Source organism: Neoarius graeffei, chromosome 25 (assembly GCF_027579695.1).
Source record: "Neoarius graeffei isolate fNeoGra1 chromosome 25, fNeoGra1.pri, whole genome shotgun sequence".
Lineage (NCBI taxonomy): Eukaryota > Metazoa > Chordata > Actinopteri > Siluriformes > Ariidae > Neoarius > Neoarius graeffei.
Genome location: NC_083593.1, coordinates 15,192,109 through 15,314,004, shown reverse-complemented (window position 1 = coordinate 15,314,004; position 121,896 = coordinate 15,192,109). Strand labels below are relative to the sequence as shown.

Here is a 121,896-nt window from a genome sequence, read left to right as displayed (position 1 = left end):
ACGAATTGGATATGCATCTGATTTAGGACCACATATGCAAGTGCCTCAAATCTGATTTGAAAAGATCGGGTGTGTGTATACACAGTCTTGGGGGGGGAAGTCAGTCACATTAAGGAAAAACTCTAATTTGATTCCCTTCAGCCTGGTAACGTGAACTTAGCACATGTCAAGCATTTATGACGACATTCCCTTTCATCAGTTTTGAGTGCTGGAGTACTACTGTATTATCGTGGCTGCTCTGGCTAATTTAACATACTTCGTTAATTCATTGGGAGCTCATTTAAGTCTGTTAGCATGATGTAAACTTTTAAACACACACAAAAAATGTACTGCTGTATACAACCTCGGTTTTATAAATATGTACATGCATGGGGTTATTTAACTTCAATAGCAATATAACAAAACTACAGAAATAATACCAGATTTAATCAGTCCCTCCCCATCGGTAACTGAGTGACTAGTGGGCGTCGCATTATCCAAAGTTTAAGAATATTCAACATTTCGAATATTTAGTATTACAGTACGAACATCTTGCGAAAAAGTAATCCAGTACCTCACTGTAGTAGTTAAATTAAGTTTTACATGGTGTACACACAAGTGATATTTCTAAGAATCTTTTCTAAACAGGAAGCCATATCATGGCTGCTGTCCATGTGCTACAGGATATTTGGTAAGATCTGACCACGCTGTACACCTCAGGAATCTCCGGTCATAATAGAGATGAACTCCTCTTGATTAACTGAAAGAAAGAAAAAAGATAAGGAAGAATAAAATCAGTCCAATGTTAAAGATATAGAACCATGAAATAATCCTTAATCATAATCCTGCAATGATGACCATTGTTAATACCCATATAAATTATATATTGAGAAAATATTATTTGGAAAGTATTTAAGCCATTTACAGGAAAAAAAAAAAAAAAAGTGTGTGTAATGCACATTAACCTACATGCCTATAAATACACACATTTTGTTTTGCAGGGAACTGTACCGAACTTTTGAAAAAACATTTTCCATGCATCAACTGTGGCACAGTTAAAAATCTGTAGTACCATGGAAAAGATTGTAGTGGTTACCACAGCATGTTTGGAAGTTATCTATAATAATAATAATAATGTTCTAGATGGTCAATGCTGGGGCGATCAGAAAAGATTAGCTCTCTCTGATCTATAAAATACTCCAATGGAGTGCGTCTTAGCCTCTGACAACTAAATCCAGCTCCTGGCAGAACTGTTTGGAACTAACAGGAGAAGGGGTGAAAGGTGGGTGTCTGGCACCTCAAAACCACTTGCTCCGCATCGTCCGTTGCACTGATTACCAAGGGATGCGTCCCCCAGTGGTGGACCAGGCTGAGATTGAATAACTGATTCCTGGAACACATTCTTCATGAGCACAAAAGCAGGCCATTTGAAGCTGGACCAGGCTCATCGGTCTTACCATCAAAACCCAGCCCTAATCAATGTCCCAGGCCACTGACAATGAAGTTCCACAACTTTAAGGACAAGCAATGAGTAATGGAGATGGCCCGTCGGATGGGATCTTCTTGCCAATCCAGTCAAGAGGACTCCACACACAGACAGCCCAAAATCTCCTTTAATGATTACTCAGCTGAAGTGGTCCGGAAACGTAAAGTTTTTGATGACAAAGGCACGACTAAAGAAAATGAACACATTTGCTGTACCTGGCTACACTGAAGGTAACAGTGGATGGAAAGCAAAGAAGACTTTAATCTCCAAAAGTCGTTGCATTGCTCGTCCAGTCATTAGAACAAGGGCATGAAGGTACTTCAGACTGACATGCCATGGATCGGAAAAAAACAAACAAAAAAAACATTAGCTGATTGGACTTATGTGGTACGTGAATCATGTTAGCTTCCTGTTTGACTGTGCGATATACAAACTAGATTTTGTTCGTGCAGCAAATTACAGCCACCACGAGTCCGCTGGAGGTTTTCCCCCCTCCTTCTCCTGTTAACCCTAGCGCTATGTGTAAACACCAAAGAGTAAAGTGTAGCTTAGTTATAGGCCTAATTATACGGTTTAATTTTTTTGAATGAGGCTTGGATGGTGTGTTCTCCAAGGCAGGTAGCCTTGGTGTGGAAGAAGTTTGAAATACCCTGCAGGTTAGCTGGCAGAGACAGCCCCCTTGAGTTTTTTTTTATTCTGTTTTTACATTTCAATAGGCCTAATAATTTGTCACGCTTGTTGTTTCTGTATAATAGTTCTTGTTCAATTTATTGTGTCCCCCCCCCTCTCAGCTCAGCGACGTGTCATTTGGTTTTGTTTTCAGTATGCTCTCATTGCATGGAGGGTTAGGTTAGACTATATGGCAAGTAATACATTGCGTCTGTGTACGTTGAATATAAAAAGGGGTCCATAGTCCTGTTAAAAGGAAGAAAGTACTGACTTTTTGGAAAAAAGGACATATTGACATTACTCTTTTGCAAGAAATGCAACTGGATGATGCAGAACATTTAAAATTGTAACAGGGAAGGTTTGATCAAGTGTTCTTTTCTTCATACACGTCAAGAAGCAGAGGAGTGGCTATTCTAATGAGAAGAGGTCTTCAGTTTTCAATGCTGGACTGTATTAAAGAAAAAAATGGCCGACATGTTATGGTTAAAGGTGTCTTACAAGTTACGGTATTCTCCATATTGAATGTGTTACCCTCCTGCACATCCCTCCAATTTTATAACGAAGGTGTTCTTAGATTTCTTGGAGATTCAGTCAGATGTTGCCATGGTGGGTGGAGATTTTAAATTGCATACTGAACCCTCTTATCGACAGACTGCCCCATAAAACAAAGTACTCATTTTACTACTCACATTGAGCTTTGAGGTCACACAGCTAGTTGGAGACATTAACTATGAGGTGAGGCCAATGAGTGGTGTACAGCAGATATACGTACCACCACAATCTACTGAAACCATGGAGAGCGGTGGTACCTGTGGCTTTCACAACAGTTGTGCTAGACAGAGAGGAACTTAGCACTTGGAGGTAAATCTAAAAATGGCAGTTCAAACCACCCTGATCCCTCGTGGAGATTACCTCTCGCCATCACAAATCCTGAGGTCGCCAAGTTGCGGACAGGATTTTCATGCACGTTCTTGCCTCTGCCCGGTCGCATTCACCTCGTAGAACACCACATTTAAAAACACCCCCAGGGGCGGTGGTGCCAAAGACCGACAACTCTGTCTCATGAAAAACAAGAGCACGATATCCCCTGCTGGCAGCTATGCCATACCTCTGGTAAAATGCAACTAAATTGAATGAAACTGTTATATGCGTATTACTGGCATATAACAAAGAATCCTGTCAACTTTTGTGAAATTCCTCCAAAAACCGTGAGAGGAGTTGATTTCAGAAGGTTAGTACCCTTCCCGGGACGGACCGACAGACAGACATCGCCATGACAATCCCCCTTCGGGCCTTTCGGCCAGCAGGGGATAAAAATGACCTTTTCCATGCCATTTGGTTTACAACAATTTGTAACACTTCCTTTTGGGTTGTTCAGGGCCCCTGAAACATTCCAGTGACTCATAGACAGAATCCTTCAACCACATGCTGGTTACACCTCTATCTATCCAGACAATATTATTTATAGTAATGACTGTCAGCTGCACATTCAACATCTGAAGTCATTGAGACAAGTGGTGCTCACAGCAAACCCAAACAAGTGGAAGTCCGATATCTGGACTTCCACTTGGGTCATGGGCAAATGCAGCCTACATTAATAAGACCACAGCGATTGCAGTCTGCTTGAGGCCCAAGACAAAAAGGAGGCGAGACAGTAGCCAGTCAGCCCCAGGAACTAGCCTAGGTTTGCGCCCATCTAGTAAGACATCACCAGCCTGCTGACATCCCACTAAAAACGGAGCGCCAGATCCTCCGTCAGGTGGATGGAGCCATGCCAGCAAGCTTTCCTTCAGGTAAAAGCAGACTTCCATGGTGGACACCTCTTACTCTCCTTTTTGTGTTATAGACGGACATGTCAGGTAGGGGCCAGAATAAGGGGTTTCACGCTCTATTTGAACCATGCCCCGCTCTAGTGGCTGAAGAACGCAGACACAAATTACCCATTGGTATCTGGCACTTCAGCCTTTTAAGTTTGAGGTGGGCCACAGATAGCTGGAGCACACTCCTCTCAGGGTGGGCAGGCCAGACAGCTCCATGACCTGAACTGGGTGGTGGGGGTTACTGGAAGCGAGGGCGTGGCCAAGTGCAGGTTTGTGAACAGACAGCTGAGTGGTAATGAGGGACACTTGTGTGCAATGTATTTAATGAGTGTTTGGTGTTCCAGTAAAAGGGAAGAGGGATGAGAGTGACATGAGAGAGATGAAAACACAGAACTGTGTTTGTTTACTGTTGAGGAGCAGGAAAAAAACCCTGAAAAGCAAAAGTAAAGAAAATAAACAAATTTAATTAAAGGAAATGATCAACAGGTCCATACCCAATAAGGTAGGGGTGAAAGTGCCCTAAGAAAGACATTGGTACATTTTGAATTGGTGCTACATTCTTTTAATTAATCAAATAATTTTAGACAGTATGATAGGCAACATGTATTATAAAGTGAGACTACCAAGACAACAAAGATAAACTCGAGCAAAATATGCTGGGCTAAAATGTTTTCCCTCAAAAGGGATTTTTTTCCCCTAAAAAAGAAAAAAAAACCCACTCTGCTTCATTCAGCTTATATACTTACTCTCTCCGTCTCCATCAGTGTCAAACTCATCAATCATAGCCCTCAGCTCTTCATCACTCATGTCTTCTCCTAACTCTCTGGCCACACGCCGCAGGTTCTTCAAGCTGATCTTCCCAGAGTCGTCGTCATCAAACAACTTAAATGCCTTCAGAATTTCTTCTTTTGGATCCTGATCCAATATCCTGTCAGTCACTAAAAGAGAATATACATCCAAATTATTTCTGGCAGTTCTTGGTTGAGCAAGAATGCCTAGTCCAAAGCTAACTGGGCACAATCACTTATCTAATCTCATCTCATTATCTCTAGCCGCTTTATCCTGTTCTACAGGGTCGCAGGCAAGCTGGAGCCTATCCCAGCTGACTACGAGCGAAAGGCGGGGTACACCCTGGACAAGTCGCCAGGTCATCACAGGGCTGACACATAGACACAGACAACCATTCACACTCACATTCACACCTACGGTCAATTTAGAGTCACCAGTTAACCTAACCTGCATGTCTTTGGACTGTGGGGGAAACCAGAGCACCCGGAGGAAACCCACACGGATACGGGGAGAACATGCAAACTCCGCACAGAAAGGCCCTCGCCGGCCCCGGGGCTCGAACCCAGGACCTTCTTGCTGTGAGGCGACAGCGCTAACCACTACACCACCGTGCCGCCCCCACTTATCTAACGTCCCTTGTAAAAAACTATGAAATGGTTCCATGTTGCTGCCCATTTTCATTGTTGAGCTGCTGCTCAAACTGTTTAAACATGCCTTTGGGGACGGTTTTCTTCGTCCTCCTGCAGCAAACAACATTTTAATCAGTTTCTAATCAGCACTGTAACTAGATAGAATATGCAAAAACGATTTACTGTACTGTCCTTGTATACGTGACATTAAAGCAGACCTCCCAAAGTGACCCGCAAAATGATATGCAAACCAACTGACCCACCAAGACATGAAAAAACCTGCATCCAAAAAATATAAAAAGAGTAGTGTCAGTGGTCTGTCAGGATTTACATAAGCTTAAACTTGCTGATAAGTCAGCCCTGTCAATAACTGCCGGATGCCAGCGATTTTGGCATCTATAAATGCTCCATCAAAGAGCAGGGAGACTTGGGACAGTCTGTATTTCTATAAATTAATTTCAACCAATCAGATTTTAGATTACATCAAAAGTTAGATGCTGCCCGTTCGAGTAAGCTACTTCCTTTGGAGCCACGAAGCTGGACACTGCAGTAAGGTATGTACAGTTAAATAGTTTTATCAACAAAAACTTGTATTTTCTACTTCACAATCCCTCTCAATTCTATGATGTAATGCAGTGTTGCTCAACAATTTAACTGGACTGACCAATACATTAATCAGTTTTCAAAATTATAATTAGTTGAAGCTCTATCTACAAGCATTTTCAAATTTCCATCTAAAAACGCAAACAAATCCTTAAAATAAGCGAAGCAGGAAATATTTTAAGCCCAGATTGAGGTACCTACCAACTTCTTTGAACATTTCATAAGTTATTTTTCCAGTGCCTCCTCGGTTGAAGTCTTTTAAGATGGTCATAACATCAGCTTTCTTCACCTCAAAACCAAGGGCTCTCATTGCCACCTGCACAAGTCAGCCAGAAAGTGAGGCAAAGAGAGAGAGATCAGATTTTTTAAACAAATTACTACACACCTCATCATATTTACATCTCAATTGAAAATTGCTGTTCCAAAATGCCTGCTTACTTTATTACAAAAGCTCTGCAAGGACTGTTTTTACAAAATTATGGAAAGTGATGTAGAGGATAAAACTCTTGATCTTATCAAATCTATGCAAACAGGAAACAAACAGAGAATAAGGACTGAAACAAGTTCTCCCAGGAGCATGAAGTGACACATATTTCAAAAAGATCCAGATCTGAGCAAATAAAAAAAAAGTGTATACAGACACCACAAACAATGCCAGCAGAGCAGAACTAGGTCAATATCTGTTATTTAATCATGCATTTTACAAAAAGTCAACCAAATTTTGGAAAAACCTCAAAGACAGTGACCCACTGGCAATAACCAGAGCTAAGCAGACACCCTGATCTCACTAACTAAACCCGAACTAACACCTGGTCAGATCTACAGTGGTGCTTGAAAGTTTGTGAACCCTTTAGAATTTTCTATATTTCTGCATAAATATGACCTAAAACATCATCAGATTTTCACACAAGTCCTAAAAGTAGATAAAGAGAACCCAGTTAAACAAATGAGACAAAAATATTATACTTGGTCATTTATTTATTGAAGAAAATGATCCAATATTACATATCTGTGAGTGGCAAAAGTATGTGAACCTTTGCTTTCAGTATCTGGTGTGACCCCCTTGTGCAGCAATAACTGCAACTAAACGTTTCCGGTAACTGTTGATCAGTCCTGCACACCGGCTTGGAGGAATTTTAGCCCATTCCTCCGTACAGAACAGCTTCAACTCTGGGATGTTGGTGGGTTTCCTCACATGAACTACTCACTTCAGGTCCTTCCACAACATTTCGATTGGATTAAGGTGAGGACTTTGACTTGGCCATTCCAAAACATTAACTTTATTCTTCTTTAACCATTCTTTGGTAGAACGACTTGTGTGCTTAGGGCCGTTGTCTTGCTGCATGACCCACCTTCTCTTGAGATTCAGTTCATGGACAGATGTCCTGACATTTTCCTTTAGAATTCGCTGGTATAATTCAGAATTCATTGTTCCATCAATGATGGCAAGCCATCCTGGCCCAGATGCAGCAAAACAGGCCCAAACCATGATACTACCACCACCATGTTTCACAGATGGGATAAGGTTCTTATGCTGGAATGCAGTGTTTTCCTTTCTCCAAACATAACGCTTCTCATTTAAACCAAAAAGTTCGATTTTGGTCTCATCCATCCACAAAACATTTGTCCAATAGCCTTCTGGCTTGTCCACATGATCTTTAGCAGACTGTAGACAAGCAGCAATGTTCTTTTTGGAGAGCAGTGGCTTTCTCCTTGCAGCCCTGCCATGCACACCATTGTTGTTCAGTGTTTTCCTGGTGGTGGACTCATGAACATTAACATTAGCCAATGTGAGAGAGGCCTTCAGTTGCTTAGAAGTTACCCTGGGGTCCTTTGTGACCTCGCCAACTATTACACACCTTGCTCTTGGAGTAATCTTTGTTGGTCGCCCACTCCTGGGGAGGGTAACAATGGTCTTGAGTTTCCTCCATTTGTACACAGTCTGTCTGTCTGTGGATTGGTGGAGTCCAAACTCTTTAGAGATGGTTTTGTAATGTTTTCCAGCCTGATGAGCATCAGTAACACTTTTTCTGAGGTCCTCAGAAATCTCCTTTGTTCGTGCCATGATACACTTCCACAAACATGTGTTGTGAAGACCAGACTTTGATAGATCCCTGTTCTTTAAATAAAACAGGGTGCCCACTCACACCTGATTGTCATCCCATTGATTGAAAACACCTGACTAATTTCACCTTCAAATTAACTGCTCATCCTAGAGGTTCACATACTTTTGCCACTCTATGTAATATTGGATCATTTTCCTCAATAAATAAATGACCAAGTATAATATTTTTGTCTCATTTGTTTAACTGGGTTCTCTTTATCTACCTTTAGGACTTGTGTGAAAATCCGATGATGTTTTAGGTCATATTTATGCAGAAATATAGAAAATTCTAAAGGGTTCACAAACTTTCAAGCACCACTGTAAATAAAACAAACAGTAATAAATTTCCCACTCAGTGCACAAAATATAAATTAAACACACAAAATAAATTATAACCCATAATTTCAAAATCCAAAATCAGCACCAACATATGTGTTTCCCGCCACAATGCTGTTTCTATTCCTCCCTCCATGTTCACAAATTAAACAGCTCATTAATTGAGCGGCGGCTACAATTAATTGACACCTTTTCAGATTCACCAATAAAAAACTATTTTACAAAGGTGTTTCAGTTACAACAGTTATTACTGGTTAATTAAAATCAACCGGAAGACCCGCCTCACCCTTCGATTTTGTCTATTGGTGGGACATGGTGATTCATTTCCGCCAGTTCGTTCATGTCGGTCAGTTCAGCAAAGAAATTCGTTCGTTCAGTTCGTTCACTCGTTCATTTTGATGACGTCACACCAAAGCGGCACAACAATGGCTGTCGTCCGAAGTTTAGTTCATCTTGAGTGAACGAGAGGCGGCAGAGGTGCCATCCACAATAGATTTTCATACATTACAATGTGCTTGAGAAAAAGATGGAAGAAAAACATTATCCTAGCATTATCTGAAAAAGACTACATAAACAAAGCTCTGAAAGTTAATTAAATGTAGATGAGAATAAAGCTGTTTTTATATTTATTATATTTATTTTAGTAGAGCCATGGTCTGCCGGCTATGCAGTTGTTCTCTCAAACCCATTAAGCAAAAAAAAATATATATATATATTGCTTATTGAACAGCAACACTCATTTCAGAGAATAAACAACTTTACAAGTCATCGTATTCAGCGAACAGTAGCCTGCGATGTCTCTCTGCTGCATTCATGATCATTCATTGTTCTAGTCGTTCACTTCGAAGACTCGTTCAAAAAGAACGGTTCGTTCGTGAACGACACACCACTAGTTGCTATGTGCCCAGCCCAGTATGGCAGCAGGCAGGCTGGCTGCTGGCTGTTCGTTCGTTCGCGAACTGCTGAGCTCGTTCGCTGTGAACTGAAATGTATTGCTGAGTGAGAGCTCTAAATTGTAAACTAAAGACCTGGCATGTGTCAACGCTCTGATAATAGGGCTCAGATAGCCCTTAAAGAAGTAAAGTGGTGCTGCTCTGCACAGATCAAAATGCAAGTTGGACGCCCTTCTGCTACTGAACAGATCCTGCTGATTCGCCAACGACCGAGATTCAGCGACCACCCTGCTGCCAGTGAGCAGAGACTGCTGATTCGCGAACGACCGAGAACGAGAGGCAGCGCGAACTAGTTCTAGTCATTCACTTCGAAGACTCGTTCAAAAAGAACGGTTCGTTCGTGAACGACACACCACTAATTTTGTCATCTGATGACACAGCTCGTTACCTGAGATATAACTTTTTTTTTTTTTTACCACGATCAGCAATTTGAGGAAAACCCGGACATCATCATTATCGCAGGTAAGCATGGTGGAAAGATCATGGATATGTTTTTAACTTATCAAATTCATCGATATTTCATGATATCATCAAAACCTACTGTTTCTTACTGTTTCGTTTGAAAGTCGCCGTTTTGTATCTAAATGCACGTTTGAGAAGTCACATGAGGTGTCGATAATAGTGATCACCTTTCACCGGTGTCCACCATTATCGACACCCTGTGGAATTAAGTGACATTTAATATTTAGATTTAGGCACTGCCTAAAAGCGGAGCTCCCATCTGTTTCTGGGTTGTAGAATTTTCTTATATCATAGCCGGTCTCTTTTGTTTGATTTCTTTACTGGCTAGCACTGGCCACTAGGCGGTGTGCATGACCGGTAATTACTAACACTGGCCACTAGGCGGTGTGCATGACCGGTAATTACTAACACTGGCCACTAGGCGGTGTGCATGACCGGTAATTACTAACACTGGCCACTAGGCGGTGTGTATGACCGGTAATTACTAACACTGGCCACTAGGCGGTGTGTATGACCGGTAATTACTAACACTGGCCACTAGGCGGTGTGTATGACCGGTAATTACTAACACTGGCCACTAGGCGGTGTGTATGACCGGTAATTACTAACACTGGCCACTAGGCGGTGTGTATGACTGGTAATTACTAACACTGGCCACTAGGCGGTGTGTATGACTGGTAATTACTAACACTGGCCACTAGGCGGTGTGTATGACTGGTGGTACACGTACACAGACAAACCACAAAAAATCGACTCGATGGGTTTACCATTTTTTCTTAGGTATGGTGCTCCACTGGAGCTCCGCTATAACTGTTATGGATCGATCTGTGTGTAACATTGTTGAAGCAGATGAAGTACTTTAAAAAAAAAAAAGTGCTGTGATTTATAATATTTTCTGATTCATAATGGAATGTTTATAGAGTATTTGGACTCCTATTGCAATAAACAGAATTAAAGCAGAATTAAATTCCTAGCAAATAAAAAAAATTACATGCTTGAAATATTCAGTTTTCTATTCCATTCAGGAAAAAATAATTTTTTCGTGGTCCAAATCCTGGCAACCGGGTCCGTATCCTATGGTACCGACCCCAGTTACGGACCTCTGGCGACTCGCTCGTTCACAACAACAACAAACATAGTAGCATTTTTTTGTCAACATTTATCTTTTTCATAAAATTTATTTATAAGATTATCAAAAATCTTAAATTTTTGTCAGCATTTCTCAGCATAATAGCATTAATTTTACAGCATGGATAGTGATAACGACAGTCTTCACAGCAAAAGCAAGTTTTACTACCCTGAGGAAGAAGAAATAAAAGAAAACATTTCAGGAGAAAGCTAAAAACCTGTAATTTGCTAACGCTGAGCAAAAACATGGCTGAATCCTGAATGACTCCTATTTGTATAAATAGGGGACTACATAGGGGGCAAAATGTAGTTTTTTTCCTGCCATGGAAGCGCACTTGTATACCGAGGAGGAAGCCATTTGCATTACAGCCGTGAATGAGGATTCAAAATGGCAGCTCGGCTCGGGTTTTCCCTTTCGGGCGCTCTCGTTTTCTGTTAGAATTTGGTGAAGAAAAAAAATATATTATTTACCAGCTTAAGGTCGGTCCGTATGGTGAAATACCGTGACCTCGGCCTTGAATACTGACCTCGAACCAGAGGGCCTCGCTCAGTACTTTCAAGACCTTGGTCACGGTATTTCATGATACGGACCTCCCAGCTGGTAAATAACATACATATATATTTTTGCAGTTTGTTGTAAATATCTACCACAGATTACAATATCAGTAGATATTTTATATTTTGGTTCGAGGAATGAGATGCGACCTTTGACCTGGATTTTCATGTGGTTACAATGTCAGTTGCCTGTTGTTATTTATTGGTAAACTACACAACTAGAAATTAATACAAAACAACAACGAATGATTAACAAAATGTGATTTACAAAAATACTTCAAAAGTGGAACAAAAAGATTTCTGACACAGGTTAAACATTATCAGTTCATTTGTTTACAAACATTACAATTACTTCCTCATTGATGTAAACACTGACCGATATATTTATATAAAAGATATTTTGTACGAAATACAAGACTGTGTAAAACAAATTTAAAATAAAAACTATGTTTTGTTAACTTAATACCACATACCGATTTAAAAAAATTTGTTTTATACATAGTCATTTGGGTGTCTAACTGTAGACAAAGGTGTCGATAATTGTGGAACGGTGCCGATAACTGTGGACAAAGGTGTCGATAATTGTGGAACGGTGCCGATAACTGTGGACAAAGGTGCCGATAACCGTGGACAAAGGTGCCGATAATTGTGGAACAGTGCCGATAACTGTAGACAAAGGTGCCGATAATTTTGGAACGGTGCCGATAACTGTGGACAAAGGTGTCGATAATTGTGGAACGGTGCCGATAACTGTGGACAAAGGTGCCGATAACCGTGGACAAAGGGTGCCGATAACCGTGGACAAAGGGTGCCGATAATTGTGGAACGGTGCCGATAACCGTGGACGAAAGGTGCCAATAATTGTGGACAAAGGTGCCGATAATTGTGGAATGGTGCCGATAACTGTGGACAAAGGGTGCCAATAATTGTGGACAAAGGTGCCGATAACTGTGGAACGGTGCCGATAACTGTGGACAAAGGTGTCGATAATTGTGGAACGGTGCCGATAACCGTGGACAAAGGTGCCGATAATTGTGGAACGGTGCCGATAATTGTGGACAAATGGTGTCGATAATTGAGGAACAGTGTCAATAACTGTGGACAAAGGTGTCGATAACTGTGGACAAAGTGTCAATAAATGTGGACAAAGGTGTCACGTGATCTGATTCGCCAAGTAATTGGGAATCAACTCATTTTTTCCAGTGGAAGTTTGAGTAATTATTCATGCACACTTTACATATTAAAGTCTTTTCTACTTTCGCAACGGCCAAAAGATCGTTAAGGTGTCGATAACTGTAGCCGCCACTCTAGCTAGTACTTAATATATTTACGTTTTTAATCATAGTTTGAAATGATTACCTTTAGTTCATGATAGTCTATTTCTTTATCCTTGTCGGTGTCAAACAGTTCGAATGCTTCTTTAATCTCATTCTTCTGCTCATCCGTTAGTTCTCTCCTCTTTTTTTTATTCTTGTCAGCAGACAGATCGACCCTAAAGGTAACGAGGAAACTTCATTTTTCACCAAACATTATGTTTCGGGTGCAAGTTTGCTTGATACGTTGTTCGACATAATAAGCGTTAATGTTTCAGCTTCGTGAGTTCGTTAAAACATTTGGTTATAACTACAGAAATAGCTTTTAAGCTGACAACAGGAATAAACCCGGTAAAAAGCGAACTGACGCCAAAGCTGATAAGACTGGCCACTTCTATTAAACAGTTTAGTGTCAAGCTGAATGAATAAATGAATGATAAGCTATAGCAACCGCTTCTTAGCCAGCTAGGAAACTGCAATATTACCTTAGCGACAGACTCATTTTGACCATTTGCAACGAATTAAAAAAACAAAACAAAAACAAATCAAAACAGGCAAGCTTAGCCAGATATCTATTCGTGTATGTTGAACAAAATATATCTTAGCGTATTTATATTGCTGTGTTCGAGGAGAAGTGGCAATTTATAATTCCCCGCCTACAACCAGTAAAACCAACCCAAAACACCACCTTAACTTGAAATTTCAACTCGCCATCTTGGGCTGTGTTCCAATCCACGTCTTTCCTGCGAGACAATGGGGGTCGCCATGACACCCGCCTCTCCCGGACGCCGGTCTTTGATTTCCGGTTTATCCAAGTAACAGAAGCTGAGAGACGAGTGAAGCCATCTGGCCGCCATCTTACCACTCACATCGCGTGTATTTGGCTTGTGTTTTAAACCGTCGTATCCGATCAAATTTGTCCCAAGAAGAGTATCTCCTGACTTTTCCCCCCTTTCGTTACCTCTTTTTATTTTCTACACTCTACCCCTATTCCTTACACATCTTTTCGCCCTCCCCTTCACCGCTACTGGTTTTTCCCTTTTCCAATCCAGTCTCTGATCACTTTTTTGAACGTATTTCACCTGACGTCACAGGGTCACGTGACGCCCCGGTGTCCGCCATTTTGAAGGTCAAGCTAGCTAATGTCAACAATATAGTAGCTAGTATGTTACTGTAGCAATGTTTACGTTCAGTCATTTGGATGACTGTTAAAACCTTTCAGTCTCAAGTTTTTCCTTTACTGTATTTACTAGTTTACTGTAATTATGATCCAGCAGCTATTTACATCGGATCCAGTGTAAATAGCTGCCGGAGCGCGCTCCGGCTTGCTCCCCCTCAAATTAAGCAGCACTCTCCGGCTTGCTCCCCCTCAAATTAAGCAGCACGCTCCGGCTTGCTCCCCCTCAAATTAAGCAGCGTGCTCCGGCTTGCTCCCGGAGTGCTCCGGCCGAGGTTCCGGAGCGCGCTCCGGCTTGCTCCCCCTCAAATTAAGCAGCGCGCTCCGGCTTGCTCCCGGAGTGCTCTGGGAGCAAGCCGGAGCGCGCTGCGGCAGCTATTTACACTGGATCCGGTGTAAATAGCTGCCGGATCATAATTACAGTAAACTAGTAAATACAGTAAAGGAAAAACTTGAGACTGAAAGGTTTTAACAGTCATCCAAATGACTGAACGTAAACATTGCTACAGTAACATACTAGCTACTATGTTGTTGACATTGGCTAGTGCTAACAGCTAGCTGCTAGTACACTGCTACAACACAGACACCAACCCTAATAATACAGTTCTTGGTCATTGCCTGGTAACAGCAAATTTATAACGGGCCATGTCTCAACAGACTAAGAAGTTATTTCAATAACATTTAATAACATTTTGTTTACAACAACATCTGGATAATTGGAAGTAAAAATTTATTTAAACAACATACATTTGCATCCATTGCGCTAATCCTGGACAAGTGCATGTAATCAGTGTTTGAGGCGCGCGCATGTGACTGGCGACAAAACATTACTTGTTACATTGGCAGACAATTAAAAAAAAAAATCATCATGGTAAAAGCGATCGAAGTTCTTGCAGTTTCTTCGTCGGATATCTTCAGGGAACTGGTTTCTCTCAAAAATAAAGCGCAGAATATTTTCTACTCGCGCCAGGCCAGGTTTTCCACCCCGTTATGACACGGATTCGCTCATAACACAGTCAGATTCTTTAAATCCCAACTACGGTGTTATAACAGCGCACCACTGTAGTAGAATAATGTTTTTAAAAACAGTTTGAAGAGTGACAGAAAATCAGCTATTTTGGCATTGAAACACATGGGGCCAGGTGGTGCTACACGTTATACTGCAGCCAGCCAGCAGGGGCGCTGTCTTTTTTTTTTTTTTTTTAAGAATAGTCTTAGTATGACCACCACTAAAGAGTCCTCTGAAGCCCATCCATGAAGGATGGGGACTGCTGACGGGACGCTTTACAGTTCAACACACTGCTCACTGAATGAGTTGATCTTGACTGTTTCACAGTGATACAAACTTCAGTTCAGAGTTGGTCACCAACGTTTTTGGGGCCAGTGTTATTATCGAGTCACTCAACCTCAAGTCCGAGTCCAGTCTCGAGTCCCCAGTGTTCAAGTCTGAGTCAAGTCAAAGTCATTTAAAAAAATAAAATAAGATTTAGTCGAATCCGAGAACAAGACTCCAACAAGACGACTCCAACTGCACCATTTTTTTTTTTTGGAGATACTGCAGAAATAAACCCATCACAATGACCAAATTTCAGAGGGAACTAAATTTCACAGCTTTTATGAAATTGGAAGGCTGTCTAGCTTTAAAAGTAATGTTTAATTTATTCATTACTGATGCAATAATTAAGTGCAATCAAAAATTAAGCAAAGTAATCCTTTCATTTATGAGAATATTTCCATGATTAGAGATTTTTCTCAAAAAAAAAAAAAGCACTCGTGTCACTTGAAAAATCAACCTTATGGGCAAACCCCATGAATATCACCATTGAGAACATGTTTATGACATTGTAAGCATTCCCAGACAGTCACCGCCATGTTTGACAAGATATTGTGTTATGAATTTGCTGCACACCATCCAGCTCTATTGCTGATATTCCTTCAAAATCTGGTTTGCAATGACAAGTCTTTGAATTTCGCTGGTCCCCTCATAGATTTCTGTGATGCGGGCATCGCGGTAGTGTCTCTCAGCTGGCATGTCCGTTACATAACCCATTCCCCCCAACACCTGAATGGCCTTCATGTGGAAAAGACAAAGAGAGTTAGACACTTCATTTTCCGTTAAATATTCTATGGGTGAAGTTGTTTCTTACCTGATGAGAAACAAATGTTGCCGCTTCAGATGCAGCCAGTTTGGCCATAGCAGCTTCCTGTAATGAAAGGGGAGAAGGAAATGAGTCTCTCATATCACTTCTGTTGTACTACTGAGCATGTGAATGCAGGCAAAAACTTAAACATATGGATCGGATAAAAGGACCAGCCTTAGAGTAGGGTTTCTTTCCATCTCGCAACAGTGCAGCTTTCCAAGTGAGAAGACGAGCACTTTCTATAGCCACAGCCATGTCTGCCAACTTGAACTGGAGGGGAGATTTATGTTTGAATCAAGTCGTGTTGGAATTTCTATCTATCTATCATGACTATTAGATCCTAAAATTAAGATTTTTTTTTTGTGACTTTCAGTAACATTCGTGTGATGTCAGGAGCAATATACTCCATGTACATACTTTTTTGTAGTGTGTGCATTAATCACTCTATTCGGAACACCTGTACATTCATGCAGTTATCAGATAGCAGCAGCAGCAGCAGCAGCAGAATGCAGCAAAAAACAGATATAGGTCAAGAGCTTCAGTTCATGTTCACATCAGAATGGTGTGTGAGATCTCTGACACTTTGTTGGTACCAGAGGGGCTGGTTTGAGTATTTCATAAACTGCTGATCTCCTGGGAACTTCACACACAACAGTCTCTCGAGTTTACATAGGATGGTGTGGGGAGGGGAGGGCAGGGGGGAGTTAAGTGAGTGACCGGTCTGTGGGTAGAAACACCTTGTTGACAAGAAAGGTCAAAGGAAAATTGCCAGGTGTGGATTTCCCAAAAGCATCTGAACACGAAGAGTCTCTTAACTAAGAGAGAGACAGGGTGTTCATTGTGCTGCTCACGCTACCATTTAACAAGGATTTCGTGGTGCGATGCTTATGGGAAACTCGAGACAGATTGGTTCAAGCTGCCAGGAAGTAACTCCGATAAATCACTCTTTACAACTGTGGTGAGCAGAAAAGCATCTCAGCATGCATAAAATCAGCAAACCTCAGGTGGATGGGCTACAAGAGCAGAAGACCACATCTACAGACTGTTGTGTATTTCCCAGATGAGCAATTTCTGAAATACTCAAAACAGCCTTTCTGGTACAAACATCCATGCCATGGTTGAAGTTACAGAGATCACCCATTATTTTTTTTTATTTTCATTCTAATGTTTGATGACATCAACTTAAAACACTTGATCTCACACGGGTATTAAAACACTTGATCTGTATCTGCATGATTTTTTGCACTGCGCTGTTGTTACATGATTGGCTAATTAGATAAATGTGCATGTGTCCTTAATAAAGTGGGCAGTGAGTGTAGATTGGGTGTCCATTAATAAGCTTTCAGTGGTGGAGTGCGTGATGACCACATAAATAACTGAGCAGTAACTCCATTTTAAGAGAAAAAAAAATTTAAAAATTTAAAAAAAAGTGTATGTAATGCCTTATTGTAATGCTTTAAAATGAATATATCTCATTAGTAACAACCAAAATGAATTAAAGCAGGGGGAAAAATAATTCATTATTTGTTATTTTATCATCAAGCACAAAACTATCGATAAATCGCAGCGTCTGGATCCCGGAAAAAGGCAGCCTTGCCCCAGAGCTAATCTCGCATGACGTCACGCGTGGAACCCCGGTTATCTGGGTCATTTCGGTTCATCTGACTCAGTGCTTGTTTACTCGCTGAAACTGGATATTGTTGGATCTTACAAAAATAACGATGGGAAAACGCTGCGTTGTGTTTGGATGTTCAAATCCATATACAACAGGACAGTTCACGAATTTCTGAGAAATAGGACACTAATCTAAAGCAACAGTGGGTGAGGTTTGTGCAAACGAAGCGGGCGAAAAGAAATCTGCCTACTAATAATAAATCTGATTCATCAAGTGTTCACCACCACCAGAACGACCACATGGGAATTATTGGAGCAAAAAAGAAACCCATTTATTTAATAAATGACATTTGTTCTGACATTTGGACAGTGCGTCAATTCTCCCATTATCACACACAGGATTACGAGCAACATTTACACGCTTGCGACATCCGATATCATCATACCTGATGCACTAACAGGAAGAAAAATGCACGCGCGCAATCATTAAATTATTAACTGAAATGTGTTAAATGCTCTCAGATTGCAATATTGCAAGACTTGATTTGTTTTTAGTTTTGTTCAGGAAAACATGATGAAAGGTAACCACTGTGTTCTGCACCCCTCTCTCTCCATCTCATGCACGCTGCAGAAGAAGACTGTCATGAACTGAGTGAACTTGCAGTTTCTTGTCTTGGGGGCTCGAAAAGATGCCATTTACTCCGGAATATCCTTAATCATCATCTGCCCCTTCATCCGACATATAAGAATCCCAATCACTATCAGAATTCTCTCCAAAACGTGATTCCATATCGAGACCGGTCTCACCATTGCTGCGCACATGAACCAAATCAATACCTGAATTGTTACCCGTGTGACGTCACACACCCCTTCGGGATCTTCCGGTTCAGTCTCGGCAGATTCCATGAAAATCGGCTGATCTTATTGATTTGCCATCAATTTATGGCCTTTTGGATCAGCTCTGATTTGAAAACACATGGTCAATCAACATGATTGTTGCTTTGTACACGGAAATAAAGTGCGGTTTAGGGGCATTATTCACTTTAAAAGACATGTTTTGGCATACCTTATGCCATCATATGCCAAAATGTCTTTTTAAAAAAAAAAGCCTTGTTTTTTAAATTTTTCTTTTTGTCATCAGGATCCTAAGGAAACTGTTCTACTCAAAATAATGTCATTTATTTCCTGTCTTATTTGATGCTTTAACTGTATTTCAGTAAAGTTAACTAGCCAACCTCTTCACCCAGACCAAAACAAATAATGCAGTAAACTATCATGTGATAACATGAATGATTTTAGCTGCAGAACTGAGTCTCATACCAAAACACAGCATGTCCAGTTTTAGTAACGGATTAAAAAAAAAAATTTTTTTAAATAAAAAAAAAAATAGGCTCACTGTACAAGATTTCCATATCATATACTTTATATTTATTTTTACATTTAAAACACAGGGCGGCACGGTGGTGTAGTTATAGCGCTGTCGCCGCACAGCAAGAAGGTCCGGGTTCGAGCCCCGTGGCCGGCGAGGGCCTTTCTGTGCGGAGTTTGCATGTTCTCCCCGTGTCCGTGTGGGTTTCCTCCGGGTGCTCCGGTTTCCCCCACAGTCCAAAGACATGCAGGTTAGGTTAACTGGCGACTCTAAATTGACCGTAGGTGTGAATGTGAGAGTGAATGGTTGTGTGTGTCTATGTGTCGGCCCTGTGATGACCTGGCGACTTGCCCAGGGTGTACCCCGCCTTTCACCCGTAGTCAGCTGGGATAGGCTCCAGCTTGCCTGCGACCCTGTAGAACAGGATAAAGCGGCTAGAGATAATGAGATGAGATTTAAAAACACATACTAGTAAGGTTTTTAGAAATATAACCAGATTTATTTATTTTTTAATTGATGAAACATCTATAAAGAAACGCAGTACAACTATGGATGAAATATCCACTAGAAACAACAGAATTCTATGTTTTTTTTTTTTTTTAAGATTTCAATATCTCATCTCATTATCTCTAGCCGCTTTATCCTTCTACAGGGTCGCAGGCAAGCTGGAGCCTATCCCAGCTGACTACGGGCGAAAGGCGGGGTACACCCTGGACAAGTCGCCAGGTCATCGCAGGGCTGACACAGACAACCATTCACACTCACATTCACACCTACGGTCAATTTAGAGTCACCAGTTAACCTAACCTGCATGTCTTTGGACTGTGGGGGAAACCGGAGCACCCGGAGGAAATCCACGCGGACACGGGGAGAACATGCAAACTCCACACAGAAAGGCCCTCGCCGGCCCCGGGGCTTGAACCCAGGACCTTCTTGCTGTGAGGCGACAGCGCTAACCACTACACCACCGTGCTGCCCCCAGATTTCAATATAAAAATGAAAAATATTGTATAAAAATAAAAAAAATCAACAATATCAGTGCTTTTAGGACACCTACTGTGAGTGAAGCTAATTAAAAGCATTTGAATGTGGTGATGTGTTTGCAGTTTAGCCTGGGCTATACCGCCTTTCTTGAGCTAGTTTGCTTTTCAGATAAGTTCATGAATTTCACGTAAACAAAAGTAATGACTTCTACATTTTGCACAAGTAGGAACAGGTTCTTTTTCAGTCCATTCAAGTTGATGCAGCAGCATTATGTTTCATCTGAAAAGTTTGAGCTGCATGGTATTGAATTATCCCCCAAAAGCATTATGACGACATTCAAAAAAAAAAAAACCTTTGTATTTACTAAACCTGTATTGCTTGCAACTTTGCAATTGGTGCTCCGAAGGCCATCCTCTTCTGTGCATAATCAACTGCACAGTCAATAGCTGCTTGTGCAATCCCAAGAGCCTGAGATGCTATACCAATGCGTCCACTGTCCAGGGTTTGCTGTGAAACAGATTACAAAGGCCACTATTAAAAAGGTCCTCATATTATACAACCACTGTACTGAGCAGTAAGTAATATACATTTAGGTACCACCTAAAAGCAGAGCTCCTGATGAGAGTATAAGCAAAAATATTTCCAAGGGCACAAAATCAACCTGAAAATCAAGAGCATTTGAGGGCAACACTGTTGCCTCACATCAAGAAGGTTCTGGGTTTGAGCCCAGCGGCTGACGGGGGGGCCTTTCTGTGTGAAGTTTGCATGTTCTCCTCATGCCTGTGTGGGTTTCCTCCAAGTGATCCGGTTTCCCTTGTTTTTCACTATTCTGTCGATTTCTTTAACTCGATTTGCATCTTTACGCTCGATCACGGAGGCTGCCATCTTTCAACTCTTTGTTTGAAGCGAACTTGCGTACAGCTATCTAACAAGCACGTTCATTGGTTGTTACAGAGCGATGGGCCAATCACGTACCTCGGAATGACGGAATTACTGAAAGTCGGAACGAATAGGATATGAATGCGGATTTTTGAGCGAAAAATCGGAAAAAATTTTTCAAATTTTGAGGTGAAAAAAATCACATCCCTGTCATTCATGAAATATACATTCACCACTCAAAGAAAAAACTTCATATCTTCGCGTGACCATGTAATATCCTCTATGTATTTGATCTTCATTGAAATTTTTGCCATCTTCCCATTCATATGTCAATGTAATAGTCTTTTTCTTATTGAAATTGTCTCAGTTTTGTTTTACACTGTATTATGTTTGACCACAAAGAGTAAACTTCCTTCATTCTGCACTTTGTCTCCCAATTATTGTGTGTCTGAAAGCCAAGTAATTAAAGGCTTGTGTTTTGGACTGCAGTTACTCTGAATATGGCCCTTAACAGTCACTTGGGAACACACATGGGAACCAAAGTGTGGAGACTGTATGTAAAATGGTTAAAAAGGTCATGTACAATACATAAAGTATTACAGACAGACAAATGCTAGTAAGCAAAGTCTCACCATTGCAATCTTGAAGCCCATCCCACGCTGACCCAATAAGTTTGCCAGTGGGATACGACAGTCCTCCAGAATCAGGTTTGCTGTGGATGAGGCTCGGATTCCAAGCTTATCCTCTTTCTTTCCAAGAGATAGGCCTGGATGAGGCATAGGTACCAGGAAGGCACTGATTCCCTGACAATATCGAGCAAAAGAATATCCACTATGAAAAATAAATGTAAACTAATTACATTTGTATTTGGGGAAAAAAAAAAAAAAAAAGTTTCAAATACTTAAAACCAAATTACAAAATTGGCCACATTGTTTCATTGTGTGACACACAGCTTTGTGTTTTCCGTATTTATCCAACGGTCATCCAGTATACACTCATGGGAAAAAGAAAGCACACCAAAATCGGGTCATACAACAGGACAATGATCCCAAGCACACCAGCAAATCAGTGTCTAAATAGCTAAAGAAAAAACAAAAATCAAGGTGTTGGAATGGCCAAGTTAAAGTCCAGACCTCAACTCCATTGAGATGCAGCGGCAGGATCTTGAGAGCTGTGCATAATTAATCATCACTGAAATGAAGCAACATTAAAGAAGAGTGGGGCATTTTTTTTCCCAAAATGATGCAAGACTGAAACTCCTACAGAAAACGTTTACTTCAAGGTATTGACACTAAAAACCCCACCTGGTTTCTGAATGTTGGTGTACATCTTTGGAAAAAGTACTACATATTGAAATCTGTTGCGTTTCTTCTTCTTGTCACCTGAAAACCACACAATCATCATCTAGGCCCTGATAAATAAAAACAGAGAACTGAAGGAGCGTACACTCCCCCCCCCCATGACTGCTATTTTACTATTTAACCACTTATTCCTCATTCCAGAAATAGCTCACATTGCCGATATAATTCAATCGGAAAAGGGACAAGCTAAATCATTTAATACATCAAAAGTTTCATAGTTGAGCCAGTTGGGCCTAAAACAACCAGAAGATTATCCATTTAATTTTCAAGCAAAAAATGGTGGCAAGGTCAAAACGGTAGTGCACAATAGATCGTACCTTATGTTTTAAACTCTTATCTGTTGTGGCAAAGACAACTGCAGCAGATGCATCCCAGCAGTTGGTGATCCAAGCCTTGGTGCCATTCAGCACCCATTCATCTCCCTCCTGATGTGCCAGCGTGGAGGCAGCACCTGCATCACTTCCATTGCCTTTCAGAACAAATAAACTCGCACATCTGATGATATAGTCGGAGATTTTATATATTTTTAGAGAATAAGCATTTTTTTTTTTGACAAATCATCATCTTTAGTGTTCTGCATGATGGCAGGTATGCTCTAACGGCTTCAGCAATCAAAGTTTCTCAGGAAGAATTACAGTAGGGGTTTCCCGTTGCCTTCTACTGGATTAGTTTTTTTTTTTGGACAAATATATATGTATTGATTTTCTTGAATTCAAGTACAAAATAGACACTCTTAAGGACATCACATTCAGTAATACACAAAACAGTACATTAAATTTCTGACAACTATAGATTTTCAGAATAATACAAAACAAATAACAAAAAGCCCCAAAATTCATTAAGGTGACCTAATTAGCAGCCCATTAGCAAAAACTTGACAATACAATGACCAAGTGTTGTACAGTATGACTAGTTCTTTCAAACAAAACAATCAGAACTGAAATCCAGTGAGAACAGAGGGAGGAGATGCAATTTAACTGAAGAAAAAAAAAAAAAATCAACAAAGTTGCAAACAAATTGTTTACAACAGGAAAATCAACAAACCAATGACCAAGTTTTGTTCCTCATGGGAAGATCTACCCAAAACATCAGCTAGAACTGGAATCAGATGAGAAATGAGATAAAATTCTAGTGAGAGGCCTGGAAAATTCGTCACTTTGGCCTAATTACTAAGTCGGTAGCAAAAAATTTGACAACAAAACCAAATCTTGTGCCGAGTGAGGAGTTCTTTCAAACAAAACAATCGGAATGGAAACCCGTGGAGAACTGACAGAGGAGATACGATTTAACTGAATTGTGGACAACAATGGACGCCACGCCATGGCAATAGCTCATCGGCCTTATGGCCAGATGGGCTAATTAGTACAATTTCGCTTTTCCTATGAACATTTATTTCTAAATGTTGCTTTCTTCATTCATTCATTTTCAGTTTAACCTGGTTAGCACCTTGGCAGGTATGGAACTTCGTCCAGAAACACTGGATGAAGGTGGAACTCTACACCAGTCCATTGCCAGGTGCACTGCACATATACATTATTACATTAAGTCAAGTTTATTTTTATAGCGCTTTTAACAATAGACATTGTCGCAAAGCAGCTTTACAGAATTTGAACGACTTTAAACATGAGCTAATTTTATCCCTAATCTATCCCCAATGAGCAAGCCAGTGGTGACAGTGGCAAGGAAAAACTCCCTCAGATGACATGAGGAAGAAACCTTGAGAGGAACCAGACTCAAAAGGGAACCCATCCTCATTTGGGTGATAACAGACAATGTGATAACATTAACAGTTTTAACATGAAGGCAGTTTCGTTGATGTTATAACTCTTCATTGATGGAAACATGAGTGCAAAATTGTTCATGACAACTGCAGTCCTAAACATGAATGACCTAGTTGGAATTTCACGTACCCAGTTGACCTAGCAGCACATACTGCCTCCTCCCCTTTCTACTATTACTACGGTGAAGAACAAGTACTTCTACAGCACATAGCTAGAAAATAGGGAACAGTGGCACACTCAAATTCACCTACTCATTTTGTGATATCAAATCCATCAAGGCACCTAGAAATACTGGGAGTATCAATGCAGTAAGTGAACACCTCATGATACACAAATGACATTCTCCATTAGGACGTTTTATAAAAAGTATAGAAAGACAGAAATATGTACCTGGCTCACTCAAAGCAAAGCAGCCGACTTTTTCCCCAGTGGTAAAGGGAGGTATCCACTGCTGCTTTAGGTCTTCTGTGCCAAACTTCAGAATAGGGCCCAGATATAATGACTGAAACACAGTTAAAATTACAGATTGTTACAGTCGATGCAATTTTATAAATTTGCACCAGACGGTGCAGGCTTTCATGCTGGAAGTGAAATTTCTAATTTATTTGTTAAATATCTTTATTTAAAAAAAATAAAAAACTAGATAGAACTCGATGGGGATGCCTCCACCCAGTAGACTACACGCCTTATTAAGTTGTGATTTGGAGATGGACATTTGACCTCACAGTAATCTTGACCTGGTGAAATTACTTGTATTAGCCTTGGAGATATTGTGTTCACAAGGTTTTTGGACAGACATTTGACCTCACAGTGACCTTGACCTTAGACCTTTTGATCTCAAAATCTAATCAGTTTATCTTTGTCCCCAAATGCACAAATGGTGAAAGCTTGGTGAAATTCCTTTCATCTGCCTTGGAGATATTGTGTTCACAAGGCTTTCAGACAGACATTTGACCTCACAGTGACCTTGGCCTTCGACCTTTTGATCTCAAAATCTAATCAGTTCATGTTTGTCCCAAAGTGCACATATGATGAAAGTTTGGTGAAATTCCTTTCATTAGCCTTTGAGATATCGCGTTCGCAAGGTTTCGGGACGGACACACGCACGGACAGACGGACAACCCGAAAACATAATGCCTCCTGCACCTTATGGCGGCGGAGGCATAAAAATTAATTAGCATACATATTTCATTAGCTTATACTGCTGGACAAGAGAGAACAGCGTATCAATAGTATGTTTGTGTTTAATCAGAGGGGAACCGTCAGGGCCTTCTACGCGTTCAGAGAAGGCCCAACCATATCAGCATTTCAAAGGTTACATTTAATTTCTTTCATTCCTTCATAATTTCATTATAATTATTCTCTTCTAATTTGGCCTCATTTTCTGTCAAATTTGCTTCAGAAATGGAAGGATTACTGTCCTGAAAACATTAACATCGAGTTATCCAATGAGGGTTTTTTGTTTGTTTGTTGTCTCTAGGCAGAGAAGAGTCTAGAGCTGGCTCACTCATTGGTGAGGACTTCATTACCAGGACAGAAGGCCATGGCAGTGTACATTTATGTAGAAAGTGACAGATGAATTAACCAATCAGATTTTGACTTCTAGTGGGAGGAACCAAAAATATATCACCCTAGGCCTTGTCAAAGGCCAACACGAGCTTAACCGCGAGTCGGCGCCATCAGCGCAGCAGTGAACCAACCTTCCAGCCAGAGTACCGTTCATCAGTAGTTTTAGCAAATGCTAATAAAAGCGGTCAAGCCAGTACTATCGAGAGCAAGTAGCACAGGTTAACAGAGAAACTAACATCTGTCTCCAGATTCTTCTTCCACACATGCTCACCACAGTATTTTTCACTTCAACTGAAGTATTCATTCCCCTACGTAATTTACTTAGTTACTTTTAAAATCAACATCGACAGCTACACACAATGGAGTTACCCGGCAGCCTGCCGTTAATCCCTTGCAAAATCCTTTGCCCTGTTGCTTTTCTGGCATGTCTGGCTAAGCTGTTTTGGCCGAGCTGAAGTTCCAGCGCTAATAGTAATGGTTCACCAACTGTGTTTAATATTATTGCTTCCAATAAAAGTAAACTTAGTGTAATTTTGATGCAACACATTTATATAAAAACACTAATGGCCTCATCATGTTCATGTAAACAGTACAATACAATATCTAAAATAGAGATTAATATTAAAAGATCAGATTCAAAACAAAATTAAAGAAAATTTCAAAATGTGGAACACCTGGCCTTTAGCCCAATCATGTTAGTTGGCATATATACAGCATTTATCTGACAAACTATTTTTCTTTTTCTGGGAAAAAGAACATACTCATTCTATCTTTGAACTGAAGCAGAAACAGTTCCAAGAAACCTCACCTCTATTTTTAACAAAATATTAGCAAATATTGTAAACGTTTTGGGATCTGAGGAGACCAATTGCTGTAGTTTTGAAAGAGAAATGTTGTCCCATTCTTGCCTAATATACAATTTCAGTTGCTCAGCAGTTCGGGGTCTCCTTTGTCGTATTTTGTACTTCATAATGCACCAAATGTTTTAAATGGGAGACAGGTCTGGACTGCAGGCAGGCCAGTTTAGCACCTGGACATGCTTGCTATGGAGCCATGCAGTTTTAATATGTGCAGAAAGCAGTTTGGCATTGTCTTGGTAAAAGAAGGAAGGCCTTCCCTGAAAAAGATTGTCTGGATGGCAGCATATTGCTCTTAAATGTGTGTGTGTATATATGTGTATATAAAAAAAAAAAATCTCCTTCTCACCCCCGGCGGGGGGGTGGTATCCATGTCATCCTCAAGCTCGGGTCCTCTACCAGAGGCCTGGGAGTTTGAGGGTTCTGCGCAGTATCTTCGATGTTCCTAGGACTGCGCTCTTCTGGACTGAGGCTTCAGATGTTGTTCCTGGGATTTGCTGGAGCCACTCTCCCAGTTTGGGGGTTACTGCCCCAAGTGCCCCCACTACCACGGGGACCACGCAACCCTTGACCTTCCACATCCGTTCCAGCTGCTCTTTCAACCCTTGATACTTCTCAAGTTTCTCATGTTCCTTCTTCCTGATGTTGGCGTCAGCTGGGATCGCCACATCTATCACCACCACCCTCTTCTGTTCTTTGTCCACCACCACTATGTCCGGTTGGTTAGCCAGGATCTGTTTGTCAGTCTGGAAGCTGAAGTCCCACAGAATCTTGGCCCTGTTGTTCTCAGCCACCTTCTGTGGTATGGCCCATTGGGACTTGGGTACTTCTATTCCATACTGGTTGCAGATGTTCCTGTATACTATCCCAGCCACTTGGTTGTGCCTCTCCATGTACGCTGATCCAGCTAGCATCTTACACCCTGCTACTATGTGCTGGACTGTTTCAGGGGCTTCTTTGCACAGTCTGCATCTTGGGTCTGATCTACTCTGGTAGATCCTGGCCTCTATGGCTCTTGTGCTTATGGCCTGTTCTTGTGCTGCCATGATTAATGCCTCTGTGCTGTCTGTCAGTCCTGCATTATCCAGCCACTGGTAGGATTTCTTGATATCAGCCACTTCCTCTATCTGACGGTGGTACATGCCATGTAGGGGTTTGTCTCTCCAGGTTGTCTGTTCCTCCTCCTCCTCTGCACTCTCATCAGGGTTCTGCTGCCTGAGACATTCACTTAGCAGTTCATCCTTTGGGGCCATCTTTCTGATGTATTCTCGGATTTTCGATGTTTCATCCTGGACCGTGGTCTTGACGCTCACTAGCCCTCGGCCTCCCTCTTTCCGCTTAGTGTATAGTCTCAGGGTGCTGGACTTGGGGTGGAACCCTCCATGCATGGTGAGGAGCTTTCTAGTCTTGATATCTGTGGCTTCTATCTCCTCCTTTGGCCAGTTTATGATACCAGCGGGGTATCTGATGACTGGTAGTGCGTACATGTTGATGGCTCGGACCTTGTTTTTACCATTCAGCTGACTTTTCAGGACCTGCCTTACTCTCTGGAGGTATTTGGCTGTGGTTGACTTCCTTGTGGCCTCTTCATGGTTTCCATTAGCCTGTGGGATGCCAAGGTACTTGTAGCTGTCTTGGATATCACCTATGTTGCCCTCTGGTAGGTCAATCCCTTCAGTCCGGATCATCTTGCCTCTCTTTGAGACCATCCGGCCACACTTGTCCAATCCGAATGACATCCCTATGTCATCACTGTAGATCCGGGTGGTGTGGATCAGCGAGTCTATTTCTCGCTCGTTCCTGGCATACAGCTTGATGTCATCCATGTAGAGCAGGTGGCTGATTGTTGCCCCACTACGGAATCGGTACCCGTAGCCGCTCTTCGTGATGATCTGACTGAGGGGGTTCAGGCCTATGCAGAACAGCAGTGGTGATAGCGCATCTCCTTGGTATATGCCGCACTTGATGTTGACTTGGGCAATGGGTTTTGAGTTGGCCTCTAGGGTTGTCTTCCACATTTCCATTGAGTTCTGTATGAAGGTCCTTAGGTTCCTGTTGATCTTATACAGTTCCAGACATTCCAGTATCCATGTGTGTGGCATTGAGTCGTAGGCTTTCTTGTAGTCAATCCAGGCAGTGCACAGGTTGGTCTGTCTCTTCTTACAGTCTCGGGCGACTGTTCTATCGGCCAGTAGCTGGTGCTTGGCTCCTCTGGTGTTACTGCCAATTCCTTTCTGTGCCTCGCTCATGTATTGAGCCACATGCTTAATCATTTTTGCCACAATGATGCCCGACAGGGCCTTCCATGTTGTGCAGAGACAGGTAATTGGCCGGTAGTTGGATGGGATGGGTCCCTTCTGGGGGTCCTTCATGATTAGGACTGTCCTGCCTTGGGTTAGCCATTCTGGGTGGGTTCCATCCCTCAGCAGCTGGTTCATCTGTGCTGCTAGGCGTTCATGGAGTGCAGTTAGCTTCTTCAGCCAGTACGTATGGATCATATCGGGGCCTGGTGCTGTCCAGCTCTTCATCTTTGACACTCTTTCTTGGACGTCTGCCATTGAGATGGTTACTGGTTCTTGTTCTGGGAGGTTGCTGTGGTCAGCTCTTAGGTCCACTAACCATTGGGCATCGGTGTTGTGTGATGCCTTTCTTTCCCATATGTCTTTCCAGTATTTTTCCACCTCAGCTCTTGGTGGGTCTGACCGGTTGTTGTTCCCCTGCCATTGAGAGTACACCTTGGCTGGTTCAGTGGAGAACAGCTTGTTTATTCTCCTGGCCTCTCCTTCCTTGGTGTATCTCCTCAACCGGGTGGCCAGAGCTGTTAGTCGCTGTTTGGCAGTTTCGAGTGCCTCTGGTATGGAGAGTGAGTTGTACTTCCTGGGCGCCCCTTTATTCACCATGTTCCCTTTCTGTAGTTCAGCTAGCTGGCTAACTTCTCTCCTTGCTGCCTTTATCTTGGCCTCTAATCGTCTCTTCCATGGTGGATACTGTTTGTTATGTCCCGAGCCCACCTTGTGTCCAAGCATCTCCATGATTACTGTTGCTGTACTGTGTATCAGCTTGTTGGTTTCAGTGATGGTTCTTGTGGAGATTGTCTTCAGAGCAGCATTCACATCTACTAGTAGATCTTCTGAAGGTACTTGGCAACTCAGCTTCGGTATTCGTCGGGGGCTCCAGGTTTCCAGTTGGGTCACGATCTTCCTTCTCAGGAAGCTCAGCAGCTCTTGTGTTGAGGCTGTTAGCTGTTGGGGCTTGGTACCCAATCTCTGGTTGTGGGGATGATGACATCTCCCCGCTGACCTGTCTTCCTGGCTCCCCCTTGCCGTAGCATCGTTGTTGTATTTCATTAATCTCTAGTTGTGATAGCAGATTTCAATTATGGATGTTGGAACACTGGCTAATAGCTGTTTCTTTGTTAGCCTTGATTGTGGGTTTCGAAGTATCCAATGGGCCCACATTCTCTGCATGTATCCCCTCTCTCTGGGATTGCTTGTATAGTAGCATTCCAGCAAATCCGTATTTTCTGTCCTCGTCCATCGATGTCTTGTTCCTGTAGCCCATTTCTCATCAGTTTGCCCTGGTTCCCTTGCAACTGACGCAGACCTTGTTGACCCGGGCGACGTCTGAGCCGGTATGACTCTTTCAGTTATGTTTTCACTCATTCCTGAGGTAGGCTGATATATCATGAGGGGTTTTTGCCTAAGGACCCTTACTGGATGATGTTTTGCCCCGACCGGGATTCGAACCCCGATCTCCTGCGTCGTAGTCAGTGAGCATTACCACTGTACTATCCAGCTGAGATATATTATATATATATATGTGTGTGTGTGTGTGTGTATATATATATCTCATTCAGCATTAATGATACCTTCCCAGATGTACAAGCTACCCATGTCATGTGCACTAATGCACCCTCATACCATCACAGATGCTGGCTTTTGAACTGTGCACTGATAAGCCGGATGGTCCCTCTCCTCTTTCACCTGGAGGACATGGTGTCCATAATTTTTAAAATAAAAATTTCTACTTTTGATTTGTCAGACGTTGGGACAGTTTTCCACTTGGCTTCAGTCCATCGTAAAAGAGCTCGGACCCAGAGGTGGTGGCGGTGTTTCTGAATATTGTTTATATCTGGTTTTAAGTTGCATTTATGGATGCAGTAATGAACCGTTTTCACAGACGATGGTTTTCTGAAATGTTCCTGAGCCCATACAGTGATTTCCACTACAGACGTCTGTCTGCTTTTAATGCAGTGTCTCCTGAGGGCCTGAAAATCACAAGCATCCAATGCCAGTTTTCAGCCTTGTCTCTTGCATACAGAGATTTCTCCAGATTCTCTGAATCTTTTAATTTATGTCCCATAGATGATGTGATCCCCAAATTCTTTGCAATTTTACATTGAGGAACATTATTCTTAAATTGTTGCCCTGTTTGCCCACACAGTCTTTCACAGAGCAGTGAACCCCTCCTCATCTTTACTTCTGAGAGACTCCGCCTCTCTGGAATGCTCTTTTTTTTTTTTTATACCCAATCATGTTACTGACCTGTTGTCAATTAACCAAAATGGGTGGGGTTTTTTTTAAGCATTACACAATTTTTTTTTCAGTCTTCTGTTGCTCTTGTTCCAACTTTTGTAAAATGTGTTGTTGACATCAAATTCAAAATGACTATTTTTCAAAAAGAATAAAATTTCTCAGTTTCAACATTTGATGTGATGCCTTTGGACTATTTTCAATGAAACAGCCTATAAGGTTTCCATGATATGCACACGTACAAAGATTTGCAAGTTTGTAAAGAAAGAAAGAGAGAGAGGATATGTATGGATACAGATATGACAAACAGATAATCAACCTAATTTGGAAAAATGTTTTGGCACCTTGACACTAGGCCAATGGCTTCCAAACATTTTTCAGTCTGACTCACATTATTGACACTGACAATGACCCCAGTGGATGCACAGCCTCTGCTTATCTCTTCAACAGCCAGGCTATAGGCCAAATAATCCATTCCAGCTCCCCCAAGATTTTCTGGTACCTCCATGGCCATCACACCCATTGCTCCAAGTTCCTGAATCTGCAAACCATTATAAATGAAGCATACATTAGAAGAATAACATGCAGAAATGTGACCAGATTTGCTTCGCCAATAGCACCACTAATTATAAGCAAAAACAGAAAAACAACCTAACCCATCTAAATTACAGAAACACCGATCAGCCATAACATTAAAACTACCTGCCTAAGATTGTGTGGGTCCCCCTTGGACTGCCAAAAGTCCTCTGAAGGTGGGCTGTGGTATCTGGCTCCAAGACATTAGCAGGATCAGATTAGAACAAATACTTTAATAATCCCGATGGGAAATTGAGTACATCTGCAGTTACTCACACTCAAGTAGAGAAAAGAAATTGCAAAATTAAACAGATGTCAAATGTAATAGAAATATGAAAATTGCATTATGTTTGATCGGTTGTGTACATAATTCTCTCATAAAAGGATAGTGTGTATAGCAGTGTAGAAATTATTGTATAGTTATGATGGTTAAATGCAGCAGAGTTATTACACACTGAATTATTGCACATTTTCAGTAATTAACTCAAATTATGATTATTGCACATAAATCAGCCACATGGAAGGAAAATAGCCATGTAGATGGACTAAAGAAAGTTATTGCACAGTTATTGTTACAATTATTGCACAAAAGTAGTACAGTGGTGACTATGGTACATAGAAGTTATTACAAAAATATTGCACATTGAGTGAGGTAATGAATAGTTACTGTATAGTATGTAAATTCTTGAACCTAGGTACAATGTAGGGCGGCACGGTGGTGTAGTGGTTAGCGCTGTCGCCTCACAGCAAGAAGGTCCTGGGTTCGAGCCCCGGGGCCAGCGAGGGCCTTTCTGTGTGGAGTTTGCATGTTCTCCCCGTGTCCGCGTGGGTTTCCTCCGGGTGCTCCGGTTTCCCCCACAGTCCAAAGACATGCAGGTTAGGTTAACTGGTGACTCTAAATTGACCGTAGGTGTGAATGTGAGTGTGAATGGTTGTCTGTGTCTATGTGTCAGCCCTGTGATGACCTGGCGACTTGTCCAGGGTGTACCCCGCCTTTCGCCCGTAGTCAGCTGGGATAGGCTCCAGCTTGCCTGCAACCCTGTAGAAGGATAAAGCGGCTAGAGATAATGAGATGAGATACAATGTAGATGGATGTAGTACAATGGGATTATGACACGGGTGCAGCATTGAATAGTCCATTGTCTACTGAGTATCTGAGTCTCTGAGGGAGGAGGAGGAAGAAAAGTTTAATGGCCACAAGTAGGAATGACCTTCTGTGGTGCATCTTGGGGAAATGAGTCTTTCATTGAAAGTACTCCTTTGATTGGCCAGCATGTTATGGAGTGGGTGGGAGACATTGTCCAAGACAATACACAGTTTAGCCAGCATCTTCCTCTCAGACACTGCCTTCAGAGAGTCCAGCTCCACTCCCACAATGTCACTGGCCTAGCAGTCAGAGTATTTCTGAAGATAGCAGGGTTCTGTCTGACTAAGTCCATGGTGTAGTGGATGGACAGGAAGGGAGGGAGGACTGTCCCCTGTGGTGCCCCAACCTGTGGTGCCCCAACCTGTGGTGATCCTTTCAGTCCTGAAAGTCGTGAGGTGGGGTCTCCATGAATTGGACTTGTTTGCACATCCCACAGATGTGATCAGCTTGAGATCTGGGAAATCTGGAAGTCAGGTCAACACCGTGAACTACAACCCCGATTCCAAAAAAGTTGGGACAAAGTACAAATTGTAAATAAAAACAGAATGCAATAATTTACAAATCTCAAAAACTGATATTGTATTCACAATAGAACATAGACAGCATATCAAATGTCGAAAGTGAGACATTTTGAAATTTCATGCCAAATATTGGCTCATTTGAAATTTCATGACAGCAACACATCTCAAAAAAGTTGGGATAGGGGCAATAATGGCCCTTTTCCACTACCCTTTTTCAGCTCACTTCAGCCCGACACGGCTCACGTTTCGACTACCAAAAAACAGCACGACTCAGCTCACTTCAGCCCTGCTTAGCACCCAAAACTCGCACGGTTTTGGAGTGGGGCTGAAGCGAGCCAAACCGAGCTGAGTGAGGCTGGGGGCGTGAGCAGACACTCCCCTGTGCACTGATTGGTGAGGAGGAGTGTCCTCACATGCCCACACACGCCCCGCGAGCACGCTGGGATCTGTAAACACCGTAAACCCGGAAGAAGGAGAATTACGAATTACGAGAATTATGAAGCCTTATGCGCCTCGCCTCATCTATACGCTCTTGCCAGTATCTGTTGGCGTTGTCGGTGACAACAAGCCACAGCACCAAGATCAACAACACTAATGACTCCATGTCCTCCATGTTTATTGTTTACTATCCGGGTTGTGAGACTACCGCTTAAAAGGTCACTGATGTCACTGTTTGCGCCGCCTAACGACATCACCTGATGTCCACCCACTTTTGCTAACTCCACCCAATGTGTCCACCCACTTCCAGCCAGCACGGTTCAGCGCGGTTGTAGTCGAAATGCAACTCCAACAGCCCCGCTCAGCTCCACTCAGCCCAACTCAGCACGGCACGACTCAGCCGCGTTGGTAGTGGAAAAGCGGCATAAGAGGCTGGAAAAGTTAAAGGTACAAAAAAGGAACAACTGGAGGACCAAATTGCAACTCATTAGGTCAATTGGCAATAGGTCATTAACATGACTGGGTATAAAAAGAGCATCTTGGAGTGGCAGCGGCTCTTAGAAGTAAAGATGGGAAGATGATCACCAATCCTCCTAATTCTGCACCGACAAATAGTGGAGCAATATCAGAAAGGAGTTTGACAGTGTAAAATTGCAAAGAGTTTGAACATATCATCTACAGTGCATAATATCATCAAAAGATTCAGAGAACCTGGAAGAATCTCTGTGTGAAAGGGTCAAGGCTGGAAAACCATACTGGGTGCCCGTGATCTTCGGGCCCTTAGATGGCACTGCATCACATACAGGCATGCTTCTGTATTGGAAATCACAAAATGGGCTCAGGAATATTTCCAGAGAACATTATCTGTGAACACAATTCACCGTGCCATCTGCCGTTGCCAGCTAAAACTCTATAGTTCAAAGAAGAAGCCATGTCTAAACATGATCCAGAAGCGCAGATGTCTTCTCTGGGCCAAGGCTCATTTAAAATGGACTGTGGCAAAGTGGAAAACTGTTCTGTAGTCAGACGAATCAAAATTTGAAGTTCTTTATGGAAATCAGGGACGCTGTGTCATTCGGACTAAAGAGGAGAAGGACGACCCAAGTTGTCATCAGCGTTCAGTTCAGAAGCCTGCATCTCTGATGGTATGGGGTTGCATTAGTGCATGTGGCATAAGCAGCTTACACATCTGGAAAGACACCATCAATGCTGAAAGGTATATCCAGGTTCTAGTGCAACATATCCTCCCATCTAGACGACATCTCTTTCAGGGAAGACCTTGCATTTTCCAACATGACAATGCCAAACCACATACTGCATCAATTACAGCATCATGGCTGCATAGAAGGGTCCAGGTACTGAACTGGCCAGCCTGCAGTCCAGATCTTTCACCCATAGAAAACATTTGGTGCACCATAAAACGGAAGATACAACAAAAAAGACCCAAGACAGTTGAGCAACTAGAATCCTACATTAGACAAGAATGGGGTAATATTCCTATCCCTAAACTTGAGCAACTTGTCTCCTCAGTCCCCAGATGTTTACAGACTGTTGTAAAGAGAAAAGGGGATGTCTCACAGTGGTAAACATGGCCTTGTCCCAACTTTGAGATGTGTTGTCATGAAATTTAAATTCACCTAATTTTTCTCTTTAAATGATAAATGTTTAAACTGAGAAAATGTATGTCATCTATGTTCTATTCTGAATAAAATATGGAATTTTGAAACTTCCACATCATTGCATTCCATTTTTATTTACAATTTGTACTTTGTCCCCACTTTTTTGGAATCGGGGTTGTATTTACCATGTTCCTCAAACCATTCCTGAGCAATTTTGCAATATGGCAGGGCGCATCATCCTGCTGAGAAAGAGGCCGCTCAGATTACAGAATACTTCAGGGTGAAAAATTGACTTTAGTGCTTGGTCACCACTCGGGCCAGTATCTCTGAATTCTTAGTGGCCCAGGCCAAAATAAAGTGGCCCTTAAACTTCCTCTAGTCTAACACAATTTAACCATTTTTACTTGAATAACACCCCACAATGTTGAACTTAATCCCTCAGAAGAGGATCAATCAACAATATTAATGCAATATATAATTATTTAGATATTGTTGATTATTCAAACATTAGTTATTTAGCTGATGTTTTTATTCAAAGTGACGAACAATAAGTGCATGTTGCCTCGGTCGCCAAGAGAATCCAAGAGTGACCAGTGCTGAAGTACTAGCATAAACAAACAGCCTACAAATACCATCCGATATCTGGAAGGATCAGGATAGTTAAGAAATTGAAGAAGCTTGGACAAATACATAGACAAGGAGTTATTCAAGTATGGTATGTTTGTTTCCAAAGTTTGACAGCATTTGTATCTGCATTAAAATGGTTAGCCTATGCTTCTTTGACCTCGCTTTTGCTTCTTAAGCCGATACAAGAGATATCACAGTCCAGTAGGCTGCTAGAGTTCTATTAGATGAGATTGAGGTGTTTATGATTATAGTTATTGTATTTGGCAGACACTTTTGTCCAAAGTGACGTCCAATATATAAAAAACACTACATTATTAGTAATTCAATACAAAAATCGCTCTACTCAGACATAGCTGCTGCATGACTTCCCTTTTTTTTGATCTGGCTAGGCTCAACCTCAGCCTTTAAGCAAACAAACTCACCCTCTCTTTTACACATAACTTTGCCAATTTTATTACTGTGTAGATAATTGTATGCCTCCGTACTTTTGTAGTTCCTTAGCACCTCACCATCAACACCCTCACTAAGAATAAAATAATTGACCATGTCAACACAGCGGATGCTGGGCCACAATTTCATGTCGTCTATCCATTCCGTGAGGGTAGACAGATGGGGCACTTTGTATTATCCCCAAAGCACATGAGAAAATCAGACCCATGTAACCATCTTTTAGTCAGCTTCGATCTTACCTACCTAGCAGTTAGCATTAGCTACAAACCTCAACACAGTGGCACGGAAGAAAGATACCAGCTTCCGCTATGATGCAGTAATGAATCACGGGAAAGGTCAGAGTTTGGGAAAGTTGTAGATATCATGAATGCATCTGAAAACTCACAAATGGCTTTGAATTTTGCACTTTAGAACTAGAGTTGAGGAAAAGAAAGCAAAGAAAATAAAAAAAAAAAAAAAAAAAAAAAAAAAGGGGGGGGGGGGGGGGGGTACTCCAAAGGAAGGAACATTTTTATTGTAAAAATTTTTTCGTACTTCTCAAATCGTAGTTGCACTTCGGGCAATCAAATCTCAACTTTTCATGGCCTTGGTCAGTTTTTAATCGCCACTGGCAACCGTACGACTGCCAAGTTTCAACCCCAACACTGTTGCCATGAAAGGGTGTACTTGGTCTGCAACAATGATGTCAAGAATAACATTCACATGAATGCCATGACCCAAGTTTTCCCAGTTGAACACTGCCCAGAGCATCACATTGCCTCCACCAGCAGCCCCTCTTTCTCACAATGCATCCTGGTGCCATTTCTTCCTCAGGTAAGTGACACCACAAGCACCCAGCCATCCACACGACATGAAAGAAAATATACTTCATTGGAACAATCCACCTTCTTCCAATGCTCCATGGTCCAGTTCTGATGCTCACATACCCATTGTAGGCACTTTTGATGGGCAGGGCATTCAGATCTGTAGCTACACAGTCCCATATACAGCACACTTAGTGTGCTCCGGGTGCTCCAGTTTCCCCCCACAGTTCAAAGACATGCAGATTAGGCTAATTGGTAACTAGACTGCAATGTGTGTTCTGACATATCATAGCCAGCATTAATTTTTTTTTTTAGATAATAGCCAGCAATTTGTGGCATAGTAGCACTTCTTTAGGCTCAGAACAGACAGACTAGCCTTTGCTCCCCACAAGCATCAATGAGTCTTGAACACTCATGTTATGCTGGAATGCTGGTACCCAAGGTTTCCATGTGAAACGTTACTTTGACACATTCCACCTACCAAAATATTGCTGCAGAACAAAAATGCACCCCTTCATAGCAACGATATTCTCTAATGGCAGTGGCCTCTTTCAGCAGAATGTATCCAGCCACACTGCAAAAATTGTTCAGGAATGGCTTGAAGAATGTGACAAAATGTTCAAAAAGTGTTGACCTCCACATTCCTTGATCGAGCATCTGTGGAATGTATTGGAAAACCAAGCCCAATCCATGGAGGCCCCACCTCACAATTTACAGGACAAAAAGGCTCTGCTGCTCACATCTTGGTGCCAGACACCACAGAACACCTTCAGAGGTCTGATGGAGACCATGCCTCAATAGCACAAGGGGGACCTACACAATATTACGCAGATGGTTTTAAATGTTATGGCTGATTGGCGGCACGGTGGCGTAGTGGTTAGCGCGGTCGCCTCACAGGAAGGTGGTCCTGGGTTCAAGCCCAGTGGCCAGCAAGGGCCTTTCTGTGTGGAGTTTGCATGTTCTCCCTGTGTCTGCATGGGTTTCCTCCGGGTGCTCCAGTTTCCCCCCACAGTTCAAAGACATGCAGATTAGGCTAATTGGTAACTAAATTGACCGTAGGTGTGAATGGTTGTTTGTCCCTGTGTGTCAGCCCTGCGATAACCTGGTGACTGGTCCAGGGTGTACCCCATTTCTTGCCCATAGGCTCCAGCTTGCCTGCGACCCTGTAGAACAGGATAAGCAGCTACAGATAATGGATGGATGGTGGTGTAGTGGTTAGCACTGTCACCTCACAGCAAGAAGGTCCGGGTTCGAGCCCCATGGCTGGCGAAGGCCTTTCTGTACGGAGTTTGTATGTTCTCCCTGTGTCTGCGTGGGTTTCCTCCAGGTGCTCCGGTTTCCCCCACAGTCCAAAGACATGCAGGTTAGGTTAACTGGTGACTCTAAATTGACCGTAGGTGTGAATGATTGTCTGTGTGTCAGCCCTGTGATGACCTGGCGACTTGTCCAGGGTGTACCCCGCCTTTCGCCCATAGTCAGCTGGGATGGGCTCCAGCTTGCCTGCGACCCTGTAGGACAGGATAAAGCAGCTAGAGATGAGATGAGATATCCACACGTACACAGTGTCTTGTAAAAGTATTCATTCCCCTTGGTGTTTTGTCACATTACAAGCTGGAATTAAAATGGATTTTGGGGGGTTAGCACCATTTGATTTACACATGCCCACCACTTTAAAAGGTGCAATTTTTAATTGTGAGAAACAATAAGATGAAAAAAAAAAACCCAGAAATTGAGTGGGCATAGATATTCACACACACCCAAAGTCAATACTTTGTAGAGCCACCTTTTGCTGCAATTGCAGCTGCAAGTCTCTTGGGGCATGTCTCTATTAGCTTAGCACATCTAGCCACTGGGATTTTCGCCCATTCCTCAAGGCAAAACTGTTCCAACTCCTTCAAGTTAGATGGGTTGTGTTGGTGGATAGCAATCTTCAAGTTATCCCACAGATTCTCAATTGGACGGACGGCTGGGCTTTGATTCAGCCATTCAAAGACATTTAAAACGTTTCCCTTTAATCCACTCGTGTAGCTTTAGCAGAACGTTTAGGATCATTGTCCTGCTGGAATGTGAACCTTTGTCCCAGTCTCAAACCTCTGGCCAACTCAAACAGGTTTTCCTCCAGAATTGCCCTATAGTGCTATCCATCTTCAGCTCTGACCAGCTTTCCTGTCCCTGCAGATGAAAAGTATCCCCACAGCATGATGCTGCCACCATCAAGCTGCATTGTAGGAATATTTTAAGCAATGGCTTTTTTTCTGGTCACTCTTCCATAAAGTCCCACTCTGTGGAGCATCTGGCTTAAAGTGGTCCTATGGACAGATACTCCCATCTCCACTGTGGATCTTTACAGCTCCTTCAGTGTTATCTTTGGTATTTTTGTTGCATCTCTGATTAATGCCCTCCTTGCCTGCTCTGTGAATTTTGGTGGGTGGCCTTCTCGTCACATTTGTAGTGGTGCCATAATTCTTTCCATTTTGCTATGATGAATTTAATGGTGCTCCATGGGACAAAGTGTTTAAAAAAAATAAATAAAATAACCCAACCCTGATCTATACTTCTCCACAACTTTGTCTCTGACATGTTTGGAGTGGTCTCTGCTTAGTAGCGTTGCAGAGTCAGGGTCCTTCCAGAATAGGTTGATTTAAAACACTGATTGCACACAGGTGGATCTTAATCTTAGTCAACAAATCATGTGACTTAAGTGAAGTGGTTGGACCAGCTTTTATTTAGGGGTTTTATATGAAAGGGGGTGAATACCTATACACACTCCAGATTTCTGTTTTTTCCATTTTAAATTGTATCACAAGAAAACAAAAAAATTTGCACCTTTAAAGTGGTAGGCATGTGTAAATCAAATGGTGCTAACCCCCCCAAAAAAAAAAAAAAAAAAAAAAAAAAAAAATTCATTTTAATTCCAGCTTGTAATGCAACAAAACAGGAGACAGACACCAAGGAGAGGGATACTTTTGCAAGACACTAGGTGTAAAAATTTATTTATTTTTTTAAATACACACAAGTTTGGCTACAACCTCGAAATCAAATGTTTTTTTTTCTTTACTTCTATGAATTAAAGTTGAGTGGTTATCAACATGTGTATGACCACCACTGTCCAATTGCTTCAACTCACACTGAGAACTGAAATCCAGCCTTTAATTGAAATATTTTTATTCAGAGAAAAACCAATCAAGATATAAAAAAAAAAACACCACACACACCACCTTACCCACACCACCATTATTGGCAGCCCTGCATTTAACACCTTGTACAACCTCCTTCTGCCAATAAAACCAGCATGGAGTTTCTCCTACGTTTTACAAGGTTGGAGGATACAGAGTAGGGCTTCTGAGACTATTCCTCTTTCCACAATCTCTCCAGATCATCCAGGATCCGAGGCCCTCTCTTGTACTCTCCTCTTCAGCTCAATGGACTGAGATGGTTATAACAGAAGCTTGATTCTGTGCTCAGCTAACCATTTGTGTTGATTGGGACATCTGCTTTGGATCATTGTCCTGCTAGAAGCTCCAATGACAACCCGGTTTTAGTTTCCTAACAGCAGCAGCCAGATTTTGATTTAGGCTACATCCACACGACAACGAGGTTTTTTTTTTTTTAAATATCGTGTCCACATGGGCAACGGATCAGTTACATTTCAGGTCCATATGGCAACGCAACACTTGCTGAAAATGATGCAATACACATACCACACCTCTAGGTGCGCTGTAAGACGGTCCCATCGGAGACACCAGAACAATAGAAGTAGACGCATGCGCATAACTGCGTATGTGCACAGTGACTATCCCTGTCACACGCACACACTTTCTCACTCCCTATCCTATGGATATAGTCCCTTTAAATCACGTGGTCATTTTTTGAATGGAGACGCGGAAAGAGGAATGAACGGCCCTTTTTGAGGAATGTATTGTCGGACTTAAACCAACACCTGAAGAGGCGAGATTGTTCCTTTTTTTCCCCTATTTTTGCTGGCGGGATTGACTCTGCCCTAAGGGCTATTCTCTCTCTCTCTCTCTGTCTCTCTCTCTTTGCACCATTACACAGTAAATATTCACAGTGAAAATATTTTTGTAAGCACGTTTCATGAACCAAGTTATAAGATTTGTTCACAACTCGCATAGAGTTCGTTACACTTCTACCCAGCGTGAAGCACATGTGGTTGTGACGTCATCGTAAACAAATCCGTTCTACTCATCCAGACGACTTTGCAACAGCGCCGTTGCCAGATTTTTCCACTCTGGAACCCGTTCTCAAAAGATTTCGTTTTGGGACACCCAAAACGCCGGTGCCGTGTGGACACCAGGCCGAAACGATAAACAATTTTATCAGATTCACCTGAATCCGTTGCCGTGTGGACAGGGCCTTAGTGTCCTGGTATTTCATGGAATCCACGATGCCATGTAACCCAACAAGGATTCCAGGGACTTTGGAGGAAAAACAGCCTCATCACAGAACCTCCACCATATTTCACAGGTGGGATAAGGTTCTTTTCACTATAGCCATCCTCCTTTTTATGCCAAACCCACCTTTAGTAGTTACTAAAACAAAAATGGAGCTTTCTACCATCAAACCAAAGTTAAATTAGAATTTCACAAACTTCATATTTTTGTGGTTAACTAACAGAAGGCTTTTTTTCTGGTGTACAGGTGGTCATCGATTTACGACCTATCAACTTTACGACCGTCTGGTTATGACTGGCAAGTGTTTCCCAGCTGAGCGTACGACAGTTTCCGCCCCAGCTCCAAGCACATGTGCAGTCTCTCTCGCGCACTCCGTCATACAGTTTCCGCCCCAGCTCCTGGTTTATGAAATGAGCAAATGCTCCCGCCAGCACAACAACTGATGACGTAGACAACCCACAGCCAAGCACCAGTGATGCCAGCGGTCACCAAGTTTTGTATTTTGCTATGTTTTACATTTGTATTTTGGCATGTTTCAAACTAAAATGTTTTCTATTTCACACCTGTATTTCGTATTTTTTTGTTTTGCACATATTAAACAAATTGTACTGTACACAGTGTAGTATGCAGTGTTTGACTTATTACCTTGGCTCATTATTTGGTTTAAGAAAAACATTGATAAAGACTAAGATGATTACAATATCATTACACATCACAACATACTTATGTTCATTTAACATAGGCCAACTTAAGACCAGATCGGTTTACGACCGGTCAGTCGTAAACAAACGCAGTTGTAAGTCGATGACTACCTGTACTTTCCAAATACTCCGACATGGAGGTCATGTCTGATGGCGGTTGTACAAATTCCCTGCCTTCTTCTGTGTAAATTCCTGTTGTCCCATGTAAAATACTTTGCCTTTAAGAAAATGCAGCACCGCCCCTTTAAGGAGCTGCTGATCACGCTTCGAATGTTTGTTTAGCTGCGTGATATAAACAGGCACGGACGTTTCTCTTTCATGCCGTCGCATTCTCGGAGTCTCATGTCTCATTTGAAGGTCTCTCGGTGCTGTTGTGCGTGAATGTAAGTAGAACACAACACAGCTTCAGAACCTTTGACACAGATGTAGATATGCACAGAGACAATAAATGACAAGATACAACCTCTAGAACAGCTGCGTTCTTTCTGACCAAAGAATTAGGCCAGCGGGTGTACGACCAGTACTTTCCTCATCATTATATCCTACAAAATTGGTCCTTCGAGCCGGATAGTACACCAGCTGCGTCATGGCTGCTTCTGGAGATGTCCAGGGTGAAGCACATCAGCCTGATCCTCACCCCAGTCAGAGAAGACGACTTCCAGCTTATCTAGAGGACTATGTGCTCAGCTACCCTCGCCAGTCATCCCCCTCCAGACCACATGCAAGTCAGAGCAACATTTCTTTCCCATCTGAGGGAGCTACCGCTGCTAGAGCCTCTGCATTAGATCAACTAGAGGAGAGATGGAGAAGTTTAAGCACTGAAATGGAACAGCTTGCTGTGGAAATGGAGAATGCAAAGCATGCCTCTTATCCATTAAGTACAATGGGCTTTTCTCGTGAGCATCCAAGATCAACCTCTCCTTATCAGCAGTACAGTAGCAGTTTGCCACATTCATTTGGCCATGCACCTGTCACTACTACCCACACTGGAGACGGGCCTCCCTCAGATTACATGTTAGCTCCCCAAACATTATGGACCAAATCCCCTAGTCACACTTATGTGCAAGAGTTGAATCCATTCTTGTCTCAGCCACTCATTCAATCCACTTCATCGGTGCTTCAAGGAGCAGCTTCCAGAGTAGGAGCCTGGTTAGACATGACAGAACGTCATAGGCCTCTGGCGACAATGGTAGGCCTGACCAAGCATGCAGCGAGTGTTCCATCAGATAGCACTTCTACACCAGCATCTTATGTTTCACTAGAGAGAGCATCCATAGGGCACTACCCCGCGGCATCTCTGGCGCCCCAGCCAGCGCCCGCGTCACCTCTGCCAGGCCAGCCAGCGCCCGCGCCACTTCTGCCATGCCAGCCAGCACCCACGCTACCTCTGCTAGGCCAGCCAGCACCAGCACAGCCTCTGCCAGGGCAGCCAGCGCCTGCGTCACCTCTGCCACACCAGCCAGCACCCGCGTCACCTCTGCTAGGCCAGCCAGCGCAGCCTCCTTCAGGGCAGCCAGTGCCAATGCAGCCTCCGCCCCTTCAACCTTATCCGCCAGTGCAGCTACCTGCTGGGCCTTGGTATCCACCTTATGGGATACTTCCACCACAACCTGGGCATTATCCTTGGTACCCATACCATGTGCCTCAACCTGCAGCCGATACAGGAGCACCTAACTTGATGGAGATGGCCATTGCTTCATCCTATGGGATACCGAAGCCTAAATTGGTTGCATTCTCATCAGGCAAAGAGAGTGACTTTATTCTCCTGAAAAAAAAAAAGGTCTGGACAGTCTTAGGGCCTCACTTGCATCTGAGAGGATTATAAGTTTCAAGTTCTCCTTGACCTTGTGAAACTTCCTGCAGCTTATCAGATAGCTAAGAGGCATCTTAACAGTCCACAGCCCTACAGCACTGCGATGCAGGCTCTGGAGCAATGGTACGGCCAGCCACGGTCACTCATACAGAGTGAGCTGAAGGCCCTCCAGCAAGCTCCAGCTGTCCAGATGGGTGATGCCCAAGCACTTGATTTCAGCACAGCAGTTAGCTCACTAGTGGGAATGCTACAGTCGACAAGTGGGCCAGCCAGGTACGAGCTGCAGTGTGGTTCGCATGTTGACATCCTGCTTAGCAAACTTCCTATGAGCTACAGAGATTCCTTTGTAGAACACTGCTTGAAGCGAGGCATCATAGCCAGTGGGTCTGCTACGACTTACACTTTGATTGACCTGGCGTCCTGGCTGGAAATTAAGTCTCAAACCCTACAAACCTCTTGAGGAGCCGCTGAAGGCATTCAGGGAGGGCCTGCACGTCGAGACACCAAGTCCTCCAAACAGACAAAAGCGAAGTCATCCACTATGTTGCTAAACACTGCTGCTACACTGAAGGCAACTGTACCGGAAGTAAGTGCACCTTCCACATTGCCAAAACACAAGCGTGAGCGATTCAAGCCCTTTTGCCCATATTGCAAGTCCAATGAGCACTACCTGAGTGGATGCTCAGAATTCACCAGCATGAATATATCTCAGAAGTCAGATTGGATAAAGGAACAGAACCGCTGCTGGAGGTGTGGTAGAGGGCATAAACCTGACAAGTGCACTCTGAAGAAGCCCTGCGCCACATGTGGAGAGCAGCACCTATTGACTTTGCATGAGGTTGCAACTACGCAACAGCCCAGTGTTCTTACAGTCAGCACTGTATCCACAATTGTTTACATGGATCAAGCAAGTCACTCACGCCGAATGATGCTCAAAGTTGTCCCTGTTCGCTTGCGCAATGGGAACAAGATCCTGGATACCCATGCCCTGCTTGATGATGGGTCTGAAAGGACGATCATACTTTCCACTGTAGTTGACAAGCTTGGCCTGAAGAGGGAGTGCGAGTTCCTAACTTTGAGAACTGTCTGGCAGGACATAGTACACCTGAAAGGAGCCTTGGTGACACTTGAGGTATCAACCATGTCGAACTTGGGCATCAGACACAAGCTCAAGAATGTATTCACTGCTTCAGAGCTGAACCTTGCTGAACAGTCCTGCCCAGCTGATGTCCTGAAGAGGAAATACCATTACCTGAGGGATGTTCCAGTCGAGCCTTTCCACAAAGCTAAGCCGATGATCCTCATTGGGTCAGACAATTCACATTTGATCACTGCCATATGTCCAGTCTGCATGGGCTCACCTGGCTCTCCTGTTGCTGTATGCACAAAGCTGGGATGGGCCATCCAAGGGCCTGCGACGTTCCTGCAACAGCCCTGTCAGAGTTCATGCCTACACACGCCTCATTCCTGTTGCCCGCTCAAGAGCTACGACAATGTGGAGAAATTAAGGCAACTCGACACTGCCTCGTCACAATGAGAAAGAGATCACACACTCAAAGCAGGACAGCTCTGCACTTGCTCTGTTGGAAAGTGACACGGTACGGATCAATGTGGATGGCATCGAGAGATACGCGACACCTCTCCTGTGGAAAGAGGACCATACCTTACTCCAAGCTTCACCCTCTGCTGTGATGCCTCGCCTACGAAGGGCTGAGAGACGGCTGTCGCACAACCCTGAGCAGGCCACCATTTACAACGGGGAAATACACAAGCTGGAGAAGGAGGGATACGCTGTGAAAATCACCAGTGAGGAGGCTAACAGTACTGCTGGCTCATGGTATATTCCCCATCACATGGTGTTCCATAATGGGAAGGCAAGAGTAGTGTTTAATTGCTCTTTCACATATCAGGAGCACAACCTCAACGCCAACCTGTTGCCTGGCCCTACCTTAGGCCCTCCTTTACTAGGAATACTGCTCAGATTCAGAGAGCATGCTGTCGTTATCAGTGGTGACATTCGTGCAATGTTTCACCAAGTTAGGCTTTTGTCTTCAGACCAGCCTTTCTTGCATTTCCTGTGGAGAGACATGGAGCAAGACCGTCCGCCGGACATTTATGAGTGGCGTGTACTACCGTTTGGGACTACATGCAGCCCCTGTTGCGCCACTTATGCAGTCCAGAGGCACGTCAAGGACTAATGGGAAAGGCAATGAAGATGTGATGGAATCAGTCTTGACAGCCTTTTATGTGGACAACTGTCTCCAGTCCTCATCATGTCCTAAGCAGGCCGTAGCACTCACTCATCGACAAGTTAAGAGCAGTTCTCGCCAAAGGTGGCTTCGACATCAGACTGTGGGCCTGTAATGTACCAGAGGTGGTAGCTCATCTTTCTTCTGAGGCCAGATCCGAGGCCTGTGAGCTTTGGCTCTCTGCAGACAAAACGGAGCCCCAAGAATCCACTCTCAGCCTGAAGCGGAACTGCCTGATGTCCTCGGTTACAAGAAGAGATCAGTCTCTACCACCGAAGTGACCATGAGAACGGTGTACCGCGTACTCGCTAGCCAGTACGACCCTTTGGGGTTCATTATCCCATACACCACCAGGGCTAAAGTACTAGTGCAGGCATTGTGGCGGACCGAGCGACAATGGGATGACCCCATTCAGGCTGACTTGCTCCCACTGTGGAAGGCATGGGAATCGGAGCTGACTGACCTCCAGGATGTCACCATTCCTCGACGTTACACCCCATTCAACATCACAACTGAGGACGTGGAGTTACATGTGTTCTGTGATGCATCCGAGAAAGCTTATGGAGCTGTTGCTTACCTCCGGGTGTTAGATCCAACTGGTCAGACCCATGTCTCCTTCATTCTGGCTCGGTCCCGTGTTGCACCCAAGCGCCAGCTTTCGATCCCACGCTTGGAATTATGTGCAGCCCTAACTGGAGCACAACTTGCCAAATTACTGAGTACTGAGCTCACAGTACCCATTACACGCTCCATCATGTGGTCTGATTCCACTACTGTTCTGAAATGGATTCAGTCAGAGTCCCAGCAATACAAGTGTTCGTAGGAACACGAGTTGCAGAAATCCAAGATCTAGTCGGGACTAGTAACTGGAGGTATGTTGATTCAAAGAATAACCCGGCTGATGACATAACCCGAGGTCTAACTTTGTCTCAGCTCTCACAGCCTGGTCACTGGCGTTGCGGTCCTCCATTCCTACAGTTCTCACCAGAGCACTGGCCTGTCTGTCCCTCCACTGTCCTGGATGATGCAACCAAGCTCCGACATGGCAGTTTTTGTGGTACCGTCTCCACTACAGACATGCCATTACCTGACTTGGTTGCCTGGGAGACCTGGGAGGACCTCCTACTTACCACGCGTCAGGCTCTTCACAGGGTGGCTTCCACAGCCCCAAGCACCTCTGAACGCATTGCAGCCAAACTGGCTCTCCTACAGAGAACACAGAGAGCTTCCCAGAGGTGACAGCTTTTAAAGTTGGAAAGGCCATATCAACCAATAGCCGACTAAGCTCACTCTCACCAATGCTCGACCAACTTGGACTGATCAGAGTTGGTGGGAAGCTTCGTAAGGTTGAGGATCTAGAGGACGACACTCTTCATCCTATTGTACTATCACCTGATCACATGGTCACACCTACTGATTAGAGACTATGACAATCGTCTCCTTCATCCTGGACCAGAAAGCGTCTATGCAGAGGTCCGAAGACCGTATTGGATACTGCGTGGACGTCAAGCCATCCGTAAGCATCAGAGGCAGTGTACACAGTGTTGCAAGTGGCACAAGAAACCAGGGATTCCCCAAATGGCCGATTTACCCTCTGCACGACTTCGTTTGAATAAGCCTCCTTTCTGGTCCACGGGGGTTGATTGTTTTGGCCCCTATCCAATCAAACTAGGCAGAAGACAGGAGAAAAGGTGGGGCATCATATTTAAGTGCCTGACTACAAGGTGTCCACTTAGACCTCCTTTGCCATATGGACAATGACTCTTTGCCCTACGGAGGTTTGTAGCAAGACGAGGAAAGCCATGAGATTCTCTGTGACCAGGGCACTAACTTCCGAGGGGGAGACAGAACTCAAGGAAGCCTTTGCTCAACTTGAACCTTCCCTGAGGGAGCAGCTCGCTGGACAAAGCATCTCCTTCAGATACAATCCACCTCATTTCGGAGGAGCGTGGGAAAGAGAGATCAAGTCTGTCAAGGCTTCTCTCCAGGTTGTGCTACGCAACCAAATTGTTCCAGAGGAGGTCCTTGCCACTGTGTTGGTGGAGGTGGAAGGGATTCTTAATTCAAAACCTCTGGGCTATGTATCATCAGACGTGGCGGACCCGGACCAGATCACGCCAAACCTACTCCTTATGGGGCGGCGGGATGCCTCCCTGCTACAGGCCTTGTACAGGCCTGAAGCTCTGCTGGGACGACAACTCTACCGACACAGCCAGGTCATCGCCGACCACTTCTGGAACCAGTTAATCCGGAGATACCTTCCCAACCTTCAACTGCAACAGAAGTGGAAGGGTTCATCAGAAGACCTAAAGGTTGGACAGGTTGTCCTGGTAATGGACAGTCAGCTGCCAAGAGCTATGTGGCCAGTAAGACGGGTCAGTAGGGTCATTATTAGTGATGGTAAAGTCTGGACTGTTGCAGGGGACATTAAAGGTAGCACCTACCTACGACCTGTGGCCAAGCTAATTGAGTTACCTGAAATGCCCAGTGATGTAGCTGATTAGTGTAATAACTGATGGGCAGTTAATTTATGTTTACAAATTTACTAGGTAAATTTGGGGGCGGCTGTACAAATTCCCTGCCTTCTTCTGTGTAAATTCCTGTTGTCCTATGTAAAATACTTTGCCTTTAAGAAAATGTGGCACCGCCCCTTTAAGGAGCTGCTGATCACGCTTCAAATGTTTGTTTAGCTGCGTGATATAAACAGGCACGGACATTTCTCTTTCATGCCGTCACATTCTCGGAGTCTCATGTCTCATTTGAAGGTCTCTGTGCTGTTGTGCATGAATGTAAATAGAACACAACACAACTTCAGAACCTTTGACACAGATGTAGATATGCACAGAGACAATTAATAAATGACAAGATACAACCTCTAGAACAGCTGCGTTCTTTCTGACCGAAGAATTAGGCCAGCGGGTGTACGACCAGTACTTTCCTCATCATTATATCCTACAGTGGTCTTTGAGACCCCAAAATTTCACTTTTTCTTGTAATACACCAACAGTGAATTTGCCTCCCTAACCCTCCTCACTGTATGCGGGGACAAAAACTTGGGTCCTTTTCCAGGCAAGTTTGTAACTGTTCCAGTTGGTGTCCACTTTTTTTTTGGATTACCCCAACAAAAGAAATGCACACCTTCAGGTTCAGCACACTTCTCCCTTATTTGGCTTCTATGCTCCCTCATCTTTCCCATGTTGATGGATGAAAAGAATCTGGTCTTTGCTTCACCTCATTTGTACTCCAGTTAAATCAGGAAGTCATGGATTACAGCTTGAAAGTTCCTACACACTATAATCAACTCAAATGTACAATATGTTTCAGTTACATTATGTTCACAATTTCCAAGTGTGCCAATAATAGTGGCACGTTTGTTGAAAATTACTTCTTGTGGGATGTTTTTCTTTGAATACGTTTACTTCAATTAAAAGTTGGCTTCCTCTCATTTTTCCCCCCCCAGTGTTCGATGAAGCAACTTCACCAATAGATAGATTTCTTTCCAAACCCTTTTTGACAAGGGTTAGAAAATAATTGTGAAGGGCACTATAATTTCACTCACTCTCACAAACACTGAGATGATCACTGTCAATATAGTTTTATGCAGTTTTTAATTTAAAATGACTTTTTTCCCTCTACAAAAGATGTAATATTAAAACATTACATTCATTTAATGTAATTGGTGAGTAATGATTGAATTCTCAAATTTTCAAGCTACCCATCCATCCACGCCACTTATTCTTCAGGGTCACGAGGAAGCTAGAGCCAATCCCAGCTGACTGTGGGTGAGAGGCGGGGTGCATCCTGGGCAGGTCACTAATGCCGCTTTTCCACTACAAACGCGGCTGAGCCGTGCCGTGCTGAGTTGGGCTGAGTCGAGCTGAGCGGGGCTGTTGGAGTTGCATTTCGACTACAACCGCGCTGGCTGGAAGTGGGTGGATACATTGGGTAGAGTTAGCAAGAGTGGGTGGACGTCACGTGATGTCGTTAAGCAGCGCAAACAGTGACATCAGTGAGCTTTTAAGCAGTAGTCTCACGACCCGAATAGTAAACAATAAACATGGAGGACATGGAGTCGTTAGTGCTGCTGGTCTTGGTGCTGTGGCTTGTTGTCACCGACAACGCCAACAGATACTGGCAAGAGCGTATAGATGAGGCGAGGCGCACAAGGCTTCAGAAATTCTCGTAATTCGTAATTCTTCCGGGTTTACAGTGTTTACAGATCCCAGCGTGCTCGCGGGGCGTGTGTGGGCATGTGAGGACACTCCTCCTCACCAATCAGTGCACAGGGGAGTGTCTGCTCACGCCCCCAGCCTCACTCGGCTCGGTTTGGCTCGCTTCAGCCCTACTCCAAAACCGTGCGAGTTTTAGGGGCTAAGCGGGGCTGAAGCGAGCCGAGTCGTGCTGTTTTGAGATAGTCGAAACGCGAGCCGTGTCGGGCTGAAGTGAGCTGAAAAAGGGTAGTGGAAAAGGGCCATAATCTATGGACCCATCCCACGTGACGTCACGACAAATGTGGCTGCCATTTTGGACATGAACTACCAGTAGTCTACCACAGCCAACAACGAGGAACGACGGCGAAGCATCGAAAGGAATATAGCCATCAAAGAAAGTTTTTACTTTCAGCAAGACTTCCATCATGCCATTATATTGTTGTGCACCTGGATGTAGTAACACACAAGGCAAGATTTAGCATTTTATCAGATCCCGACAGATGCTGACCGACGGAGAAGATGGATGGTGTCTAAAATATTGGCAAAATGATGTTTATTGACATAGCAATCGTGTGTAACGGGAAGCATTTGCATATCCGAAGTGTTGTGTTGACATCAAAGATAAAATAAACCGATATGACAACGACTGCTGCTGCCAGGTTAGGGACACAAACTAGTAGAAAGGAAGTGTGCCAACAGTGCCAACACACTTCCTTTCTACTAGTTTGTGTCCCCAGAATTTTCCCACGACTTCTATCCATGTTTCTGTAGTTGCCCCTCTTTCCCACAGTTGTTTTGCTACAATGTTTGTAGTGGGTGTGGCAGTAGGTTGAGAAAGTGTTCATCATTCGGTGCATCTTCAGATCATGCGAGTGCTAGTCTTTAGCGTTAGCCATGACGAAAAGAAAACAAGGTACTTTTTCAAGTTTTGGATTTGTTAAAAAAAAGTAAAAATTCCGAGGAGCAGCAAGACGGTTCAGCAGATGACAGTGGACAACCGTCCGCAACCACCATCGCTGCACCTGCTGGGAATGCCGGGCCCACTGTCAGCATGCAGCAGGATGAGCAAAACCCGCAACAGACTGCGTGAGAAAAGCCTGTCATCACTACTTTTTGTGGATTTAAATGGGCCCCCACTGGAGCGATTTGACCCAGCACCCTTCATCACATCATGGATTAAATCAGGTCATCGCCTGTCCATGTCATGGGTTTTGGGACCAACAGCCAAGGAAAAAGAGCCCAGGCCTTTGTGGTCGATTCTGCTTTAAGGTAAGATGCATTTAATTATTCGTCTGCTGTGGGTTTGGAATCGGTAGCCTGACCGATTCGTTCATGTTTGTGGTGCCATTTGTTTGTTGACGCGTGTTGAAATGGAAGATTGGTTGTTGACATGATTTCCAGTGATGCTTTGGTGCTGCTGTGGATCAGATGTGTTGAGTAGCCTGACTGTTTTTTTTTTTTCTTGCATGTGGTATCATTGTTGACGCGGGGTTGTTTTTTGAACATGCCAATGCGGACACGATTTCCCCTGATGAGTTATGACTTCAGACGCGATGCGTGTGTGGAGTCCGCGTGATATGTGCATAAGATAGGCTTCTCATGTGTTTGGAGATCCGCGCTCTGAGACAAGCGCAAGCACCCCCCCCCCCAAGGGAAAAAAAGGGACCCCCCGAAAATATCGGCATAGTTCGAACACTGGGTTGGAGAAAGTAATGGCAAATAGTGAGTGCACAAACCATAGAAGGTAAACTGTACATAGCGCCAGGGCAGTGTGATGGTATATCTACTTTTAGATTGTGTTAGCTTATCAATGAACACACTCGTCACTTGAGTTTCACGTCTTTACGACGGCTACTTAAATGTGTGTTAGGTATTATTGTTGCAGTCTAAGCAGTCATTGTAGCAGCTAGATGAGCGAGAACCGAAAGGGTCTGTGCCATAAACCATTATTTCTTTATGTCCAAAATGGCGGTCGCATTTATGAAGGTCACGTGAGTGGGAAGGGTCTATTGCAAGACAAACAACCATTCACACCTATGGGCAATTTAGAGGAGCCTAATCCACATGTGTTCGGATTGTGGGAGGAAGCCACAGTACCTGGAGGAAACCCACAAAGGCACTAGAACATGTAAACTCAACCCAGCAAGGCCCCAGTTGACTACAAGGTTTGAACCCAGAACCTTCTTGCTGTGAAGTGACAGTTGTTGATGAACAGTTGGCATCAGTAACATCCAAAAGACAGAATAAATAAAATCCGTAGATCCATAACCGATACCACAAATTTAGACACTTGTATTGAGATGAGCAATGTACACTTATGCCTTCAGATATCGGACCACAAGCTGACCTAGTGCTTAGTATGTCCGCCTCTTGACTGGGAGATTGTGACTTCTACTCGCGGTTGGGTCAGGGAATCCAACTCATAAGAAAAATCCTTTTTTTAGTATCTTAGAATCTAATCCCATTGAGTGGTTTCTACAGCCACTTCTTTTGAGTGGACTTGGTTTTAATAACTTATTTGCTGTACAAAAACACAGCAGTAAGTTCTTGCGTTAAATGGACCAGACTCCACTTTTGGATCCCTTTTGACTGAGAATGCCCTGCATGCATGTTTGGCTTCTGGCACATCCATACAGTTTTAAATACAATACCAACAATTTAAAGAATTTTTTTATTGCATTTAATTCCTGGGCTCCCATCTGGAACAGAGAGTGATGTATACCAGTAATACACTTTACAATACATTACTAGATTCTAATAGAATAGATAAGCCAAAATAATTGAGGATCTCTTAATGGGCCCTGACTCATTACAAGTATGAGCAGGTGGGCCTTAAAACACAGTGGTGCTTGAAAGTTTGTGAACCCTTTAGAATGTTCTGTATTTCTGCATAAATGACATAAAACATGATCAGATCTACTTTCACACAAGTCCTAAAAGTAGATAAAGAGAACCCAGTTAAACAAATAAGACAAATATACTTGGTCATTTATTTATTAAAGAACATGATCCAATATTACATATCTGAGTGGCAAAAGTATGTGAACCTCTAGGATTAGCAGTTCATTTGAAGGTGAAATTAGAGTCAGGTGTTTTCAATCAATGGGATGACAATCAGGTGTGAGTGGGCACCCTGTTTTATTTAAAGAACAGGGATCTATCAAAGTCTGATCTTCACAACACGTTTGTGGAAGTGCATCATGGCACGAACAAAGGAGATTTCTGAGGACCTCAGAAAAAGCGTTGTTGATGCTCATCAGGCTGGAAAAGGTTACAAAACCATTTCTAAAGAGTTTGGACTTGACCAATCCACAGTCAGACAGACTGTGTACAAATGGAGGAAATTCAAGACCATTGTTACCCTCCCCAGGAGTGGTCGACCAACAAAGATCACTCCAAGAGCAAGGCGTGTAATAGTCGGTGAGGTCACAAAAGACCCCAGGGTAACTTCTAAGCAACTGAAGGCCTCCCTCACATTTGGCTAATGTTCATGAGTCTGCCATCAGGAGAACACTGAACAACAATGGTGGGCATGGCAGGGTTGCAAGGAGAAAGCCACTGCTCTCCAAAAAGAACATTGCTGCTCGTCTGCAGTTTGCTAAAGATCACGTGGACAAGCCAGAAGGCTATTGGAAAAATGTTTTGTGGACAGATGAAACAAAAATAGAACTTTTTGGTTTAAATGAGAAGTGTTTTGTTTGGAGAAAGGAAAACACTGCATTCCAGCATAAGAACCTTATCCCATCTGTGAAACAGGGTGGTGGTATCATGGTTTGGGCCCGTTTTGCTGCATCTGGGCCAGGATGGCTTGCCATCATTGATGGAACAATGAATTCTGAATTATACCAGCGAATTCTAAAGGAAAATGTCAAGACATCGGTCCATGAACTGAATCTCAAGAGAAGGTGAGTCATGCAGCAAGACAATGACCCTAAGCACACAAGCTGTTCTACTAAAGAAAGTTAAATGTTTTGCAATGGCCAAGTCAAAGTCCTGACCTTAATCCAATCGAAATGGTGTGGAAGCAAGCAGTTCATGCGAGGAAACCCACCAACATCCCAGAGTTGAAGCTGTTCTGTACAGAGGAATGGGCTAAAATTCCTCCAAGTTGGTGTGCAGGACTGATCAACAGTTACCGGAAACATTTAGTGGCAGTTATTGCTGTACAAGGGGGTCACACCAGATACTGAAAGCAAAGGTTCACATACTTTTGCCACTCACATAATATTGGATCATTTTTCTCAATAAATAAGTGGCCAATTATAATTTCTCATTTGTTTAATTGGGTTCTTTTTATCTACTTTTAGGACTTGTGTGAAAATCTAATGCCATATTTATGCAGAAATATAGAAAATTCTAAAGGGTTCACAAACTTTCAAGCACCACTGTATAAAAGGTTGAGAATCCCTGTTGTAGAGTACCCTTTCTTGACTGACGGGTTTTTTTCTTTTTAAATCAGAAGTTTAGGTACTGCTTCAAGTTCCTTACCTGCTTTGCTGGGAAAGAATGATTTTTGTCAAGTTTTGCTGCAATTGGAGCAAGTTCTTTTGCTGCATAGTCCTGACATGTCTGCCGCAGAATCTGATGGAGTTCTGGTAATTCTGCAAGCTGAGTGAAGCAACAAGTGCCACATCTCACAGCCCTGCTCAAGGCTGAAACACACAGGATTGGACTATGAATTCACATTTTTGTCATGATTACAGAAGAAACAAAAAGGACAGTGTGAGAAAAATAAGCAAAAAAAAGTTCAAATGCATATAAATCCTATTGCTAGAACAGCAACTAATATACATGTAGTGGTGTTTGAAAATCTGAAGCCTTTATTAAAAGTTATATCTGCATAAACATGATCTAAAACCCTCAGATTTTCACATCAGTCATAAAATAGATAAATTGAACCCCACTAAAATATTATACTTTGTCATATTTACTGCGGAAAATGATTCAATTACATATCTGAGTGGCACTGACAAAAGTACAGTGCCTTGCAAAAGTACTCATACCCCTTGAACTTCACATTTTTCCACCTTACAACCACGAACTTAAGTTTATTGAGACTTTGTGATAGACCAACACAGTAGCACAATTGTGAAGTGAAACGAAAATGATAAATGGTCTTCAAAATTTTAAACTAAAAATCTGAAAAATGTGGCATGCATTAGTATTCAGCCCCCTGTACTCGGATACCTCTAAATACAATCCAGTACAATCAATTGCCTTCAGAAGTCATCTAATTAGAGTCCTACTGTGTGTAATTTACTCTCAGCATAAATCCACTTGTTCTGTGACGGCCTCAGTGGTTTGTTAGAGAACACTGAAGAACGAACAGCATCATGAAGACCAAAGAACTCACCAGACAGGTCAGGGATAAAGTTCTGGAGAAGTTTAAAGCAGGGTGAGGTTATAAAAAATAAATAAATAAATAAAAAATCCCAAGCTCTGAACATCAAGAAGCACTGTTCAATCCATCATTCAAAAATGGAAAAAAGTATGGCACAACTGCAAATCTACCAAGACATGGCCGTCCACCTAAACTGAGAGCGAGTAAGGACAACACTGGTCAGAGAAGCAGCCAAGAGGCCCATGATCACTCTGGAGGAGCTGCAGAAATCCACAGCTCAGGTGGGAGAATCTGTGCACAGGACAACTACAAGGTCATACACTCCACAAATCTGGCCTTTTTGGAAGAGTGGCAAGAAGAAAGCCATTGTTGAAAGACAGGCATAAGTAGTCCCGTTTGCAGTTTGCCAGAAGCCATGTAGGGGACACAGCAAAGACGTGGAAGAAGGTGCTTTGGTCAGATGAGACCAAAGTTGAACTTTTTGGCCTAAATGCAAAGCGCTGTGTGTGGCAGAAAAACACTGCTCATCACCCTGCACACACCATCCCCACTGTGAAACATGGTGGTGGCAGCAGCATGCTATGGCGATGCTTTTCTTCAACAGGGACAGGGAAGCTGGACAGAGTTGATGGGAAGATGGATGGAGCTAAATACAGGGCAATCCTGGAAGAAAACCTGTTGGAGGCTACAAAAGACTTGAGACTGGGAAGGAGATTCACCTTCCGGCAAGACAATGACCCTAAATATACAGCCAGAGCGACAATGGAATGGTTTAGATCAAAGAACATTCATGTGTTAGAATGGCCCAGTCAAAGTCCAGACAGGGCTTTTGCGACCAAAGTCACCTACCCTTTTAATTTCCGTGCGGTAGTGAAACGTGATGTCATCGGCAGGTTCCCCTTCTTGTGTACCACGTCACGTGTGACGTGGCACAGATTATCAGCAATGGCAGATAGAACGCGATTTCCACTTGTCGATTGCTGTGCCGATATTCACCATCGACCGTCTCCTTTGGGCATTACTTGCCATTTTCCTTTGCTTCTTTTCCAAAGCTGACGATCGCGTTCTAGCCGCCATTGCTGATAATCTGTGCAACGTCACACAAGAAGGGGAACCTGCCAATGACATCACGTTTCACTACCGCGTGGAAATTAAAAGGGTAGGTGACTTTGGTCGCAAAATTAATATACTTGTCAAAAAATTATGTTTGATATATCATTTTGAAGCTAAAAGACTTCTCTGTCTAGTCATGTCATAAAATGTATTGTATTTTATGCCAAAAAAAAATACATCCAATGGTGGAATGGCACTTTAAGAGAGTTTGGCTCGTAGTTTTCCCCATTTTCTTTCCTCACTTCTGCATAAAACTGCGATAGCACCTTGTCTAACTGACAGCATTCCTGTGCCACTAGAGAGTCGTTTATTTGTCTGTCTTTCTGTGGCCCATTTCTTAAACACAGAAAGCCAAAAATTCATTTTTTTTGGCATCTTCATTTTTGCTTGCAGCTTTCAATTGGTTTATCATTTCTTCGTCAAATATAGAGTGCTTCGAGGTCAGCACGAACCCAGCGGCGGCCATATTGGAAGTCAAAGGTCGCTGTCTCAGTGCATTGTTGTTCAGTGAAGCAAAAAGGGGTGACAATGCCGAATACGTGTGTCATCGTTGGCTGTAGTAGCCGGGGGGGGGGAAAGGGTGGCAAAAGCTTCCACAGACTCCCTAAAGTCGTGACTAACCAGGGAACTGCAGCACAGGAGAAAAGCGAGCGGAGGAGACGACAGTGGCTGGCTACCATCAACCGATCAAATTTAGGACAACTTGATTGTATCCGGATTTGTTCTGATCACTTTGTGACCGGTAGGTTAAATTGTCTTGAATTTCATAGTTACTAAAATAAATGTGATACAAACTCTCTTTTCTATGTACTTTCAGCAATGATTAATGGATATTTGTCACATTAGGTAGCTTATGTCCACTGCAGTGCATTGTTGCATCAAATGGCATTTAAGATCTAGGCCTAGTAATGTTTATGTACACATGCTTTAGTTCACAAAATGGACTTGGGTGAAACACTAGATAGTTCACAAGATCGATGTATGTCACATGCGGCAACAAGCTGGGGTCAGCTTTCCATTCCTTCTCACTAACAGTGTATGGATCTACATTCCCAATGAAACGTACCTTCTCAGCATAATGCTCCCGTGCCTGCTTATCTAAACTATCACAGTAGTGCTCCATCACTTCAGATGTCTAAATTCTTAAAAAATCCAAGCTTCTAAGCCCTCTAACGCAGAAACGAATCGGTGAATGTGTACTCTATGACGTGTACTCTATGAGCGCTCTGGAGCGAGTGACTTCCAAGATGGCTGCGCAGACCGCAGTCAGCCATTTTGTTGACAAAATTTGCTCATTTTTGTAACCGTAACCAAGCAACGAACTAGCCAATAGCATTTCAGAAATACGGCCCCGTGTTGGGGGGGGCGGGGGGGGGGGGGCAAAGCCCTCCTTGATTGACCAATCAGAATTGAGTAATTTGGCCCCATGTATTATAAAAGTTACGTCATCGCTTGGAACACTGTTTACAGACGTTATATTATTTGATTGTGTATCCTCCAACATGGCGGCGGTCAATGCCGCAAGCAGTTTTGATCACGTGGTTGCAAACGAATAATATGGCACATTATAGACTGTATATATTTGCAATGGATCATATATTGGCTTTTACACAGTACATTAGAACTATTGTACTTTCAACTTATTTTATTTTTACTATCCTCCCTGCATCCAAAGTGGGCAGCAAAGGAAGACTTTCATTGTACATGGAAACTCGTTTTATGTGGCAATAAATGCTTTGACCTTTACCCGAATGACAAAAAGCAAATAGATGGGATTCACTTTATTGCAAGTCATGTGCATTCAGAGTTATTTCAGTTGATCCTTTTCTGTGCAGTCCAGAGTGTACTATCTACAACCCTGATTCCAAAAAAGATGGGACAAAGTACAAATTGTAAATAAAAACGGAATGCAATGATGTGGAAGTTTCAAAATTCCATATTTTATTCAGAATAGAACATAGATGACATATCAAGTGTTTAAACTGAGAAAATGTATCACTTAGAGAAAAATTAGGTGATTTTAAAATTTCATAACACATCTCAAAAAAGTTGGGACAAGGCCATTTTTACCACTGTGAGACATCCCCTTTTCTCTTTACAACAGTCTGTAAACGTCTGGGGACTGAGGAGACAAGTTGCTCAAGTTTAGGGAGAGGAATGTTAACCCATTCTTGTCTAATGTAGGATTCTAGTTGCTCAACTGTCTTAGGTCTTTTTTGTCGTATCTTCCGTTTTATGATGCACCAAATGTTTTCTATGGGTGAAAGATCTAGACTGCAGGCTGGCCGGTTCAGTACCCGGACCCTTCTTCTACGCAGCCATGATGCTGTAATTGATGCAGTATGTAATTTGGCATTGTCATGTTGGAAAATGCAAGGTCTTCCCTGAAAGAGACGTCGTCTGGATGGGAGCATATGTTGCTCTAGAACCTGGATATACCTTTCAGCATTGATGGTGTCTTTCCAGATGTGCAAGCTGCCCATGCCACACACACACTAATGCAAGTCCATACCATCAGAGATGCAGGCTTCTGAACTGAGCACTGATAACTTGGGTTGTTCTTCTCCTCTTTAGTCCAAATGACACGGCGTCCCTGATTTCCATAAAGAACTTCAAATTTTGATTCGTCTGACCACAGAACAGTTTTCCACTTTGCCACAGTCCATTTTAAATGAGCCTTGGCCCAGAGAAGACGTCTGCGCTTCTGGATCATGTTTAGATACGGCTTCTTCTTTGAACTATAGAGTTTTAGCTGGCAACAGCGGATGGCACAGTGAATTGTGTTCGCAGATAATGTTCTCTGGAAATATTCCTGAGCCCATTTTGTGATTTCCAATACAGAAGCATGCCTGTATGTGATGCAGTGCCGTCTAAGGGCCTGAAGATCACGGGCACCCAGTATGGTTTTCCGGCCTTGACCCTTACGCACAGAGATTCTTCCAGATTCTCTGAATCTTTTGATGATATTATGCACTGTAGATGATATGTTCAAACTCTTTGCAATTTTACACTGTCAAACTCCTTTCTGATATTGCTCCACTATTTGTCGGCGCAGAATTAGGGGGATTGGTGATCCTCTTCCCATCTTTACTTCTGAGAGCCGCTGCCACTCCAAGATGCTCTTTTAATACCCAGTCATGTTAATGACCTATTGCCAATTGACCTAATGAGTTGCAATTTGGTCCTCCAGCTGTTCCTTTTTTGTACCTTTAACTTTTCCAGCCTCTTATTGCCCCTGTCCCAACTTTTTTGAGATGTGTTGGTGTCATGAAATTTCAAATGAGCCAATATTCGGCATAAAATTTCAAAATGTCTCACTTTCGACATTTGATATGTTGTCTATGTTCTATTATGAATACAATATCAGTTTGAGATTTGCAAATTATTGCATTCCATTTTTATTTACAATTTGTACTTTGTCCCAACTTTTTTGGAATCGGGGTTGTACATACAAGCTGATAATTACGAAAAACATAATTGACTAAGTATTTCACATATTACTGCTGATATTTTTGGTTTACAAACCAAACCAGTTAACACTGACTAAAAGTTGCTCGCACAATACTGTCAGGATTACAGCTTGATCATTAACACCAGCTGATATCTTTCTGACAAAACAGGTGGATGTGTGAAAGAACAACCACTTCAGCTGTCATTCGGTTATTGTCCGGGACAAGCAGCCCCACTGTGCAGACCCCTTTAAAACAATCAATATTACACCATATAAACACCTAAAGCGAACCATACAACCTATTAAACGTGAGCTAGAGGAGTTAAACATGAAGTCGCCAGGTATATCTCGAAAAATATCTACTTACTGACCTTTCCGAGCTTGAAAAAGTACTGCCATGTTCAATCTTTTCTTCGTCGCTGATGTATTTCACGCTTTTATAGTGCAGTGTCTCTGACACCTGGTGGACATACTTAAGCTGTACTGCGCATGTGCCATTATCATTCGCGGTAAAGAACATAGGCTGTGTTCCAATAGTCTCTTTCATACAGGAAGGATCCTAACTAAGGAAATGACCCGGAAGTATCTAAGTAAGCGCCTTGCTAAGGAATAATGCTTCCTTTATCATAGAGGAATCATAGACCGCGTTCCAGTAGTCCGTCCTATGTCCTTTCCTAACCACGTTTCCTTGACTACACTGGAAAACGGCATGAGGTAAATAAGGACGGAGGGAAAGACTTTTTTTTTTTTTTAATTTATTAAACAAAGGAAAATGTACAAACTCTCAGGGAGGATATGGATTAAAATTACAGATTTGGGGATACATGTAAGAGAAAAAACAAACAAAAAAACAAACAAAAACAAATAAGCTGCATGTAAATTACATTTTAAATTAGGCAATTAAATGAACAATGAATGAATGAATTTATTTATTTCGAACATGTATAAAAATGCATGTAACTATCTGTACATACAAAAGAAAGAAAACGAGAAATTAAATATAGCTGCAAGCAGCAATCCGGGGCCAAGCAGGGTGACCCAGCCTAAGTTGCCATGGCAACAGAAAGAACTGACCAGGCAGACGGTCATAGGCACGCACAGGAAGTGTTTACAAGCAGGAATGTACCTCCAACCAGACGGTTAGAGGCATGCACGGCTTCACCGTCAAATTCGATTGACTGTGATGGCTGAAATTACTTCCAGTGTACTAGGTGTGTGTGTGTCTGTGCTAAAAGACTGCTGAGATATGAGCTCAATGATGTAAGAGCCAAAACACATTTTGGAAAGTTATAGCGCCCCCTAATGGCCAATGTGCACCAAATGTGGTATGGGCCATTTTGGAGGGGTGGTGCATAATCCCACCAAGTTTGGTTAAGAAAGGTCAAAGGGCTGCCGAGATATGAGCACACTTCCTGTTTCGCGTCTGCACAGCCAAATTTGATTGGCAGCCACGGCCAAACGCTTATGAAATTCGAAAAACCGGGTAAGTTTTTAGTGCAGCTTAGTCCAAAGTTGCCATGTACCAAGTTTGGAAGGAATTGGTCAAAAATTGAGGGAGGAGAAGCATTTTAATTGATTTTCACAAAATTCAAAATGGCGGAAAATATACCAGGCGGAATATGACGCCATAGGGTGCGTTGGATTCGGGTTGACCCAAGGATTCCAGCCATACTAAGATTTTGACGATCAGACATACGGTTCAAAAGTAACAAGCAGAAATGTACTTGCAACTTTGACCTGTTGTTGGCGCTAGAGAGTTTGAGATGCTGAGTTGAAATTTGCTGACAAGAACCGTGAGGCAGCCTAGAATCAGTGTGCCAAATTTGAAAACCTGTCGTCAGACGGTTCTATGGGTTTCCATAGAATTTCATTGATTTTAACAAAATTCAAAATGGCGGAAAATGCTCAAGGCAGAATATGACGTCATAGGGTGCGATAGATTCGACTTGACCCAAGGATTCCATAGGCAGTGGAATTTTGTTTCTAGCCAAAACGCATCATGAGATATGAGCCAAAAGACATTTTTCCTAGTTATAGCGCCCCCTAGCAGCCAATTTGTTCCAAATTTTTTGGGGTCCTTCAGCGAGGGGTATGGCATAAACTCACCAAGTTTCGTTAAGATACGCCAAAGGCCGGCCGAAATATGAGCACACTTCCTGTTTGGCGTCTGCGCCTCCAATTTTGATTGGCTGCCACGGCCAAACGCTTATGAAATTCTAAAAACCGGGTAAGTTTCTTGTGCAGCTTAGTCCAAAGTTGCCATCTACCAAGTTTGGGAGAAATTGGTCCAAAATTGAGGGAGGAGAAGCATTTTAAGTGATTTTCACAAAATTCAAAATGGCGGGAAAACTATATGGGCGGAAAATGACGTCATGGGGTGCGTTGGATTCGTCTTGACCCAAGGATTCCAGGGATACCAAGTTTTTGAAAATCGGACCAACGGTTCAAAAGTTACAAGCAGAAATGTACCTGCAACTTTGACCTGCTGGTGGCGCTAGAGGGTTGGGGCTGGGGACCTAAAAATTGTTGTGGGGAATGCTGAGACTGTCTCGAATGTGTGTGCCAAATTTGAGCATTTTCCTATGTGTGGTTCTATGGGCTGCCATTGACTTCCCATAGGAGAAGAAAGTTGAATAATAATAATAATAATAATAAATAAATAATAAGAAAACCGACAAACTCATTAGGGGCCTTCGCCAGCTTCGCTGCTTGGCCCCTAAAAAAATAAAATAACATAAAGAGCTAAGACATTACAAAACACCGCACATTGTTCGAAAAAGGAGTGGGAAGAAGTACAATACTTTTTTTAATTTCCCACCCCTTTTTAACTACCCCGAAATCCAAACTACATTAATACACCTATAAAAATATATACCATATATACACTTCATGAATATCTATATAAATATATAATTACAAAAATAAATATATACTACATACCATATATACACTTCATAAATATCTATATAAATATATAACTACAAAAATATATATATAACTATATACCATATATATATACACTTCATAAATATCTATATAAATATATAATTACAAAAATAAATATCCACTACATACCTATCCCTGTAAATATAAATATATAAACTATCCCCATAAATAAATATATACCATATATACCATATACTAAGTTAGTTCTAATATAACAATCAACCCTATTCTATTTATAGATTTATCCCTCATCATCCTCCGTTAACATACTCCCTCTTCCATGTACTTGTTTAAAAATATTTTTTGTACCTTTTTTTTAAACAGATTTATATTTGCACTTTGTTTTATTTCTGTCTCCAGTCTGTTCCATAAAGTCACCCCACAGCTCGATATGCACATGCTTTTCATATTTGTTCGAACCTTTGGTTTTTTAAAATTTAGGTCTCCCCTTAGATTATATCCCCCTCTCACTCACTAAACATTCCTTGTATATTTTTTGGCAATAGATTATTTCTTGCTTTGTACATTATTTGTGCTGTTCTGAATTTGACTAGATCCATAAATTTCAACGTGTGATTTTATGAATAGTGAGTTTATGTGATCTCTGTATCCTGTTTTGTTACACATAACGGAGCAGAGACACAAAATGAAAAGGATTCATAAATTACAATAACAAATAACGAGCAATGTCTATACTTGTTTGCCTTGCAATTTTACAGTCTATTTTTTTGAGAGACAAGAAAAACCTTTTAAAGTCATTAATAAATCCAGGGAATATAACAAAATATGTAATGTGATTCCTTTACCTTTGACCCAGTTGATTCACAATTGTTTAGTATACAATAATCCTTTAATAGTACTACCAAATCTATTGATTGGAGAATATAATTTGACTGATAAAAAATGTAATAATAAGTTCATTAGTAATGTTTTGAAATCCAAAGTGTTTCATGATTATTGCAGAGGGATAACTTGGCAGGGTTCTAATTTGGTAACTCCCGGCACTTTATACAAAGCATATTCAAAATTTATTAAATGGCCTATTTTGCCTAAAGTTAAAGAAACGCATTTCAAAATCATCAATAAGATTTATCCTGTGGCAGAGCTTCTAAAAAAAAGATTTAATTTTGAGGTGGATCAGTGTTCCTTCTGCAATAGTGATGATGAAACACTGGAGCATTTGTTTTATTTATGTCCTGTTTCTCATTGTTTTTGGTCAGATATAAAAAACTGGGTATCACTTAAAATTTTAACCAGAGACCTCACTATTTCTGGCAGAATCACTTTAGCTAAAGCGGAAGGTATTTCCAAACTGATTTATCCTTGCCACTCCCTGTATATTTCCTCAAAAAATATTAAGAAAGCCAACACAGTTATTTTCCAGTTTTTATGGAGAAATAAAACTCACTATATTAGAAGGTCCCAACTCGTTAAGGAGTATGACAAGGGTGGTATTAAAGCTCCAGAATTTGAATCAATGATCGGCACCTTTAGAATAAACTGGATAAAACCTTGTCTGTCACAGCCAAATTCAATGTGGTTTCACATCCCAAGGTCTTTGTTTAAGAAAATAGGAAGTTTAGATTTTATTTTGAAATGTGATTTTGATGTAAACAGGATCCCTATAAAGCTGTCTAATTTTCATAAACAGATTCTTCATTTTTGGAAAATGATATTTACCCACAATTTTTCTCCTCATAGTTCAACTTTATGGAACAACAGAGTAATCACAATAAACAGGAAATCAGTCTTCAGAAGTAATTGGTTTGAAAGAGGCATTATATTTGTAACTGATTTAATGGATTGTAATGGTATCATTTTAAGTTACACAGACTTTATAGAAAAATATAACTTAAATTGTACTCAAAGAGAATATAACAGAGGAAAAGACAACTGTGGTGGAAAGAGAATCCGACACACTAGTCGACGCAATTATGCGACAGCGCATATTATTTACGTCAGTCTGCTGTGTAAAACTACAGTGTTTTGAAAATGAACTACAAAAAATGCATCTAACCATGCAGGTTCTATAAATGTGGACAACACGATGAAAAATATTACTTCTCAGGTTGGAACTAAAAAAAAACAAAAACAGGCTGCCAGTCAACAAAACTCAGTTAGAGTAGAGTGGGGTAATACGCCCTCGTGGGGTAATACGCCCCTGGCCTGTTTTACCCAAAATAACCACCAGATGGCGCAAAGTTACATTTCTATTGTTACTATGGACTGGCTTGACAACGGGGATGTACAAATATCCACTGTGGCTCGCATATCAGCAACGCAGTGGAGAGAAATCAAATTTCATGGTAAGTGATATAATTTTCAGATATCAGTAAAACTGTATTTAGATAGCTGCTATTTCGTCAGATATCACAGCTGTGTATGTGGTATGAGTAGACAAGTCAGTACGTTAAAAAAATTACATTAGGTATAAAAAGTTTAATCACATTTTGAAAGTAAGACCCTTTTTTGTAAAAGTGTAGTCTGTGGGGTAAAACACCCCCTTAATGGCGGGGTAAATGGCCCCCAGGGGGCATCGTTTCCTTTTATCATAATTACTGTATTTCATACATTTCTGAATAGCAGATACATAGTTTTTAATAACATCTCGCTTACCTGGTTGAGTAAAGCAAGTAATTTGAACTTAATATTAAAAATAATTGAAATAAAAAAAAATTGAAATTAAAATGCGAAATATAATAAAATAATGCATCTATTCATTAATTCAGGGATATTTTCTTGTTTCTTTCACATTATAGGCTTAAGTAAACACTTTTGCTATCCAAACAGCTTTTTTTGAGTGAGGGGGGCCTATTGCCCCACCTCAGGGGGCCTTTTACCCCACTGGGGGGGTAAAAGGCCCCCTTGGCACAATGTTTGTTTTTGTTAAAAAAAAAAATTAAGTATTAACTTTAGGCAAACTTTAGGTGGCATTATTGTTCATGTCACTGTTGTCAAAAACTATGATTAAAACTAAACACATGGTTCATTTCAACTTGGAGAAAAACTGAATTTTCCTTAAGGGGGGCTTTTCCCCCACTCTACTCTATCTAAGTATCCTACCTGGCATAAATTTAACAATTATTTTCATCCAATAATTGGGATTCATTTCAATACGTATGAGAGGACAGAAAGTGGCACGGTGGTATAGTGGTTAGTGCTGTCGCCTCACAGCAAGAAGGTTCTGGGTTCAAGCCCAATGGCCAACAGGGGCCTTTCTGTGTGGAGTTTGCATGTTCTCCCTGTGTCTGCATGGGTTTCCCTCACAGTCCAGAGACATGCAGGTTAGGCTAATTCAAATAATCAAAGTCCTTCCCACACCATGTGGTGCATAGGGCGGCGCCGATCTCCATTTCCGTAGCCCTTGGCCTCTTGCCTATTACATAGCTAGGGTTACAGTGGGGGGCTAGTCCTCTGGTAACCGCAAGAGTTTGACTCCCCACTCACATCTGTATTGCAGCGTGCCTTGCCAGACGGCAGTAGGTACCATTTTTATTATGATCTTTGGTATGACCTGACCGTGAGTAGAACTCGCGATTTCCCGATCGAGAGGCGCTAACCACTAGGCCAACTTGCGGTGGTTAGGCTAATTGGTGGCTCTAAATTGACCGTGAGTGTGAATGGTTGTTTGTTTCTGTGTGTCAGCCCTGTGATTACTTGACAACTTGTCCAGGGTACCCCCCTGCCTCTCACCCATAGTCAGCTGGGATAGGCTCCAGTTTGCCCGCAACCTTGCACAGGATAAGCGGTTACGGATAATGGATGGATGGATGGATGGATGGATGGACAGGAAGCATGAGCAACCATTCTCAATGTGACATTATTTTGTTTCAGTTTAGTGACTGGTCACCTATTTTCCTTTTTTATTCAATTCCAACCTTGTTGGAACTCCATTGTCCACATTTGTATCACCTGCATGAAACAGCATGGTAAGAATGCACAGGGCGAAGATGTGTTTTTTTTGTAGTATAATGTAGAACATTGTGATTTCACGTGGCACAACTACGTCAGTAACATCTGTAATCGCGTAATTGTATAGCCTAGTGTAAGTGCAGTTGGATTTTCCGACATCCTAATGTACCGTATTTTCCTTCACATATTACCTTGACCTCATGATATTTTCCATCCGAGTGGTTAGGAAAGGACATAGGATGTACAGTACTATTGGGATGATGCAGCCTTGGCTAAGGTACAAACCTTAAAAGCCTTTACAAGAAATAATTCAGATTAGAAAGTTAATTTTCTTAGATTTTTATTTGTGTCATAAGAAGTCAGTTTGACGTCTGGTACAGTTGAGATCAATCTCAAGTGAGAATCAGAGAGGGGATAAAAATCAAACAATCAAAGAAGGGATTAAAAGCACCATAAGAGGGCTTTACTCCACAGAAGGCTTGGTTGAGTTTTTAGCATCAGTTAGGGTGAAGCGACCACGCTGGTGAAACCGCATGTCCCTCACACGGCGAATAGACTGAATCTGAGGTTGGAAGGCACAAAACTCATTATAGTGTCTGTAGTCTCCACACTCAAATAGATACTGGTAGCCTCTGTAGCCTGGATACTGGTATCCCACCCAACTAGAATTAAGGAAAGAGTTAAAGAGAGTCAGTATTCAAGTCATAATCACAGAATTTTAATCATTATTTTAATACAAAAAAATAATTCATAACCTATGGATTCACCAGTGACTGTTTCTACACGTTAAACTTGTCGGAACACTGTAACTGGTAATGAATGTGATGTCAATGGTCAGGTTTAAGAATTCAGAAATAAGAATGATTCTCTACGTAAGGAATAACACACGATAGACCATGCTGTTATACGAAAATAATCCATGCTTGGATGGTTGTGGTAGTGCACAACAGTACATTACTTAATCTGTTTATTACATGGAGCGTCCTTCTTACACATCCTTCTGAATGAGTTGATACTGTAGAAAGAATACTGGATTAGAACTAGTGCATTAAAATAAACCTATTGTTTATGATCCAGTCAGAACTACTGTCCGGGCCATACGATACATTATCTAAAACAAATACTTGTCTATTTAAATATTAGAAGTGCTACTTTGTTTACTGCTGATACTGTGCACAGCCATGTTAATTTGACGTTACTTGCTAAACCCGGAGGAACTCAGAGTTGAGGAAACCATCCTTAGGAGGAATTCGGCGTTAAGGGGGTTTACTTTGGTCAGGAATTGCGAACTACAACCTTTAGTTGAATGCAGCCTTTGGAATAAGGAATAATGCTGCATTTTACTTCCCTCTGAAGTAGGAAACTGTTGCTTGTAATGATGTAATTTTCAATCTGTGCATTTAAGCCACAAAAGTGGGGAAAACATGGATGCCCCCCATGTTTGTGTGGTTTTCCTTTAGGCTCCTAGGTTGCATTCGAATAGGTTGGGGTTTTTTTTTTGCTGAGGAAGGTTCCAAACTGAGTGAAGTGACCTGGAAGTATCGAAACAGCAGCCATGATAAGTGTTGTTCAAATTCTCTAAACGCTAAGGAAAGACACTTTAGTGCTTCCTTTCCTATCTTCTTTAGCATCAGATACACTAGACCATCCTTTACAAAAAGAAAGAATGTAACTCCATCCTATAATTCCTTGCATCAGCAACATTTAAAGTGACACATCAGTGCATTCATGCAAATAATTGTATAATTAGTTAAATATTAAATAATTAATCATGCAATAAATGGGATTCATGTCGATAAATATGAACGGACAGGAAGGTGAGCGTGAGCAACCATTCTCAATGTGACATTTTGTTTCAGTTTTGTGACTGGTAGCCTATCAGAGTGGGAAATAAGCCCAGACCGGCGGACATTGACCGGGAATTTTCGTATTTGTCCGTCTGTATTTCAGAAGCATCAGACCGGATGGCCCATGAAAAAATTGTAAAGATATGGGTCGAATCTACTTCCAATTTTCTTCGAAATGTTACACTGGGCGAATGCATTATGTCATAACATGGCCCGTGAAACCGGGGCCCCTGTGGGTGTGCCTTTAAAAATTTCTACACTCTAAAAAATAATGGGGCCAGTATCGGTTCTTCAGGGCAATGCCATAGAAGAACCTTTTTCAGGGCTTCAAAGAACCGTTCATGCAACAGTTCTTTAAAGAACCATTTAAACCATTTGTTTGAGCAGTGAAGACAGATTTGTGTAAACATAGCCTATGTGCATTGACCAGCAAATGGTAAGAGAATGCCAGGCTCTGAAGAACCATTTCCAATGTGAAGAACCTTTCGCATAATGTAATGGTTCATCACAGAGTTTTGACTCTCCATGGAACCATCCAGAGATTTGAAGAACCACTGAAGCACCTTTATTTTTTAGAGTGTAACTTGGCCACTGATGATCCTAGCCCCACCAAAATTTACAGGCACGTCCGTCTCCCTGAGCCCTTTCGAACAAGCACAGGCACGGCCCGCTACGACCCCACCTCAGCCTGTTATTTGCCTCCGAAACCCCCACATGAGCGCTGCTCGCTGAAAACTTTAATATGAGCCCTGGCTCAAGCCAGCCTTTACAAATTCATAACTCATCCACCGATGGTCCTAGCCCCGCCAAAATTTACAGGCACCTCACTCTCCCCGAGATCTTTCGAACCAGCCAGGGTCATTCTGATCCGACGTCAGGCGTGAACGTGGATTGCGGAAAGCTTTAACACAAGCCCTAGGTCCAGCCGCTTGCGTGCGTGCAAGGGTTTAAAAATTCATAACTCGGCCACCGAAGGTCCTAGCCCCGCCAAAATTTACAGGCAACTCCCTCTCCCCGAGTGGCAGACTAAATAAGGCAATAATAATAATGCACTCAATATTCACTGTTGTTTTTATTGCACGATGCAGTTGAACTAGTGTTTTAAGGTTGACGGTATTTGATTGATTAAGAGTTCAGTTTACATGAAACTTTGCAGGACAGTATTATATGAGGTGCCAAACTGCCAATCAGTGGTTATGTTGTTATTATTATGTGCATTTTTATTTCATTCATAATCAGAATGACAGTCATCGTCATATGCTTTGTAGGATGTAGATTTATATTTTAAGAGTTTTAATTTTCTTCTATTTTCTAAGTTCTAGTCCAGCAGATTTTATTCTGAATGCCAAATGATATTACCATGTCTAGTTTTGAGTTGTTTTAAAAGTCATTTTGTTACAAAGTTACTTGAAATCTCATACTCAAAATTTTAACTCTATTATGTAAGAATAGTTGTACTGTTAATTACTAAATTTCTTAGACTTATTATAAACATAGTATAAAAAATAGTCATTGGTGACATAATGTTTCATGAGCGTTATTATAGTACCTATATATGAGTACCAGTAAGTTGTAACCAACTGGAACATCCTTGGCCCCCCATAATTTTTTCTAGACATGGAACTGACTTGTGTGTGTTACTGTTTTCTTGGGTATAACTTTAAGCATATTTTTCTTGAATCTTCTGACATTTTCTTGTAAATTATATTCAATTTGTAGTGTAATTAGCAACTAATGTCTAGTGTAGTTTGGCCTTTGAAGATCACAAAAATGTGCCTGGAAATGGCTGAGAAGCCACCTCCAAGCATCTAAAGCCCTTCAGCTTCCGGACCCCTGGCCACATTGTTCCGTGCCTTTGGCCCATCATTCGGACAGGCTGAAATTTGGAGGGACAGACAACATTTTAGACTTGTCTGTCCTGTGACAGTCTGCTTAAAATTCCTTCTTTCCCACACTGCCTCTATTCCTTTTTATTTCAATTCCAACTTTGGTAATGAAGTAATATTTTTCATTGTCTTGTCCACATTTATATAGCCTGCATCAAACAATGTGGTAAGAACGCACAGGGCAAAGATACGCTTTTTGTCATCCATCTTTGGAATATTGTAGTTTCACACAGCAGACCCACATATACAACATGCACTGTTGCATAATTGCACAGATTAGTGTAAGTGCAGTTGGACTCTTAGCACCGCAGTTGTCTTTTCCTATGCCCATTTGAATTCTCCTTCACATATTTCCTTGACCTTATGATGAAGGAATGTAGTTAGGAAAGGGCACAGGATGAACGATAGGAACGCAGCCCGAGACTTTGGAACAGCTTGCCTCCAAGCATGAGGTCAGCTGGCTCTGTAGCCATTTTTAAGTCAAGTTCAATTTTTATTGTTCAGCATTTGTAGATGGTCTTGGTTCTTAATTGGTTTCTTTATGTCTTGACAGTTGTATTTATTTACTCGCTTACAGTTTTTGTATATTATCTTTAGATCATATAGTTTTTTTCATCTTTTCCTTTTATTTGAATGTAATCTCATTTCATATTTTGTTTCTAAATTTTATTTTAATGATTTTATTTGACATCTTACAGTTTTTAGTATTATTATAATCATTAAATTTTTTTCTGGAATGCCTTTACAGATATATTATCTTTTATCACATGACGTAAAGCACTTTCTGCCACCAGGCTTGAAAAGTGTGAAATAAATCAACAGCAACAATAATAAATGTATTATTATTATTATGATTATTATTATTATTATTATTATTATTATTATTATCTGCTTTACTCCCACCGTTGAAAACCATGCAGATAAGTGAATTTGCTATGCTAAATTGCCTCTAGGTGTGCATGGTGCCCTGCATTGGACTGGTGTCCCATTTGGGATGAATTCTCCCACCTTGTGCCCATTATTGCCAAGGTTGGCTCCGGATCCACCATTGCCCTGACCAGGATAAGGTAATTATTGATGATAAAGATGAATAAATAATGGTTTAATACTCACGTCCCACCGGGAACTCTCACGCTGCCCACTCGGTCACAGAAACCATGTGCCCAGAGAGTGGGGACATCATCCTCATGGATCTCCATTTTATTGCCCTGGAAATCAGACAGCTCATACAGGCAGATCTTGTGCTCCGTGGGGTCCTGTGTAGTGGGGTTAAAAGAGGAGAAATTTCTGAAACGTACACTACAGGGTCAAAAGTATGTGAACGTACACTGTAGGGCCAAAAGTATGTGAATGCCCCTTCTAATTCTTGACATTCTATATTTTAGCTGGACCTGGTTAGATGAGTTTGGTATTGAGGAACTCAAATGCCATACGCAGACTTCCTGACTTCAACTCCACTGAACACGATGGGGAATTGGAATATTGATGGCGAGCCAGGCTTTCTCACCAAACATCAGTGCCTGAGCTCACAAATGCACTTTTGACTTTTGAATTCCCACAGACACACACCAAAATTTTGTAGAAAGTCTTCGCAGAAAAACGGAGGCTGTTATAGTTGCAAAAAAAAAAAGGTGTGTTGGGGGTCAATTCCATATTAATGCATCTGGATTTGGAATGAGATGTCCAACAAGCTCATATAAGTGTAATAGTCAGGTATCCACATACGTTTGGCCACACAGACTATTTTCTGATCTGTCATGCTGAGAATGCTGTCATACTTACCATGCGTATGGGCCTGAACGACATGAGGCAGTCACTGCGGTAGCTGTTGGACCAGGTGTCCCAGCGAGGATACTCACCTTTCTCCAGAATAAACATCTCCCCACGGAAATTAGTCTGCTCAAAGGCAACAAATCTAAACCGAGAGAGAGAGAAAAACTCAGAAGATTTGCCAGACTGAGATTTGCAGAAGATAGAGTCAGGTGGTCAAGATCAAGAATGAGGAAAGGAAGAAGAACAATATAAATACACATACAAGAGGAGAAATTTCTAAGTCTATTTGATATTATTACCTGTCTGTATAACTTTTGCGATCATCATTTTACATTTTGTATACTATATATATATATTAACACAGTCTTTTAGGAAGAAACTTACGGGCCACACTCGACAATGATACTGCGTACTCGATCAAATCCACCGTCACAAATGTTCATGCACTCATTGTGGAGCTCCATCATTCTGCCCTGGAAGTTCTCTTGGTCGAACAGCATCATCTGGAGGAGAAAGTGTAAGTCTAAGTATTTCATTAGGATTTGCCATGGATGATGTAGATGCTCCAGATATTTAAAGCATCCTAAAACAAAGTAAATCTGGACAGTTTGATTATTGTAACAAGTTTCTTTTAGTTGAGTGTTGAAACCACAATGTTGTGTTTTCCTATGTGACATTAAATAATTCTCTGTGAAGTTTTGTTTGAAAGAGTAAGAAAACTTACTCTGTAGTCGCCCATTGCAGCATCTCCAGTCTTGGTAGCCTTACTAGATGCAGGAGGGGCAGGGGCTCCCTTATCCTTGGCATCAGTGCCCTGGCTGGAAGCAGACTTAGTCTGGGACATGTTGATAGGGTTTGAGAGAGGCTACGAGAAAGAACGGAAGGGCAGAAAATGTCACGGGACTTATCCATAGTGGGGTCAACATAATGAAGGTTGGTGAATCCATATGAGGACCTGGTGAACTTTGATTGATTGGAATGAGTTTGGATAGGATTTTGGATTTATACAGTATTTCAATTGATAGACTTAATTCTCCTCAATACCATTCACTTCTGCATCCATTTTGTATGTGTTTGCGGTTATTGGCCTCTTACCTGCTTGAGTTCAGCTGTACCGTGTGGTGTAGGCTGGACCATGCTCCTCACTCCATCCAATACCCCACCTTTTATACCCTGGCAAGGGGAGCATCGAGGGGTTTGGCTTATAATAGAAACATCCCCGTCATCAGAGTTTCTTAGTTCTAAAGCCATGAGGTTATCCCATTGGCCAGAAAGCTCTCCCTGATTGTCTGTGTGCACTTTTGTGTCAATGGAAAACCCTGACAACGTCACTTTGCTCTTTGTAATGGTGCTGCATGACATACTGCATTCGGATGTGAGGAATGTATAGGCCAAAGGTCAGGTCATGCTAATCCGCCACGTGTCCTGAAATTTTACTTTGCCAGAGCCTGTGATATGTTAATTATATGTTATGCTAATAAGTTAATTGTTAAGTATAGCAATTTTCGAGAATTGTTAGCCTATAAAAGGTTCAAATAGATGCATTTAATTGTTTATGTGGATCTCACACACACACACACACACACACACACACACACACACACACACACACACACACACACGTTTCAAGATAATACTGGAGAGGATTTTTTTAAAATCACATTGTATTTGCTATTTTTTAGCTTTTGATTTTAAAACACCTTAGAATAGTCACCTTAAAAAAAAAACATTTAAAAAAGTCAGTCATGACAATTTTTTTGTTAAAACAAAATAGATATTTCAGACAATTATTGAAGCAGGACTTTAGTTTTTAATTTATTTTTTACATTCAATATGAGGGCGGCACGGTGGTGTAGTGGTTAGCGCTGTTGCCTCACAGCAAGAAGGTCTGGGTTCGAGCCCCGTGGCCGACGAGGGCCTTTCCGCGTGGGTTTCCTCCGGGTGCTCCAGTTTCCCCCACAGTCCAAAGACATGCAGGTTAGGTTGACTGGTGACTCTAAATTGACCGTAGGTGTGAGTGTGAATGGTTGTCCGTGTCTATGTGTCAGCCCTGTGATGACCTGGCGACTTGTCCAGGGTGTACCCCGCCTTTCGCCCGTAGTCAGCTGGGATAGGCTCCAGCTTCCCTGTGGAACAGGATAGAGCGGCTAGAGATAATGAGATGAGACATTCAATATGTCAATATTTAATAAAATATTTGTATTAAATATCTACATTGTGTAAAAAACGTATAACAAATCATAAAATATACAAAAAACATATACCGGTATACAGGATATTACACGGTGACGCGAAGATATGAAGTTTATTTTCAAGTGGTGAATATTGTTCAGCATGAGAAGATGAACTTCATATCTTCATGTCACTGTGTAATATTCTATTATATAGACACATCCACCAAAAAAAAAGCAAGTTAAAAAGAATTTTAATTTTGAATCAATTTGCCGTTTTGACAATGCATGTCTAGTCAGCGGGAAAACAGGAGGATTGATGTCATTAGAGTGAAGATACCAGGAATTATACATACTGCCACTTTTTCCATGGAATAAAAACATGTACTTTATTCCCTTCTAGTGGGTTTATTGATGGCATGCAATGTTGTTATCATATCGCTTATCCTCCATGTATTACGCCACTCTCCCCAATGGAGAATGAGCATGCAATATTGTTATAATATTGCACGTTGTCAAGACAACACAACGTCACACGTCGGAGCTCATGTGAAGATCCAATGACAAAACTTTTTCTGCTGCGCATGCCCAGAATCATTGCTTTGTCCACAGGGAAAGAGAGAAGACAAGGCTAATCCAGTGCTAGGTTTAAGTACTCAATAAATAAATTGAAACGAAAGATGCACTGAGCACCCAAAAGGCTATCAAAATGTAATGGTATATTCTTTACGCATATTTACAAGAGAAAAACATATAAAAAAAACTGGAAAAGAGACGTGTCAGAGATGTAAAACTTCTGTGCTAGCAAGTGACTGTGACAGTTTGTAAACAAACATGGTTATGAGGTTTGCTTAGTTAAAGCCAGAAGATTTTGAGAGAATTTTGGCTGCCAGGTCGCTCCGTTGTTGAGTTTAAAAGTAACTAAGTAAATTACACAGGGAAAATACTAATAATATTCAGCTTGACTGCGCTAGCATTGGCCTTCGCTAACACTACACCGGCTGGAAGGTAACTGCACTACCGCGCTAACAGCACCGAGTTGCAAGTAAGCTAGCGTTGGCCTTTGCTAATGCTACTTCTATACTGGCTGTAAGGTAACTGCATTGCCACACTAACAGCACCGAGTTGCAGGTAAGGTAGCATTGGCCTTTGAGAATACTGATATGAAAAGATTATGTATAATAATAATAATAATAATAATAATAATAATATTGGCTGGCTTTTTTTCATGGTCTATCAGATATATTCCATTCAGCTAGCATGATATTGAACTCATCTCTCATCTTCGACGAGTTCAATATCATGCTAGCTGAATGGAATATACCTGATAGACCACTCAAAGCCAGCCAATATTATTTAAATGCGTCACCCAGAACTGCGGAGTATTTTGTACTACAAATGTGAGTTTTTCAACACGAGAAGATAAACTTCATCTCTTCAAGCCAATATGTGATTTTCTTTTTATTATATAGACACATTCACAAACAAAAAGTACCCAAATTTATCAAAACAATTAATCAATTTCCTTGTGAATGACATATAGAGATTTTTGTTATGGTTTTGGTTATCTATGTCCCGGATTAAGTTTGTATGAAAAATACAAGTGCCGTATTTCCCAGTAAAACACTCGTTTCCATATATCATACATGAACACTATAACAATGAAAATAACCCAACAAAATATTCATATACTGACCTGGAAAGCTAGCTAACATACAATCACACACTATGCAGAAGTAGTATGCTGCTCTGGAGTAGATCCATTACTTACCAGCTACTTTATTAGGAACATCTGTACGTTCATGCAGTTATTTAAATCATCCAATCTGGTGGCAGTGCAAAAACTCATGCAGATACAAGTCAAGAGCTTCAGGTCATGTTCACATCAAACATCAGAATGAAGAAAAAGTGTGATCTCTGTGACTTTGATCGTGGCATGGATGTTGGTACCAGATGGGCTGGTTCGAGTATTTCATAAAGTGTTGATCCCCTGAGGATTTTCAGATACAACAGTCTCCAGAAAATTCCGGTGACTGTTGTGTGTGAAAATCCCAGGACAATTGTAACAGAATGATGTGAAAACCAGAAATCATCCTGTGATTAGATAACTGTATGAGTGTACAGGTGTTCCAGAGAGTGTGTGTGTGTGTGTGTGTGTGTGTGTGTGTGTGTGTGTGTGTGTGTGTGTGTGTGTGTACACAGTATATATCCCATCCTAAAGTAATGCAACTGCAAAGCCAATTCTTTTTGCTGGACACTAAAAACATTTGGGTTTGAGATCAAAAGATGAATACGAGACAATAGATTTCAGTTGTTTATTTTTGTCCAGCCGTGCCCTGTTAGATTAATTGTTTAAACAATTAATAGCTCTGAAAAATCAAAATATTCATATGCTCTACTCGAAACGATATAGCTCGCTAACATAAACGGGCGGCATGGTGGTGTAGTGGTTAGCGCTGTCGCCTCACAGCAAGAAGGTTCTGAATTCGAGCCCAGTGGCTGACGAGGGCCTTTCTGTGCGGAGTTTGCATGTTCTCCCCGTGTCCGCGTGGGTTTCCTCCGGGTGCTCCGGTTTCCCCCACGGTCCAAAGACATGCAGGTTAGGTTAACTGGTGACTCTAAATTGACCATAGGTGTGAATGTGAGTGTGAATGGTTGTTTGTCTCTATGTGTCAGCCTTGTGATGACCTGGCAACTTGTCCAGGGTGTACCCTGCCTTTCGCCCGTAGTCAGCTGCGATAGGCTCCAGCTTGCCCACGACCCTACACAGGATAAGTGGTTATGGATAATGGATGGCTGGATAGATGAACAGCTAACATAAAATGAAACGCTTCTATGCAAAAAAAGAAAAAGAATGCACCCTGCTGGGAGCTGCTCCTGTTGCTCTCGAATAGAGCCATTACATGTATGTATTTACATTAGATTAGATTAGACTCAACTTGATTGCCATCGTGCAGAGTACAGGTACAGGGTACAGGTACCCGGGCGTTGCTCAGGTTTTGCAAAATTCTGGGTTGCCCCCGGGCTTCCATGTCAAATTTGGTGAAGATCTGTCGAGAAATGGTGATGTTAACCCAAGACAAACAAAAATCCAAACATCCACCCGGGGCCTGTACATGAATTTTGTTTATATTTGCAAAATTCCAGGTCATCCCCAGACCTACTTGCCAAATTTGGTGAAAATCTGCCGAGAAATGGCAACGTTAGCTCAAGACATATTTACAACCCCAAATCAGAAAAAGTTGGGACAGTATGTCTCATCTCATCTCATTATCTCTAGCCGCTTTATCCTGTTCTACAGGGTCGCAGGCAAGCTGGATCCTATCCCAGCTGACTATGGGCGAAAGGCGGGGCACACCCTGGACAAGTCGCCAGGTCATCACAGGGCCGACACATAGACACAGACAACCATTCACACTCACATTCACACCTACGGTCAATTTAGAGTCACCAGTTAACCTAACCTGCATGTCTTTGGACTGTGGGGGAAACCGGAGCACCCGGAGGAAACCCACGCGGACACGGGGAGAACATGCAAACTCCGCACAGAAAGGCCCTTGCCGGCCACGGGGCTCGAACCCGGACCTTCTTGCTGTGAGGCGACAGCGCTAACCACTACACCACCATGCCGCCCCATGATAAACATATTGAAGGAAACTTTATACTTTACACTTTCCTATGTGCCCACTTCCAAATAATATATTTTTTAAAATATACTCAGCAGTCTTTTATAAAACTAAAATCCATTCAAGGATTTTAGTGCGTCCAGTAGTTTGTTCTTTAGGGTGGCTGAAAACTTTAGCCTTCGACCTCCGTCAAAAGTTTCTGAAATGCCTCAAATGTGTACTTTAGCTCTTTGGGGTAGCTGAGGTTCAGTGCATAAGTCAGGCTAAGAAGAGTGGAACATGCCCATGCTACATTTCCTAGACTACTGATCAGCCTGACACCCTCCAGGATGATTCCAACATCTTCAGCTGCTGAGGCATCTGCCTTCTTGATGACACAGATTTTCATCAGATGCTGTGAAGATCCAGATCCCGTGTTTTGCTGGACACTCATCTCTTGCTCTTTCTCTCTCTATTTGGCATGTCACTACAATGACATGGCCACTGACTTCCATTAGAGTTTCTCGGGAACATTACAGGCGTGGTTTCCCGTTACCTTTGACTGGATTATTATAGAAGTTTCCTTCTCTTAATCATTCACACACATGGACAATTTGGAGTAGCCAGTTAACATCACTGCATGTTTTTGGTCCATGAGGGAAACCAGAGCACCTGGAGTAAACCCACGCAGACACGGGGAGAACATGGAAACTCCACACAGAAAGGCCCCCGTCGGCCACTGGGCTCAAACCCAGGACCTTTTTGCTGTGAGGCGACGGTGCTAACCACTGTATCGGTCATCTCCTCCATCCTGTAAAAATCAGACAATGCTGTTTAGCGTCGTGAGGGCAGCTGAAATGGTACCAATGACAGAAAACACTTGACTGGAAGGTTTACACGCATCAGAACTTTATGGGACCAGATCACCTCTATGCCACACAGCATTGATGCAGTAATTTGTGGTACAGGCAGTGATGGGAATAACAGCGTTAGAAATAAATGGCGTTACTAACGGTGTTTTTTTTTTTAGTAACGAGTAATCTAGCTAATTACTTTTTACATCGTTATAACGCCGCTCCCGTTACTTACAATAAAATGCTATGCGTTACTTTATTAAAGCTGTTTTCATCTGGCATGCTGCTCGTTCAGCCTTTTTTTACTCTGCTTTAATGTGGGGCAGGGGAGATGCGAGACAACGGCATAGTAAGCCAATCAGAGTAGATTTGGACAACATACGTAGGTAGGCTACGTCTACTGTACTACTGCGCACACTTTCAATCAGAAGACACAGCGATGGCGAGCGGTCAGCCGAAGACTGCATTTTCAAATTGGAAATACAGCCATTACTTTTCATTACTTGAAATAAAAGGCAAAAATGTCTACGTGCAATGCACATTATGTCGAGGAACAAAGCGTTTGTCCTCGTCAGTGGCCAGTAATTCAAACCTTATGAAACACGTAAGTCATTATGTGTTTCATAAGGTTTGAAACACATAATGACTTATGTCATTGTAACAGTTCCCACTAAGGGTGGACCACAGAGGACGGCAGGACAGAGATCAGGTTTGTACACTACGGCTTTTATTGCCACACTTTTCAGTGAAAACAATACGGTTAATGCAGACACACACACAACCGGCATCTGGTTTCGGGATGAGCTGCTCTGCTCTTGCTCTCCCTCCTTAAATAGGGTGCGGTCACTGGGAATACACACACAAACACAGGTTAATTGCCATCAGGTGTAGTGATTCTGCCACTTACCTTCCCTGACTCCGCCCTCCTGTCACAGACCGGCGCTTGACCACGTCCCCGCTGCCACATACCCCCACCGCCCGACTCAGGCCGGGCGGCCATCCGGCCCGCAGCCGACTCCCCCCCCTTGACGGGAGAGGAAGTCCGCCACGACCATCTGCGCCCCCAGCCTGTGGACCACCTTAAAATTGAAGGGTTGGAGTGCCAGATACCAACGGGTGATCTGCACGTTGGCATCTTTCATGCGGTGGAGCCACTGGAGGGGCGCGTGGTCCGAACAGAGGGGGAAAGGGCGCCCCAGCAGGTAGTAACGGAGGGCGAGGACCGCCCACTTGATCGCCAGACACTCCTTTTCAATGGTGCTGTAGCGCCCCTCACGCACTGACAGCTTCCTACTGATGTAGAGGACGGGGCGGTCCTCCACCTCCTGGGACAAAACTGCCCCCAGCCCTCTGTCCGACGCATCGGTCTGCAACACAAAGGGGAGAGAAAAGTCAGGGGAGTGTAAAAGTGGCCCCCCACACAGTGCAGCCTTTACCTCTGAAAAAGCCCGCTGGCATTGCTCCGTCCACTGGACGGGATCTGGGGCCCCCTTTTTAGTGAGATCAGTCAGCGGGCTGGTGACGTCTGAATAATTAGGTATAAACCTACGGTAATAGCCAGCCAGCCCCAGGAACTGTCTCACCCCCTTTTTGGTCTTGGGCCTCGGGCAGGCCACAATCGCTGCCGTCTTATTAATTTGGGGACGCACCTGCCCGTTGCCCAAGTGGAAGCCCAGATACCGTACTTCCACCGGCCCAATCGCACACTTCTTTGTGTTGGCTGTGAGCCCCGCTTGCCTCAGCGACCTAAGGACGGCCCTCAGATGTTCAAGGTGCCTTGGCCAGTCATTACTATAGATGATGATATCATCTAGATACGCGGCTGCATACATGGTGTGGGGGCGGAGGACTCTGTCCATCAGCCGCTGAAACGTAGCAGGCGCCCCAAACAGCCCAAACGGAAGGGTGACGAATTGGTGTAAACCAAACGGTGTGGAAAAGGCCGTTTTTTCTCGGGATAGGGGAGTCAAGGGGATCTGCCAATATCCCTTCGTCAAATCCAGTGTCGAATAAAAGCGAGCAGTGCCGAGTCGATCGAGCAACTCATCAATACGAGGCATTGGGTACGCATTGAATTTAGACACTGCGTTGACGCTTCTGTAGTCCACACAGAACCGGACCGACCCGTCGGCCTTGGGTACCAAGACCACCGGGCTGCTCCAGTCACTGTGGGACTCCTCGACGATGCCCATTTCGAGCATGGTCTCAAGTTCTTCCCGAACCACTTTTTTTTGTGTTCGGGTAGTCTGTAAGGGAGGCTACGCACTACTACCCCCGGGGGCATCTCTATGTGGTGCTCTATGAGGTTAGTGCGACCGGGCAGGGGCGAGAACACATCCGAAAACTCAGTCTGCAACTGGGCGACCTCCGTGAGCTGGGTCGGGGAGAGGTGGTCTCCACAGGGGACCGGAGGGGTATGTGATGTCAATGCCCCTTTTTGAACCTCCGGCCCCAGCTCCGCCTTCTCCGGAACCACTGACACCAACGCCACGGGGACCTCCTCCTTCCAGAGTTTAAGCAGATTGAGGTGGTAAATTTGTAGCCCCCCATCCCTGTCCGTTCGCCTCACCTCGTAGTCGACGTCCCCGACTCACCGTGTGACCTCAAAGGGTCCTTGCCACTTGGCGATCAATTTGGAGCTCGAAGTGGGCAACAGTACGAGTACTTTATCTCCCTGTGTGAACTCCCTAAGGCGCGTACCCTTGTTGTACAGGCGGGCTTGCCGTTCCTGGGCCTGCCGCAAATTCTCCTGGGTTAGGTGGGTGAGCGTGTGGAGTTTTGCGCACAGGTCCATAACATATTGAATTTCGTTCTTGCTTTGTGAAGGTCCCTCCTCCCAATTTTCCCGCAGCACGTCTAGGATGCCGCGCGGCTTACGCCCATATAATAATTCGAATGGGGAGAACCCCGTGGAGGCTTGGGGAACCTCTCGCACTGAGAACAACAAGGGCTCGAGCCACTGATCCCAATTACGTGCGTCCTCACTTACGAATTTTTTAATGATATTTTTGAGGGTGCAATTGAACCGTTCCACTAAACCGTCCATTTGTGGGTGATACACACTGGTGCAGATCGGCTTAATCCCCAATAACCCATACAGTTCGCGCAGTGTCCGTGTCATAAATGTAGTACCTTGATCCGTCAGAATCTCTTTCGGGATTACGACTCAGGAGATGACGTGGAAGAGTGCCTCTGCAATACTGCGTGCTGAGATATTGCGCAGAGGCACCACTTCCGGGTATCGCGTTGCATAGTCCACCAGAACTAATATAAAGCGGTACCCTCGTGCTGACCGATCTAATGGCCTGATGAGATCCATCCCAATTCTCTCAAATGGGGTCTCGATCAATGGAAGAGGGCGCAAAGGCGCTTTTGGAATGGCCGCTGGATTTACTAACTGGCATTCGCGGCATGCCGTACACCACCTACGAACATTGCCGTGAATCCCCGGCCAATAGAATCGGGCCATTATTTGGGCTAGTGTCTTATCCTGCCCTAAGTGTCCAGCCATGGGATTAAAGTGAGCTGCCTGGAATACCAATTCCTGGCGGCTCTTCAGAATCAAAAGCTGTGTGACTCGCTCTTTAGTTTGAGTGTCCTGCGTCACTCGGTATAACCTATCCTTCATAATCGCGAAGTAGGGGAAGGACGGGGTGGCGTTCGGCTGGAGCGTTTGACCATCGATTACTCTCACTTGGTCAAACGCATGTCGCAGAGTCTCGTCTCGCGATTGCTCTAATGGGAAATCTGCGAGGGATTCCCCAAGAGAGAGAGGAGGGGCCGGCGGCTCCTCACTCTGACGCGGAGATGACATAGACGGCTCTGTGACAGCTGCTCCCGCCAAAGCGACACCGGGACCTCCCCCCGTTAAATGGCAGGACCCACTCTTGACTAAGTGCATCATTAAATCCCGAAATCCTGGCCAATCAGTCCCCAAAATTAAAGAGTGGGTTAGGCGAGGATTAACCGCTGCCTTCACTATAACTTTTTCCCCTCTGAAAAAAATGTGGACTGACACCAAAGAGTTGCTGTGAACGTCCCTGTGCACACACAACACCTTCACCCCCTGTGCTCCCCCCAATGCCTCGTGTTGCACCAGGCTTTGGTGAGTTGAGGTCTGATTACAGCCAGAATCCACCAACGCCTGATATGTATCCCCTTGGATACTCACCGGTATGCGATACGCACCGGCCCGATCGAGGGCGGCCTCTGGCGCGTTGGGGATCCGAACCACCGTGCCCACTTCCATCGCCATGCACTGCTGTTGAAGGTGGCCTGGCTCCCCGCAGCGCCAGCAAACTGGCCCGGGCTTTCCCTCTGCACGGGTGTTCTGGGGCTCACTCACCTGAGGGGGGGGAGAGACAGACACAGAAGGGAGAAACGGGAGGGCACCGCGGGTGCGGTGGGCCGGCTGGGGTGGTGCTGGCCCCCGCCTCCGTGGTGGGGGAATGGGGCGAGGACGGGACACAGGAGGAGGGAGAGAGAGCGAGAGAGAGAGAGAAGAGGAGAGAAGAGAAGATACCGTCTGCTGTCCTGCCGCCGGGACAGCTGCCAAATGGTCCTCCACCAGCTCGACTGCCTGATCCAGCGACGCCGGGTGGTGGCACTGGACCCACTCCGCGGTTCCTGCTGGCAAGCGAGTGATGAATTGTTCCAGCACCACCTGGTCGATGATTCCCTCGGCGTCGCGGTTGTCGGCCCTCAACCACCACCAGCAGGCGTCCCGGAGCTGCTGGCCAAACGCGAACGGCCGGCCGACTTCCTCCAAGCGCAACGCGTGGAAGCGCTGGTGCTGCTGTTCTGGGGTGCGCCCCACACGCTGGAGGACGGCCCGGCGGAGGTCTGTGTAGGCCAGCCGGCGGTCGGCGGGGAGCTGTAGCGCGGCCAGCTGTGCCTCTCCCGTTAGCAGGGGGAGGAGGCGCGCCGCGATTCTGCGATTTGTTCGAAGAACGTGATGAACGCCTCGGGGTCGTCCTGCGGGCCCATCTTGGTGACGGTGAGGGGAGACGGGCCCGCGGTAGGAGCGCTGGTGGACCCCGCCGACGCGAGGAGGTGCCGGAACGCCTCTCGGTCTTCTTGCTGGGCCAGCACCAGGGCCTCGAAGCGTCGCTCTTGTTCCTTTCGGAGGGTGACGAGCGCCTGGTGCTGGCTTTGCTGGGCTGTGGCGAGGGCGTGGACCAGGTCGGCGAACGGGGAGGACTCCATGGGGCTGATCGGCTGGTGCTCCACTTCCTGGGTTTCGGCACCACTGTAACAGTTCCCACTAAGGGTGGAGCACAGAGGACGGCAGGACAGAGATCAGGTTTGTACACTACGGCTTTTATTGCCACACTTTTCAGTGAAAACAATACAGTTAATGCAGACACACACAACCGGCATCTGGTTTCAGGATGAGCTCCTCTGCTCTCGCTCTCCCTCCTTAAATAGGGCGCGGTCACTGGGAAGACACACACAAACACAGGTTAATTGCCGTCAGGTGTAGAGATTCTGCCACTTACCTTCCCTGACTCTGCCCTCCTGTCACAGACCGGCGCTTGACCACGCCCCCGCTGCCACAGTCATTAAACTCAGTCATTAAACACATTTAACATTCACTTTTATTATGATTACACTAACTGAATTTGATTTTTTTTTTGGGGGGGGGGGTAACAAAATGTAACGGAATAATTACTTTCCATGGTAATTAGTTACTTTTATGACAAAGTAACTCAGTTACTAACTCAGTTACTTTTTGGGAAAAGTAACTAGTAACTATAACTAATTACTTTTTGAAAGTAACGTGCCCAACACTGGGTACAGGAGCCCCAACCAAATATTGAGTGTATAAATGAACATACTTTTCAGCAGTTGGACATTTCTGGATTGTAAATCCTTTTTTGATTGATCTTAGGAAATATTCTAATTTTAGATGCTGGATTTCTGATTTTCATGAGCTTTAAACCATAATCATCAAAATTAACATTAAAAAAAAAATCTTGAAATGTTTCACTTTGTGTAATAAATATTGAATAAATAAAAGTTTACCTTTTTCAATTAAATTACAAAAAAAAAAGAACTTTTTCCATGATGTTGTACTTGTTTGTAATGCACTAGTACTGTACATCTACACAAACTGGAGTTTTGCATGACGTCTCTTAAAACTCTCAAAATGACCTACATGGTAGTTTTATAATAATAATAAAAAATTCCTGTCCTTAATGATATTGCGAAACATATCACTGTAACAACTTTTATGCTCGGGCAGTGGGGAGCTGACAGTTCAAGATGTGCTTTATTTTTTCACAATGCGCTTTTCAGTGGCTTCACTGCACACACAAACACACGTTGGTGAACACGGCTCTCTCTCGTTACTGGCCATCTGAAAGACACGTTAATCGATAGCCAATAATTTCATACAGGTGTAACTCCTCGCATGTTACCTGCTGGTTCAACCCGACTCCTTGCCGCTCACAGCCAACGCTTGTGTACGCCGTCATTGCCACAATCACATGTATGTCTGAAAAAAGAAATACATTTTTAAATCACTAGTATACTTTAAAGGATATCAGAAGCACCATTTTATTGATTTTAAATGTGAAAAAAATGAGGTGTTTGAAAGTCACAGTTTATGCCATGCCTCACTCTGCTTCTCCAAATATGCTACCCTTCTTGCAGGATCAGCATTCCAATGAGCCCTGTATACTCTGTATCTCAGCTACTGACATTGATTTAAAAAAATTGGATGAAAAAAGTATTAATGAGGGAGAAAGGGAAAAAGTATGCCCATATGAATAATGTGTGTTGAGACATACAGTGTCTTGCAAAAGTATTCATTCCCCTTGGTGTTTGTCCTGTTTTGTCACATTACAAGCTGGAATTAAAATGGATTTTTGGAGGGTTAGCACCATTTGATTTACACAACATGCCTACCACGTTAAAAGTGAAAATTGTTGTTTTATTGTGACACAAACAATAATTAAGATGAAAAAAAACCCCAGACATCTGGAGTGTGCATAGGTATTCACCCCCGCAAAGTCAATACTTTGTAAAGGCACCTTTTGCTGTAATTACAGCTGCAAGTCTCTTGGGGTATGTCTCTATTAGCTTAGCACATCCAGCCACTGGGATTTTTGCCCATTCCTCAAGGCAAAACTGCTCCAGTTCCTTCAAGTTCGATGGGGTGCGTTGGTGTACAGCAATCTTTAAGTTATGCCACAGATTCTCAATTGGATTGAGGTCTGGGCTTTGATTAGGCCAGTCCAAGACATTTTAAACATTTCCCTTTAAACCACTCCAGTGTAGCTTTAGCAGTATGTTTTGGGTCATTGTCCTGATGGAACGTAAACCTTCGTCCCAGTCTCAAACCTCTGGCCGATTCAAACAAGTTTTCCTCCAGAATTGCCCTGTATTAAGTGCCATCCATCTTTCCTTCAGTCCTGACCAGCTTTCCTGTCCCTGCAGATGAAAAACATCCCCACAGCATGATGCTGCCACCACCATGCTTCACTGTAGGAATGGTGTTCTCAGGGTATTGGGTTTGCGCCACACATGGCATTTCCCATGATGGCCAAAAAGATCAATTTTAGTCTCATTTGACCAGAGAATCTTCTTCCATGTGTTTGGGGAGCCTGCCACATGCTGTTGGGCAAACTCCAAATGTGTTTTCTTAGGCAATGGCTTTTTTTTCTGGCCATTCTTCCATAAAGCCCCGCTCTGTGGAGCGTATGGCTTAAAGTGGTCCTATGGACAGATACTCCCATCTCCACTGTGGATCTTTGCAGCTCTCTCAACGTTATCTTTGGTGTCTTTGTTGCATCTCTGATTAATGCCCTCCTTGCCTGGTCTGTGAGTTTTGGTGGGCGGCCTTCTCTTGTCAGGTTTGTAGTGGTGCCATATTCTTTCCATTTTGCTATCATGGACTTAATGGTGCTCCATGGGATATTCAAAGTTTGGGACATTTTTTATAACCCAACCCTGATCTATACTTCTCCACAGCTTTGTCTCTGACCTGTTTGGAGGCTCCTTGGTTCTCATGTTGCTTGCTTAGTAGTGTTTCAGAGTCAGGGTCCTTCCAGAACAGGTTGATTTATACAGACATCATGTGACCGATCATGTGACACTTTGATTGCACACAGGTGGATCTTAATCAACTAATTATGTGACTTATGAAGTGAATTGGTTGGACCAGCTCTTATTTAGGGGTTTCATACGAAAGGGGGTGAATACCTATGCACACTCCAGATTTCTGTTTTTTCATCTTAATTATTGTTTGTGTCACAATAAAACAAAAAAAAATTGCACGTTTAAAGTGGTAGGCATGTTGTGTAAATGAAATGGTGCTACCTCCCCAAAAATCCATTTTAATTCCAGCTTGTAATGTGACAAAACAGGACAAACACCAAAGGAGATGAATACTTTTGCAAGACATTGTATGTCGACTGATGATGATAATGGTAACTGATGATGGGTACTGGGTAACTTAGTTGACAAGTAACATAGTTGACAATTTCCCTATTTTGACCCATAATTTCAATGGTAGGCCTTGCTTGGTGAACCACATGTCATTTTCTTGAACAGGTTAAGGTCAGATTTGAACATATAATTTAATTAAAGTCATTAAAAATTTGTAAACCATAGCAGTGTACATAACACGCTTGAGGGTCAAATAATATATTCAGCGACAATGTTCTATTAAAGAGAAAATATTGGAAAACAAACAAATGAAAGGACACGCCACAGTTCAGCACTACCACAGAGGAACATGACATCATGTGATGCTGGTCACATGATGTTGGGACAAACCATTTTTTAGTTGCGGGGGGAGTTCTGTTGGCAACATACTTAACAGAACTTTTGCGGACATTAATAAATTAAGATATTTAAATTATTTAAAGGATAAATCAATTTTCAAAACATTATTTTTCTTCTTATATTTAGACTTTTGAAATAAAAAAAAAAGTTGTTGTTGACTTTAACGGTTTTTATTCATTATTTTGAAGCCCAGACTCCCTCAACTGAAAAACAGACACAGCAAAAACCGTCAGTTTTGGAAAAACATGACAACTTTCAAGCTAAATGAAACATAGGATGCACATAATATTTGTGTGATATTTTATTAATAGGTAAAATATGATATTTTTGAGGGTGGCACGGTGGTGTAGTGGTTAGCACTGTTGCTTCACAGCAAGAAGGTCCTGGGTTTGAGCCCAGTGGCCGGCGAGGGCCTTTCTGTGTGAAGTTTGCATGTTCTCCCCTTGTCTGCGTGGGGGTGCTCCGGTTTCCCCCACAGTCCAGTGGAGGTCTGTGAGAGGGATCTGATGAAACAGTGGAAAGGTGCTCTTTCATTTGCTGTCAGGTGAAAACCTTGAATTCTGTTTGTGTGTATTTTGTTCTATGGGTGCTTTTCTGTTCGCTTTTGACCTAGCTGATGTTTGTCAGCTATTTTGACACTGTTGGTTTTGTAAAGAATGTAATTAGGTACATTCTCTAGTAATGCTAGGTACATAATAAGAAGAAGCCTTTATTGCACACTCAAGCACAGTGAAATTCGTCCTCTGCATTTAACCCATCTGAAGCAGTGAACACATGCATGCACACACACAAGTGAGCAATGAGCACACACACATACCCAGAGCAGTGCACAGCTATGCTACAGCACCCGGGGAGCAGTTGGGGGGTTAGGTGTTTTGCTCAAGGGCACTTCAGCCCAAGGCCGCCCCATGTTAACCTAACCACATGTCTTTGGACTGTGGGGGAATCCGGAGCACCTGGAGGAAACCCACGCAGACTTGGGGAGAACATGCAAACTCCACATAGAAAGGCCCCTGTCGGCTGCTGGGTTCAAACCCAGAACCTTCTTGCTGTGAGGTGACAGTGCTAACCACTACACCACCATGCCATCTATATGTAACTAAAGATGCATTTCCACAAGAAAATGTGATTGTGCTGCACTGCAAAACAAAGACAAGTGACGGATGGATATGTGTGTTGGATGAGTCATTGAGAGAAGTATGATTACTCTCTGATGAAGCCTGACTGACCAGGATGACTTTTTTTTTTTTAATTCCAAGACTCCATTCATTTCAATAGGGAAAAAATGCCGGGAAAATGAGTCCATCTTTCCAAACATTGAACACAAGCACACTAATCAGGCACAGGATGGATGAGTTGAAGTTGGTTTGGGGTAAATATCTCGGAAACTGCAGGAGAACAAGCACAGAAAAACATGGTGTAATGGATAGTAAGCGGTGTGACGGATTGCTTGCGCAATCACACTAATAAGCTAACTAGCTATATAGAAAATAAACCCCAGGCTTTAGCTCCACTTGGCTTGCGCCACATGGCACCAAAAAAGTGCTGTGATTTTCTGTCTTTTCTAACTCACGTACATGTGTCTGAAGGGAAGGGCTGTAGAAGGCTTTTTCCATTGGGACATGTGTTTAGTAATAGAAACATGTGTTTGGCACACTTGAAACTGGAACAGGCTGTTCTGATTGCTACTTGTTTTGGTTAGTTAAATCCTTGAGATTTATCTTTGCTCGCATATTCTGCTCTCTGCTTAGTGAAGGGTTATGCTGACCAGTAATGTCTTTCTTGTTTTCATAAGATTATAATCCTAACAGGTGATGTAATGGTATAGTACATAATGTCTCTTTTCTTTCATAAAGTAGTGTAGTCTAAACTAGTGATGTAATGCTTTAGCACCCATTTACGTTCTCCTGTCATACATAGATAACTTAGTCTCGTCAATCAGATCATCATTATCCAATCGTATAGCTACAACACACTCTTGAATGTGAATATATACTAATGTTTGTCCTACAATAAACTGAGAAACATCTCTGAGCAGCTGTGTGTGTGTGTGTGTGTGTGTGTGTGTGTGTGTGTGTGTGTGTGTGTGTGTGTGTGTGTGTGTCAGTGATCAATCCGTGAGGCAGAATCTCTTAGATGGCAGGTCTACATTCCTAGATCATCCTTTGTCAATTCAACCTCCTTCAGTACAGACAGATCATTTAGTCTAACAGAAATTAGCAAGAACCTGTTTAGAACATAGGCATAGTGTCTTTCTAGTGGACTGACACCATGGAGTTTAAATATTTGCCCTGGTTGAAACAAGTTTTCAAGCACTTTATTGTATTGTGTTTGTTTTGATACCAAACTAATCCCAAAGAGTCATTGTGTGCTCATATTGATTGCTTTGAACATGAGAATGAATGAGAAGTTATTGCATTACACAGGTATTATCATGCTGAACATGTTGAATAAACAATAAGTACTACTCTTTGAGTCTAACAAAACGGAAATGACTTGATATCTACGGTATGTAGTGAGGCATGAGGTTTGCATTAAATTATGAAAGCCTGCCAGTAATCACCCAGAATATTTTATTCCCACAGTGTGTACATTCATACAGTTCAAACAATCACAAAGCGGCCAATGTATTGCTGGCTGTGGAGCAAAGACGACAAGCGAGGGTTTGATTACACCTTCATCTCACCGTCCATGGAGCCTCCAGGCATAATGTAGCATTTGCACTTCTGCTTTTCTAGATTTATCCCTGCCTTTGTTAGCAGCACAATGGAAGCCCAGCCCAACCCATTGGTGCTGAGTTGGGGCTTTTGGCTCGGCCCTTTGCCAGGGGAGACTTTAAAAGGATGGTAATGCATGCCAGGTTTCACTCTCTCATCAGGACATCCTGAGCTTAGTTGAAGCGAGGTGAGTACCTGTCTGCTCTCCCCTCAGCTCTCCTTCCCACTGCTTAGCTAACTGTCCTCATCCTCATCCACACCTAGTGCTAAATATGAGGCAAGGTTGGCGTAAGTAGGGAGCATGTAGTGTCTTTAGACTCCAACACCAAATGTATCACCATAGTGCTTTTAACCTTGTATGGAGTAATTCTTATTCATATCTTTAATCTTGAAATAGCTTGCTTTTGAACAATTATTCAAGGTTTTATGACCAAAAAGTATGCCTTTATAAATTCGGTGTGGTAAATAATATAACTGGCATATGCATTTGATGACTCATGGCCTAATTTATTTGGTCACTGACTTGCAAGTTTATATTAGCATTTACATCAGGTGAGGGAGTTACATTGCTGTAGACATTTTTTTTAATGCTGCTGAACCATTTATAACTCAGTGGGGTTTTTTTTTTTGCCATGTTTTACTTTATAATTCATTCCATTAAATTTCATGCCTTTTGCTACAGACAAGATGAATCATCATTGTACCAAGTTTTCTGGCCACTGGAAGGTATGCTTATTGATGTGTCATGGATATTTTAAGTTTCTTCTACCAAAAATAAGTAAATTCTTTGTCTTTATTCATAGGAATTTTTTAGTTCATATCTGATTAGCCATGGCCAAGATGCACATCTTGTTTAAAAGTGCATAATCTCTGTCTTTTAGATTATTGTGTATGATGAGGAGTGCTTCCAAGGTCGCCATCATGAGTTCACCTCTGAGTGTTGGAATGTTATGGATTTTGGCTTTGAGAGTGTCCGCTCTCTGAGGATAGAAAGTGGAGCGTAAGTGCACAAGTTATTTCGTCACAAGAGAGGGTGGTATTTGTTTGGTCATTGTTGTGAGGACTACAAAAGTACATTTATTTATTTTTTTAAATAATTTATAAAATAAATATGGTTATTCCAGCCATAAAAATATTGGGCCAGATTATGAGAATATGTATTCAAATCACATAATGGGTTTTCAAATCCATCGCTGTTGGGGGGAAAATGTATAATATCACATCTATAGCTTTCAAATACTGTTGGCTCTCAACAAGGGCTGGATTTGAGGGGGTTGTAGGGAGATATCTGCCAGGTTTAACAAAAGGCCAAAATCTTCCCCCTTATAAAACCAAACATAATAAATCAGGACATTTGAGTTTATAATTATTTAACCTACTGCATGGGCTTAATAGATAGATGGCTAAATGATTGATAGCTTTTTTTAGCTAAATTTTTTGCAAGACTGGGTAAGTCTGGTGGGCCACCCATAGGGGCTTTTCACCGACGTCACAGATTTTTGTTTTTCATGCAGCGTCTGCCATATTGCTGGGCAAACAAAGAAACATTGCCATGACAGTTAATAATGAAAATCAAGACGAATGCAGTCAGTACAATCTTTCTGAAATTATTAAAAATGTATATTGTACCAGCAGATCGCACTACATCCAAAAGCTGAAACATGCAGGCATCACAGATCAGTATAATTTACCCACAAATGTATTTATTTATTATTTATTTTGCATGCTGCTCTGTGTGTGTGTGCTCATTGTTCACTTGTGTGTGCATGCATGTGTTCACTGCTTCAGATGGGTTAAATGCAGAGGAAGAATTTCGCTGTGCTTGAGTGCGCATGTGACAAAAATAAAAGCTTCTTCATAATTTACTCACAAATGTATTTATTCCACTTGGACCAGCCACCAGATTTGGGATACTACGACGTCATGAATTATTTAATATTTGGGACTTCTAAGTACCCCAGAGAGATGTGAAAGGCATACAAATGTACAGATGCCTACCAGTATTTTGAGACAGGTTTCGTGCATGCCAGAATGTTATGGGGAAATTCCTGATAAAGACAAATATCTTATTCTGGGAGGCACGGTGGTGTAAGTGGTTAGCACGGTCACCTCACAGCAAGAAGGTTCTGGATTCGAGCCCAGTGGCCGGCGGGGGCCTTTCTGTGCGGAGTTTGCATGTTCTCCCCGTGTCTGCGTGGGTTTCCTCCGGGTGCTCTGGTTTCCCCCGCAGTTCAAAGACATGCAGGTTAGGTTAATATGGGACGGCCTTGGGCTGAGGTGCCCTTGAGCAAGGCACCTAACTCCCAACTGCTCCCCGAGCGCTGTTAGCATGGCTGCCCACTGCTCTGGGTATGTGTGTGTGCTCATTGCTCACGTGTGTGTACATGTGTGTGTTCACTGCTTCAGATGGGTTAAATGCAGAGAGGAATTTCACAAGTGTGTGATGAATAAAGTTGTGCTTCTTTCTTTCTTTCTTTCTTTCTTTCTTTCTTTCTTTCTTTCTTTCTTTCTTTCTGACAAAGGTAAGCTCAAATGTGGACTTCTATTAGTAATAAACAAGCCAGGGCCTAGATCTAGCATATTTTACTGTGTTTAGCTTAGTGTACATTTTCAGTACATAACAAACATGCTGCTAGTCTAGCCAAGCATTAGATCTTGTAAAATATATTGCGTCCAAAGCCCGTATCCAGATAAACATTTTAACGTTCATACATTTGCCATTTGGCATGTTTTTTGTAGTGCAGAGCTGCTAATTGTGACAGGCTTGTGTATGTACCAGTAGACTGTACTGAGCAGTGCCAGACCATGCAACCTGTTAAAAGCTTTACTACCTAGACCAAAGTTCTGTCCATGTTATGCCAACTTGCAGACTTGTTGAATGTTACCTTGAGGACGCCTAGGCTAGATCTAGATTTAAGGGATTTTATATACCTGAATGGCCTTGAGCTATAAAAAGTATTAGGAGAAATAACAGGTGCACAGAGCTTTCATAATAACCTGATCACCATCATCATCATCATCATCATCATCATCAATTGACACGCTATAGTGTCTCAGATCACACACTCTGTCCTAATACACACACGCCAGAGATCATCCAAGATTCGCATCCATACAGGAGAACAGTGACGCAGGTAGAGTAAAAAAAGCTTGATTTTAGTTGCAGTGGAGACAGATGGGCTTCTCCAGATATGTTCCAACTTCCAGAATGCAGGCCATGCAAGTGCCTTCCTTCTAGCTAAATCTGAGGAGCTAGATGTCAACATTGAACCTAAGTACCTGAAGTTGTCTCCATGTTTGATGTTTTCTCCACACACTTGGAGAGGCTGTTGTGGATTGCAGTTGATGGTCATGTATTCGGCCTTCTGTACATTGATAATCAAACCCAGACATTCTGCTGCAGTAGATGTCCTACTTAGTTGTTCCTGTGCTCTGGAGATGGAACTTTCTATCAGCGCTATATCTTCAGCAAAGTCAAGGTCATTAAGAACTTTGGCAGGGTGGTGTCTGGATTGGCGAGGATTTCTTATGACTCCAGATTCATTTTCCACTGCAACATTTGGTATCAGATGTTTGATGAGGATTATGAAGAGAAATGGGGCTAAAACATCTCCCTGTAGTACCCTGGTTGTTACTTGGAATGGTTCAGAGAAGTTCCCTTCTGTCATAACACTCTGGGAGTTGTTGTACAGTACACTGATAGCTCTAACTATTGCTTCTGTTTTGCTGTAGTGACGTAGCACAGAAAACATCTCCACACAAACGAGAATGCTTTGTTGGCATCCAGTCTTCATGTTTAACTGCAGCTTGCCATTTTTCTCATCTTTTTGGGTTCACTGGGAAGAGGTGAAAAGTTAAACCAGGCTGATGTCCACGTCTGTTATTACATCCAAAACCACTACAAGTCTCTGGCATTGTTCTTTTAGATGTAACTTCTACATGTTTATTTGTAGATATTTACTGAATTGGGCTTACAATCACTCACGTACACTTGTGCCGGTCATTGTCAAACACAAAGCTTGCCCGGCAACATGGCTGCATAAACAAATCCGCAGTTACGATGACGTCATGTGAAAGGCCCCTATTGATTAAACCCATCATCCAACTTCAAATTATTTTGCAATTTAACCACTGCCCTAAATGACTGGTCTAGTGCTTACTTTGCATAACCCTTCATAGGTGGGTGGGCTACGAGCACCCGTCTTTTCAGGGCCAGCAGTTTGTGCTTGAACGTGGTGAGTATCCTCAGTGTGATGCCTTTGGAGGAAGCAACGCTTACCATATTGAGAGGATGACCTCCTTCAGGCCAATCTCTTGCATTGTAAGTTTTAAAAGCTTCTACACTCTAGCACTGCAATCCTCTCCAATACGTGCAGATTCAATCGCAGGCAATGAAACAAATGTGAATTGGGGGGAAAAAAACTAGAATCTCTTTTGGTTTCCTTTTTTTAGGCATTCTGTACATGTAACTAACTGGACTGTCATATCTGAGTGTGATCCTATCTGATGACTAGATTATCTCTTTAAAAAAATTACTCTTATGGAAGGAAAAGCTGTTAGAAGGCTCACCATAAATATATATTCCTTCCGATTAATTCTTCCAGAACCACAGGGAGAGCAGGATGACAATCTATGAGAGGGAGAACTACCTGGGCCGCAAGGGGGAGCTAAATGATGACTACCCCTCATTGCAGGCAATGGGCTGGTGCCATAATGAAGTAGGCTCCATGCGCATCCACTCTGGAGCGTAAGCATCACTTTATCTTCGAAAATATGAGTTTGTGTTCTAATTATTTGCCAACTAATAATGTTTTACAGATTTGCATTTTAGTTGCTAATATGTTTTCATGTTTTTTTTATTTATTTCAATTTTATTTGCAATTTTGACTTTGCTTTTTATTTTCATGTGATAGGTTTGTGTGTTACCAGTACCCTGGCTACCGTGGATATCAGTACATCATGGAGTGTGATCGCCATGCAGGCGAGTACAAACATTTCAGGGAGTTTGGGTCCCACTGTCAGACTCCTCAGATCCAGTCTATCCGCCGCATCCAACAGTAACTTGACCATTCTCTGTCAACTTACCAACAGAAAAAAAATAATTCCCCAACTCCCTATTGATCTGTACTGAAATAAAATGTCTTTCTTAGAGCTCAGACAATAGACCTCAGACTACTGTTTTCTGTCAAGTGCGCAAACACAACAGATAACACTGCAGCCATGTTATCCTCACATACAGAACAGTTTGAAACTTGGATTTCAAGGTACTAGTTACTTATAACCCAACAACAAAAATACTACTACTACTACTGCAACTAATAATAATAATAATAATATGAAGAAAAAGCATTGACAAGCTAATGTACCAGTACCAGTATATACAGTACCAGGACTGGTAATGTCCAGTACCAGTCAAAAGTCTGGACACACACGTTTATGTCAAGAACTGCTCAACAAAGTAAAGAAAAATGACAGTTCATTATTACTTTGATGATATGAACTGATTTTTAATTAATAAAAATAAAGAAAAAACATTTAACTAGAAGGTGTGTCCACCTTCTAGTGTGTGTGTGTGTGTGTGTTTTACATTACATTTATGGTATTTAGCAGAAGCTGTTATCCAGAGCTACGTACGACATACCCAGAACAGCCTGGGAAACAGTTGGGGGTTAGGTGTTTTGCTCAAGGGCACTTCAGCCATTCCTGCTGGCCTAGGGAATCAAACCAATGACCTTTTGGTCCCAAAGCTGCTTCTCTAACCATTAGGCCGTGAGAGAGAGAGAGAGACCTGTGCAAAAGTCTTAGGCACCCTATTTTTATACAAACTTTGTTATAGATTTCTGTTTTATGACTTCTACATTATTGAGTCAGTACAAAAATATTTTAGAGTTCCAAATATTAGTTTTCCATCACAAAATTAAATGTTACAGAAAAAAAAATTGCATCTGAGCAGCATATTACACAAGACACCACTTTTATTACACGTTATTACTTGATACAGATTTTTTTTTTCTGCTGTAGCAGCAATAAGTTTCCGTGGGATTGAGCAAAACATTCAAGCTAAATGAAGAAACACATCTGGATTCCTTGATTTCCCAGAGATGTACTTGGTTTTGTGCACACAAACACGACGAGCGCCCCCTAGTGGTCAATTTGAGAGGTTCACTACCTGAATCTCCCTGAATCCACTTGGCCGATGGCAGCCATGTTTTTAACCTAATTATCATCAAAATCTACCTACAGATGAGCACAAATATGCGGCATACCAAATTTCAGCTCGATTTGATTTTTTTTAAAGTGCTGAGAAACAGTTATCTAAATGGTCTGTTTCGGAGAGGCCAAGGAATCTGTGGCAAAAAGAATTTTCTTTGCAGGACTTACATTTATATTTCGTGAAATATAAATGTGAGCTGCTGCGTCACCATCAGGCCGATGTGGGTCTCGACATGTGCCTCAGTCGTGGGCGGTATACTTAACATTTTCTCCAAATTTGGTGTTTTTGTGGTATTTAGCATAGAATCATAATAATAATTAGAATTATTTATTATAATAAAAATCGAACAAAAACAATTGGATTCCAGCACTTTCGGTTCTCTTGGACTAATAATAATAATATGAACAAAAACCTTCGGTGCTGGAGGTCAGTGTGGGGTAAATAGACCTAGAACTACTTCCTCACTGGTCTGGGTTCTCATGTGGATGTTTGGTCACCGTGCATTACTCTGAATGAACCATTAGAGGGCGCAATGTAACCAAACTCCAAAATACCCACCACGCGCAAAGGTGGAGGCTTTAGTTGGTCAAAAAATTAGCATTTTCATAAAACATAAAGAAAACTGTAATAACAGATATGGATATCAAACTCATCACAACTAAGTAAAATGTAATTTACACATAATAGTAGTAAGAGGAATTTTTTTCTTCTCAGTTTTGAATCAGTGTAGTTCAAAATATCTTATCTCGTTATCTCTAGCTGCTTTATCCTGTTCTACAGGGCCGCAGGCAAGCTGGAGCCTATCCCAGCTGGCTACGGGCGAAAGGCTGGGTACACCCTGGACAAGTTGCCAGGTCATCACAGGGCTGACACATAGACAACCATTCACACCTATGGTCAATTTAGAGTCACCAGTTAACCTAACCTGCATGTCTTTGGACTGTGGGGGAAACTGGAGCACCCGGAGGAAACCCACACGGACACAGGTAGAGCATGCAAACTCTGCACAGAAAGGCCCTTGCCGGCCACGGGGCTCGAACCCGGATCTTCTTGCTGTGAGGCGACAGCACTAACCACTACACCACCGTGCCGCCCGTAGTTCGAAATATAACAACGTAAAATACTATGGGAGATGTTTTTGTGAGGAACAACTAGTCATTTCTTCCAGAGAATAAGTATAGGTAATCGTATGGGGATGATTAAAATTATCATCACGAGTGAAATTGATCCTTAATTTTACGAGGAACCATACGATTACTTGTTTATAATATATAGGGCCAAATTCATACTTCGGAAGCCATTCAAGTTCACAACATTTGTCATTCAGGTTTTCTGAACCAATCAGGGCGCGAGACTATCTTGCACGTTTGAATCAGTTTCTAAAGCATCTTTCATCATGACACGACACGACACGAGGATTTTCAAAGTGGTTTACAAAATTTTATTGAAACTTCTTTACAAAAGCCTACATTACTTTCAGAGAGTCTGGTTCGTAGTTTTCCCTGTTTTCTTTCCTCATTTCTGCATAAAACTGCGATAGCACCTTGTCTAACTCACAGCATTCATACGTCACTAGAGAGTCGTTTATTTGTCTTTCTGCGGCCCGTTTCTTAAACACGGAAAGCAAAAAAAATCGTACTTTTGGTATTTTCATTTTCGCTTGCAGCTTTCAATTGGTTTATCATTTCTTTGTCGAATATAGTGAAACGCGGCATTGCTGAGTCAGCAGAGTCAGCCATTTTGCTGACAAAATTGGCTAATTTTTGTAGCCGTAACCAAGCAACGAACTAGCCAATAGCATTTCAGAAATACAGCCCATGTAAAGGGGGAAGAAAAAAAAAGGCAAGCCCTCCTTGATTGACCAATCAGAATTGAGTAATTTGGTCCTATGTATTACAAGAAGTTCAATCCTGTACGCTGCTCGTGATCCAGTCCGGGTTTTGTGGCGCGTTTACATTAAGAGGAAGTACAGCTCATGAACAGCTTCTGCTGCAACAGGAGAAAATCTATTTCACAGCGAGCTGTGGGTTGTCAGATAACCAGCAAATACATATTCAGCGAAGTATTTATATAGTTTCCTCGGGATGAAGATATCGAGGGGTATTTAAAAAAAAAAAAACAAGAACAACTCTGTATATTCAAACCATTTGAGAATGTAAGGATTTTGTGAACTATGCTGGACGGCCGTGAGCAATTTGAAGCCTTTTTCAGCAACTCGAATGCGGATGCGTTGCGCTAACAACTCCGTCGTTGACTTCAAGATGAGAAGCAGGAACACGAAGATTTTCTTTCCTTTCTAATGAGCTCACAGAAAGCTGGATGTGTGTCGGTGTGTGCGGTTTTATCAACGGAGGTTTTGAGCTTGAAACAGACTAAGAGCGTCGACATGAATGTTTAGTTTAGCTAACTGTCTCGCGAGCTAAGTGGCGGTTATCGGTTTGGATAGCCAGCTAAGTGAGTTAGCCATGAAAATGAAGTTCCGCAAGAGTTAGCTTGGTGATTTGCAAGGTTTGTTCGTCAAAACCAACCGCATTTCTTCGTTTCGGTCTTTTTTTTTTTAAACCGTTGTAAGTCCGTTTTACGTATGCTGACACGACACAATTTGGAAGCAAACACCAGTGCTTAGAAGTTTTATTCAGTCGCGTTAATACTAGTTCGTCTCAAGAGTTGCAAAGCAAGCTAACACCTCGAGCTAATTTCCTTTCGAGCGCCCCCTCACACTTCTCCAGGTATTCACTTGCAAAGCAATAATAGTTTATTTAAAAAAATGTAATTAGTTTCCTCATTGCGTCACGTTAAGAAAAAAAAAAGCATAAAAACCTACATATTTGTTCTAGCTACTGTTTTTGCTGCTGGTTGTGATGTGGTAAATTCGCATAAGGCTGAGAACTCGGGTTGTGAAGTTCTAGCTCTGATTTGACACTGCATGTTTTAAACTTTCGACATATTTGTATTTGTACAGCTAGGATAAACTTTTTTTTTTTTAGATGTGACGGCACGTTTCTCTGTCAAGCTGGGGAAAAAATGGAGGAGCGATAGCTGCGTTTGATAGTGTAGCTGGAACTGCATTTGAGGGGGAAAAGGAAAAAAATATCGTTCAAGCCTCAGCAGTGATAAACAGGCAGCCCACACGCCTAGCTTTAGGAACCTGATACAGTGAGCTTGCAAGGTTTTCTATACCCGTTGTAATTATATTATTATTTTTAATCTTGTTGGTAAAGCTGTAGAAATATTCGCCAGAGAGAGAGAAGGGGGTGCACTTGGAGAGGAGAGAAGAGAAGCAAAGCGCGTTGGTCAGATATGTTTAGATTTATTCGAAATTGAAGCGTTAACGAGCTCACGCTTGTAAGTGAGCTGTTTTTGTTCTTTGTTCTGGTAAGTCAAACTGTAAACACCGGATTTACGTCTTACAGGTACGGGTCTTATAGTTGTTTATTTTAAAGTGTGAGTTATTTTACACATTTTGTCTAGATTTTATTTCAACCGAGGCACATGTTGGAGAACAGTGCACGGTTTATGACTTAGCCAGGCTAGCTGGATTGGCCAGCTCACAGTATTTTTGATGTGTGAATTTGGGCTCGATTTTGACAGTCTTAACCAGCAGGTGGGTTTTCGTAATACACTCGCTGCAAGGGGTGGGGGGCCGAAAGGGAAAACAGAATAAAATATCCATTACTGTACTACCTTAGACAGGATTGAATTGGGTGTAGAGTTAGAAAGCCTACCGCAGATCAACACTGCTGCTGCTCGCAGTGGAGACTCTTGTATTATTTGCTACAATGACTGTTTTTTGAAGCTCGGCAAATCGAGACGAAAGAAAACGCACGGGCTTGATCGATGCTCGCCCAGGACTGCCACCCTGCAACCGTGCTGTTGGTTTTGTGTTGATTCCCCTGCGATCTCTTTGTGTCTGTAACATTCCCGCGACTGTTTCTCCATCCATTCGACTGAGCCACTGTTGAAGATGGCGGACCTAGAAGCAGTTCTCGCCGATGTCAGCTATTTGATGGCGATGGAGAAGAGCAAGTCGACTCCAGCGGCCCGAGCAAGCAAGAAAATTATTCTCCCTGAACCCAGGTAACAGAAATCAACTAGACATTTGTGTGTGTGTGTGTGTACAGACTGCTTGCTTATTTTTTTCTTAGTTGTGTGTTGGTGTCTGACATGTCAGGTGGCATGGCTAATCTCAGGATCACACCACGATAAACAGATAAGTCAACCTGTTAGCTTTTATTAGGCACTTGCTTGCCTGCCACATACAAAGCTGAAGGTCTAATTCATATCCATGCAATGAATAAGGAGAGGAGTCAAAGCCTCAACCTCCTCTGAGTAGCCGAATAAACCATCGTTCATCTCTAGAGGTGTGACGATTCAGTTTTTTTTTTTTTTTTGGTCCTCTGTTTAACTGATGCAAATTGTCAACATTCTTTTAATTGCCAGCCTAGAAATGTAGATCAGTTTAAAAAAATAGTCTTGCCTTTAATCTTTATTCAGACTCAAGTCACTCCATTGACTTTTTGAATGTAACTATGAATGCATAACAGTTCATTTTTGGCACGTTTTAATTTTCAAACAGCAGAACACTAAAACTTAAAGCAATGAAGAATATATATTATTATACTTTATTGGTCGCAATCTTTTAAAAAGACAAAAATATAGTCACTTGTGTTAAAGCAGACCCGGGCATTTTACGCCCCGCAGGCCGCATCCGGCCCTTTGGTTCATTCTGACCGGCCCGTGTAAGGTTAATTAGAAATTACAAAATAAACGTATTTTCTAATTTTACCTCATGCATAGACTGAATATGCATAGACTGAATGTGCATTGCTTTTTTTTATTTTGAAGTTGCGTTCAACAAAAACGCAATGAACGTGACATAAAATCCCACGAAACCTAATCCCGCAATAACTACTTCCGTAATTTGTCCAGACCAACCACAAACTTGTACGTCATCCTTCAAGCGGTCCAGCCGATCACATGGTGTGACGTCACCAGCAGGCGCCGGAGCCCGAGCCAATCTGTAGATCTGATACCTACACCGAATCGACGTTGTTGCGAGCAGGTCACAAGAAGACTTTAGTCCACAAAAAGAAAGGTAGATGCGGAATGCAGGGCTTGCAACAAAACATGGACTGCTAAGTATTTATTTATTGAAGTCAGAGTTAAAGCCGTGTGTTTAGTTTGCGGAGAGCAGATCCGAAAAACTGAAAAACACCAAATGAGGTGCTTAGACTACAAATGTGGGCATCATTATTATAATATGATGCATCTTGCTTGATATTTGGAGTAGAAATACAATATTGTGATGTCTTTGTGTTTTGGGGTGAGTGTGACTAAAAAAAAAAATGGTACAGACGTTCACATTTTGTTAGCCATTGTTTTGGGAAATTTGATTGAATAAATGACGTTTTTTTTGTAAGGCAACCTTGTTTTTTTCCATACTCTTACCAGTCTTAGCAGCTTGTAAAAACAATGTTATTTACTGCTTTATATAAAGAAATACAATTATTATGCAGAATTTAGTTCAGCCTTTTGGTCCGGCCCTCCACAAAATTTTCTGTTTCTCATGTGGCCCCATGGAGAAAAATTATTGCCCACCCCTGTGTTAACGTGAACACCAGCTCTTGAGACACAACATTCATTGTCCAGAGAGGATATAAGGCACTGAGATTGTAAGAAATGCCGCCAAACTGAGCTTTGAAAAGCTGGTGGCTTCAGGAACTCGGAGTCTCCTGCCATGTTGTTCACAAAGCGATGCTTGATCTTGCGAGATTGCTATAGCAGCCACAAACATGGCTGCACTCACGTACAGCTCCGGATACCGAATCAAATTTTTAATATCAAAATTATGCCGTTTGTCGAAAGTTGGTATGCATGTAGGGTTCTCGCGATGAGGTCAGGTATTGTCAGTGAATTGTGGATTGAAATGGATCGATTAATCGTCACACCTCTCATCTCCTTTTGATAAATCAGTTTTTGTGCACAAAAAAGGTTCCTCATTGGCCCAACATGGAATGGTGGAAGTTTGCTGATGAACCGCGGCGGCTGTTTTTCAGTATTCATTCGTATCACTGGTAGACTGATCATGTAGATCGAAACGTTTCTCTCGGGTGCAGAATATATTTTGTTTATTCAATAGGAGTGTTGCTCAGATCCATCAAACATGCTCTACTAATGCTAATTTAGCCTATGTCAGTTATGTTGGGTTAATGTGTGGATCACATTTCAAAACCTCCCAGAAAACATGTTATACATACAGTTTGACCAACTGTTGAAATTTCTGCATTCAGGTTTGGGGGGGGAAGGAGTTTCTGGAGTGCAGCCATAATATAGCCTCATGATCAGAGAAGATTATGGGTCTTACTCAAGGGACCAACAGTTTTAGCTTTGCAGTATTAGGATTTGAATCCTTGGATGACTGATTAATAGCCCATACTGAGCTCAACCACCCAGTCACCCTGACCCAGTATCAGTACTGTATTAGTTTGTGCTAGAAGTGCTGGTGCAAATTGTTACTCACTCAGGATCTTTCTACTTTTCTTATTCTCCTAACGTTCTAAGTCTCTCCCTCAGTTTTCAACCAATCACTAGATTTCACTTGAATACCTCAGAGTTGAATAACATTGCTATGACTTTTGGTGGTGATCCAGATCATTGCTCCAGAATGAGCCATGAAAAACAGGATTTTTTTTCAATCGCTAATGACTGGGGGGGGAATAATGAAAATTGACTTTTTAAACTTTTGTTCAGGGCGGCAGGGCGCAGCCGTTCCGGATCTATAGGTTACGGTGACCAGACATCCCGGTTTGTAACGGCTAGCGCAAAGTACTGTGACTTTTTAGTCGCAGTCTCTATCTAGTTAATTTTACTGTTGCGTCTAAGCCCATAGACGTGAACGTAAGAACAGCATTTGTCAAAACTGGTGTGCTCTTAATGACACTGTATGTCAGAATTGGCCACCTGGCAAATTCATACTCCAAGACCGGAGGCAGTACATCAATGCTGGGTTGTCTGCCACTATCATAAGAAACAAGGAAATCCACACAGCCCAGCCCCCCCCCCCCCCCCCCCCAACGCACCACCCCCACTACACTCTTGTAGATTTATTACTCACTGACTATAGCTTAAAGCAATTTTTTTTAAAAACTTGATCTGCTGCTGTGTTCATGTAATCTAATTTTAGTCATTAGTGTTTAGACACCGATCAGCCATAAAATTAAAAACGCTGACTGGTACCATGAAATGCATCGATTATCTCATTCCAGTGGCACCTATCAAGGGGTAGGATATATTAGGCAGCAAGATAACAGTTGATGTGTTGGGAGCAGGAAAACTGGGCAAGAGTAAGGATCTGCGTGACTGACACGGGCCAAATTGTGATGGTTGGATGACTGGGTCGGAGCATCTCCGAAATGGCACATCTTGTCAGGTGCTCCCGGTATGCAGGGGTTAGCGCGGGCAAAAAGTGGTCAACGTAATCAGTGTAATTCACTTTACCGATCAGTGGTTTTAATTATATGGCTGATTGGTATGGATGTGTGTTTTTATATATACACTTAAATATACAGTGCTCAGTGTAAATGAGTACACTCCCTTTGAAAAGTAACATTTTAAACAATATCTCAATGAACCCAAACAATTTCCAAAATGTTGACAAGACAAAGTTTAATATAACGTGTTTAACTTCTAACGTGAAAGTAAAGTTAATAATATAACTTGGATTACACTTTTTTTTTTTTCTCTTCTCAGCTTTACTCCAAATTTGGGTGGTGCAAATGAGTGCACCCCACAACAAAAACTATTACATCTAGTACTTTGTATGGCCTCCATGATTTTTAATGGCAGCACTAAGTCTTCTAGGCATGGAATGAACAAGTTGGTGACATTTTGCAACATCAATCTTTTTCCATTCTTCAACAACGACCTCTTTTAATGACTGGATGCTGGCTGGAGAGTGATGCTCAACTTGTCTCTTCAGAATTCCCCACAGGCGTTTGATTGGGTTCAGATCAGGAGACATACTTGGTCACTGAATCACTTTCACCCTGTTTTTCTTCAGAAATCCAACAGTGGCCTTAGATGTGTGTTTAGTCATGTTGGAAAAGCGCACGACGACCAAGGGCACGGAGTGATGGTAGCATCTTCTCTTTCAGTATAGAGCAATACATCCGTGAATTCATGCCATCAATGAAATGCAGCTCCCCGACACCAGCAGCACTCATGCAGCCCCGCATAAGGACACTGCCACCACCATGTTTCACTGTAGGCACCATGCATTTTTTTCTTTGTATTCCTCACCTTTGCGACGCCATACAGTTTTGAAGCCATCAGTTCCAAAAACATTTATCTTGGTCTCATCACTCCAGAGTATAGAGTCCCAGTAGTCTTCATCTTTGTCAGCACGGGCCCTGGCAAACTCTAGGCGGGCTTTAGGAGAGGCTTCTTTCGTGGATGGCGTCCATGCATGCCATTCCTCTGCAGCGTACGCCATATTGTGTCACAGGAAATAGTCACCCCAGTTTGGCTTTCTACTTTAGATAACTGCAGCGAACTTGCATGCCGATTTTCTTCAACCCTTCTCATCAGAAGGCGCTCCTGTCGAGGTGTTAACTTCCATGGACGACCTGGACGTCTCTGTGAGATGGTTGCAGTTCCATCTTTCTTAAATTTTTGTACCACTTTTGCTACAGTATTCTGACTGATAAGTAAAGCTTTGCTGATCATCTTGTAGCCTTCATCTTTGTGGTGTAAAGAAATTTTCTTTGGGGAATTCTGAAGAGACAAGTTGAGCATCACTCTCCAGCCAGCATCCAGTCACTAAAAGAGGTCGTTGTTGAAGAATGGGAAAAAGATTGAGGTTGCAAAATGTTGCCAACTTGTTCATTCCATGCCTAGAAGACTTGGTGCTGTCATTAAAAATCATGGAGGCCATACAAAGTACTAGATGTAGTAGTTTTTGTTGTGGGGTGTACTCATTTTTGCACCACCCTAATTTTAGTAAAACTGAAAAATGTGTAATCAAAGTTGTATTAACCTTACTTTCACGTTAGAAGTTAAACATGTTATATTAAACTTTGTCTCGTCAACACTTTGGAAATTGTGTTCATTGAGTGTTTAAAATGTTACTTTTCAAAGGGGGTGTACTCATTTGCGCTGAGCACTGTACATCCACATATGTATGTTTATTATAGACTTGAGTGTTTTACTGGGAAGTATACATTTGTATTTTTCATATGAACTATATCCAGGATCTTGAGTAACACATTTTCCAGTGTCTTTACTCGTGAGGATATCTATCACCTTGCCTCCAATGTTTTCCTGCTAACAAGACATGCTGTCAAAATGGCGACCTGTTTCAAAGTTAGTGTTACTTTTTAAAAAAAGTGTGGTTTTTTTTTTTTTTTGGGTGTGGATGTGTCCATATAATCACGTGAAGATATGAAGTTTAGCTTCTAGTTTTGAGAATTTCACTTGTTTGCTGTGCACACTCGTGGAATATGTTCACGAGTGAAAATATTTTCAACACGAAAAGATAAACTTGGTATCTTCGTGCCACTGCGTAATAGTGTGTATGGAGAGGATATTATGCAGTTGTGCGAAGATGTGAAGTTTATCTTCGAGTGGTGAATATATTCACAAGTGTGTGAAACAAAGGAGTGAAAATATTTTCTACGCAGGAAGATAAAGTTTATCTTTGCCACCATGCAATGCTATTTTTGTGTAGACACATCCACAAAGCAAGTTAGTCAAAAGAACTTAATTTTAAACCAGTTCACCATTTTGACAATGTGCATCAAGTCAAGGGAAAACATTGGGAGTGACCTCAGAGTAAAATATTGGAAATTGTTATACATACAGGACACTTTTTTTTTTTTTTTTTTTTTTAAGTTATTCCCTTCTAGCGGGTTTCATTCATTTGGTTCAGCAGCATGTAATATTGTTATATCGCTGATCCTGTGTATTACACCACTCTATCCAATGGAGAACGAGCGTGCGGTATGGTCTACGGTATTGCCCGTCATCAAGACGTCACACATCGGAGCTGTTGTGAATATCCAATAAGGTTTTTTTTTTTTTTTCTCTCTTTCCTGCTGTGCATGCACAACCATTTCTTCTTTCACTGGGAAAGAGAAAGATGAGGCTAATCCAGTGTTAGGATTGGCTATGCTGTAATTAAGCAGTAAATAAACTGAAACTAAAGACCAAAAAGGCTACCAAACCTTCATTAGACATTCTTCATGCATATTTAGAAGTAGTGGTGAAGCATTAGTATTAGAGCTGGGACTTCAGACCCACCATAAAAGCAACAGGATAAAGGATTTTGTAAGGGACTAGCAGCAGGCTGCCAGGTCACGTCGTTGTATGTAGTTTAATTTTAAAAGCAAGTAGGTAAATTGCATAGGCAAATGAATACTTAACCCTCTGGGGTCTGAGGGTATTTTCTGGCACGCTAATGATTTTGGTATGCTCTAATGTTAATTTCAACAAATCTAAGCAGTATTTTCAAAGTCACATTACTTTTGTATTCAGCACAAGTTCAGTATCTATGTACTATGTATGTCATTTATTTATTTTTTTTAAAAGTACAATGAAGCTGTTGTAAAACGCAGTTTCACATCGGTGTTGGAATGTGTGAAAGCATGATCTTACCCATTGTGATAAACCATTTTGGTTTTAAATAAAATGTATGTCAATGATGAACTAACGGGGCAAAAATATGGAAAACTTGACCAAACTGCTGAACTTCGGAGCTGGTCAAGATGACGCTGCTGTCTTGTAATCTTCATGCCTTCCATCAGTCTGGAGTGGGTGTTTGTGTGTTGTTTTTTTTCTTTTTTTCCTTCCTAGCTTGCTTTGCTCAGTTGTTAACATGAAAACAGCCACAGTAACTCACATGTCAGTAGTGCACGAGACTGCTGCAGCTGAACCCAACTGACATAGGTTGTGTCCAAATTCACGTCTTTTTTTTTTTTTTTTTTGTTTCATCTGTAACGACTTATCCCATGCGGGGTCGTGGGGCAAGCTGGAGCCTATCCCAGCTGACCATGGGCGAGAGGCAGGGTACACCCTGGACAAGTCGCCAGCTCATCGCAGCGCTGACGCACATGGAGACACAAACAACCATTCAAACTCGCGGTCAATTTAGAGCCACCAGTTAGCCTAACCTGCATGTCTTTGGACTGTGGGAGGAAACCCACACAAACCTTCTTGCTGTGAGGTGACCGTGCTAACCACTACACCACTGTGCCGCTGCGTCCCTTTTTCTTAGTTGAATTGCTGAGTGTTGATCTCGGCGAGGTGAATTGCATATGCAAAACTCCATGACTGGACTTTTCCAATGATGCTACTGTAGTTCATGGTCGATGTGACAGAAGTGTTCCTGAGAACAGTAACTGAGTTTACATCGAATTTAATCAGTTACCATCTGCATACAGCTCTGCATTCATTTCCATACTCATTCCTCTGTTTGAATGACTCATTGCATAGATGTGAGAAACATCACAAGAAAGAGCAGAATGATGCTACTTACATTTGTACGGTATTTTTGTGTATGTACTGAAGTCACATTTTATGATTGCTTTGCAGAAGCATTTCCCCCCCCCCCCCACCCATTTTAATCATCCTGCTTCTTGGTTGAATAAGTCACAACGTACCACGTATCAAAATAAATAGCAGAACTTAACCAATGAGGCTTACTTTCTACAACCCTGCTATAACAAACTCTTTTTACGATGAACTTTGGCAGATAACGAACTAAATCCACCCCCCCCCCCCATGACATAGTTGGAGTCTTCAAAAAACTCACTGAGCCATGTGTTCCTCTTCCCACCAGAGATAGAAAAGTCCACAGTCAAGTTAGCATTAAGTGTTGATGCCATAAAACAAAGGTGCAACTAGTTGTCAATCATGAAGTTATCAAGAGCAGTGATCAAAGGATCAGTAAAGTGATTGCTGACTGTCAGTGGCTTTGCGACACATGAATGAAGTGAAGGGTGAAGATTTAGGCTACATCCACACGACAATGGCAACGAGATTAAAAAAAAAAAAATCGCGTCCACATGGGCAACGGATCAGTAAAATATCAGGTACATATGGCAACGCAACGCTTGCTGAAAACGATGCAATACACATGCCACACCTCTAGGTGCGCTGTAAGACGGTCCCATCGGAGACACCACAACAATAGAAGTAAGGACGCATGCGCATAAACTATTATGCGCGAGACTTCATATTAGCCACAAAGTCAGAAAAATCTGTTCGTAAAATTACGTTATAATGACCAAATACAATGAAAAGTGTTTTTCCAGTCTCACCTGTGAAAGGTAATCCCATGTGATCTCGTTTGGACGGCAAACCTGTTGGTACAGTTAAACGCAGCACATGAATGAGGCATCTTTATTCTCTGCTTTGCCCCATCCAATATGGCGGCGAGGATGACACATGATTCTACGCGGGAGGCGGCGTCTTTAATGGTCTGGAATAAATTGAATGCTACACGTTGATGGATTAATTTGTTCTTCTACGCCCTTTTTGAGGAATGTATTGTAGGACTTAAACCAACATCTGAAGAGGTGAGATCGCTCCTTTTTTCCCTATTTTTGCTGGCAGGATTGACTCTCTCTCTCTCTCTCTCTCTCTCTCTCTCTCTCTCTCACTTTGCACCATTACACAATAAATATTCACAGTGAAAATATTTTGTAAGCGTGTTTCATGAACCAAGTTATAGGATTTGTTGACAACTCTCATCGAGTTCGTTACACTTCTACCTGGCGTGAAGCACATGTGGTTGTGACATCATCGTAAACAAATCCGTTCTACTCATCCAGACGACTTCGCAACAGTGCCGTTGCCAGATCTTTCCACTCTGGAACCCGTTCTCAAAAGATTTCATTTTGGGGCACCCAAAACGCCGTTGCTGTGTGGACGCCAGGCCGAAATGATAAACAATTTTATCAGATTCACCTGAATCCGTTGCCGTGTGGACAGGGCCTTAGAAAACGGAGAGAGTTCATAGGTGCACTTGACAACGATACACCGGTAACTGCCATCATTTCCATAACAGATGAAGAAATCATCGCCTGGGTTCGTGATCCTTTAACTTGCTCAATGAACTGTGATAGTGACTCGGAAGGAGAAATTTGTGATCATAATGTGGCTAAAATTTAAAACGGTCCAGGACTACAAGTTTATTTGGCAAGTAATATGGATGGGATGCTAGTATTGTACTTTTTTTTTTTTTTTTGAACTGAAAGTTTACAGTATTCAAGTTGTTTATGACATTGTCGTGTGTGCGCGCGCAGTGCCTCGCCTCTAACTGCTACTTGCGTGCACACCATGCTCAAGCTCCTGAGGACTAATTGCCATGCACCTGTTGCTGATCAGAGTGCAATCCCAGCACGTGTATAAGGACTCTGAAAACATAGACCCTGTGTCCGAAATCACTCACTATAGTGAGTTCGCCGTTTTGTAGTGCTGTCAGTGTGTAGTGAGAATCACTACACCCTGTATTGTGGACCCCTAGTATCCCACAATGCACTGTGAAGTAGTGTACAACCGATGGTCACTAACCAAGCATACAATCATGCATTGCGGTTGCAAAAAAATACATGCGCACATTTATTTTGAAAACCCACCAGCTGACTGATCTGGCACGTTCTAATTGTGCAACAGTAATGATGTAAATAACCGCGCGGTGGAGTAGTGTCCGGAAGTGTCTTTCGTTTTGCCAATGAGCCTGCTGTATAGTCCCCTATATGGTGTTCCCTAGATAGGGAGTAGTGAATGAGAGTGATTTCAGACACAGCTAGACTTTGCGAAGTATACGTGTTGTACCTTGCGTCTTCTGGTTTTGGCTCTGCTTTTGCATATTTGGATTTTCTGCCTTTCGTTCTTGCCCCAGCTGTTCTGTTTGTGCCTTGCATGACCATTGCCCATTTTCCTCACTCTGCTTTCGCATTGTTTTAGATCTGTTTGCAGAAAGTGTTTCTTTACAATTCTATCCATCCATCTGCCTCCTTTACATGGTGCTTAGAAAAGGCTGACTTATTTCCTTTGCTTCATAAACATGTAAGTGAATTAAGCGTAAATTAAACACATTAGGTCTTTTTTTTTTGGTGTAAGAGTGGTGACCCCCCCCCCCCCCCCCCCCCCAACATTTTATTTTTGTCCTTTTCCAAAAATCCAACACATCCGACACAAAATGGTAACCACAAATCCACATTTTGGTGCCTGCATTACAGATGTTTCTGCAAATCGCAAAAACTGTTTTTCTATAGTCTTTTAAAAGAGAGCTCTGATTTCTTGTTGAATCTGTTTGTAGTCAACCAAGAAACGCAACTTTCCCATTTTAGGTGTTGTGGGTATTTATTTATTTTTGTGTGCGCGTGCGCTGAAAGCTAACTTTGCCAGTTCGTGGGTCTAACCACACAGTGACTTCCGCATCCTCTGGGGTCACATGCGCTACGTCATGCTCTCATGTTGCACTGAGGGCAGACTGGACACTACAGTGACTATTGCCTCTTGAGGGACAACCTTGTATTATGTGAGATGTGGTTCATCTGATCTCTGAGATACAGGAGAACTTGAGGAGATGCACTACCAGTCCTTTATTGTATTAGGTGTGTCAACTTTTAACTGGTACTGTATCTCTGCAACACCATACTCCCCAATTTGAAAATCACAATCTATATTTGAGGCAAGACGGGGCTTTTTTTTTTTTCTTCTTTTCAAATGCTTTAAATTGAGACCATTTTAAATTTTTGCTATTTATAAAGTGTTTTTATTTTCAGTTGGGGGTTAAGTCTGCAGAGTTGCATTGTGCTCATGAAGACCAGTACGTGCAGATAAAACTTGGATGTTGGTAGTGTGTGGATTTTTGTCTTTGGTAATTTTATTAACTTAAAATGTGCTGGAATCTTTCCATAAAAGTGTATACCTTGGAGAGCACGATGCGTACAGGTAGCACTTCACTCCATGCAGGTTGATCTCATGACAACCTGAGCAAATATTTTGATGGAATTCAAGGCTTTATCTTCAGCCTCATGGTGCAGGCTATGTAGTGTGTCTAGTTATGGTGTTAAAGCTGGACGGTTTTTGGATTTCATAAGATCTCTGATAGCCGAGTAAACTAGACCCACCCGCCTAGCGGCCAAAAATATTTTTGCCTACGAGTGGGCCTAGCCTCGGACCATATCAACAACACACCCCGGGCCTCAAATCGTGCCCGCCAATCACAACGCAAGGTTTTTGTTTGGATTCTTTGGGTGGGCTTTTGCAGGAGTGACGACAAGGCTGCGTGACGCTGGAGAAAGCACAACAGGAAAGATGGCTACGGCTATTGAACAGCGCTCGTTTGACTCCGCTTTGGAATCAGTTTTAGAAGAATTAGACTTGGAGTTTTCGTTGAAACATGAGCAGGAAGAGGCTCTCCGCTCATTCCTTTTCAAGAAGGACGTTTTCGCTGTTTTGCCGACCGGCTATGGCAAAAGTCTGATCTACCAGCTGGCTCTGCTTTCTGTCGCTCTGACTACGTCACTGTTGCGCTGATTGGTCAAAGCATTGGCCTATACGCACAGACAGTTTGAAAGACAACGGGTTGTTCCTACCTACACCCTTCGGAAATGTCTACGACTGAGACCAGACTAAATATTCACATTTAGTCTGGCTTGCCAGGCTAGATCTCTGAAATTTTTTGGTCATTGTGATTTTTCCTTATTTTTGTACAACCCCAATTCCAAAAAAGTTGGGATGCTGTGTAAACTGTAAATAAAAACAGGATACGATAATTTGTGAGTCATGGAAACACAATATTTCATTGAAAATTGTACAAAGAAAACACATCAAATGTTGAAACTGATTTTGTTTTTTGAAAAATTTAAGCTTATTTTGAAGTTGATATCAGCAACACGTGTGTGTTTTTATATATTATAAAAAAAGAGAAAGCTGGGACAGAGGCATGTTTACCACAGTGTTGCATCATCTCTACTTTTAACAAGACTCTGTGAATGTTTGGGAACTGAGACCAATTGCTGTAGTTTTGAAAGAGAAATGTTGTCCTATTCTTGCCTGATATACAATTTCAGTTGCTCAACTCTTCAGGTCTCCTTTGTCGTATTTTGCGCTTCATAATGTGCTAAATGTTTTAAATGGACAGGTCTGGACTGCAGACAGGCCAGTTTTATCACCCGGACTCTCTTACTACAAAGCCGTGCAGAAAGCGGTTTGGCATCGTCTTGCTGAAAGAAGGAAGGCCTTCCCTGAAAAAGATTGTCTGGATGGCAGCATATTGCCCTGAAACGTGTGTGTGTATATATCATTCAGCATTAATGATGCCTTCCCAGATGTACAAGCTACCCATGTCATGTGCACTAATGCCCCCTCATACCATCACAGATGCTGGCTTTTGAACTGTGCACTGATAAACCGGATGGTTCCTCTCCTCTTTAGCCTGGAGGTCGTGGTGTCCATGATTTTCCAAAAAGAATTTCTAGTTCTGATTCGTCAGACCTCGGGACAATTTTCCACTTCGCCTCAGTCCATCATAAAAGAGCTCAGGCCCAGAGAAGGTGGCAGTGTTTCTGGATATTGTTTATATCTGGTTTCAACTTGCATTTATGGATGCAGTAATGAACTGTTTTCACAGACGATGGTTTTCTGAAGTGTTGCTGAGCCCATACAGTGATTTCCACGACAGACACGTGTCTGCTTTTAATGCAGTGTCTCCTGAGGGCCTGAAGATCACAGGCATCCAATGCCAGTTTTCAGCCTTGTCTCTTGCATACAGAGATTTCTCCAGATTCTCTGAATCTTTTAATGATGTGTACCATAGATGTGATCCCCAAATTCTTTGCAGTTTTGCATTGAGGAACATTATTCTTAAATTGTTGCACTGTTTGCCCACGCAGTCTTTCACAGAGCGGCGAACCCCTCCCCATCTTTACTTCTGAGAGACTCTGCCTCTCTGGAATGCTCTTTTTATACCCAATCATGTGACTGACCTGTTGCCAATTAACCAAATTAGTTTTTTGTTTGTTTGTTTTTTTAACATTATGCAAATTTTCCAGTCTATTGATGCCCTGCCCCAACTTTTTTTAAATGTGTTGCTGATATCAAATTCAAAACGGGCATAAATTAAAAAAAAACAAAACTAACATTTCTCAGTTTCAGCATTTGATATGTTGTCTTTGTACTATTTTCAATGAAATATAGGGGTTTTTATGATTTTACAAATGATCGCATTCTGTGTTTGTTTACAGTTTGGACAGCATCCCAGCTTTTTTGGAACTGGGGTTGTAATATCTCAGGAAAAAAAACTGGCCATTCTGTGGCTGGGAAGTTTATTTAATTTGAGGTGATTCCCGAGCAAATAATGTGCATGAAATTGCTCTCTTTATGCAGTCAGGCAGACAGAGGAAGTCTGGTGTGCACATGTGCAGGTTTACCACCTGCTGCTTCTTCTTTTGGGTTTTACAGCATCCAGTGTTGCATTGCTGCCGTCTACAGGTTTACCTTTGACCGTGCACTGACAGTGACTTCATTCTGTCACTAAATGAACAGCTGATCACACGGAGGCGCTCGCTGACTGCGGATATTTATTAGTTTGGTTCTGCGTTTCCTTTCCTTCACAACATTAACATCTTTTCTTCTCGCTTTCCATTACTGTAGTCGGGCTTTCACATTTCTTTTGCGTCCTCCATTTTCCTCTCCTGTTTCACATTCGTATCCTAGAATGCCTTGAGCAAACTGGGAAAGCCCACTACATCATGCATGATGTAGTATCTTGAATTGGGTCATGGTGAAGCAGGAAAAAATAGCAGAGAATTTAAGGCCACATGGCCCTAAATTCATTAATTGTTCTATTAAAAAAAAAAAGAGTCTGTGATTCAAATTTGGTAGCTTTCAGTCCACTAAACAAAAATAATTGGGTGTTGGGGAAAACTTATGATCGAAACTTGAAAAATCTGAAAGGCAGTCTACCTTTTAAGAGTTCTGCTCTGAGTATTTGCTTTCGCTCAGTCAGCATGGAGACTGCTTGTTAATTCAACATCACTGACTTTAGATTGCTTTGATTTGAGGAAGAAAATGTACAGCACTTGTTAGTTACCTGGCTGGCTTGTTGCAAACAAAAACTAACATGGATGCATACATGGTTCATGCGCTGCTGCCCCCTCCCCCCCAAAAAAAACAACTCACTTTTGCCGCTTTTCCACTACCAACGCGGCTGAGTTGGGCTGAGCCGTGCCGTGCTAAGTCGAGTTGAGCGGCACTGTTGGAGTTGCGTTTCGACTACAACCGTGCTGGCTGGAAGTGGGTGGACACATTGGGTGGAGTCAGCAAAAGTGGGTGGACGTCACATGATGTCGTTAGGCGGCGCAAACAGTGACATCAGTGACCTTTTAAGCGGTAGTCTCACAACCCGGATAGTAAACAATACACATGGAGTCGTTAGTGTTGCTGGTCTTGGTGCTGTGGCTTGTCACCGACAACGCCAACAGATACTGGTAAGAGCGTATAGATGAGGCGAGGCGCATAAGGCTTCATAATTCTCGTAATTCGTAATTCTCCTTCTTCTGGGTTTACGGTGTTTACAGATCCCAGCGTGCTCGCGGGGCGTGTGTGGGCATGTGAGGACACTCCTCCTCACCAATCGGTGCACAGGGGAGTGTCTCCTCACGCCCCTAGCCCCACTTGGCTCGGTTTGGCTCGCTTCAGCCCCACTCCAAAACCGTGCGAGTTTTGGGGGCTGAGCAGGGCTGAAGCGAGCTGAGTCGTGCTGTTCTTAGATAGTCGAAACGCGAGCTGTGTCGGGCTGAAGCGAGCTGAAGTGAGCTGAAAAAGGGTAGTGGAAAAGGGCCATTTGTGGCTCAAATTGCCAGAGGTAAAAAATGACTTGGTGTTGAACTCCGACTTCCCACTTCCAAGGCAAGTCAAATGCAGCACAAGTTTCCATGTTTTTCACCTCATGGAGTAATGGCAGTATTTTATTGATTAATAGCCAGCTTTATTATGCAGTGTGTTGACTATATTGCTCGACATGCTAACCTATCAAATTGAGGGGTTTGTATCAAATGAGACGGTATATGTACTATCGTTATGGCCATATGATATGCATGTAAGTATTCACAGTAAAATGCATTACATGAGTTGTGAGAATTAAAAAAAAAAAAAAAAGCAAAATAACCCAACCTTGATTCATTCAGAATTTATTGCAGGGCATTAAGCGTGCATTCATGAAACTTATTCACACTGAGGGGCAATTTAGCATAGCCAGTCTACCTAGCTGGGAGGAAACTCGTACACAGATATTGGGGGTAAGATGGCAAATAAAGCACAGACAGGAACATGACTTGGGGAGCCAAACCAGAGACCCTGATCAGGATAAAGCAGTTACTCAGGATGTGCAAGTTATTGTGGGCTACTGAATGTCGGATGAAAAGCAGTGTTGTAGTCGAGTCACTAAACCTTGAGTTGGAGTGCAGTCTCGAATCCCCAGTGGTCAGGTCCAAGTCATTCAAGAAAATTGAGTGGAGTCTGAGAGCAAGACTCCAACCGCACGATTTGACAGTGGCTGTTGCTGCCTTTATGTGAAACAGTCTCTCTCTGCTACTGTGTTGGACTCTCGTTACTGCTTGCCTGCCCCATTTTAGTTAATAGGCTACAGGTAAAAAGCTTGTTCATCATTCAGCAAGCCCTGCCCACTATCAACTGGGCAAAATAACATGAGCAAGGGTTAACACTAGCTAGTTCATCAGTCAGCAAGCCCCCGCTATCAACAGAGCAATGAACATAGTGTGTCACTTCCTTCTCTGGGTGGAGTCTTGCCAAATGACGAAGTTCGAGGTTGTCCTCGTCGTCTCCTCGATAGTTCTTCTACATATGGAACACACAGCAGTGCATCCCCCCCCGCTGCATGAGAAGTCTGTATTGAGGTATTTCACCTGACGTTACAGGGTCACGTGATGCCCCGGTGTCTGCCATTTTGAAGGTCAAGCTAGCGGTCAGCAACGTAGTAGCTAGTATGTTACTGTAGCAATGTTTACGTTCAGTCATTTGGATGACTGTTAAAACCTTTCAGTCTCAAGTTTTTCCTTTACTGTAATTATGATCCGGCAGCTATTTACACTAGATCCAGTGTAAATAGCTGCCGGATCATAATTACAGTAAACTAGTAAATACAGTAAAGGAAAAACTTGAGACTGAAAGGTTTTAACAGTCATCCAAATGACTGAACGTAAACATTGCTACAGTAACATACTAGCTACTATGTTGTTGACATTAGCTAGTGCTAACAGCTAGCTGCTAGTACACTGCTACAACACAGACACCAACCCTAATAATACAGTTCTTGGTCATTGCCTGGTAACAGCAAATTTATAATGGGCCATGTCTCAACAGACTAAAGTTATTTCAATGACCATTTTGTTTATCCTGAGGACCGAAAGTAAATGAAAATGTGAACAAACCTTAGCTGTAATAAGATGGCGACCACCGGCTCCAGGGACAACCCACTGATGTAGGCATGTTACCCAGCCTGACGCAAAATATTTGTAGGCATCCAAACTCTTATACGCTTTCAGATCAATACCTGTATGGCGATGGGTTTTTAACGACATAGGTATACAGATCATGTGGGCCGAAGTCAGGTAAAGACGAGGGCTTCGTGTACTTCCGTACGTCAGTGAACAATCCTGGTGGAAGCAGGTAAACGTTCTCTAAGCCTGCTAACCTCAATTTTTGCAAATACCTCTCCCTCTGCTCGCCCTGTAAATGCCCTACGTCGCTGGATAGTGAAGGTGTTTTCTGTGTCTCGCTCCTTTTTCTTTTATGTTTTTCGTTTGTCGCCTTCCTCACATTCAAACTGATTCGAGCCGTGACGTCCAAAATGGCAGCCTAACGATGCATCACATGACTTGGTCACGTGGGTGAAAAACCTCAATAAGCAAAGCGGCCAATCCTAGGGGCTTCTCTCCAGGCATTTTAGCCCCATTACTGTTTGTTCTTGAACATGACGTATGAACAGGTGAATGTGCATTCTCTTGGATGAAATTGGTACAAAAATTAATGTAGATGTATCTTGTACTAAATTATGGCATATTTTTTAGAAAAAATAAAAATCTGAGTCCTTGTCTCCAATTTACAAGTCCGAATGCAGTTAATGCACGAGTCTGAGTCCTCAGTGTTCAAGTCAGGAGTCCCTTAAAATTGGGGCATGAGTCAGACTCGAGTACTACAAGCCTGGTGTGTGCTCTAAGATCTTTGTTTAAAATGGCTCAACTTGCAGCGTGACGTGCTTCGTGGTCTAAAGGTATTTATTTATTTATGTATGTATTTTTTGCATGATCTACATGGTTCTGGGTAGATTAAGCGTGTGGGGCATGGTTCAGGATGGAAGTGTCGGATTTGAAATGGTGTCGATCTCAAAAGCTGTGGGAGGAGTAGCGGTACCAAAAACAGTTGTTGTAGTAACAAAGTAAATTTAAAAAGAACTAGTGTGCTTCACATTGCTTTGTGCTTAGCAAGCACACTAAGAACTCTCCTTAGTGTTTTCCCCAAGTAGCCATAAGTCCACCAAGTGAATTGTCTGTAAGCTGCATAGTGCAGAGATCTGTGAAATGAAAAATCTTTTGTCTTAATCATAGGCAACGGTCAGAGGTAGAATGTAGAATCTCAACTTTATTTTCTAGAAGAATGACCCAAAAAGCAAATTCAATCTTCCTGGTGTCTAATTTGCACCCTAAAATTGAATAAAACTGTTAAAATATACTGGTTTGCACAAGTTCCAAAGGCTTGTTTACATCTCACTTGCGTGCACTTTAGCTGCCAGGGGACTGTCCTTGTGAAAAAGGTAAAAACTTCCTCCTGAACAGGTCCCGTTGTTACAGTTCACTGCACAACAATAAGGCATGGCTTTTCTTTGGAAATTCCTATCTGAACTCAAGCTGAACGGCAATGCAAGTGAACGGAAGTGGACTCAACTAAAGTGGTTTGTTTGTCTTGAATGACGTCATGCACCGAGTGGTCACGAAAATCGCCTAGCAGAAATTCGCCGCGATCCGCGCTGACTTATTTTTAACTATTGCTTATTCCTAATACTTACTGGGACCAGAAGAAAATTACAGAGGGATTTTTAACACTGTTTCAAATGTGCATAAATTGAAAGCATCAGCAGTGAAGGGATCCTTGGCAAACAGAATCACCTCTGCAGGTATATTGACTACTTTCACGTGACCCGTAATGCTTTTGTGTCTTGGGTGGGTAACCGAAATATAAACCAACTGAAACAACACTCTCTCACGTTGACAGTAATGTTTCTAATCTCCTTAAAACCTTTTAAAGAAATCTGCAAAGCCTTTTCTGTGGAATTTGAGATCAGTAAAAATCGCTTGTAAATATTGTATCGAATGCTTTTGAACATCTCTGCTTCGGGTGACAATCGGCAGCCGCCTTCGTCTGTCAACACGGGTGTTCCAGAAATTACTGACCTGCAGAAGTTCAGATTGGCAGAGCTTTGGAAGATCGAAATTGATCATAGAATCCACAGTGAAATCCCCCTGCTGGGTGCTGGTTATGACGAGAGAGCCAGTTAAAAAATAAAAAAAATTAACAAAACACTTCATGCATGGGAACACAAGCAAGGTATTCACTCAAGTAAGTACTGTAAACACAGCAGTACTGTCAAGTTTCTTTTAAGTTGATCTTGATTTCCTTCACTCTGATTTTTCCTGGCACTCATATGCTACCAGATTACGGCAATCTTTGGGCTGTTAGAGGAAGCTGTTAGGACTACAGGGTCAAATCCTACATTCAATCTACTTACAGAAGCCCTAAAAGGGGAAGCACATGTAAGCTTATTTATACTGCATCGTTTGCACTTTATTGAAGGATCAACTCCCAAAACAGTCATCCTTTTCAGTTTGACTTGTCCTTGTTTTTGCACTTTTTTTTTTTTTTTTATGATTAAAGAGTTTCATGACTTGGATCATCAGACTTTACTCCACCATTGAAGTGTGTAGAACAGTCATGTGTTGTCTGTCAGTGTAAAATTTGGATGGCGAATTCTGTCTGACCACGCTTTTTGATGCGTAGCCTCTTTAGGTATTGTATAAAGCTTTTAAATCAGGAAAAGTTGTTTTTCCCCATGTGAATTTGAAGAAATGACTGAGGTTCTCTGATTTTGGTAAACAAATGAAACATCTGGTTACCGTTCAAGGTGCAAAGTATCAAAATAAGCATCAAAAGCAGCTCTTCCTCCCTGTCATTAATGTGAAAGTAGTCAGTGGATGTTGTCAAACTTCACTTGAAAATTTACAATTGGTTTGTGAAAGAATGCTGTTTGTGGGTTAGGGCCCGGTTCCACAGCACCTGAATTTAGTTCCAGTCTGGAGCAGTTGCACTATAGCTAGAACCCTGACTACAATGTCAGTTGGTCCTGCCACTCAGGTTAACAAATATACGTGGTTGTTGGTTTTCATGGGAAAACGTAGCAGTCATATGCGGTTTCTGTGCACACTCAGCAGCACACAGTGGCTGATGGTGACAGCGAGGAAGAGCTGCTTTTGATGCTTATTTTGCACAGAAAACAAAGCTGAAAGAAGAAAAGCTATAGTACTTAAAGTTTACAGAAGTTTAAAGATGTAGTCACCCACTCTACTGCTGATCTTCCTTTTCGGCTGTATCTTTTTGTACAGCTTGTGCTTTTTGTCATAAAGCATAGGATTGTTTTAATAATTTTATCAGCTTCATGATGCAGCAAGGACAAAGATGCCTGGGAAAAATGGCACGTGCTCAGACATCACATATAAACAATGGCCTGATTGGTCAAGATACAGGTCAAGCTTCAGTTAACGTTGACCTCAAACATCAGAATAAAGTGTGAGCTCTGTGACTTTGATTTTGGCACCAACAACCAGGCCACATGTGTTCGGGGTATTTCAGAAACTGCTGATCTCTTAGGATTTTCACAGTTCTCTTGAGAATTTGAGGCCATCATGAGCACAGAAGAATGGAAGCACCTTTCCTTGGCATTTAGAAAATTTGACCAGATCTGATCATGGCTGCCACTTGGAGATAGATATATATATATATATATATATATATATATATATATATATATATATATATATATATATATATATATATATATATATGAGTGATTCCATGCTTATGGGGACATGAACTTATTCACCTAAAACCATTTCTTTTTTTACCATCAGGTCACAAAACATGTAATCTTTAATGAATGATATGTTAAAAGATAACTAATTTTCTGAGATGTAATAAAAACATATTTATATGCCAAAGTCAAGCCTATGAGTTCCAAAATGATGTCTGTTACATTACTTCTGTTACGATTGTCCATCTCGCGTCTGTTACAAATTAATTACAATCTAGCTCTATACCAGGGGTCACCAAACTTTTTTTTCTCTGGGGGCCACATTGTCGTTCCTGACTGTGATGGGGGCCGGGGTCGGGTCAGCTATATCACATAGAATTGTATGACCCAGACAAATATGACCACCAGCAGGCCTCATTGTGTAGTAGAGATTACTAGCCTGGCACGGCCATCCCCACACTACTATATCCCCACACTACTATATCAACACTTGATTCCTGGCACACA

At 42.3% G+C, this 121,896-nt stretch overlaps 5 protein-coding genes across 7 annotated transcripts in view; 2 read left to right on the top strand and 3 right to left on the bottom strand.

Moving 5' to 3' along the window:
* Positions 1-330: 330 nt before the first annotated feature.
* cetn3 (centrin 3) lies at positions 331-13,698 on the bottom strand. 2 transcript variants are annotated; one of them, XM_060908863.1, is made up of 5 exons: positions 13,538-13,698; positions 12,873-13,005; positions 6,177-6,291; positions 4,701-4,892; positions 331-739 (listed from the first exon to the last, which is right to left on the bottom strand). In XM_060908863.1, the coding sequence occupies exons 1-5, from the start codon at positions 13,681-13,683 to the stop codon at positions 696-698; spliced, it is 630 nt and encodes a 209-aa protein (XP_060764846.1). In that variant the 5' UTR covers positions 13,684-13,698; the 3' UTR covers positions 331-695. The 2 variants fall into 2 exon arrangements, with proteins under 2 accessions (XP_060764846.1, XP_060764847.1); XM_060908864.1 differs by lacking the exon at positions 13,538-13,698 and adding an exon at positions 13,312-13,508.
* A 971-nt stretch (positions 13,699-14,669) lies between these two features.
* acads (acyl-CoA dehydrogenase short chain) lies at positions 14,670-60,976 on the bottom strand. Its single transcript, XM_060908865.1, has 10 exons — positions 60,934-60,976; positions 55,146-55,309; positions 31,482-31,631; positions 24,523-24,634; positions 22,669-22,820; positions 21,623-21,793; positions 20,481-20,618; positions 16,315-16,414; positions 16,151-16,203; positions 14,670-16,074 (listed from the first exon to the last, which is right to left on the bottom strand). Exons 1-10 carry the CDS (start codon positions 60,959-60,961, stop codon positions 15,922-15,924), a joined length of 1,221 nt encoding a protein of 406 aa, XP_060764848.1. The 5' UTR covers positions 60,962-60,976; the 3' UTR covers positions 14,670-15,921.
* Positions 60,977-61,194: 218 nt separating this feature from the next.
* On the top strand, positions 61,195-96,145 carry cryba4 (crystallin, beta A4). 2 transcript variants are annotated; one of them, XM_060909143.1, is made up of 8 exons: positions 61,195-61,276; positions 72,107-72,220; positions 91,085-91,250; positions 91,746-91,789; positions 91,945-92,063; positions 95,243-95,384; positions 95,668-95,810; positions 95,977-96,145. In XM_060909143.1, exons 4-8 carry the CDS (start codon positions 91,751-91,753, stop codon positions 96,122-96,124), a joined length of 591 nt encoding a protein of 196 aa, XP_060765126.1. In that variant the 5' UTR covers positions 61,195-61,276; positions 72,107-72,220; positions 91,085-91,250; positions 91,746-91,750; the 3' UTR covers positions 96,125-96,145. The 2 variants fall into 2 exon arrangements, with proteins under 2 accessions (XP_060765126.1, XP_060765127.1); XM_060909144.1 differs by lacking the exons at positions 61,195-61,276; positions 72,107-72,220 and adding an exon at positions 73,358-73,443.
* crybb1 (crystallin, beta B1) lies at positions 67,884-73,906 on the bottom strand. Its single transcript, XM_060909617.1, has 5 exons — positions 73,651-73,906; positions 73,311-73,429; positions 72,936-73,068; positions 72,267-72,409; positions 67,884-68,082 (listed from the first exon to the last, which is right to left on the bottom strand). The coding sequence occupies exons 1-5, from the start codon at positions 73,768-73,770 to the stop codon at positions 67,884-67,886; spliced, it is 714 nt and encodes a 237-aa protein (XP_060765600.1). The 5' UTR covers positions 73,771-73,906.
* A 3,063-nt stretch (positions 96,146-99,208) lies between the features above and the next one.
* grk3 (G protein-coupled receptor kinase 3) overlaps positions 99,209-121,896 on the top strand; it is a 188,574-nt gene continuing 165,886 nt past the window's right edge. Inside the window, exon 1 of the mRNA XM_060908817.1 lies at positions 99,209-101,354. Within this exon, the coding sequence (XP_060764800.1) occupies positions 101,242-101,354 (113 nt within the window). The 5' untranslated portion in view covers positions 99,209-101,241. The remainder of the gene's footprint in view (positions 101,355-121,896) is intronic.

What these genes read in the sequence shown, in the direction of transcription:
- cetn3 (XM_060908863.1), bottom strand. Translation starts at nt 13,683, where the DNA reads ATGGCGGCCAGATGGCTTCACTCGTCTCTCAGCTTCTGTTACTTGGAT. An exon ending in TAGACTATCATGAACTAAAG is followed by an intron (nt 6,292 to 12,872) that starts GTAATCATTTCA and finishes TGACTTGTGCAG; the next exon opens with GTGGCAATGAGAGCCCTTGG. An exon ending in TGAAATGTTCAAAGAAGTTG is followed by an intron (nt 4,893 to 6,176) that starts GTAGGTACCTCA and finishes ATTCTCTTTTAG; the next exon opens with TGACTGACAGGATATTGGAT.
- acads (XM_060908865.1), bottom strand. Translation starts at nt 60,961, where the DNA reads ATGGCAGTACTTTTTCAAGCTCGGAAAG. An exon ending in CTTTGCTTTGAGTGAGCCAG is followed by an intron (nt 22,821 to 24,522) that starts GTACATATTTCT and finishes TTGTTCTGAAAG; the next exon opens with GCAATGGAAGTGATGCAGGT. An exon ending in CAAAGTTGCAAGCAATACAG is followed by an intron (nt 16,415 to 20,480) that starts GTTTAGTAAATA and finishes TCTCCCCTCCAG; the next exon opens with TTCAAGTTGGCAGACATGGC.
- crybb1 (XM_060909617.1), bottom strand. Translation starts at nt 73,770, where the DNA reads ATGTCCCAGACTAAGTCTGCTTCCAGCCAGGGCACTGATGCCAAGGAT. An exon ending in ATCATTGTCGAGTGTGGCCC is followed by an intron (nt 73,069 to 73,310) that starts GTAAGTTTCTTC and finishes CTCTCGGTTTAG; the next exon opens with ATTTGTTGCCTTTGAGCAGA. An exon ending in CGTTCAGGCCCATACGCATG is followed by an intron (nt 72,410 to 72,935) that starts GTAAGTATGACA and finishes CCCACTACACAG; the next exon opens with GACCCCACGGAGCACAAGAT.
- cryba4 (XM_060909143.1), top strand. Translation starts at nt 91,751, where the DNA reads ATGAATCATCATTGTACCAAGTTTTCTGGCCACTGGAAG. An exon ending in AGTTTTCTGGCCACTGGAAG is followed by an intron (nt 91,790 to 91,944) that starts GTATGCTTATTG and finishes TCTGTCTTTTAG; the next exon opens with ATTATTGTGTATGATGAGGA. An exon ending in ATGCGCATCCACTCTGGAGC is followed by an intron (nt 95,811 to 95,976) that starts GTAAGCATCACT and finishes TTCATGTGATAG; the next exon opens with GTTTGTGTGTTACCAGTACC.